General features: G+C 46.0%; 5 protein-coding genes and 1 pseudogene across 12 annotated transcripts; 3 read left to right on the forward strand and 3 right to left on the reverse strand.

Moving 5' to 3' along the window:
- Window positions 1–39,032: 39,032 nt before the first annotated feature.
- Window positions 39,033–46,290, forward strand: NRGN (neurogranin). Its single transcript, XM_079930248.1, has 4 exons — window positions 39,033–39,260; window positions 44,630–44,856; window positions 45,077–45,094; window positions 45,501–46,290. The coding sequence occupies exons 1-2, from the start codon at window positions 39,246–39,248 to the stop codon at window positions 44,849–44,851; spliced, it is 237 nt and encodes a 78-aa protein (XP_079786374.1). The 5' UTR covers window positions 39,033–39,245; the 3' UTR covers window positions 44,852–44,856; window positions 45,077–45,094; window positions 45,501–46,290.
- A 317-nt stretch (window positions 46,291–46,607) lies between these two features.
- On the reverse strand, window positions 46,608–51,459 carry VSIG2 (V-set and immunoglobulin domain containing 2; the record flags this gene model as incomplete). Of its 3 annotated transcripts, XM_079929318.1 has the most annotated exons (7): window positions 51,324–51,459; window positions 50,784–50,947; window positions 49,992–50,199; window positions 49,053–49,211; window positions 47,962–48,081; window positions 47,706–47,850; window positions 46,608–46,745 (listed from the first exon to the last, which is right to left on the reverse strand). In XM_079929318.1, exons 1-7 carry the CDS (start codon window positions 51,382–51,384, stop codon window positions 46,613–46,615), a joined length of 990 nt encoding a protein of 329 aa, XP_079785444.1. In that variant the 5' UTR covers window positions 51,385–51,459. The 3 variants fall into 3 exon arrangements, with proteins under 3 accessions (XP_079785444.1, XP_079785443.1, XP_079785445.1); XM_079929317.1 differs by lacking the exon at window positions 51,324–51,459 and having other exon boundaries at window positions 50,784–51,169; XM_079929319.1 differs by lacking the exon at window positions 46,608–46,745 and having other exon boundaries at window positions 47,702–47,850; window positions 51,327–51,459.
- A 1,044-nt stretch (window positions 51,460–52,503) lies between these two features.
- Window positions 52,504–60,779, reverse strand: LOC307190936 (endothelial cell-selective adhesion molecule-like). The gene is made up of 7 exons (XM_079930450.1): window positions 60,567–60,779; window positions 56,965–57,161; window positions 55,700–55,901; window positions 55,376–55,531; window positions 53,975–54,097; window positions 53,564–53,690; window positions 52,504–53,344 (listed from the first exon to the last, which is right to left on the reverse strand). The coding sequence occupies exons 1-7, from the start codon at window positions 60,634–60,636 to the stop codon at window positions 53,029–53,031; spliced, it is 1,191 nt and encodes a 396-aa protein (XP_079786576.1). The 5' UTR covers window positions 60,637–60,779; the 3' UTR covers window positions 52,504–53,028.
- A 3,850-nt stretch (window positions 60,780–64,629) lies between these two features.
- Window positions 64,630–93,630, reverse strand: MSANTD2 (Myb/SANT DNA binding domain containing 2). 5 transcript variants are annotated; one of them, XM_079929126.1, is made up of 4 exons: window positions 92,568–93,621; window positions 70,570–70,825; window positions 68,911–68,971; window positions 64,630–66,315 (listed from the first exon to the last, which is right to left on the reverse strand). In XM_079929126.1, the coding sequence occupies exons 1-4, from the start codon at window positions 93,327–93,329 to the stop codon at window positions 65,463–65,465; spliced, it is 1,932 nt and encodes a 643-aa protein (XP_079785252.1). In that variant the 5' UTR covers window positions 93,330–93,621; the 3' UTR covers window positions 64,630–65,462. The 5 variants fall into 5 exon arrangements, with proteins under 5 accessions (XP_079785252.1, XP_079785248.1, XP_079785249.1 ...); XM_079929122.1 differs by having other exon boundaries at window positions 70,570–70,669; window positions 92,568–93,619; XM_079929123.1 differs by lacking the exon at window positions 92,568–93,621 and adding an exon at window positions 78,563–81,544 and having other exon boundaries at window positions 70,570–74,659.
- On the forward strand, window positions 75,032–92,484 carry LOC307189826 (endothelial cell-selective adhesion molecule-like; annotated as a pseudogene). Its single transcript has 3 exons — window positions 75,032–75,041; window positions 84,912–85,133; window positions 85,302–92,484. The product of its transcript is annotated as an endothelial cell-selective adhesion molecule-like (transcript).
- A 6,242-nt stretch (window positions 93,631–99,872) lies between the features above and the next one.
- Window positions 99,873–100,656, forward strand: LOC307190054 (small ribosomal subunit protein eS6-like; the record flags this gene model as incomplete). Its single annotated transcript, XM_079928819.1, has 1 exon — window positions 99,873–100,656. The coding sequence occupies one exon, from the start codon at window positions 99,873–99,875 to the stop codon at window positions 100,515–100,517; it is 645 nt and encodes a 214-aa protein (XP_079784945.1). The 3' UTR covers window positions 100,518–100,656.
- Between the last annotated feature and the right edge of the window lie 2,160 nt (window positions 100,657–102,816).

Consider the following 102,816-nt stretch of genomic DNA (forward strand, 5'->3'; position numbering starts at 1 on the left):
TTCAGTTTTCCCTTTTTGAGGCTTCCCCACCCTAGAATATCCAAGAAACTGCAGGGTTCATGTCTTAGACCAAAAGATGCAGTTCCCTTCCCAAAACAAAATGGAGAGAAAGTGGAGTCTTAACATTTAATTAATGTTGTTGCCGTCTACGAGCAGCAGACTGAGGTAATGTCCTGGCTGGTTAATATTCCTGTCTGCACCACAATGGATGTCCCAGGCTTTGGTTCTAGGATGAGACCTCTCTTAGTTCATAGTCACACAGCCATTATTCCCCAAAGCTCAATAACATGCTTGGGCGGCTCAGACTTGAAGAGCTTCTAAAACCAGCCGTATGTTATGCACATCAACTGCATACACTGAGATCCTTGTCTTAAGCTCAGACATTATCTTTTTGCAAAGCAGAAAGGTACCCCATTTGAGTTACCCGATTGCCCTTTCCTATCAGAGCCTTTATTAGGCTCTACAACAGAAGTTCACCCAAGTGATCTTCTCCACCCAATTACAGACGACTTATGCCAATGATTTCCAGGTTGTGACATTCATCCTCTGATCTCCACTCACCTCCAGGCAGCCATCCCTCTTCCAAGGTCTTACTGCCAGTAGAGAGCTATGTGCTAGCTAAACACAAGTCTCTAATACCCAATGGACCCCTTCCACCCATCCTTAACCCCCTTCTCCCAGGCTTAGAGAGAAAAAAATTTAACTGTCTTCCAGGATTCCAGCTCTTCATTCCCTCATTCCATTCAAAGCACCTATTCCAATCCAACCACTTTCCACCCCAAACAAATTCATCCTGCTTGGGAGATTATCAAGGGGACTCCAAATTAGGCAAAGACTTGACTTCCCTGTCCTGGAGAGAAGACCAGAAGAGAAAAAGTTTTTTCCCAGTGAATATATAGCGGGGCAAAAAAAGGTACCAGTTAACTTTTTCAATAATTCTAATATACATGTGAAGTGATTAAAACTGTGCCTTCCATATAGTCAGTATACACACACACACACACACACACACACAAACACACACAAATCTAGGGATGGTGATATTTTTGGTGGAGGAGGAAAAGAAAGAGGAGAAGGAAGAGGAATGGGTGTGGTGTGTTAGGACCATACATATGAATTAATACTTTATTTGCATGTGTCTGATTTTCCTCTTATCTCTCTGGCTGCTTCTTCTCAATCTCCTTTGCTGCTAATCCTTCAACTCCTCAACCACCAAATACTAAAATGCCCCGAGGCTCAGTCCTTGGACCTCTTTTCAAGTGATCCTACATACCTGTGAATCTCATCCAGTCTCGGCTTTAAAAGCCACCTGCATACCGATCACTCCCAGATGTGCACCTGCATATATTGGACCTTTCTCCACGCCAGCTCCAAACTTGTATAATCAACTGCCTACCGCACATCCCTATTTGGATGTTTATATGCAACTCAAACAACATGTCCAGTAGCATGTTTGTGCTCCTGATAATACCCCTCAAATCTTCAGTTCTCTCAGTTTTTCCCATCTCTGAAAAATGGCCATTCCAGTCTTCTGCTTGCTCAAGCCAAAAACCTAGAATTCATCCCCAACTCATCTCCTTCTCTCACACCCCGTTTACAATCTATCAGCAAAACCTGTGGACTCAGTCGCTAAAATATACCCAGAATCTGACCACTTCTGTTGTTACCACCCTGGTCCTTGTTCCCATCAGCTCTCTCATGAATTACTGCAGTTACCTCTATATTGGTCATTGCCACACTAATGCTGCACAACCCATTCCAAATTCAGTGATCTAAAACAATTATTTTTTCTCATGGACCTGTAGATCCATGTAGACTTTAGCTGAGCTGCGCTGGACTTCAAGCTTGAGAGTAGATTCAGGTCTGCTCTAAGCTAAGGGTTTGTGGGTTCGCTGGGGAAGGTCTGCTTCAAGCTGTGAGCCCAAGAGTCAATTGCAGTCCCTTTGCTTCATGTGTCCTATTCAGAGCCCACGCTGAAAATGCTACCCGGGGCATGCTCTTTTCATGGTGGTCACAGAAGCACGAGCGGGAAAAGCCAACATAGGAGAATATTTCAAGCTTTTGCTCCTAACACTTCCACTAACATCCCATTGACCAAACAAAGTCATGTGACCGAGCCCAAAGTCAAGAGGTGAGGAAATACACTGCTTACCATGCAACTGTGGCAAAGGCCTCGTGTATGCATAGTACTACTATGAAGAGGTAGTGAAGAGTTGTGAGGAACCAATAACTCAATCTACCACAGTCTGCACTCTTGGTTATAAATATTCACGTCCTTTTGACATGCACAATACATTCATTCCTATCCCACGGCCCCTAAAAGACCCATCAAATCCTTGAAGTCCAGGATCCACATCAGGTCCTGATATGGCTCTTCTTGATGTAGAGACCTATGAATTAAAAGAGCAAGTGTGTTGGGAATTCTCTGGCAGTCCAGTGGTTTCACTGCCGAGGGTGTGGGTTCGATCCCTGGTCAGGAAACGAAGATCCTACAAGCTGTGTGGCGTGGCCAGAAAAAGAAAAAAAAGCAAGTGTCTTCTCGTACGCCCAACATACCACAACTAATGGACAGGGATAACATAACCACTAAAAAGTACTCTCATTTATAAAGGAGAATAATGGAAGCAAATAGCAGTCACTGGTCCAAACCAATTATAAAATCCCACTGAGCAAAGGTCCTCAGGTTCCTCTATTTGGGGAGGGGAGATAATGTTTCATGATTAAGCGCTGGTTCTGCTCCCTAAGAATGACTGTCCAGTCTAGTCTCCATAGCTCTTATTTCTACAATCTAGGCAATCATTCTTTTCCTGTCATCTTCCATACATCTTTCCTTGGAAAGGGCATTGGAAAATTACCCTTTTGGGTGGATGTGTCTCAACCTGATTCCTGTCTGTAGAAAACCGAGAGTACAAAGATGTTTACTTCTTGCACACCCTCAGCCTCTTTTAGTTGTTGGCAATGCTTTGCCAATAAACTTTTCCAAGAAACTTCGTGGGTTTTCTGTGTGTTTGACTCTAGTCAGCTCCATGTGTCAAAAGCTGCACTCACAATTTCTTTATAGATATGCTTCCCTCTCTCTCTAGATTTAATTCTATTGAGGAGTGAAGAATTGGAACCAATATTTCAATAAACTACAGCCTCGTAACTGTCATAACTGATCTCCCCGCCTCCATTCTTTTCCCCTTTCAACACAGAGGCCAGAATGTCCTGTTATAATTTATGTCATATCATGTGACTGCTCTTCCTAAAACCCCCAGTGGTTTCTCATCTCACTCCGAGTCAAAGCTAAAGTCTTGATAACGGTCTACAGAGTTCTATGCAGATCTTGCCTCCCATTACCTCTCTAACCACTTTTCCTTACCTTTTTAATCTTTCTCCTTGTTTCTGAACACCATTCCATCCAACCTGTTTACTGCCTGTTTCCTGCTGCTGGAACGTATACTCTTGGAGGATAGGGATTTGCTACTTTGTTCACAGCCTTTTTAACATGCAGCCAGAAAGGGTGAGTTATTTCTGGTGGCTTAAACAGAAGTGGGAGAAGTCCTAACAAATATCCCTTCTGTCAAACTATCTCTGATTGGGTTATACATCCATCCCTGAATGGATCATTGAGGTCTGGGGAAAAGAATATGCTAATTGGAGTACACCGATCACCGTCAGATCCCGCCCCTGGGGTAAGGGGTCACCTGGGTGAAAGTCAAGGCAATTTGAAGTTCCTTGAGGGAAACAGAGTAATGTCAGGAGGAAGGGGTAATGGATGCCAGGCAGCAAACAACAAATACCCATCACAGTACTTTAATCCACATGGCTTCTCACTACACTGCGCCATTTATTAAATTTTTTGTCAAAACCAAAGGCTAGGGAAGCACCGAGAAAAAAGGAAATAGTTAAAGCAGTGAAGGAGGGGTTAACAAACACAGGCATGTGGAGATTTAAGTCACCTGCCATAGAAATTGCAATGTGAACGGTGTTCCTTGGAGCTGTGCAATGCAAACAGGGGAATCTCCCAAAAGAAAGAGCTTTGGAGTCTAGGAGAATCTGAAAATCGTGTGAGAGAGAAAACACGGAAACCGTTTTCAAAATACATGCAAAATGTTGCTCTGTGAGCAGCCACGTGTGAGAGTTCGTGAACGTGAATTTTTCATAAAACGTTCGTATGAACACTGTACCTAGAGGATAGCAACCTTCTATCAAGATCATCAATCAGTCCTCTTTAATAAGTATAAGTCCAGTATAATCTGGAGGGACGTGCTCTCTGTTGCACTGTGTACGGAGCTCGATCCGTGTCTCTGTGAGTGAGAGATGAGGCCCAGGTAAGAATCTGATTGTTGCTGTCATTCCGCCTCTAAACATATATCATTCACTTCTTTTTTAAATCAGAGTAGATTTACTTTAACAAAATATGTTTACCTTTTCATACATTTATTCTAGTCCAGAACACTTTATTTTAATTTAAAAAAAAAATTATTATTATTATTTTTTTGGCCCTGCCATGCGGCAGGTCGGATCTTAGTTCCCTGACCAGGGATCGAACCCATGACCCCTGCGGTAGAAGCACGGAATCTTAACCACTGGACCATCAAGGAAGTCCCCATAACACTTTATTTTAAAATAATCTTCATCTTAAAGTACTGCATTTAAAAAAATATTTTAGAACATGGGTCAATGTCAAAATTTTCTAATTAAGCAAACATTTATTTCAATGTTTAATAATTTTCCATACTTAATAATATCATTCACTTTTGTTGTTGTTCTAAAGCAAACGAAACACTGACTTCCCTAATTTCTCAATAAAATTAACCCAGTAGTTCCTCTCTGTACCTCAAAACAACTTGAGTTTGAGTTTCCTAACATTTGAAAACATTTCAGCAGGTACCATATTTTCTTCAACTGCGGGTTTTCTCCTATGAAATTCTTCCCATGATCTTATTTCATGGGAAGGAGGGGAGATTATACAGGAGCCAGGTACTAATTTCCCACATGCAGCTCTCTCGGCCTGAGGATATTTCTAAAGTGCAGGTTGCAAACATAGGACTAGCACTTCGGCTCTTCATTTTTAGTCCTCTTTTCCCTCTCCCATCTATCTCTAAGGAGCGTATAATGACGACCCATTTTGTATCAATTTATGATGTTAATAAACCCATTTCCAATCTGAAGTGCTTTAGACACATAGAGCTACTGGGATCGACAGTTATTTATGCCTGCGAGGCTCTCAGAAGAGACTGAACATGCAAGATACAATATTTCACAATGTGAAACTATTTTCGTGAATGGAATGTGCTTGGGAGTAACCAGTCTCTGTTGTGTAGAGCAAAAAAGCAAACCCCTGCCAGGTGATGATGTCACTGTGACTAAAATCTCAAGAGCCACCACACTCATTACCAAACACCGTGGCAGAGGATGGTCAACACTCCAAGACCAAGAAATCACCAGAGGAACTATATAAACACACTACCCCAAGGGGGTCAGATATAATGGAGAAGGTGTGAACATTGGCCATCATTCTCTCCCTGAAGACACCTGTCTCAGAGGCTTCTGACCAAGAACCAAGGCATTTTATTCCAGTGAAATTATATTACTACGAAGGAGGGCTCAGTTTGATAAACCAGGCATTAAACCGATGTTGGAAGCTATCAGAAAAACCTGTTTTTGAAACAGTAGAAAGCATGCTTGTCTGGAGACCTAACATGCGATTGGTAGAGAAACATGATCGCTACAGTGCAATCCTGACGATGAGTTTAGAGTCACTTGCTTTCAGATTGCTTGGCTAACGTGAGCCTATGGTGTGCTGGCCAGACCTGCCTCCACCCCACCCCACTTTTTCAGGACTGAAGACCACTTCCTTTCTAAGAATTGCCTTCAGCGTTGGGAGCCGCCTCAGCCTGGATTGCACCCTCACTGGAGACAGCTTGCATCTAATGACTAGCCACTGCAGTGGTACAAGGACTGGGCCCTTTGCCTCAAACTGAAGCAACCCTGAAGGGCCAGCCCAGCCCATAGGACTGGCTGAGGCTGTGTTGCAACTTTATCACATTTCAACTTGGTTCCCTATCCAGTCCTGCTTCCCTACCATCCCTACAGGCGTTGGTCCTGAATATACTCTCCTATCAATCACTTCTACTCAAACTCGCTAAACTGTTGGTCCAAAAAACCATTCCCAGGGGACCCAACCTATGAGAGGTAAGGTGAAAATCTCTGACATATCTGCACATTTAAAAAGTCTTTTTTTTTCTATTTAAAAAATATTTTTTAACACTAATTGTTTTTAAAGGTTTTTTTTCTTTTTGATGTGGACCATTTATAAAGTCTTTGCTGAATTTGCTACAATATTGCTTCTGTTTTATGTTTTGGTTTTTTGGCCGCGAGGCTTGTGGGATCTTAGGTCTCCCACCAGGGATCGAACCTGTGCCCCCTGCATTGGAAGGCAAAGTCTTAACCACTGGACTGCCAGGGAAGTCCCTAAAAAGTCTTTTCTTCATCTAATGTCATCTGCATAAAAATTCAATGATGGGCATACCTGCCGATCAGGGGCTAATCTATAACAGAAGAATATACATTTCTATTTATTCTCTAAATGAATTCTAATTACCAAAATGCCAAATAGTAATACTATGTACTGAATTGCATCCCCTCCAAAATTCATATGTTGAGGCCCTAACCCCCACTGTGATTTATTTGGGGCCTTTGGGAGATAATTATGTTTAGATGAGGTAATGGTGGGGGGTTCCTTATGATGAAATTAAGTACTCTTGTGGAAAAAAACACCAGATCTCTCTCTCTCTGTCTCTCTCTCTCTCTCTGTCTCTCTCCCTCCCTCCCTCCTTCCCTCTCTTTCTATAATAATGGAAGAGCTAATGGTGAGAGCTTAGCTTTGATTGACTATCGAATGTTAAAATGGGAAAGAGTAGCAAGGGTCACTTAGCTATCACTTTGGACTTCATATCAGATTTTTCTGGGGGTGGCCATTTCTTGACTATCCAGTATCACTTCCACCGTCCCCCTTTCTACTAGTACCTAGATTTTCCCTTTAATTTCTGCCCTTCATCAACACAGACCAAAAGTTGAGCCAGCTCTAGAAATAAATCCAGATCGGCTTAAGCCAATTAGCACCTTCATCCCTCAGCCGGCTCTCATTATTCCAAGACCAGACATGCGATTTAAGCTTATCTAATTAGGATAGAAGCTCTCAACCAGGGGTGATTTCACCCCCAGGAGACATCTGACAATGCCTGGAGCCATTTGCTTGTCACACTCAGGGTGGGGAGCAGGAATGCTATTCGTATCTAATGGGTAGAACCCAGGGATGCATCTTACCATCCTCAATGCTCAGGACAGACCCCACCTCCAAAATTAGGCATAAAAATGTCATGTGGCTGCAAGGGAGAACAAGCTTTAGAATAAAGCTGACCCGGTAGGAAGTGGGGCAAAAAGAAAGACATCGTACCTGTTCTTTTAGTGATCATGTCAAGGACCTGCTGAATCAAAGCTGAAGTCCGAGGACTTTCCACTTGTATGAGCCAATTAATCCCCTTTATTTTTAATAGTTTTCAGCTGCAACTGATATGCTTCTAAACTTGTGAGTCCTGTGTAAAAGAATGAGAAGGAGAAATGTAGATATGAAACAAAAAAGGAAAAGAAAGGAAAGGACCCAAGATAGTGACTAAAGAGGGCAGCAGCTACAGCCTGATCTGCAGAGAAAGACAACAAGCTACTGTCCACCAATCAGGTGTTTCTGACCTACCAGTTGGGAGTTACTGGAATTAACAACGTAGAGGATGAAAGAAGTACACAAATCATGAGTCTTTCTTTCCTCAAGGGACCATAGATATTCATCAAGGAGATAAAACATACATCCACAAAAAGAATACAGGAAAGATGGAGAACGAATTTTTAAAACATAACACAAAAAGCACAAACCATAAAGGAAACATCTGATAAACATGATCACATTAAAATTTAAAACTTTCAAATATCAAAAAACACATAAGCAAAGTGAAGAACACAGCACAGAACGAGAGGAGATATTTGTAGTTCAAAATGCATAAAATTAACAAAGATTAGTATCCTGAATATAACTCCTACTCGGTATAAAAACTATGCATGAGAATATGGTAAACACTGAATTCATGATAGTGATTACTGTGGGGGAAATGGAGGGGAGTAGGATTGGAGAAGGGAACCAAAAGGATCTCAGGTGTATACAGTTGTCCCTTGGGATCCTTGGGGCTTGGTTACAGGACTCCCCCATGGATACAGAATGCCCATTGTGGATGTTTCTCTGTTTTTTTTTTAATCTGAAGCAAATAAGGCAATGAATAAAAACAAATAAGACAATTTAATGAAGCTGGGTGATGGAAACATGAATTTTTTAATATTATCCTTTATTCTTATTTGTATGTTTCAAATACGTTTTACCAAAAAAGTTTTATGAATTCCTGCAAATCATTAAGAGGAAAAAATTAGACAAATAGACAAAAAATAAGAGCAGAAGAGGAAACCCAAGTCGAATAAGCAAACAGCAAAAACATGTTCAGCCTCCCCAGTAAGGAAAATGTAAATTAAACAATAATGAGATACAATTTCTCATTCATAAATTGGCAAAATTTAAGTCTGACAATACTAAGTGGATGATGTGGAACAGCCGGAACTCACTTATACTGCTCTTGGGAGTGAATGTAAATTGCCACAGTACCTGATAGACTTGTTGACAATAAGCATACCTGTCAGTGTTTAAGAAGGTCAGTATATAATACCTCTCTCTCCCCACCCCAAATTCTGAACCAACTGAGGGAAAGAAAGGAGGAAAACTGGGATCAAAAGATAGTGTTTATTATTTTTTTTGCGGTACACGGGCCTCTCACTGTTGTGCCCTCTCCCTTTGCGGAGCACAGATTCCGGACCGCAGGCTCAGCGGCCATAGCTCACTCGCTCCGCGGCATGTGGGATCTTCCCGGACAGGGGCACGAACCCGTGTCCCCTGCATCAGCAGGCGGACTCTCAACCACTGCGCCACCAGGGAAGCCCAGATAGTGTTTATTTTTTGATGATGGTTATTCTGACTGGTGTGAGGTGATACCTCATTGTAGTTTTGATTTGCATTTCTCTAATAATTAGTGATGTTGAGCATCTTTTCATGTGTTTGTTGGCCATCTGTATGTCTTCTTTGGAGAAATGTCTATTTAGATCTTCCGCCCAGTTTTTGATTGGGTTGTTTGTTTTTTTGGTGTTGAGTTGCGTGAGCTGTTTGTATATTTTGGAGATTAATCCTTTTTCCGTTGCTTCATCTGCAAATATATTTTCCTGTTCTGTGGGTTGTCTTTTCGTCTTGTTTATACAGAGTGAGGTAAGTCAGAAAGAGAAAAACAAATATCGTACATTAATGCACATATGTGGAATCTCAAAAAAAATGGTATAGACGATCTTATTTACAAAGCAGAAATAGAGACACAGACATAGAGAACAAATGTATGGATATCAAGGGGGAAAGAGGTGGTGGTGGGTTGTATTGGGAGATTGGGATTGACATACATACACTATTGATACTATGTATAAAATAGATAACTAATGAGAACCTACTGTATAGCACAGGGAACTCTACTCAATGCTCTGTGGTGACCTAACTGGGAAGGCAATCCGAAAGAAGAGGGGATATATGTATACATATAGCTGATTCACTTTGCAGTACAGTTGAAACTAACACAACATTATAAAGCAATTATATGCCAATAAAAATTAAAAAAAAAGATAGTGTTTAGAAACAGAATATTTGGATGGGACTATGACTGAATTTGATCAGTAATTAATTCAGCTCAGGAATAGATAGACCATCTCCCACATATGGATACAGTTGCTATTTGGACTTCGTGTCTCCTCATTTAGTGAGAGAGTGAGAATGCTTTTGTGAGAAGGTGGAAGCACAGAGTGGATTTCGTTGTTTTAGGCACGCTCAGGTAGGCTTAGTGGGATGCATACATACCCAAGTACCTGAAAGAATAGATCATACTCGTTACCAAGCTAAGATCCCTCAGCTTCAAGCCAGCCTTCCGGTTGGCTTCGTGATGCTGGGATTGGGCGCCGCACACCACACCTCTCCTTTGCGAGCTGGACCTCCGTTAGGCATTGACAATAGGCCATTAGGGAGACACTCCCAGGCTGGAGGAGGAGGATGGCACGTGCGCATTTCTCTCCACTTCCTGTTGGCTTCCTCTGCCTGTCGGTGTCACATTGCGTCTTCCTCACCCCAGAGCAGTGTCCAGTCCAGAAGCAGCTGAGTCCAGCTTTCCAGCAGCCACACCCGGCCTCAGCCACCGTTGGAGACCCCAGCCCCAGCCAAGCGATGCTGCTCCTCTGAGGTCTGAGTTACAGCTGTGTGAGGCCCTTTCACTATGTTTCCAAGTTCTAATAACTCCAATTTCTTCTCTTTGTTCCTCCAGGCCTAGGGGGGGTAGCTGCTTCCTGCAATTTCTATCTCCATAACAGCTGAGATTCCCCTGTTAGCTTTTTCAGTCACTGTGTTAACAATTTTTACACCTGATTAACAATTCTTTATGTTATACTCTATCTATTAAGATAACTATAGAGGGTTTTGTTGTCTGATTACATGGTGTCTAATTCAGATGGGAATCAAAATATCAGATTTTTTTTTTCACTTAGAAGGGTGGAGTGCAGACTGCTGGATGAAGAGGGAAGACTGAACACATGCATCTAATTCTGTATCCTCCAGAAACCCCATGAAAACAACAGCAAATGGATTTTTTTTAACATGCAAACATGAAATGAGGCAAAATCAACAAGTTTTGGAAGCTGGAAACTAGATTCAGCTGAACCGAGAAAGCCAAATCCCAAGCCCATGCGAGGAAGGCTGAGAATCAACAGAATTTGCACCGCAGCATTGGCAGGAATAGGCAGTACCAGTTAGTGAAAAGGGGGAGGCGACATAAAAGAAAATGGGGTAAAAGCTGCTTGAACAGCAGTTAGATCCTTAGATTCCTTTTCCCAGTCCATGCCACTGGGAACCTGTGCCCCACACCCTAGCAGAAATCTGGAGGTTTACATTCCGGAGAGAATAGAATAGCCCCTAGACTGAGAGATACAGGCCCACTTGAGGACAGAACCACCATGCCCAAAGAAGAATGTGGCGTGACCATGTGCCACGGAATCGTGAGTCCAGAGACATCCAGCCCTCTTTCCCATTCATCCCCCAGGGCACAGGTAGAAGGATCCTAACCTTCCAGATGACAGACTGGAAGGCCCTTCTCTGAAGAATCTGACCTAAATAACTGACATTAGGGGTGCTCAACAAACAGCCCATCAACTCACTTTGAAACTCAAAGTCAACAAGACTACCCGCATGAGAGTGAGCATGATCCAATCAGTTCTCTGGTTCTTTACTCGTGAATGAGATCGCTCTTGATAGGCCAAGGATTTTGAGACATGAACATTTGGGCAAAGCCTCTAACATAGAAAACAGAGATTTTTTTTTTTTTTTTTTAGTTTAAAACAACAGAAATTTCTTCTCTCACAGCTCTGGAGGCTAGAAGTCCAAAATCAAGGTGTTGGCAGGGTTGGTTCCTTCTGGAGGCTCTGAGGGAGAATCTGTTCCATACGGCTCTCCTTCTGGTGGTTGCTGGCAATCCCTGGCATCCTTTGGCTTGTAGACACATTACTCCATCATCACATGGCCTTTTCCCTGTGTCTGTGTCCAAACCTCCCTCTTCTTATAAGGACACCAGTCATTAGATAAGGGTCCACCCTCATCCAGTATGACCTCATCTTTACTTGATTACATCTGCTAAGACCCTATTTCCAAATAAGGTCACATTCACAGAGAGGTTGCTGGGAGAATAAACACCCAGACTTTGTTCTATCTCTCATCTCTAGCCAAATGGTAGAACCCAAGTGGAAAGCAGAAGGCAAGGAAGCCTATGATGGAGACCATACCCATCATCCTCTGGGAGCACTGAGCCAGGTGAGGAATGAAGTTGTAAGGGCAAAAGGAAACTATCTAAAACACTGGATATTTATTTAGTGTCATGAATGTTTGCATGAAAATGAGATTTTTATCAGCTTTTTAAAAAAATAAATTTATTTATTTTATTTATTTACTTTTGGCTGCTTTGTTTCTTTGTTGCTGTGCGCGGCTTTCTCTAGTTGCGGTGATCGGGGGCCACTCTTCGTTGTGGTGCGCGGGCTTCTCATTGCAGTGGCTTCTCTTGTTGCAGAGCAGGGACTCTAAGCACACGGGCTTCAGTAGTTGTGGCATGCAGGCTCAGTAGCTGTGGCTCGCGGGCTCTAGAGCGCAGGTTCAGCAGCTGTGGCTCACGAGCTTAGTTGCTCGAAGCATGAGGGATCTTCCTGGACCAGAGCTCAAACCCATGTCCCCTGCATTAGCAGGTGGATTCTTAACCACTGCGCCACCAGGGAAGCCCAACAGAGATTTTTAAAGAGTGAATTAAATTAGCTTCATGAGACAGACTATACAGAGAGAAGAAATCTTTTTTAAAAATTTCATTGATATCCTCAGAGAGGAGAGATATTACATTCAATTTTTTAAAAGGATAAACACTCAGGAAATGAAAAGAAGAGCTCTGAGAAATGTCAAAATTGGTAACAGAATTTTAAAACTCAATGGAGTTTGGCAGTTCCTCAAAAAGTTAAACATAGAATTGCCATATGACCCAGCGATTCCACTTCTAGGTGTACACCCAAGAGAATCGAAAACATATGTTCATACAAAATTGGTACATGAATGTTCATAGCAGCATTTTTCATAATAGCCAAAATGTGGAAATAACCCAAATGTTCATCAACTGATGAATGGGTAAAAAAGATGTGGTATATCTATACAGTTGACCTTTGAACAACAGAGGACTGAATTGCAGGGGTTCACTTACACCTGGATTCTTTTTCAATAAATACACAGTCAGCCCTTCGTATTTGTGGGGTTTGCATCTTCAGATATAGAGGGTCGACTGTATTCGACACCATTTTATATAAGGGACTTGAACATTTGTGGATTTTGGTATGCACGGGGACTTCTGGAACCAATCCCCCACAGATGGCGAGGGACAAGTGTACAACAGAATATTATTCTGCCATAAAAAGGAATGACATATTGTTAAATGCTAGAACATGGTGAACCTTTAAAACACTATGCCAGGGCTTCCCTGGTGGCGCAGTGGTTGAGAGTCCGCCTGCCGATGCAGGGGACACGGGTTCGATCCCTGGTCCGGGAAGATCCCACATGCCGCGGAGCAACTAAGCCTGTGAGCCACAACTGCTGAGCCCGCGTGCCACAACTACTGAAGCCCGTGCTCCTAGAGCCCGTGCTCCGCAACAAGAGAAGCCACGGCAATGAGAAGCCCGCACACCGCAACAAAGAGTAGCCCCCGCTCGCCACAACTAGAGAAAGCCCACATGCAACAACGAAGACCCAATGCCAAAAATAAATTAATTAATTAATTAAAAAAACACAACACTATGCCAAGTGAAAGAAGCCAGACACAAAAGTCCACATATTGTATGATTCCATTTTTATGAAATGTCCAGAATATGTGAATCCATAGAGACAGAAAATAGATTAGTGTTTTCTAGGGATGGGAGTGGAGGGAATTGGGATTAAATGCTAATAGGTACAGAGCTTCTTATGGGGATGTTAGAAATGTTTTGGAATTTAATAGTGATGATGGTTGCCCAACATAGTGAATAGACAAAACCACTGAAGTGTACACTGTAAAGTTGTATGTTATATGAGGCATATCTCAATTTTAAAATGTTATTAAAATAAACCTCAATAGAATTGAAGCGAAAAGTTGAGGATATCTCCCAGAAAGGAGAGTAAAAAGAAAAAGATGGAAAATAGGAGAGAGAAAATTAGAAATGTAGAGAGAGCAAGAAAACAGAATAGGGCAAATTATCAATGAAATAATTCTAGAAACACTTCCAGAACTGACGGACATAGGTTTCCAGATTGGAAGGACCCTATGGGTGTCTAGAACAATGACTGAAGGTAACTCCACTGCATGGCACATGGAGACAATTTGCAAATATTTGGGACAACAAGAAGATTCTGCTCATTTCGAGAGAGAGAGAAGCAACAGGTCACATTTATAGGATAAGAGATCAGAAGAATTTCAAACCTCTCAATAGCTACACTACATTGGAAATTTCTTCAAACTTCTAGAGGAAATCATTTCAAACCTAGAATCCTATACTCCACCCACCAAACTATCATACGAGTATGAGGGTAAACAAAGACATTTTCAGGCATACAAAGTATGTTGGATATTTTCCATTGTCCCTTCCAGGCCTTCATCCTGCTTTATGCACTAAGAAAAAATTTTTAATGGCCTGCACCAGTGGGCTCCCTTACCTTCTAGTTTTGGTAATAAGAGATACCAGCAGGAGGTCAGAAGACAGGAGGAAAGTGAAGGGATAAAATTTACTCCCCTTGCTTGGCTTCTATGGGTTGTCTACATCCCTCTATCAAGGGCCACAGCTCTCGTCAAACATTTTCTCCTTCAGCTACTCTCGTTAGGTTCTAGTAACTTCTTCCTCCCCTTGATCCTTTAAGCCTACCATCAGCACCTCTGGGCTTCTGCCCCATCTCTTACTGTTTTTATTTATTCTCATGTATCCGCTAGCGATTGCTACACCAGTGCTGCATTTCCACCACTCCAAAGTCCAATGTCTGAAAGCAACCATTTGTTCTGATAGATCTGCAGGTCAGCTAGAACTTGGGTGACGTAGGCTGGGCTCAGTTGGGCATCTTTACTTCATGCTTTGGTAACTAGAGCAGCTATGCTTCTCACTGGAGGTCTATGGGGTAGAAGGAGAAACTCTGTTCCACATGCCTCTCACCCTCTTTGGACAAGTAGGTATGTTTCTCTCATGGTCGTGGCAGAGCCTCAAAAGAGCAAACAGACACATGTGATTACTCTTAAGGCCTAAGCTTGGAACTGGTGTGGTCTCACTTCTACCCACATGCCATTGGCCAAAAAGTCATATGACTAAGCCCAAAGAAGTGAGACAAGGAAGTTCACTCCACCCATAACAAGAACATGTAAGGATATGGATAAAGGCAGGGTTGAAGAACTGAAGTCAGTTATTCAATCTACCAGCACTATCTTCAGTTTTATAAATAGCCCTTTTATTAAATCCACCTCAATTGCATTATTTGAGTGTGCTATGTGTTGGCTTCCAGGCTCTAGACTAAAGTAAGAATAGCTATCAGAAAGGTCCCAAGAAAACAGTCCCCTAAAATGGGATTCTAATATTCTATTGCTTTCATATTTAAGAAGCACACAGCTAACCTCCTGCCCAAGAGAAAATGGGATATTAGTAATGCATGGCATTCAGTGGCACCGCAGTGACAATTTATCATTAGTGGTTGCAAGGAATGAAGTGCAGGTGGTGGGCAATAGAAACAAAGTGACTGTGGTACTTAGTCACCATGGTGACAATAGTTATTATAAAGACCGTAGAGTCAGCTGGCTGCTTCTGATGGCTCCAAAGAGAGTTAACAGGGAAAAGGACCTATTGAGAGCCTTGAATATCCAACTCAGAGCCAGGTGGAAAATTGGGAATTGTCCTAAAGACTCCTCCTCCTGTAGTCTCTGGACCATATGGATGAGGATATAAGCCTAGAAAATGATTTTAATGTTGCAGAGTTGCAAACCCAATTAAATATTCAAACCCTTCCGTTTAAGTCTCTTACAGTAAGCTGAGGGTACTGATGGGAAAGAAGTGAGACCCTAAGATATGGGATGGAGACATTTGTGCAGACACAGATGAGACTGAGACCTTGAATGCCCAAATCCTCCTCAACCTCTGGGAGCATCCTGCTACCCCATTTCCCAAAGGTTGAATTAAAACATTTCAAGGACCACGCCAAGAAAATTTGATTTTCTCCAGTATCCACATCCATTATGCTCACTGCTTCCAGCTCCTCAAGGAGGGTTAAACGGCAGCATAGTTCTGATTGTAAAGTACAAGACCTGGGCCTGGAGGAAATAGACTGTTTGCCAAAACAATTGCAGGACTTCATTAACTCACACCAACAGGAGTCTGGGGAACATGTATTTAACTAGATTCTAAGGTTGTTCGATAAAGGAGAACATAACCCAAGGCTTGATTAGCTAAAATCTTCTGAAATGGGTGCGCAGCTGGGAACTGGGATTTCATGTCATGGTTTGAGCACTTGGGAAGAGGCATTAAGGGTCAACTAGGCTGGCCAATCTCGACAGTAGGCTATAGCCAGTAAGACTGAAATGTCAGGACTTCCCTGGCATTCTATAGATATAGAGGAATCTGTCTAAATGCTAAAGAACATGAAGATGCTAAAAAGGATCTATCATATGCAGCCTGCTCAACCTCCCAGCAGCCATATTCCCTCAAGAGTTCCCAGAGGATATGCTCCATTCTTCAGGGCATTAAGAAATGAATTGAACTGACCCTAATCCTAAAACCTGAAATCCCACCTTGGTTCACTAGTCAGAGTGTGCTTATGAAAGTCAGGTAACAGATGAAGCTTCCATCCAAACTCAGTGGGACCATGGATCTATTTCATGGTTCCCAGTCTCAGAAAAATATATTTGGAACAGATACAGTTAGTAACAGGAAAAATCTTTGTATTGATTCCCTGACCCACAGAGTGAGGTCTATTATGGACAGAAAGGAGGGCCAAGTAGAAGGCCCTAGAACTGCCCTACCCCAGCCCAGTTCCCCCTGCTGAGCTAGTAACCCAAAAGCAAGCTAGAAACCATCCCAGAAGAATCACAGTTAGTGTCACCATTAAAGACTTGAAAGAGGCAGAGGTGTGATTCCAAACACATCCCCATTTAACTTCCTTTTCTGGCTCTTTCAAAAAACAGATGGTCTTGGAGAATGGCTGTAGATTGTCACACACTTAATCAGTGATGCCATTTGCAGCTGATTCTGGATGTGATAACTTTGCTGGAGCAAAACAACAGAGCCCTTGGAAGCTGGTATGTGGATATTAGCCTAACAAATTCTCCCCCCACTCCCCATTCCTATCACCAAAGATAATCAGAAGCAATTTGACTTCAGGTGGCAGGGACAACAGTATCCTTCACTGTTAAGTCTCCTGCTCTTTGTCATAACATGGTCTGGAGAGACCTTGATTGTCTTGATACCCTAAGAACATCATACTAGTCCATTACATTGGTATCATGATAGAAAGCTCAAGGACTTGCCACATCAGTGACATTCCTAAGGATCTAGTGGTCTAGTTCAGGTGAGGATATACTCTCTAAAGTAAAAGACTGTTGGTTCCATCTATCAACAAAAAAGAGGCACAAGGCTTGGCAAGACTTTTTGGATTTTAGAGGCAACATATACCACGTATGGGTGTGTTGCTCCTACCCGTGCATCAGGAAGCTCATAATAAGGCTGTCAGATCAACGGTGAGTGGGTCAGGTAGTGCATTCTCCATAAGAATTATTTCACACAGGACAATAACAGGGCAAGGAAAGCTTCTTGGAAGAAGAGGTATGGGATCATATGTTGGAAAGGAAAGACGAGTCCCTTCCAGTCAGGGAAAGCCACTAAAAGACTCAAGCGTTTCCATTCAGCTTTGTTTCAAAAACCCCAGGCTTAGGAAGAAGTATCAGTCTTATTAGAGAGATCACATGAAGCTCAGAGCTTCAGGTCCTATGGTGACACAACCGGGATTAGGGACCATGGGCTTGCTTCTACCCAGGTCCTTCAACTCCAAACCCCAATGGAATAGTCTTTGCCACCGATGCCATAGCTGGCTAAAATGATATTGGGAGGTGATCCAAGATGGGGTAAAAGAATGTGGTACCCCTGGGCAAATCTGCACGGTGTCGTGCTATGGCCACTCTTATCTGCTATATCCAAGGATGATTTTTTTTTTAAATTGTTTTCATTCTATAACAAACACAGTCCCTTGAAGGACAGGCTCCTTCTTAGGAGCATGGCTGTCCTTGACGTGGTGTCCCTCTGGGACTCTTGCCTAAGGGTCCCCAAATCCACACTCAGAGGCCAGAGGGAGGGGGAGAGTGGGAAAGGGTACCCTGCCTAGTTGTGCCTTCCCTTTGACTTAGGCGAGGTTGGAAATTAGTGGCACCCTGCACCCATCTCCCCGACAGCTGGGCAAAGGCAGGAGCCAGAGGAGACCAGCGAACGGTCAGTGTGTCATGGGTCTCATTTGTGAGACCAGCAGAAAGGAATCCTGAGCTACAGGCTGGAGTACCTCCCACGCCACCGCGTCTGCCCTGGCCCCCATCTCTCCAGGAGAGAAATTGTATCAGAAGCCAACGTCTGCCAGTCAGGGTCCAGCGGGGACTGAGGAGGCGGGGCCGAGAGCGTAGTGAGGATTTGGCAAAGTTAGCAACCTTGGGAAGGGGGGATGGAGGGAGTGTCATGAAGGCCCAGGCGAGCTGAGCACGATTCTTGCTCTTCCTCCCGAGGAAAAGAAACAGGCTTTCAGCTACCTGCCTGCAGAGAGTCATCTCTCCCCGTTCCCTGACGGCGCTCCCAGCATCTCGCAGTGGGGCCGCCGCCCTGCAGGAGCAAAAGAGCCGGGCGTGGGGACGACCGGGGCGCAAGTGGCTGCAGCGTGTCAGCAGTCGGGCCGCGGGGGGCGGGTAGCGGCGCCCTCGGTGCGGGGAGCTGTTCTGGGGCTGAGAGGCTGCAGGGGGAATTTCAGGCGGCAAAATGATTTGTCTCTCCTCCACCACACTGTTTTAGCGGCGGTGTTTTTATTGTCGTGGTTTAGCCCTCGGCAGCGCCTCGCCTCCCTCCACCGTGCCCAGGGCTCTCCCGCCATCCCCTTCCACAGCCCACCCAGGACCCGGGCCTGCTGCTCGGTCTCCCCTCCGCATCCCCAGCCCGGGAAGTGTGCGGCTAGGGAGGGGACAGGAGCGATGCTAAGGTACTAGCTGTATAAATGAGAATGGCAAACACACGTCCTTTCCATCTGGCAGCACAAAAGAAGAGACTGTTGGGATGCAATTACCCACTAAGGAGAGAGTAAAATATTTGTCAGGTTTAGCAATGAAATTAATATCCCCAGTTACCAGAACCTCGCTAATGAGATGAATGCAGATTGCCTTTCCTGGTTGCAAGAGGAAGAACCGGTCGCATAAAATCCAAAAGGTCCTTTTATCTCAGGAATCTCTGCCACCGACACAGGCATTTTCCTTGTTTGAGGATTCAGGGTAGCAGAGCTGATGTTCCGATCTTTGGTGACGCACACCCTGACATTACAAACTGAGGTTGTGTGTGTAGGACTGTCCATCTGGAGCTGGGCTCCCGGGACTCCAGGGGGCTCTGGACAATCCCCAACCCGCATGACAAGATGGCCAAGGACCCCACGAACCCCCAGCTGCCCAGTCACTCTTCCCAGGTCACCTCTGCAGCCTTCCAGGTCTCCTGCAGCAAGTGGTTGTAGCCCACTCTGGGCCAGACATTTCTGCAATTTCCAACTTTTTTTTTTTTCCTCCATGAAATTTGTATATAGCAGAAGCTGGGTTTGCTTTCGGCACAGCATATGCTTCGTATTTATTGGAATAAGTTTTCTAGTTCCTTAGCGTTCTGTTCACTGATATTCCGTATGTTAAAAATATCTCTGCTTTTTCCCCTGATACTCAGTAGTAGGCAGCCACAGTTTTCGTCTATAGCTTTTCTGGGTAGAAACCAGAACCTGCTCTTAACAGCCTGGGGGAGTATTCTGTACCTTTGGAGAGGATGACCTGATTTCCTACTCATGAAGAGAAAGACGATTTTCTTACTTTCTACCAGTTTCATGGATAATGATATCAGGCGGCCTGGTTCTAGGGAGCAAAGACCCTTACTTTAGAAAGAAAAAAGCTGAGGCTAAAGACTTGTCTCTCACTTAGGGATTCTGTCCTCTTGCAGGTCTATAATGTGTTCAGTAGAAGAAGCAAAAAAAGAAGAGAATCTGAACACTCCTATGAGTCTGCGATTCAAGGCGATTGCAGATAAGCTCAGCGGGTGCACACTTCCCAGGAGGAGTGGGTGATAATCCCCTCAGGACCTCACATGCTGAGCCCACAGCTATAACAGCCTCTGTGATTTCCCAGAGGTCCAATGGGAGGGTCTTTGTTCCTGCTGATCCTCTAAGAGACACAGGGAGCTACTATCTCAGCAATGGGAAATTGATTTTTATGACAACTCCAGCAACAAGAGAATAATGAATAAGTTGGCACTATCCACATTTGAAAAACAGAAGTTGGAGTTAAAATGGTAGAATCAATATCCAAACTTTGTGTGTGTGTGTGAGGGAGAGAGAGAGAGAGAGAAAGAGAGAGAGAGAGAGAGAGAGAGAGAGAGAGAGACAGTCAGAGAGAGAAAAGAGAGAGGAAAAAAACAAAGAGAGAGAGACACAGAGGGACTGAGACAGTGGTGTGGGGTGTGAGAGATGTTTACAACTAAGAGGGAAGAGCAAACCCCTCCTTGGAGGAGACCTCAGCTGCATATGCCCCTCATGTGCTGGAAGAGTAGGATGGAGGATGGAGTTGCCAAGGCCAAGGCTGACGATCCACTTTACTGAGCCCAACTGCCCATCAGAGATCTCCTGGGAAGACCCGCCCCCTCATAAACCATTTCTATGAATCACTGCAGTTTGCTGTCTTGTCTGAGCCAGGAAACTGTCCGGAGCTGGGCTACAGGTCATGGCTTGGTAAACCCACTAGCAGATCAGGTCCCCCCGCCTGGACCCCGACCTGTCTTCTCTGGGCCTGGCCTCAAAGAGATTCTGTAAGCAGACCAAATCTATGAACTCCTTATGCTTCAAATATTCTTTTGTAAGCTGTCTATCTTGAATTTAAAATGCCTTTTCTCACATAAACAACACATTGGTTCATTCAGTCAACAATTGTTTATTGAGTACCAGGTGCCGGGGAAATAGTGGTGAAAAACCGACATAGATGTTATGTTCCCAGATCTATCGGTAAAAACCCATTTCATCAATAATAAAGGCAAGTTAATTTGTGTGTGTGGGAGAATTCCGTTCTGAGCTCCATCTCGGGCCACCTGGAAAATAACATTCCCTGCGTTGGCAATAGCAGTCGAAACTCCCACCTGGTCCCTGAGCAACTGCAACCACAAGTAAGAGGTGCAGAAACCGATATCTGTTGAGTGCCTACTGTTACGTCTGGCTGTGTTAGTGCTTCACATACCTCTATGAGATATGACCCTATGAGACAGACACAGTTGCTCTCATTTGACAGATAAAGAATCCAATTCTCAGAAGCTAAGTAAGTTGCTTAAGGTCATACGGTTAGTGACTAAGCTAGAATTTGAGCTCAGGATGCGGACACCAAAGCCCATATTCTTTCTTCTGTTCATCAACTGACTGCCTCAGTTTGGGCTTTGGCCCAGAAGAGTGGGGCAGCTTGGAAAGGTGAGGACTGAGCTTTTGAAAGGGGTGCCCCAGGGTCATGGAGAAGTGAAGTATGCAGATGCATAGGTCATTCCTAGATGATGGTTCTGAATCCAAGTTCTGAGTACACCAGCCATTTCCCCCACATGGCTTGTTGCTCTTGTCCACCCTGTTACCTATCCTGGAACCCTCATGAGTGACCATGTACTCAAGTAGCCAAGACTCGGCTAGAACAAAGAACACTTTTCTTGCACTGCGTTTTCTGGGGGAGAGGCTACAGGAGACTTGCAGGAGGAAGCCAGGGCGTGAGTAATAAAGGAGTTGCTATGTAAAAGGAAGCTACACTGTCTAGGACACATGGGCCTCTCCAGGAGCCCGGGAGCCAGGAGTCCAGCATTCTGTTCCAAGTTCTACCACTCTTGGATCTGACCCCTTGAGCAAGTCACCCCCAACTTCTCCAGTTTCCTCCCATGTCACCTTGAGGCGGTGCTCTTCCTCCCCTTTCCCATTGTGAGACCCCCACGGAATGCCTGTGCATGGTGGCCACCAGGCGCTGGGTGGCACCCAGCCGATGCCTCCCTCATCTTCAGGGGCTCACTTTTCCGTGGCACTCCATGGAGGTTGTGGTGCTCATTTGTCTCTCAAATATCTCTAGAGTTATTTGATGTGCCTAAGAGGACTGGATTTCTTATCCAAGGGCCCAGCAAGGTTATCATGCCTTCTAATTGTCTAGCTGTGTGCAGAGGAGGACCAACAGCAGCTTCAACTTAAAGTAGAATGAGTCTTGGCCTGGTTACCTGTTTTCTAGTTCTACCTCTGCCACTAATTAGATCCATGTCCCAGGAAAGTCATTTACCTCTCTGGACCTCAGTCTCTGCATTTGTAACAGGAGGGGATTAAACCAGGTATCTCTAAGAGTCTTTGCAGTTTCCTGATTTTGGTCCCCTTACCTACACATCTGAGGCATCTTCTACTTCCTTTTATTTCATAACCTTAGGAATGGCAAGGCTTGTGGGTTGATTCAAATGGACTCATGGAAACATGCCCACAGATCAAGACCTTTCCCAATCACGCACCTAGTTAGACCCCCTAAAGCCAGGTTCTGAGATGCCATTTCAGCCACTGCCGTCAGGCAATATCTTAAATAAACCACGGCTCCTGCTGTCTCCCTACCCTCGCACCATCTCCCCAGTACACGATCCTTTACCTCAGTCCAGTTCATGGAGGGTTTCTTTGCACAGCAGGTGGCTGCCCACCAGACAGCCCCTCTCTGCAGTTAGAGGGGCGAGGCTCTAAGAGGAGATTTGTTCCTCACCCCAGCCACACGCCTCTCAGCCTCGGGACAGTTTTCTCTGCTCCACACGCCCTGCGTGGGCTGGCTCCTGTTGCTAGGAGAACCTGACCATTTGCATTTCCTGCTGTTTTTATTTTAGATTAGCAGCCGCACTGCTGCAGAAACACAAGGTATTTTAAGAAAGACAGAAAAAGGAAGGGCGAGGGAAGGACCTAGCATGGGATCTCCTTCCCAAAGGCCTGCAAAACACTCAGACCAAGGTGACACCCATCCCAGCCCCCAGCCCCACCCTGGCCCCTCGCCTCCTCTCCCTGAACAGCACCATCTCCCAGTCCCAACACCTTCACAAGCACTTTCAAGCTATACAAGAACAAAACACAGTTTCCTTCCAGAAAAAAATTCGAGCCTTGTACTCAACCTAACATACAGAGAGCATAGTTTCCCCATGTTAGAACAAACAAACAAATAGAAACACTTCTAGATTCTCAAAGGAATTCTCCAACCCTGCCAAGACACCCGATCTCCAAAGATTATGTTTTCTCCTCTTTCTTGCCCCTTCTCTCCCAGCCACTGCCCTAAAGATGGGGGCTTGATTTTTCCTTAAGGCTTCACACAAATCAGTGTTACTTTCCCAGATCCCTCTCCCTTCTACTAATCTCTCCCTCCCTGTTCTAAAAATACCTGCATAGTATCACCATTACCTTTGCTTTTGATCGGTAATCTGTTCTTCCGTCTCCCCCACTAGACTATGGACTCCTAGAAGCCAGTGTCCATGCAATTTTTATTTTTTAATCCCCTTATTACCTCTGGAATATTTTGCTCACCACAGAGGCCCATTAACACCTTTTAAAACTGGTTCATCCCCATCAAACATACATTGAGCCCGACCAAGAGTTGTCTACCTTAGCTGATCATGAAACGGGTTCGTGCCCCGGTCCGGGAAGATCCCACATGCCGCGGAGCGGCTGGGCCCGTGAGTCATGGCCGCTGGGCCTGCGCGTCCGGAGCCTGTGCTCCGCAACGGGAGAGGCCACAACAGTGAGAGGCCCGCGTACAGCAAAAAAAAAAAAGATCGCTCAAAATTGCAACCAGTTTCCTGAGGCAGCTGTGGTGGTGAAGTAGAGCCAGAGACACCAGGAACGGTGTCATGGAGCTGACTTTTGAAGAGGGATTGAAAGTCCACCATGGGATGACCACACTGATCAGATGGAAGAGCCCGTGCAAAGGCACAAAGACCTGAGAGAAATGGAATCGAATCTACCACCCAGGTCCTTCACAAGTGGAATCTTACTCTGGTCCAGTTCACCTCTCTGACACCCACACCCCAAACCTGCCCCCATTTGTGTCTTTCTTAAGAAGTAAAAATGTCTTCTCTCTCCTTGGTCACCTATTCCAGGCTGTGCTGCCAGGAAGAAGATGACGAAGACAGGCCAAACAAAGCCGCTCCTCGACACACATCACAAAGTCCCCTCATTCCTCAATGGAACAAGCACCCATTTATTTAGCCTCCTTTCAAATAACGACCCTTGTCAGAGGCTAAACCTGCCAACCTCACTTGGGAGGACCAGCCTCTGAAGACCTAGTGTGAACTCAGGAGTGGCTGATGGGTTCCCAAGACGAAGTAGGCACTTTGATGCTCGGCCTTTGCCTTCAGTCAGCTTTGCCTGGGCAGTGGGCATGGAAATCGCAGAGAGGTGTAACGTGTCCTCCCTCGAATCTGAGATTCTTGGCCTTCGGGTGAGACAGAGACTACAGCAGAAATTCTTGATTATCTGTCATTCTCTCTTTTTTCTTATTAATAGAAACGCATTTTATATGGAGTTGCAACACGCTCATCCGAGAGACCGTATTTCCCTCAAGCCTGTCTTGAGGGTGCGTGTGGACAGGAAGATGGAAGTGGATTTCTGGGGACATTAATAGGGGGACAGAAAACTGGAGTGGAGCTTTTTTTGCCCTCCCCTCCCCATCGCACTGTTCTGCTTCCTTCCTAGAAGACAGATGTTCAGCTAAGGCTCTAGCAGCCATCTTGAACCATGAGGTGGGTACCACAAGCTGAGGATGACCCTGTGGTACACCACACCAGCTCTGAGGGAAATTCATGACTCTCCCCCAAAAGCTGTCTATGTGCACATACATTGTTTTGCAAACAACTTCCAGTTTCCTGAGCCCTGAAATCAATGCATGGACCCCAGGTTAAGAACCCTGCCTTAGAGATGTGGGGAGAGCCAGCTCTACCCCAGCTTCTTAAATCACCATGTTAAAGTGGGGAGAGTCTAGGATTGTCTTGTGACCACATCCTCTGTAACCTGACGGCCCTCTTCTCCCCCCTCCCTCGCCTCATTCCTCTTAAAAGTTCTGAAGCTGGGCTGCCCATCTCTCCTCTCCTCACCTCCTCTCCTTCCCTCTCCCCAGCTATTCTCCCTGGGCTGCCAATCCCACTCCAAAGTCACTTTATACCAGGAAGGAAATTAGCATTTGTGTTGGGACGGAAAGTGACACTGCTCAGCTCTCACTGTCATTCTGCTCTTAATTAATATTTAACCTCAGAGAGATTGTGCAGCAGACGGAAGTGGTTGATGGGAGAACAAAGTTGGAGCTGGCTCTCCTTTTCAGCACTGCCTCTCCCACTTCCAGCTTCTCTCCCTGTACCTTCAGGCCCTGAAGGACGCAGAGGGCCCAACGGGAAGTGAGGAGGGGTGGCAGAGGAAGCCCCTGAGGGCCCTCGGTTGTACTTTTTGGTTTTGCTCGCTCAACTCTCTTGTCTAGAGAACACTTTTGCAACGAGATGAGAGCAGCTAGAGCTCAGAACCCAATCCCCAGGGTCCAGAGCTAGACCTAGGCCTGGCCTGCCCAGAAGGATAAAGAGACCGGAGGGGGAAAGAAAAGCAATGCAAATGTGCCCCTCCACAGATTATATTTAATGCACTATTTTTAGTTGCCTTCAATCCCTCGGGGCTGTCAGGGCGCATGCAGCCCCACTCCCCCGGGAGAGGAAATGACAGGCATTATTACCCAGCCCAGAACACTGGTGCAGTGCGTGATGGGTGGGGGAGGTGCTGCCTTGCCGGCTCCAAAACTGGGGAACTTACTTTCCAACGGGAAATTGAGGACACCGAGAAAGATCAGGCCACGGACAGAAGGTCCGCAGGACCCCCTCCTCCGTTCCCCGCCAGCCTGCCAGACCGTCCCCAAATCCAGTCCACTGGGCGGGGACCAGGAGTGTGGGAGTCTCCTCCGTCCCCCAAGTGTCTGTAAAGTAGGTTATACAACATCGCTCCTGCCAAATTCTTCCCTCTCTCTAATCTTAGCCCTGCCTTCGGTCTAAGCCCATTTCCCCTTGCTCCGCATGCAGAGGCAAAGGAGGACAGCTGGTCACCACCCCCCAGCAAGAGAGCCCTTCTTTGTCTTGAAGAAGATGATTCAGTTTCCTCTCGGCCTTCTCTTCTCCAACCTGAGTCATTCTGGTTCTTTTAACCTTTCCACACATGTCATGTTTTTTAGCTCATCTCCTTGTCACTCTTCTAACTCTGCTCTGAATATATCCCCAAGTTCCTCCTTGGAACCTCAGCAGATGCTGGGCCTTCGCCAGGGAGCACCTGAGCACCCATCTGAATGGTGGAACTTATCCTGCACCGCCTTGGAGAGGTTTTCTAATTGTCTTAGTTGTCCTGCTTCTGCAGGACCAAACTCTCCTTACAGATCACATCCTCTCCCTGTGCATCCTCCCTCACCCTCCTCTACACAAGCTAAGTGCAAGGCTTCTAAGTAGTGGTACACGCATTTTCATTGTGTTTAGGTTTAAATGAGATGCAGATATAAAATTTTTCAGCAAAGTAGTTATCATTTACTTTGTAAATTATACAATGGCATCTAAGTGGTAGCTTTTATTATTGTGGTGCCCGCCAGACCTCTGGAGAATGTTTGTTTTCTTAACCATAGCATTGCAAACCATAGCATTATCCTGTATTATATTCATTCATTTGATAAATATTTATTGAGTTCCTATATGTCAGGCACTATGCTAGATGCCGAGATGTCACAATGAGAGACCAGATCCTGGCTCCACAGGCATACACAGCCTAGTGAGGAAGATAAGATGTAAACAATTACTAGGCAGGGTTGTAACTGCTAATAAAGTGCTAGCAGAATATTGAGAAGGAGGAGGCTGACCACAGCTCTTCACTCTGTGATTCTGCCTTGGTAGGGGTTGGTTGGATGCGTTTATGGCTGCCAGCATCCCGTCCTAGGCTTGGACCGGTCTGTGTCGTCCTGGAGTGTTTGTCAGTAATGTGGACAAATACCCATGAAGGGCTGAGCAGAACACTTTCCAAAATGTGGTATATGGGGCTTCCCTGGTGGCGCAGTGGTTGAGAGTCCGCCTGCCGATGCAGGGGACATGGGTTCGTGCCCCGGTCCGGGAAGATCCCACATGCCGCGGAGCGGCTAGGCCCGTGAGCCATGGCCACTGAGCCTGCGCGTCCGGAGCCTGTGCTCCGCAACGGGAGAGACCACAACAGTGAGAGGCCCGCATAACGCAAAAAAAAAAAAAAAAAAATGTGGTATATGGGTACATACAGAGAGATGGTCTCTCTCTCTTTTTTTTTTTTTTCAGTTTGGGCCTAGCTGCAGCCTTCTCACCAACGCGAGGGTAAATCTAATACAGAGAGACTCTGAGGGAAGCACTGCTGAAAATAGCAAGGGAGACAGAGACCTGGCAACACGATTCTAAGCCCCTGGGTCCAGCCATGCCAACCCAGTTAAGTGGCCCAAGAAATTCTTGGTTTTGTTTCAACTAGGAATTCCAGAAGGAAGCAGAAGCCTGACAAGAGCCCTCAACACCAAGACCCTTTTCCTAGAGTGGAGCAGAAGGTGGCTACCTAACGTGCACACTTAGTGTAATTTATCTCTACTAAGATACATGGATTGAGGAGAAATTCGTCTAGGCAGCAGAAGTGGCAAGGTAACGGAGGAGCTTTGGGGTTAAACAGACTTGAGTGGAATCCCAACTCTGCTGCCTACCAGCTGTGTGACTTTGTTCAAGTTACCTAACCTCTCTTTTTCCCCACATGTCCCTTGCTGGTAAAACATGGATAATAGTATTTGCGTCATTGGAGTACTGTGAGCATTATAGGACATGGTGTACTGAGAACGCACATGCATCACTCAGTCAGCCCGGTCCGGAACAGCCCCCTTTCTTTCGGGGAACTGCTCTTCCCACACTCTAACCAAATGGTTCTGGAGGGCACTGCCAATCATACAATCCAGCTGGCGACACGGTTGTGCCACAGGCTGGGTTACTTATAATACTTTAATCTTTCTAGCCACAGGGATTGGTGCAGGGATGGGCAGGCGACCCAAGTCAGGTTTATCAGAGACCACTCCTGGGAATTTAAAAAATATTATTAATGAAGCTGCTATTGAAGAAAGACGTTTCCTCTTTGTTCCCAAGGCTATAATGGTTTAAGTTCAGTGATACCTGCAGCCACAATTCTAGTATTATGGGGATGGCAGCATTAAGCAGAAGGAAGCAGAAGCGAGAGATTAAAAAGGCAAGAAGAGAGTTTTGGTTAAGATTTTGTATTCCTGGGGCTTCCCTGGTGGGGCAGTGGTTGAGAGTCCGCCTGCCGATGCAGGGGACGCAGGTTCATGCCCCGGTCCGGGAAGATCCCACATGCCGCGGAGCGGCTGGGCCCGTGAGCCATGGCCGCTGGGCCTGCGCGTCCGGAGCCTGTGCTCCGCAACGGGAGAGGCCACAACAGTGAGAGGCCCGTGTACCGCAAAAAAAAAAGATTTTGTATTCCTGGATCTGGTTGTGAAGCTCCTCCTCTGCCCCTGCAGTGCATTGATGCTTATGTTGATGTAAGTCAGGTTTCTATCCCTTACAACCAAGAGACTCTTGATCAATACAATGTGTGATGCCCCTAATGTAAGGCAGATGGCACATAATAAATGCTCACAGTAAACATTTGGCATATTTGAAAGTGCTCCCAGGAAAACGGTTTGAGATCTTTCAGACTTATGAAATTTTTACTTTAGTTTAAGGTAAATTCAGAAGTCCTTGTATATACACATGTGTTTACAACAATAATAATGTCTACTAACAAGTGCCGTCCCAGTGTCCCAGAGATTTCTGCTTATAGGTACAAGCCATTCCCATGTAGTGCTTAAAAGTAATGCCTATTTTAAAGGAGACGAGTGTACTTTACCCAAAGAACTGGTAAGGAATACTTGTCCTAAGGACATCTGATTAACCCTTCAGAATATCAGCACAGATCGACATAGATACACTAATATGTATAAAATAGATAACTAGTAAGAACCTGCTGTATAAAAAAATAAATTAAATTAAATACAATTCAAAACAAAAAAATATCAGCCCAACTAGACTGACAACTGCATGTGGACGTACTGTCCTCAGGAGTGGTGGGGGAGAGGAGACGTGCCCTGAAGGAGCTCTTAAAGGCTCTACAAACAAGAGATTCGGGATGAATATCTGCTCTGCTTGAATCTGTCTCCTTCCAGTGTTAACCTTGCAGGGTTTTATTTTTAGTAAAAGAGGTGGGAAGTTTCTTCACTGGGTAGTCTGATATGGTTGATCCCAATTTGAAAAAGTTTGTATGTTAATGACTTCTCTCTACCAGGTCTGTCGGGGGGATAAAGACCAGCCTGTCACTGCCAGTTATAAGGAAGTACGGGTCTCCCACCTGTCACTTTTTTAAAAACAATAAGGATCAGCCATCTGACTAGAGAAAAAAATGCCCAGATCCACCCAGTCCTCATCTATCTCTGGGCTCTCTTCTCTGTCTTAAAGGAATTTTCCTTCCTCGCCAGTAAGTCTAAGTATAGCAAGCCCACACACCAGACATGGGACAAGGGTGAGGGGTTGATGTGATAGAAATGCTGAGAGAGGGACTTCCCTGGTGGCGCAGTGGTTAATCTGCCTGGCAATGCAGGGGACACGTGTTCGATCCCTGGTCCGGGAAGATCCCACATGCTGTGGAGCAACTAAGCCCGTGCACCACAACTACTGAGCCTGTGCTCTAGAGCCCGCAAGCCACAACTACTGAGCCTGTGTGCCACAACTACTGAAGCCCACACACCTAGAGTCCACGCTCCACAACAAGAGAAGCCACCGCAATGAGAAGCCTGTGCACCGCAACGAAGAGTAGGCCCCGCTCGCCGCGACTAGAGAAAACCCCCACGCAGCAACAAAGACCCAATGCAGCCCAAAATAAAAAAAAAAATAAATAAATATATTTTTAAAAAAATAGAGGAAAGAAAGAAATGCTGAGAGAGACCAGGGGACCAAGGCTCTGAGTGTGACTACAGGAACTATAAATGGTCACCCAGAATCCTACAATGGTTCCTCAACTAAGCAGAGCCAATCTAGGACAACCAATTATGAGGCCAAGCTGCACGAGATCGCATAAACTCATGTCAGAAATGCTAGCTGTTCAAACTTAGAATTTTCAGGGTCTGTCATCAAAGAATCCCTGGAAATAACTTGCACATGCTGCCCCCGTCCTGTCACAATGCTGGGTACATTGATCTGAGGCACTCCAACATCTCTTGTATTATTATGGCATATGAGGGATTCCTTCGTGTAAATCTTACAGAAAGCCTGAATGATACTGGCTTAAATATATAGGAGGTTGTTTCTTCATGATTTTAGCATTTGAGTTGTTGCCTCTGGTCAAAAGACAGCTGATGCAGCTCTAAACTTCAGGTTTGTATTCAAGGCAGAGAGAAGAGGGACTGGTGGCGCCAGCTGCCTTTGCCTCCTCCTATCTGGAGAGCAAGAGCTTCCCAGAAGATTTCTCAGCAGAAATCTGCTTCTGTCTTATTGGTCATATCTGGGCCGTGTGATCAGCCCTAGCTGCCATAAAAGCTGAGAAAGTGGAAACACGCTTAGACTGATGATGACACATTCTCAGGCCCGGACCCATGACAGGCTCCAACAAAACTGCAGTTCTGTTAGGAAGCAAGTGGGGGGAATGCATGGATGTTGGCTAGGTAACCAACAGTGTCTGCCATGATGGTTTTATTAAGATCTACACATCCTCACACGGTATCCCAAACACGGAACTTTCCCGTTGTTATGATCTGACATATGTTTAGCAAATTATAACATAGCTCAGCTCCACCATCCTGTTCCCAGTAGAACAGAAAGTGCTCTCTCTTCTTTAAGAGCCAAGCTTTAAATTATTAGAGGAATGCAAATCAAAACTGCAGTGAGGTATCACCTCACACCAGTCAGAATGGCCATCATTAAAATGTCCACAAACAATAAATGCTGGAGAGGGTGTGGAGAAAACGGAATCTTTGTACACTGTTGGTGAGAATGTAAATTGGTGCAGCCACGATGGAAAACAGTATGGAGTTTCCTCAAAAAACTGAAAATAGAGCTACTATATGATCTAGCAATCCAACTCCTGGGAATATATCTGGACAAAACTATAATTCAAAAAAATACATGCACCCCTATGTTCATAGCAGCACTATTCACAATAGCCAAGACATGGAAACAACCTAAATGTCCATCGACAGATGACTGGATAAAGAAGATGTGGTACATATATACAATGGAATACTACTCAGCCATAAAAAGAATGAAATAATGCCATTTGCAGTGACATGGATGGACCTAGAGATTATCATACTAAGTGAAGTAAGTCAGAAAGAGAAAGACAAATACCATATGATATCACTTATATGTGGAATTTAAAATTGACACAAATGGACTTATCTATAAAACAGAAGCAGACTCACAAACGTAGAGAACAGACTTGTGGTTGCCAAGGGGGAGGGCGGGGTGGGGAGGGATGGGCTGGGAGTTTGGGATTAGCAGATGCCAACTAGTATATAGAGGATGGATAAACAACAAGGTCCTACTGTATAGCACAGGGAACTATATTCAATATCCTGTAATAAATCATAATGGAAAAGAATATGAAAAAGAATGTGTGTATACATATATATGTGTGTGTGTGTGTATATATGTGTGTATATATATATCTGAATCACTTTACTGTACACCAGAAACTAACAACATTGTAAATCAACTGTACTTCAATAAAATAAATTAAAAAAAAAAGAACCAAGCTTTATACTCTTTCACTTCTGAGGAACATTTGCTATAGGACTGTGCCTACTATACAGAGACTCGGTCTCCCAGGTACGTGTGAACACTGAACACCCGTGGAAAGATTAAATACCTTAAGGCTTCAGGGTCAAAGGGACAGAGTGGCTTTACCTAACATACTTTCTGTCTAAGCAGCAGGAACGTTTCCACTAACAACACAATCCAAAAACAGCTCATGTTCCAGCACTCCCCACCCTCACCCCACTCCAACACACGATCCCACGGCAGGCAAAGCAAAAATAACAAAAGTATATCAACCCAAATAACTATCAGTTCTTACCTCGTTAAATGCAAACACTCCACCCAAGCTGCAGAATAACAAAAGCTTATAGATAATAATCCTTTACTTTCCAGTGCTTCAGTATGAACAAAAAGGAAAAAAAAAAAGTCAAACCGAACAAACATCACTTCCCAAGGTTAGAGCCAGGGTTAATCTGAGTAGAACTTCTCTCATTTTTACACTTTACATAGGACTGAATGACCAAATTCCTGTGTCATGATCCAATCCGAGGGGTGTGTGACATGACTTTCATGGTGGGTGGTGCCCTTGAGGAAGCTTTCTCTTGCAGAAGGCCTGCCACCCAGGCTCTACAACGGCTGAGTTTTAACATCTGTTCACCTGTGTCTTGGCCATATTGGATGACAGTCTGCGAGGACAATTCTGTCAATGTCTCCTTCCTTTTGAAGTCTAGGTAAGAGACCTTTCCATACCAATGGAAATCAAATACTTGAATATTTATGAATAAAATGATAATGGGGGAATCATAAGGAATATAGATTAAATAAGTTTGGTGATGAGCTGAGAATTATCGTACAGCTGGATACAGTGGAGTTCCTTATATACTACTCTATTTGCTTTTGCATGTGTTTAAATTTTTCTACAGTAAAAAATTTTTTTAAAAGTATAAATACAAGGCAATAGTCGCTAGACGCCAAATGAATGACCGCCATGGCGCATGGACCAAGATCAAAACCACCACTCCATCCAAGCTCTCAGAATAGAGTGTCAGCGTGGAGAAGCATGAACCTGGGTTCCTGGCCATATACACACACTCCAAGAGGTGCTCAGCCTGGATGATTCTGAGTCTCTATCTCCTATATAAGAGTTTCTCCCTTCTTCCCTAAGGTAGACAATGGCAGGGGAGAATGGCCTGCCCCTCACATGACACACATTACTGGAAGAATCACGAATTTCTTTTATTTGACTGTCCAGCTGAACCACAAAAGGAGAAAAGGTCTTTAAACAGACTAAGGGATAAGGAAAAATCATACCTCATGTAAGCCTTTTTTATAAAAAAAAAAAAAACAATTAAAATAGGCATTTTTCTGGACCAAAATTGAAGTGGTTCTCAGGTTTGTGTGAGAGTTTGAAATATTAGCAAAATGGTTGTATCCTTGTTATAAAAATGATTGTGGGACCTCCCTGGTGGCGCAGTGGTTAATAATCTGCCTGACAGTGCAATGGACGTGGGTTCGAGCCCTGGTCCAGGAAGATCTCACGTGCCGCGGAGCAATGAAGCCCGAGTACCACAACTACTGAACCTGCGCTCTAGAGCCTGTGAGCCACAACTACTGAAGCCTGTGCGCCTGGAGCCGCAAAAGAAAAGCAAGAAAAGCCACCGCAGTAAGACCACACACCACAGGGAAGAGTAGCCCCCGCTCGCCACAACTAGAGAAGAGAGAGCCTGCGTGCAGCAATGAAGACCCAATGCAGCCAAAAATAAATGAATAAATTTATATTAAAAAAAGATTGTGTTGGTCCAATGTCTGCAGGTGGGATGTGAGGCCCAGCAGGTACACACGTTGCCTGACCATCACTACCTTTTTTAACATTTATTTATTTTATTTTGGCTGCACTGGGTCTTCGTTGCTGCACACGGGCTATCTCTAATTGCGGCTACTCTCCGTTGCAGTGTGTGCGCTTCTCATAGCAGTGACTTCTCTTGTGGAGCACAAGCTCTAGGTGCGCGGGCTTCAGTAGTTGTGGCATGTGGGCTCAGCAGTTGTGGCTCGCAGGCTCTACAGCGCAGCCTCAGTAGTTGTGGTGCACGGGCTTCATTGCTCTGCAGAATGTGGGATCTTCACGGATCAGGGCTTGAACCCATGTGCCCTGCATTGGCAGGCGGATTCTTAACCACTGCACCACCAGGGAAGTCCCCACCACTAGCTTTTATTCGTAAGGAAGCGTGGGGAAGCAAACTGAGGAAAGGGAAGTGGAGGGGTAGAGAACAGGTAAATGTTTGGAGTGATATGGGAACAAAGAGCAAACCACATCCAGGACTTTGAACTACACTGAGACCCAGAGGAGACGGCGCGGAGGTGGAGGAAGCAGGCACCTGGCACATGGGCAGGAGCAAGAGGCATGTGTGTGTTAGAGTTCCGAGGAGCAGTGGGGCTGCCGAGCAGGCATGAGCGCACAGCTGGTGTGACTTAGAGGGCCGGAACTGCTCTGGTATATCTAGTCAGGGCACTGAGCTTTAGACAAAAATCCCTGCGTGAGAGGCAGGAGACGGGGTTTGCTGTTCTCAGGGCCTTTCCGGACTGGAACAGTGTAAGCTAACAGTGACACTAAATGCAGTGCATGGCTCACCACTTTTGCCCCTGCCTGAAATGTCCCCCTGCCTGTTCCCAGGCCCCTTTACTTCTTTGAGTCCTATTCTTCCTCCAAACCATCCTCATCCAGGAAGCTTTCCTGGATCGTCCAAATTCTCAATTATTTCTCCCCCATCTCAATTCTCATAATACTTACCGTCCACATCATTCATTTGGCATCTATCATGTATTACTTTAGGAAATATAAATATATCCCATACATGTACACGTAGATATGTATATATTTATATACATCCATATCTATGTATACATAAGATACATGTGCACATAGATATATACACACATACATACATATATACTTTTTTTTGTGTGTGTGTGTGGTACTCAGGCCTCTCACTGTTGTGGCCTCTCCCGTTGCGGAGCACAGGCTCCGGACGCGCAGGCTCAGCGGCCATGGCTCACGGGCCCAGCCGCTCCGTGGCACGTGGGATCTTCCCGGACTGGGGCACGAACCCGTGTCCCCTGCATCGGCAGGCGGACTCTCAACCACTGCGCCACCAGGGAAGCCCCATACATATATACTTTTATCTGCAAGAGACAAGAGACTGTGAGTGATTTGCTAACCACTGTAACCCATTCCTTCGAGCCCAATGCACGTGCTGGGAGCCAAACAGGTGAACACACACAGAATTCAAAGCTAGAACTCCTGCGTTTTAGCCCTCGTACCGCAGTTCACTAGAGGTCTAATTCCAACAAGGCACAAGTCACTTAATTAACCTCTCTAGGCCTCACTTCCTCCTCAGAAAATGCGGCTAAAAATACTAACACCTCCTCACACAGTTCTCAAAAGCAACAAATTAAATCATGGAGGTGGAAGCACCTTGTAAATCACTCTTCGGATTTAGGATAACATTATTATGCTGTTCTGAGTTTTAATCCGGACTCTTCCATTTCATGACGGTGTAACCTTGGGTAAATTCTTCAGCCCCTAAAATCCTTCACTTCCTCACCTGTAAAACAGGAAAGATAATGCCCAACTTGCAGAGTTGTTGTAAGAATTAAATGAAATCACATATATAACGTGGCTAGTACGACACACAACACCCAGCACTCACTCAGAAGCCTTGGTTCCTTCCCTCGTCTCACCAAGTGTGTCCTGTTAAGCCTTCTGTATCGTGTCCCTGACAGTACCTTGCACACAGCAGAAGTCCGAGGAATATTTACTCTTCTCGATAAAGCTGCTAGTGAGAACGATGTCGATGATAACAGATAACGACTATCGACTATTGGTGAAGATGACTTAAGGGTCGTCCAGCGCCCAGCAAGCCTGACTTTTAAATTGGAACGCACCCCTAGAGCCGCGTGCTTTCTCCCCCTCTCCTTTATGACCTGTGGGGTGAGGGTGGGAGGAGGCCTCCCGTCAAGCAGAGGCCCCTTTAAAGCTGTACCCGGGCTCCCCCTCTGCCAGCCAAGTTGCTAAAAATACTACTACAGCAAAAGCTGGAATATTTGCCGAGAAAACTGAATTTCCTGCCACCCTCACCCCCTCCGCTCAAATGAGTAAAATCCTGACCTAAGAAGCCCCCAAATCAGCTCCACCAAAGGCACAGCCTCCTACTTCCCACCCTCGTCTTATCATGGAGTCCCTCTGTGGGCTTGAGCCAGGATGTTATGTTCAGAAAGTGCCCACTCCCGGGAGGGGAAGCCGCAAGAATTGGCAAATAGCTTGCCATGTGGTTTGGCTTTTCTCTCTGCTCACAAGGACCAACTCTCTCCAAATCCCCCTCCATCTGTCCCAAGAAGGATCTGTATCGGACCCCAGAAGCTTCCCACTAATCCATCTTTTATCCTCTCTTTTTTTGAACCATCTCCTCCTCTGCCAGCCTTGCCTTCTATTCTGTGCCCTCCTCCTCCACGCTCCATGCTGGGTCCAGACCCTGCACCCACACGTCCCAGCTCCCTCTCTAACCGGGCCCTTCCGGAGTTCTTCTCCTATCCAGGCCTGCAGTCCTTCTCCTTCAATATCTGGGGGGGGGGGGGGGGGGGAAGGGGGGGCAAAGATAGGGGAGAGTTTTTGAAATCTCGAGATTTCAAGAGTCAAGGAGGATAACTGTAGGGCCCAAGCCCAGCAGATTACTAGGTAACACTCCAAAGGCTGACCTTGGCCCCAGGTGAGACGCAGGGTGAGGCAGCCTGCTCCTTAAACCAGCCAGACCCGGCATTCCACACTGCTCCTGTCCCCTTTCCTTCTCATTGGTTCGAGAATCAGAGGCTCAGAGTTCCACCCAGCCGGACTTGCTGACAAACTCTGGCCACTTAGTCCAGATGAGGAACCCCTTACCAGGGGAAGTGCATGCCCTTGATGTGTGCTGGTGAAGGGGTCCACTTCCGTGCGTGTCTTTGGATGTGAGTGTGTGGCAAGGTGCCCACAGTATGTGTCTCTGTGGATGTGTGGACCTTGTGTGTGTCTGCGTGTAGGTGTCATTAAATGGGGCCATCCTCTGGAGATTTGAGTCTGTGGGTGTCTGTCTTCCTATCCCAGTCTCTGCCTTCCTGTCTGTCTCCCTTTTCCTCACCTCGGGGCCTGCCCATCCCCCAGGACAAGCACTGCGGCCAGTTCTGCGTAGGCGCCTCAAGTGGGCTGTCGCTGAGATGGTTGTTTTGCCCATGGAACTGATAAGCGCGTGTACCTGTTCTCCCTTGGGCTCACTGGTGTTCAGAGACACCCTCACCCCACACAAAGGTGTCTTTTAGGAAGACGAAAGGGCTGTGCTGCCTGTGAGGGTGTTTGTTGGGGGGGGGGGCACATTTTAAAGATAGCCCCTCTTCAGCTCTGACCAGCAGGAAGAAGGGCCTAGAGGCAGCGCAGTCTGCAGAGGGATGTTGCCTAGCAACTTGGGAGACTTTACTGCAAACTCACTAAATCCTGAATTCCTCAGCTCTAATTTGGGAAGAGAGAAGCACGGAGTCCAAGCCTGATATCCAGTCTGCCCCCAGTGTCCTCCTTCCCTCTCTCCTCTGGAATCTGGAGTTGAAATCCAACGGGAGCTGGCACAAACCAATGCCCTAGATGTGCGCATCATTTAGGCAAGGGCTCGAGTTCCCAGGACATCCTGTCATTTGGTGGAGGGGGGGGGATGGAGGATGTGCCAGAGACAGATTGGGGAACAGATTTTCAGTTACAAGGGTGGGTGGGTCCCAAACATGCTGGGAGAGACACCCCTACACCCCAAGCTCTGGAATCCCAGCCAGCATCCAGCTCAGCTTGGGGCCCCAAGCTGGCTAACCCTGTCCCCAGCCAGAGTGGCCACTGGAATTTCCCTTCCGCTCGTCTTCCCTTTGGCAAGCAAAGCCCGTGGCCCAAATATTCAGGTAAGAAGGAAGCGTGTGACAGCCATGCTAGGACTGGCCAGGGGCTGTTGGTTCACAGCGGGGCTGTTGCAGGATCCCCTATCCCGACCAGAGCCACAGGGCGTTTTCCGCCTCCTCCCTCTGCTTCAGTCAACAGGCCCGAAGGGCAGCCTTCCTTTCTTCCTTCCCTCCTCTGCGACCTCAGCTGAGAAAGACTTTCTAGTTTTCTCAGAGGTGGCCCACTCTCTTCACTAACATGCCACACTGTCAGCTCTCGTACCCTGACTGGTCTGGGGAGGCTGGCGACCACGAAAGTGGCAGGCTGCTCCTCCACGAGCCTCCTCCCCTATCTCCCCTTCCCAGGCCTCTGACAAAGCCCACATCCTTCCTCCATCGTGGACCTAAAGAACTGATGACTTCTGATATTTCCCTACACTGGGTTGAGAGTATTGTTTTCCTCCCAGGAGCAAGGGTGAGAGTGGTCAGCTTTTGTCGTATTCAGAAACAGTAGATTAAGAGGTGAGGGAGAGTGTGGTTCAGTGAGTGGGAAGGAAGAGTGCCCACATCCATATATAAATACGTACAAGGGGTGTTGTGCATGTATGATTTTGTCTGTTTAGTGCAGGGCATTTAGATGGATGGATGGATAGATACGTAATGCAGACAGTTCAGGTAGTGTGATTGCCTGTGGATATGTGTGCGTGTGTGTGCACATAACGGGGAATCTGCATGTATCTGCTCAGTGTGTGTACCAGGTCTGTGTAGTTATTCCTGCAGGCTGTGTCTGTAGTGTCTGAATGTTGAAGAAATGCACGTTTTAGTGAGCCTGGGGAGTATCATATATGGGCATGTGGGGCACAGGCGTGAGCTTTTGTGTTTATGTGTGCCCACCTTCTCCATTCCACAGCAGAGTGATGACGATACCTTTAAACCGCACGTCTTAGGGGGCATTTCTTTGAGGACTGAGGGGGAGGGAAGGTGGAGGGAGCCATATTTGGGACTCTAGCTAGGTTGTGGAAGTGTGGGGAGGTGGGTGAGGGGTGCATGCTTTTCTCTATGTGGGTGGGAGGGATGCTGTGCACAGATGCGAGCGTATTCGTGCCCGGGATGTCGGGGTCCTCCTTCTGCCTGCGCCAGCATACATCTGCCTGGCAGTCTGCCGCCTCGGCAGCAGGGGCGGTGAGTTTGGGAGGATGGGGTGTGTAGGAGGAATGGATGGAAGTGTGTAGGCAGAGGGGTTGGGGCAGGAGAGGGAGCGAGCCGGAGGGAGCCGGGAGGGGGCGTGGTCCCCCTCCAATCTCCCCGCCCACCCTGCCGAAGGCTTCTCCTGATTGGCTTCTCGACCGCAGGGCTCAGGTTACTTTCTCCCGCAGGGCCGAGCGCGGGAGAGAGGACCCGAGAGCTGAGCGGCTGGTTTGGCCCCGGTCGGCTGCCTCCCCACTGCCCGAGTCCCCACCCGGCACCGCACCGACACCCTGCGCCAGCCTCCGTCCCAGACAAGGGCCCCCAACACCAGCATGGACTGCTGCACCGTAAGTTAGAGGGTCTGGGGGACGGGCACTCAGCTTGGCCTGGGGGAAGGGGCACCCGAGAAGCCCCTGGAGGGCGAGTGAGGGATGGAAGTGGGTGCAGAAGACCTAGCAGCAGTAAGGGTGCCTACTGAGACGTGGGTGGTGGGTGGTGGAAGGCGCCCGCCTGACTTGAAAGCCCTAGGAAGAATGTCCCCCAACTCGTGGGGGCGTCTGGGCGCGCATCCGCCAGGCAGTCTAGGTTGGTCTGGGAGCTCGGCAAGGCTCTGCAACAGGGAAGCTGCAGGTTAGACGAGAAGAGGAACTTCCCCCAGAGTGACGCTGGAAACCGTCTCCTAGCGAAGCGACCGCGACTCCTTTCCCCTGGCTTTCGTCCCCCACCCCATTCCCCATCCCACTGCCACCGCCGTCGGTGGGCTGACAGGTTGACTCTCGTGACCCTCGCGCCCTGTGCAGCGCCGGTGAGATAGTCAATTATTATTGGTTAGCTTAGTAGCGATGATGGGTTGCAAAGAGCCTAGTCCGTGTGGTTCTGGGGAGGGACTGGCCAGACCTCCAATGCCTTCTAGCCCTGGAGGGGGCTGGGTGAAGTGACCGCGAGAGAGCCCTGCTGGCGAGGGAAGGAAGTGTCTGCAATTTGTCAGCGCCCACACGGAGACCTAATGCCAGAGCGGGTTGCTGTTAAAGTACTCTGGTATGAAAGCGCCTGGTACAGGACCAGGCTGCTGGCACAGTCGAGGAGTGCAGTGATCATGCATGTATACAATTTATTTGTTCACTTATTTGATATTTTATTTTTTTTTAGCCCCTACATATGGAGAAAGTCCTACTCCAAAGTCTTGTATTCTCAGCCGTTTGGTCAACCCAGCTAATGATACAAGAGGTTATCACTTTGCCTGCTTAGAAAAGGGAAAAAAGTGAGGTTTGGAAGGAAAGAATAGACCAGTTTAGAAGAGGTGAGACTTCCCTATGTCTGGGTGCCAAGAGGCAGAAAGAACTTAGGGACAAGTGGTTGTGGTTGTTGTTATGATGTTTAACTCTTATTAATACAAATAATAGTTGTCAATTTGTGAATGCTTACCATGTACCTAACATTTTATGTTTAATCATCACAACAACCCTGTGAAGTAGATATTTTCCCCATATTACAGATGTGCAAACTGATGTTTAGAAAGATTAAATGATTTGCCCAAGGAGGCACTGCTTCTAAGTGTGGAGGTGGGACACTAGCCTTGTCTGATTCCAATAGCTGTAATTTAACCTCTCCTATAAACATTTACTATATTTCCTCATTATAAAGGTAATATGGTCATAACAAAAAAATTTAAAAACTAAAGAAAAGTATAAAAAAGAAACACATCAATCATCTACAATCCCACCCCCTGGAGAAAGCTCTAATAACATATTTTCTTCCAGGCTTTCTCCTCTGTTTGTTATTCCCCAGGAAGCAGTTTTTGGTTGTGAAAGGAGGAATGGGCTCTTAATGGAGGTTCCTGGGCTCCTCACCCCCAGCAGTATTTTACAAAACAGAGAAAATAAATGGATGGTGGGATCTGGATACACATGTAAGGGAGAGGAAATACTGCCAAGATGGTAAGAATGATGGGGAAGGGAAGGTAGGAAGAATGGTCAGTGGAAGGAGGTGAGAGAGCAAAGACTCCAAGAAGCCAGGGAAGGAATGTAAATTGTCTCCCCTGGTACCTGCAGGACTAATTAGAGTAGGATGTCGTGTCCCTGCCTGTAGGCTCTGGTCTGCCCTGGACCATGCTCCTGGGTGCCCACAAGGCCATACTGAGGGATTGGTAGACGTGGTTGGAATAAGTGTCCCCTAAAAAAAGGAGAAGCTGCCCACCCAAACAGCACAGAAGAGGCAAATGCACAATTATCCCAGTGGCCCAGCACCCTGGGTCACCTCCTCCAGCACATTCTCTACACAGGAGGCTTCCCCTTTCAGGCCCTGTCCTGGGTCTGCAGGGCTAAAGAACTGAGCAAGAGACAACACCATTGTCAGGCTGTGGCGGGGGCGGGGAGGGGTGGCGTGGTGGCCAAGAAGAGGTAACGGGGCAGAGCATAGGGGCAGGGCTGGCACTGAGCATCTTCCTACCCAACCCCATTCTGTGGAGGGCTGGGCTCAGCGCTGGGAAGCAGCTGGGACATGCATAGAGAGCAGAGCACATCTGGGGGGTGGGGACCGGTCCCTCTTCACCTTCCATTCTGGGGCTGTCCTTGCTGACCATCCAGCCTGGTGTCCTGCTTTATTTTCTTCTTTCTCCTTTGTAAGGAGGCGCAAACAGAAATGAGAAGAAGAAAACAGATCCGCTTTTTTTTTATAAGAGCAAGAGCTGTTGATTCAGATGTATCAGTTGCCATTTACATAGTCTGACTTTATATCTGACTTTCCTGAAGTCACTTAATATAAAAAGGCAAAGAAACATTTTTTTGGACCCATTTTTTGCTTGGTCTAGTTGACTTGGTCCAGCTGAACTCATAGAAATAATTACCTGCCCTGAGGTAGTGGTTAACAGCACAGGTTTCTGAATCCCATCACTATTTGTCAGCTCTGTGACCTTGGGTAAGTTACAAAATGTCTCTGAGGATGTGTCTTTACCTGTAAAATGGGAATTAAATGAGGTAATGTGTGCAAAGCGCTTAACACAGGGCCCAGCATAACAAGCAGTAGGCAGGGATCGTTCTTAAAGCTTTTAGGATTTGGGAGCTGAAGGAGACTCTATTCATCTAGGCCAAGTTCTAGTTGTGGCTGAAGATATTGAGACCCTCAGAGGTGAAGTGATGGGACCATTTGGGACCAGAAACCATGGCTCGTGTTTTGCCCACCTTTGTCCCCCTCCCCCTCCCCCTCCTACAAACCCCCCAGTTCATGCAGAGCTCTCAGGCATACACCATCAGATCTTGGCTTTGGAAGGCACCAACCCAGGCACCATGACCCTTCCCGGATTCCTTTTACTGTCCCTCTATTTCTGTCCCTCCAGCTCTGCCCTGAGAATTCAGCTGGAGGGAGAGGGGGCTGATTCCGGGGAGGAGCAGCGTGCTGAGGGTGGCTCTGTCTGTTGCTCTGGATCCAGCTGGGGTGGGTGGTGACCGCAGGTGGGCCTTAGCATGTTTGGGGGAAGGCACCCCTTCCTCCGCTCAACCTCTACAGCTGCTGGCCCAGGAGAGGGGCTCAGGAATGTTTTCTTGATCATCGTCCTCTTTTGAGAAGAAGCCTCCCTATTCCCTGAGACATCCCAAGAAAGGCTTGAGCTCTGAGAATCAAGGATCCAAAAAGGGTTGTTTCTGTTTCTAAGTGGGGGATAAGATGTTGAGGGGCGAGCACTAGACCCAGAAAAGACAAAAAGAGTGTGTCAGACCCCGCCACAACCACACCGGCCCTTGATAACTCCTCTTAACCGAAGCTGAATCAATTGTGGACATCTTGAGCACAAACGGAGGAACTCTGAAGCCCAGGAAATGAAGACAGCCTTGGGAACCATATGAGAGGAAGCCATTTGTAAACCTGGGCTTAGGGCATCTGGGATGTAAATCTGTGCCTCCTAGGACAGGACCGGGCTGGGGCAGTGATCACTGAGGCCCCACGCACACCCATCCCAATTCTGTGAACCGGATGGGCGATAGAGCGAGGGGAAAGGAATAGAACTGAATTACTACTACTGCGTGAGACCTCTGCGGAGAAGCAAAGTACAGGGAAAGCAGTGGAAGTCCCCAGGCGAAAAAAAAAAAAGCAAATTCCTAGAAGCCAGAGGGTCAGTTCAAAGAAGAAATGCCCTTCTAACTCCACAGTACCCTTCTGCTTCCTACCCCACGTCATCACTGTGAGTAACGCTAAGCGAGAGGCAGGCTGGGGGCGGGGGCGCTGAGGCCCTCTCCGTTCCAGAGCCTCGACTCTGAAATCAGTCCCATCAATTCCCTAACCCTTTCTATTCTCAGCTAGGGCAGGCTGCTGGGGAAACGGAAACCTGGAGCCTGTGGGTGGGTCTCATTATTTTTAGGTTGATCCCTATGAAATTGTTTTTATATGACCACTTTAGCCTACAAAAACAGCTCTTTCACATCAACTCACTATCATTTAAAGGAATCATAATAGCTACCATTAATCGACCAACTAGATCATGCCAGAAGCTTTCTGCATATCACATTGTTTATTCTTCCCCACAGCCCAGAGGTAGATATTATTATCTGATTGCAGATGAAGGAAATGAGTTAGGAAAAGCTTAGAAAAATTGCCCAAGACCACTCAGTTAGCAAGTGGTGGAGCTTGGTTCCTTTTCTTGAATGCCTTTGCTTACCTGCAGCGTAGGGGTTAAAAATATACTCTGGACTCTGACATACAAAGGATTGACTCTTTGGTCCACTGATAAATACCTGTATGACCTCAGGTATGGTTTCCACACTCTAATCAGTTTTATCAGGGGTAAACTGGGATAACAATAAAAGGTACGTCATAGAGTTGTTGCCAAGACTAAATAAAATAACATCTGTAAAACTCCGTGATGCTGTGCCGGGAACCAGGGCAGGGCTTAAATGGTAGCTATTGTCATAATTCTTTTCTTTCTCTTGAGCACATCATGGAAAGGGCTTCTTGCTCCTGCTCTTTTCCTTTTGTCCTTTTTTGGAGTGAAGCCTTTTCTCTGTAGCTTCTTCCAGACCATCTCCTCTCTTCTGTTTGAGTACATCCTGAGGAGCAGTGCAAAATGGAGAGGCAATGGGAAAACAGTCTCTGGCCTCTAGCCCTGGGTGGAGGGAGGCTGCGTCGCTGAGGGGTAAGCCCCATCCTCACCCTAACTCCAGCTTTGAGCTCTGGTGTGATTCTACTTAGGGAAGGGACTGGCCTGCTGATTCTTCTGAACCCTCTCCCAGGGAATCCTGGACTCAGAAGGGACCCTTCTGAGCTGGAGGCACCCTGTGAGGACGGGGGAAAGGCAGCCACATCCAGGAGTCCCTGCTGTGGTTTACTGTGCTCCTCCAAACCCACCCTCCGGTCAGCTGGGCAGCTCCCCTAACTCGGCTGCTGGCAAGGGGCCTTCGCTCACTCAGGGCTACCCGGCTGTCTTGTACCCCATCTACCGTGCACTTCTCTTTCCTGAGTTGGGAACACAACTGTGTCCACCTGACCCTGAACCTTCCTTTTTGCCTGCCACTGCCCAGAAGACACACACACACACACACACACACACACACACACACACGCACACACGCACACACGCACACACACACACACGCCCTGCCTTAGCCCTTCTCTGCACTTTCCACTCCCGCGTCGCCCTCGTCTCAATCCCCCAACACTCTCCTCCTACCCCACCCTCGGGGGGCCTCGGCCCGGTCACCCCACAAGGACGCCCCCCCCCACCCCCCAGGAGAGCGCCTGCTCCAAGCCGGACGACGACATTCTAGACATCCCGCTGGACGATCCCGGTGCCAACGCGGCCGCTGCCAAAATCCAGGCGAGTTTCCGGGGCCACATGGCGCGGAAGAAGATAAAGAGCGGAGAGCGCGGCCGGAAGGGCCCGGGCCCCGGGGGTCCTGGCGGAGCTGGGGGCGCCCGGGGAGGCGCGGGCGGCGGCCCCAGCGGAGACTAGGCCAGGTGAGGCGGGCCACAGGCTCTCCTTCCCGACCCCGGACCCCCTCCTCCGAAGGAGCAAGGAAGACTAAGGGCGGCTGGGGGGTGGAGAGGGGTGTGGAAGGATGGGGACCTAGAAATCTGAGACGTGCGGGGGGTGGGAGGAGGCTGAGGACGCCGCGGGTTGGAGCGCTCACCTGTTTCTCTCTCTCCACCCGGCCTGCTGCCCCGCCCCGGACCAAAGAACTGAGCATTTTCGAAGGTAATGAATACGACTCCGAAGCAGCGGGGTGGGACCCCTGAGTGGGAGGAAAGGACCAAATCCCCAGCCCTTCCCTCCGCCCGCCCTCACCTCCTCCCAGCCAGGGAAAATGCACCTGCGCCTGCAGGCTTTCTGACACTTGGAGACGCCTGAGACTGCGACGGGGACGCACCTGGACCGACACAGATACCCAGTCACCCGCGTTTGACCAGCCCGGCCGGGGGCCATAAACACCCAGCGTCTCACACGTACCGGCCGCGGGCTCATTTCAGCTCAGTGACTCCGGGTGGGCAGTTCCGGGTGACCGGGGCACCCTGGTGCTCCCCGCCCTGGTTCCTGGTTCAGGAAGGAGAGGGGAGAGGAAGTACTGGGAGAGGGCAGGTGCTCAGACCTTCTCTCTCCTCAGTTCCCGAAGAGAGATGGATGCCACGTCCCCTTCGCAGTGACGAGACTTCCCTGCCGTGTTTGTGATCCTCTCCTTCCCACCAACCTGCCAGCTTCAGGAGCCCTCTCTGCGTCCTCAGAGACTCCCTCACCGAGGCAGACTCCGTCGAGGACTCACCAAGGCCGTGCCCTTTTAGTTAGTTCTCCAGTCTAGTATGGTCCCCATTTGCCCTCCCTTCGACCCTAACCCCAATCTCCGCGCTCCCAAATCTTCCTTCTTTAGCTTCTCGCCCACCTCTCCCCGCACCCAGCATGCTGCTCTGCCTCCGCAGCCTCGGTGCGCTTCCCTTCGCGCTCTGCGGAGGGCGCCCTAACCGTTGCCCAAAAACACTCCAAAAAAAAGTCCTTTCGATCTCTGCGCAGCTAAAGGGGGCGCCGTGCCTCTCTGCGCTGTTCACGTCCCAGCTTAGTCCCAGAACTTTGGATAGGGGAGGAGGGTTTTTATGGTGTCGGATACCCCTTGCTGTGATCGGAAGTCCCCATTTCACACCCCAACCCCACACCTGCCTGTAATCTGCCCTCCCCTCTCCCCAGCGCACCCCGAGAGCCGCCTCTCCAGCTCTCTGCTTGTTTCTGCAAAGGCCGAGTGTGGGGGAGGCTCGGTAGGAGGAGTCTTCCGCGGCCCCGCCCCTGCTCCTGCTGGCCCCGCCCCCACGGGCTCCTGGGGCTGTGGCCGGGAGGGTTTTTATCTCCGTGTGTGCATGTGACCGTGCTGGGTTGGAATGTGAACAATAAAGAGGAATGTCCAAGTGTTCAGAGGGTGCCGGGGGGGAGGGAGTTTGGGTGCACAAGGCCACCGTTCGAAATTTTGAACAATCTCCTTTGACCGAACCAAAAAGTGGAGGTGGAGAGGGGGAAGGGAGGAGAGGAACCTAGGTTAGAACGTACCTTCGGAACCAACCAGACTTCCCGCCTACAGCATCCCTTCTGGGACTTCAAGCCCGCTCCTTCCCTTACCGGTAACACCCTCTGGGCCGCCTAGAGGAATTTGCTATACCGGCAGAAAGAAGGAGACAATATGGTACCCAAAGGCTTTACTTCTTGATATTCCCCCCTCAGGGATCGGGAGAGAAATCAGACAAGCATAGGGAGCTTAGACTTGGTGGTCGTCACAGTGCTGGCAGACGAGGGCCTCTCCAGGAGCCCACTATTAGAATCGGCCCTCACAGAAGTTTGCTCAGAAATCCCAGGTGCAGTGGCATCCTCCCTGATAAACATAGGCAATTCTTAGTGAAGGCTGGAAGCCTCCCTCAGAGCACCATCATCCTCTAACCCAGGGACTTCTAATTTTCACTCTGCATAGGAATCATGGTGGAACTTTGGTGAAATGAAGATTTCAGGCCCCATCACCCCAACACACACACACACACACACACACACACACACACACACACACACACACACACAGATTCTGCTTCAGGAGGAATAGGAAGTGGCTTGAATCTGCATGTTTAACAAGCTCCTGGTGACTTCTGTTCGAGTAATCTGAGGACCACACTTGGAGAAATATTGCTCTGATCCCTATTCTGGACCCCATGACTGACAGCTGAAGTTGATGACAGGCGGCTTTTGCCCCTCCTTTCCTTACTAACCCCCACACAAGGACTAAACTCAGCTGAGTGCTCAGGACAGACAACTGGCCTCCACATCCTGTCGATGTGTATAAAAGGCCTTAAATAGTGAAAAGTAAAAATTCTTCTAAGTGTGAGGAGGTGAGGGCAGCTCATGAACCAAGCCCTCCACCCCGCACACTTCGCTCACGCGCTCAACTACACGGGCTGTACTGCCACTCCTACCACAGCAGCCCAGGGCTGAGCAGCACCCCGTGCCCTGACCGCCCCCCCACAAAGGTGTCAGAGTTTGAGGGCTGAAATCACCAACTCTTTTTTGTTTTGTTTTGTTTTTTGCGATACGCGGGCCTCTCACTGCTGTGGCCTCTCCCGTTGCGGAGCACAGGCTCCGGACACGCAGGCTCAGCGGCCATGGCTCACGGGCCCAGCCGCTCCGCGACATGTGGGATCTTCCCGGACTGGGGCACGAACCCGCGTCCCCTGCATCGGCGGGTGGACTCTCAACCACTGCGCCACCAGGGAAGCCCTGAAGTCACCAACTCTTAACCCAAGCCCTTTCTTCCCACTCGGCACCGGCCCTCAGCCCTCCTGCTCACCGTAGGTCACTACCCCCGTATGTCTCCTTGGGCTTCTTCCTCCTGTCTTTCTGGAACCGTATCAGGCAGAACACAGCAACTGACAGGAAGAGCACGCCCAGCAGCACCCCGATCACAGCCCCGGCCACTCGGCCTTTGGAAGGCTCTAGGAGACACAGGATCCTCAGAGCTGCAGACCTTCCTTGGTGCCTCAGATAGCTTCATGCAGACCCCCAACCCAGGCCTGCCAGCCCAGCCTTTGCCCAGCATCCCCTACCAGTCACAGAGAGGGTCAGCTCACAGGATGCGCTGCCCATCTGGTTGGTGGCCACACAGCGGTAGGTGCCCGAGGAAGCCAGGGAGAGATTGGTGAGAATGAGCCGGCCGGACACCTCATCTAGAGGGTAAAGAGGAAGTGTTCCATCATTCATTCAACTCACAGTGAGCTATACTATGACAAAAGCATATTTCATTTCATCTTACAATAATCCTGTCAGGAAGGGACTAACCTCATTCTATTAGTGGGGAAACTGGCTCAGAGAAGGAAAGTAATTGTCCAAGGCGACCCAGAGAGGAAGTGTCAAAACCACTGCAACTTCTGTGCTCTTCCCACACTACACAGCTGCCTTTTCAGGGAAGGGGGAGACAGCACACACATGAAGGGTTCAGAAACCACAGTGGAATCGGGGTGGGGTGTCTACTGGCTGATGTCAGGTTCTTGGTTGGGGGAAAAGGGCTTGATTGCTGGAAACTGTGCCCTCTGGGTGGCTCTCAGCTGACCCAAATGCTCTTCTAAGCTGCTTCTTACCTTCCCTTTAGAAGGAAGAGCACACATTGGGAGGTGATCTGGGGGGCTCTCTGGATTGATAAAGGGACTTGCTGGGGCTGGGAGGAGAACCAGGGCACTGGAGCCAGCATGAGGAGGCTGGGAAGCCAAGGCTCTTAGACAGTCACATGGTTCCTTGAAGAAACTGACTAAATGATTCAAGCCAGTCCATGCTACTCTTCCTCGGCTTCCTCTCTAGGAAGTTTGGAAATGATTCATGACCCTCAAGAAATCTAAAAGGAATCCCGACCCCCAAAATAGGCAAGTGGGAATCATAGAATGCCCCTGCCTTCCACTCTCTTCCAGGATATCAGAAGTACATTTAGCTTGAGTAATGCTCCGGGGACCACGCAGCCACCGACTGTACAGGAAGACAGGAGGGAACAATAACAGAAGCCAGGGAAGAAGCAGGGGAAAGGTATAGCAGCGTGTCTCATACCTGCAAGCTTGGAACTCGTACTGTGGGCGTGTGGAGTTTAGAGGTCAGATTTGCCCAGGTTCTGAGTCCCTTCTTCCTTGAAGAAGGTGGTGTGGGCCCTTACCTTGTACCATGCTGCCGGGAGGTGGTGTAGGAGAAGATCCAAGGCGGATCCAGTTGTACACTGGCCTGGGGGCTCCCTCGGAAGAGCTGCATCTCAATGCAGTAGAGCCCCCCACGGAGGTTTGACCACTCTGACTGCACGAGGGGCTATTGGGAGGCACTGCAAAAATCACAGGAAGTACCTTAGCCATCTTCTAAGCCCACCCCCATGAAGTGCTAGGTTTCCTGCTTCAATACCTCCTACCACGTAGCGGTCCACCTCTATTCACGTACCACTGCATCCCAGGGAAATGATTTCCACTATTGGAAATTCTGATTGTTAAGAAAATTCTTCTTCATGTTGAACCAAAATCTGTGTTAGTAATATCCCAGTTGGTCTCAATACCTGCCCTCTGGGCCCACAAAGAGAAATGAAAAAAACTCTCCTCCCCAGGACAGCCCTTCAGATATTTGAATGCTGCTGTCATACACCACCTCCTAAGTCTTCTCTCTTCCATCTAAACATCTCCAGCCCCTTTAATAGTTTCTTCTGTTTGCTCATCTCCAAGCAGGCTCTAGTTTGGGGTGAGATGGGTGATCTGAACACAAAGTTAGTGCTTAGTGACAGGGGCCCTTTTTCCTTTGATGGGCACTCCCCCTCTCTGCTACTGACCTAGAGAGGGACAGAAACCTAGCTACAAATGGGAGATTCCCCCAAAGATGGAGCTGTTGGGGGCATGACTCAGATCCCTATCTGTGGGAGCGACTGAGGGAGGAGGCGTTCTTTGTGGAGGGTGGAGCAGGGGTAGGATTGGAGGACTTTGGGAAGGAGGCATTTTCCTCCGGGGTCCCCAGTGCAGTTGTGCCCTTGGGCTGGAAATCAGGATAGGGGAGGATTGAGCAGGGCCAGTGCAATCTTTCGGGTTATGTGGGTGGCTGGTGGGTCCCCAGCCTGCCTCACCCAGCACAGTGAGGTTGATTAACCCCAACCCATTGCTGTAGAAATCGGGCGGGTTGTTAACGTGACAGAGGTAGGTTCCAGTGTCCGAGGGGTGGACATCAGTCAGTTTCAGGGTGGCCACTCCTCCTGTGGGGGGGTTCTGAAGCAGGCTGGCCCTCTCTGCCTTAGAACCAGTTGGATACAGCTGGCCGTTGGTGAAGTACAGGATCTGGGGAGAAGCAGAAGACACATATGTGCTTTTTGCCACCTGGCGTCAACTCTGTAGTCTTTCTTCAACGCGGGTATTAGAAGCCCCTCCCTATGGCCGCCAGGGAAGCTGATACTCTGCAGCCAGAACCAGGCAGGTCTATCTGTCGCCAAATACCATCCCTTCCCAGGTGCTGAATGAACTAGAGTCATTGCTTTCCGCTAAGCATGCTCTCAATCTGGGGGGAGGGGAAGCAAATATTCCCGGAGGGGGCAGCATTTTTATCCTGCTTTTAATCACAACCGCTTAGCCTTGGTGGGTTTATGAACTGACACTGGAGCGGCACTAACGTACAGGGGTTGCATGGAGGAACTCGGGGAGGCGGCTGGATACACAGGGCTGTATGTGTGATATAGCCTCACGGAGACTGCGTTCCTAAGAAGATCTAGAAAGATCTTTTTCATCCAAGCATACTGATCCACAAATGCGCCCTCTCCGACCCCCTCGCCCTCATCGCTGGGTGGGTCCCCTGTTCCTGCCTCTCTTGGCCAAGCCCGCCAAAGGCGGGAGGGCCCCCCCATTCCGCGCGGGTGCCCTCAGCTCACGGGTTGGGACGAGGACACGGGCCTCCCAGGCTGCACGAAGCTCCACTCCAGGGCGAAGTTGTCTCCCACCGACGTGCTGTAGCTGCACGTCAGCTCGGCGGTCTTGCCCACCGGCGCGCTCAGGGGCTCGGTGGGCACCTTCACCTCCACGGCCAGCCCGGGGGCTGCAGTGGCCGAAAGGCCGGCGGGAGAAGCGCTCAGGTGACGCGGCCGGGGTGCCCTTCTTCCCCTGGGGCTCAACTCCCTCCGCTCCATCCCTCCCTTCCTGAAGCCTGAGGTTTCCAGGAGGGAGGAACCCACACACCACCGGCTCTTCGGGTGGAAGGACCTGAAAGGGCCAAGACTGGGCCCGGTCTGAGGGTGTGCTTGTCGGGGAAAGGAAAACAAAAGTCGGGTGGTGGTTACACCCTCCCGAGAGGCCCAACTTGTCTGCTGGCCCAGTGGCCTCCTCTGTCCTCCCCCCTCCCAGCGGCCTTCGACGTCTTCTCCCGGGCTCTGGCCCCGCCCCCTCCCACCGCCGTTCGCTGGCCCCCTCCTTACCACTCAAGCAGACCCAGCCCAGCAGGGCTCCGCAGAGGAAGGGCCCCTGGAGCCAGGCCATGGCCGCGTCCTGCCGGCTCTTGGTCCGTCTGGGTGTCTGGCTCTGGGAGAAGGTAGCGAGTGCCCACACGGCAGCCTCCTGGTGCCGGGCCCCAGCGAGACTGGCTATCTCAGAGCAAACAAGGGGAGAGGCCTGGCCCTCAGGTAAGGAAGTGCTCCTCCCTCCTCCAGGCCCCAGTACGGGAATCATTCTAGCCCTACTTCCTTCTTTTGTCCCCCTCCCCCCAATTTCTGAAGCAGTCAGGCTCTGGGGAAAGGGCTGGGCCTGGGGTGGGTACTTCAGGACAGGAGAGAGATCAGAACTGGTGCTCTGTAGGGAAAGAGTGACGCAGGAGGAAGAGGGAGGCATTCTGATAACCTGGGAGCTGGCAAATGACGTCACCACTTTGGGGTCTCACACTGTGAGCTCGAGCCCCAGGCCAGGGCCCTACCACCCTCTTCAGAGTCTTGCTCCTTCTGAGCCCCTCAGCCCCTCTTCCAGTTACTCCTCTGAGATCCCTTCTTTGGCACCTTTATCACCACTTGCTGAGGCAGGAGTCTCTGTGGAAACTACAAGCCCTCCCCCCTCCCAGAGCCGCCCCATTTCACGGGCAGAGAAACTGAGGTCTGGAGGAGCCCCTACCCTTGGTAGGAAAAGGTGTGGCAGGACTGGGGTGGACACACCGCCACCACATCCTGTGCCTGGCTCCCCCCCAGTATGAGGGGGGTCACTGCTGGACGGGCAAAAAGACAGGTAAGGATTCAGTGGTCTGGGAGAGGAGCAGAAGCCAGGTTCTTCTCCTCTGCTCTTGAGGAGGAAACAGGAGATAAGCGCACGCACACCTGAGCTGTGAGCGCTCAAGCTCCCGCAGAGAGTCACCAATTTTATCCCCTTGCTGCTCAGAGTGAGTGAGGGTCTCCCAGCCCCAAGCTCTTTGTGCCTCTGCACCACTGCCTGACAGCAAACGACCCTTTTAAAGACTCTAGAAGAGCTATCCCGAGCCAGCAAGCCAAGCTGGAGGCTGTGCGGAGAAGCCCTTCTGGGTCCACCGCCTGGGCAGGGTCCTTTTTGCATCATCCTGAGACTCAGCTTCTCCTGGGAATTCCAAGCTTGAAAAGGTGATTTGACTCTCACTTTCCACACAAACACAATGTATCTTTATTGAAGTTTGCAAAATCAAAACAAAACCATGCATTTCAAGTTAGTATAAAAAATATCTTCCTTATCCCCTGCCCCAACAAAACCCAACCAAACCAGCAGGACAGGTTATATTAACGCTGGGAGCTGGAGGGGGAGTGAAGGATGAGGTTAGGTGGGACGGGGTACAGACCAAGGGGGCCTGGAGGACTGGTTGACTGGCAGTCCCTACCAGGCCCTGGGGGATGAGGGTGAGAGGCAGAGGTAGCAATCTCAGCAGCATCCCACTGCAGTCTTACAGAGAGCCCAGGGCGGAGGCCTTCCTAATCCTAGGTCCACGTCCTCTTCTTCTACCTCCTCGAAGTTTGGGTCTTAACTGAGACTCAGTTTGCCCATAGTAAAGAAAGGTGGGGGCAGAGGACCAGAGGTCTGGAAGGCGGCCACCCTCCCAAGGCTCAGGCCTCTGTGCTAGGGGTGACCCCTGTAGGAAGGAGAAGCCGGACGCCCAGCCAGCGAGTGGCTGGGCCATCACACCAGAGACCCAGCCTGACTCCGGGCGGGAACCATCACAGGGACAGCACCCATGCGGCTCAGAGCAGAGGAAGAGACCCCCCCAGCGCTGGGGGATATTGGCTGAGGGCGGGCCCCATCTGTTCTGGGAAGCCTTGGTGAGGGCAGGACCTGACTGGAGAGGCTGGGTGTGGGGCTCAATGCACCAGGCCTGGGAGGGCCTTGGGGTGGCCGAAGGGCTCGTGCCGAGGTAACAGAGGAGAGGGTCCCATTCTTGGAGATTGTGTCTGAGCCCTTGGGCCAGGGCAGGGTCCTGGGAGCGATGGCGTCCTCCCTAGTCATCAAAGAAGGATAAGAGGTCAGAAGCCGGAAGGGGGAAGGGGGAGAGTTCCCACGTGCTTTGTCTTACTCTCGCCTCCCCTCTTCTTCAACTCTCCTTAAAATCTGCCCACAGGAAGGATGGTTCAGCCACCGCCCAACCTCATCCGTTAGATGAGAGCTGCCTGAATTCCCAAGGAGAGCCCTCATCTTGGCACAGACCGGGGACACTTACTTGATATCGTTGGCCGGCTCCTCTAGGGCCTTGCCCCGGCGTTGGTACAACAAGACCAGCCCAACCAGGAGCCCCAATCCAACCACGGTGCCCACGACAGCTCCAGCAACCACCGTAGCCTCAGGCCCTGGAAAAACCTTGCCGTCAGAGGGGGACTCTCAGCTTATTCCCTGGCCCTTTCCAACCCCACTGCCCCACTGCCCTACCACCACCATACACATTTTCTCTCTTTGTTAAGAAGAAGGTGACTGTCAAGAAGAAAGTGGTCACTGACCAAGCACCTGCATGAACATTTGACCAAGACAAGCTCCTTGTCCTGTTATAATGAAAGGCCTCCTCCCCTCTCTTGCAAACCCACCCCACCCCCCCATTGACCAATCTTCTCCTTAACCACACTTACCCCTCACTGACCTGTGCTCACTTTCAGGGTCACATTGCACTGGGCACTGCCCACCTCATTGTGGGCCTTGCAGATATACACTCCAGACATGGAAGTAGAAAGGTTTTTGAGGTTTAAAGACCCATGGATGGCATCTGTGGACACAATTTAGCCGTCAGTCCAGGGATCCTCTTTCCCATAAAAAACATCCTGCGCCTCCTCTGGAATGTCCTCTTTGACTCCCTGGGACAGACTCCCTGGCTATCCGTTCCCTGAGGGAAGGGAGAGGTGTGACAGCCAGTGTGCTGGGTTCTGCTCCCAGTTGCCTAACTGCTGGCTCAATACCCCTCTCCATTTCCACCACTCAGTGTCCCCAAGTGATATCTGAAAGGAGGCTAAAGAGGAAGTGATGCCCAGAAAAACCAAAATCCAATTTTTACTTTTATTTCTGAATGGCGGAGAGTGAGAGAGAAAGGACATTGAGTGAGGAATTAGAAAACCTAGGATCCAGAATTGACCAGTCTTCTCCTTGGGAAGACTGGTCAATTGACTTTAAGAAAGTGACCTGCTATCTCTGGGTCCCAATTTCTTCATCTGTAAAATGGGGGTAATACGACCTACTTGATTGTGTTGAAAGGAATATATGAAGTAATCTAATGATTTTAACAGTTAAAGTTTATTGGCTGCTTACTCTGCACCAGAGACTAAGCTCTTTACATGTACTAACTTAGAAAAGTTTCACAACAAACCTATGAGATAAGCTCTATGTAAAAATAATTTTAAAACTTTTATTATAAAAATGGTCAAATGAAAAGTAGAAAGAGGGACGAAATAAAAATCCATATACCCACAACCTAGATTCAACAGTTGCTAACATTTTGCTATATTTCTTTCATTTCTCTTTCTTCTGAGACATTTTAAAGTAAATACTTCAGCATGAAACTCCAAAAATAAGGAAGGACAGTATCCTACATAACCACAAGACCATTACCACACCTGATAAATTAAGACTAATTCTCCAAAAAAAAAAAAAAGACTAATTCTCCAAGAGCATCTAGTACTCCATTTTAAAATTGTTCCATCGATTATCTCAGTCAAATTGAAAAAAAAAGTTCCAATTGCCCCCAAATGTTTTTTATAGCTGGTGTGTTCAAATCAGGGCTATTGATATCCCCATTTTACAGATGAGGAAACAGAGTCACAAAGTCACACACCTAGTGAATGCAGATCTTCTAGCCCCAGCGCCTCTTGAGTAACCTAAGTCTGCAGCACGTGCCGACACCTGGCAGGGCCTCTTTCTCCAGCCTCTCCCCCGCCCCCCCCACCCCCGCCAGTGCTTTTCAGCATTGACTCCCCTGGCACCCCGGCCCCTCTGGTACGTCATCTTTCCTCTACCCCAGCCGCACCCTCAGTGTCTCCGGAAGTTCCCTCACCTAAAACAGGTGCAAAGAAGACCTGGGAGGATGGGGGCGACCGCACCCACTGGTATTGGGCAGCGGGCTTACTCCTTGGGGACTGGCAGCTCAAGGTCACGTTGGTCCCCACGTGGGGCACGCCCCGGAGGCGGCAGGATGGAGGAGCTGGAGGAACTGGGGGAGGGGAGACAGGTTAAAAACTCACATCTGGGGGCCAGCGGCTCCCCTCCCCCGCTCCCACACACGGACCCCCCGTCACTCTGTTTGCCCCTCCCCCAACCTTCACACTCAGTCGCTTGGGGGAGAGACCTGCCCGACCTCCCACGGGTGCCTCTCACTTACCCAGCACAGTGAGTTCTAAAGTCTTGCTGCTGTGACCTCGAACAGTGCCTTGACTGTCTTGCAAGTTCACAGAACAGAGGTAGGGTCCGGAGTCTTTCTCCTGGAGGTCCTGCAGCCGCAGTGACACATTCCGGGAGGGCATGGGGTAGACCAGGGATGCTCCAGGTTTGCTTGATGTGACCCCACTGATGTGCGCCAACACCTGGTGGGCGGGCGTCACACCTCCCCATTATTACTTGTCTGCTCTGTGCCCAGGGCTCAGCTAGTCCCCCTCCCCCAAACTGGGGGTCTTCAAATGCCCCTCACCTGCACCACCCCCTCTAACCTCTACTAGTTCTCCATTCACCCCTGTCTCTCTAGCTACCGTCTCACCAACCCGGGTGCTCTGCACCAGAACAGGTCCTGTTCCCCTGGGTGCTGTCTCTTCATCTCCCACTTGGGGTGTTTAGAAAGTGGTAAAATGGTTGAGGGATAATGTAAATAGGGGGTAATGTATGAAAGAAACTTAGACTGCAGGGGTAGAGCCAAGAGAAAAAATATCCTTTTAATTTTTCTTGAAGATCCCCACCCCCCCCCCCCAGTGTATAAGCCCATGCCCTACCCCTGCAATCTAAGTTTCTTTCATACATACCCCCTACTTATCAAATGACCTCCTGAACACACTTTCTAGGACCTTGCAAGGAGTCCGGCAAATAAGCAGCTCTGAAAATGACGTTTCCTTGGCTTCTGGGTAAATTTGCCTCTGAGTCGTCGTCTGATGTCAGGAAGGAAGATAGGTGAGAGATTGTAGGAGGACATGTACCCTTGCCTCTCAAGGAGGTTATATGGGAGCCGCGGGACAGATAATCATTTGGAAAGAGAAGCGGCCTGTGACAATGTCCAAAGCACAGATAATGTGAAAGCAGGAAGATGCTCAACTTTTAAAAGTTGTGTGATACATGCTCTAACCCTTCCTGTTTCCTATACCCTCAATCCTCACTTTCCCCCTTGCCCGGCAAAGTAAATTGCTTCTCCACTTGTCAGTGTTTGGTGTGCTCGAGTTCTAGGGAAACCTGGGAAAAGGAGAATTCTTTGGGGAAGCCTCCAATATCAAAACAAAAATTGAACCGGTGAGGTGGACCTTGCTTTTCCCTGACACTCCTTCGAGTCAGCCATCCCCTGGCCACCCCTCCCACCGTTGCCCGCTCTTCCCTGCTCCCCACCCCGCCCCCGGCCCCGCCCCACCTCCGGCGTAGCGAGCCTCCGGCCGAGACGATTTCCCTCACCTGGCTCATATTCATATTCTTCCCTTCCAGTAAGAACCATATCACGGTGGGCACCTCCCAAGGCTTGGGCTTGGTCGAAGCTTGGTCCCCTTGCAGGGTGTACCACGCCGGGAGCACCACTTCCTCTCCCTCTACCGCCCGCAACTTGGTGAGGCCGGCGGGCACGTGCAGCTCCACTTGGGCCCGCGAGGAGGGCGCTGGGGATGAGAGCGAGGAGGGTGAGCGCGGAGCCCAAGGACCCAGCTCAGCGCGGCGGCAGGAGAGGACGAACCTCGCGGGGTCCCGCCACCGTAGACCTCGAAGACTGCCCAGGGCCCGCTGGCCTGGGATCCCATTGTCAATTTCATCAGCGCTTCTTCTCCCCAACCTCAGCCCGCTGGCTTGCAGCAGGGATAGGGACCTGTGTCTACGCATTTATTTGTACCCAGAGGCACAGATTTCCGCGCACCAAGAGGAGGAGGGGAGATTTCCAGCGAGAAGGGAAAGACATCCAAGAGGAAGGGAAGAGTTAATACTTTTTATCTACACTCTACGTAGGCCACTTGCTCCCCCAATTTTCCTGGGCGGAAAGGCGCCGGTCGGGATCAAGAGCGTTCCCATCTCCTGCGTTCTCAAACAGATGTGCGGGGGGTGGGGGGTGGGACGGTTAATCGGTTACCGATTAACTCCGCGGCTCCTTCTGAACTACTCCGAGCCAGGGAATCTGGAGTGGCCCAGCGCCTAACCCGGCCCAGTGACTGCCCGTGCTCCTCGGCCTCCCGCTAGGTTCCCACACGTGGGCTTCCCCAGGAAAGTTCCCAAGGGCCCTTTTGGGGCCCAGGGGATCTGGGCGGGTCGCAGGGAATCCTGGCAGAGCTAGAGGAGAATGAAGGTCCCCTGACAATCAAGTACAAAGCAATCAAGTACAGAGCTTGCCTCTGCCTGTGACTGACCTTCAGGAGGTGGCCTGGGGTGTTGGTTTCAAGGAGGGGGCTGTCGAATCAAAGCTTGCATCATGGCGCCCAGGAACACTCACTTATTGCCCTCTGGAGAGGCAACGGAGCAGCCAGTCAAAAGCCCTTTGGGGGAATAAGCTTGGGCTTGTCCGTGGCCAGGCCTGAGGATGTTGGCCGCCCTAGTTCCTAAGCCCTGCTCTCACTGAGGCCCTGAGTCCTCGGCCTCAACACTCTGCCCTGGAGTCTGAGATGCCACCTCCACGTGGTGATCAGGGGGCCACCGCTCGGACAGCGGCCGCGCCCGGGTCCGGCTCTCCACCCTGCTAGAGGCCGGCTGAAGGCCTCTAAGGGCCCAGGAGTGGATCCGGCCAGGATGCACACCGCCCCCATGGCTTCCTGGCTGCGTGTCTTTACAGAACCCCCAGCCCGATTCCTTGGCCTTCTTAGCCCCCCCCCTCCCCATTTCCTGGCAGGTCCCTGTGGGCCAAGCAGGAAACTTGTGCCCGGTGATAAGCCAGAAGACAATGAGAAGGGCGCCGCTGGACCGGAGGCTCTCAGGCAAAAACAACCTCTGCCTCAAGGAGCCTGACACCCGCTCAGGACCAGCCCGCCGGCTGGGACGCGGAGAGGCCTACGGGTGGTGCAGGCTCTGGCCCAGCCTTTCTGCCGCTCACCCCCAGCGGCCAGACACAGTTCCCGCCAGAAAGCAGCCAGGGTCCCGGGAGAGGGATGAGCCGCCTCCTCCCTGGGCCCCCCGCGACCTCCCTCAGGTCCTGCATTTACGAGGTCACTTTGCCAAAGGTAGAGGGGTGGTAAATCAATAGTAATGCGGACACATTGGGGTCTGGGCAAAGGCCAGCTAGGAGCTGGAGAGGGCCCCAGGCTTCGCTGCCCTGGTCCGGGGCGTCCGCTGGAGCAGAAGCCCCTCAACTCTTCGGCCCTTTCTGCTCCCAGGAGCCACAGGGAGAGGCAAAGGGGGTGGTTGGGTCTGAGTGAAGGAGACGGGAGCCGCCCAGGAAAGGGACCCTTCTGGCCCACGCCAGACCAGAGCGTGGGGCAGGCTAGAGCGCAGGAGAAGGAAAATGGGCCTGCTCCCCAGGGCTACTATTTTTAGTCTCCCTCTTTCTCTGAGAAACTCCCCCCGCGGGCTTCTCACGCCCCAGGGGCAGCATCGCTGAGCCACCGAGGAGCAAGGGAGCAGAAGGGCCTCGGCGGAGAACCCTGTCGGGCAGAGCCCAATAGAGCCTGTGCCACCCAAAGTGCTGACCATCCCGAGGGCCATTTAACCCTCAGTGGCCCCCCGGGGTGGCCAGGTAGGGATGCTGAAGCCTGGGTCTTCAGTATGAAATCTGAGGCTCAGAGTTAGGATAGAAAGAGGACGGGTTGCCGGAGAGCTGCCTGAGACACCCTAGCTGCTAACTTGAATTTTTCTCCCTTTCTTCAGAGATCCCCAGCAGGAAGGGGGATGGGGAAGTTGGGGGTAGAATACAGAAGGGAAAGAAGTGTTGATGTTGAAGCTGGGACAGAGGGCCTGAGAAGTCAAGGGATCCTGGAGCAGCCTCACCAAGGGGCTGGTGGTCTGGTCTTGAACCCCACTTTGTCTGGGGACCCTAATACTTCATGCCCCAACACCCTTGCAGCACAGACCGGGCTAAAGGAGACACGGGTAAAAGTTAGGTGGGCCCCGTCACTGTGGTTGAATTTCACTCTACATCTTTCCAAGTCTTACTTGCCCTGGCGACTTCCAACCTGAGAGAAATGAGGAGTTAAAGCTGACCTGGACAAACCCACCCTTCACCCTCATTCGGGATCCTTGAAGAAAGATGGCAAGAAAGCCTGGGAGGCAGCATGTGAAACAGCTTATAATGAGCTTAGTTCCTGTGGGTCCTTTGCTCCCAGATATTGCACTGGGCCACCCCAGCTCCTGGGCGCTCCTGGAGCCCTTCAAACACTCCTCAAGCACTTGCTCCAAGGAGGGGCCCTTCCTCTCTGACTCAAAGGCCCTCTTCTCTATTTCCTTTGTCCTTTTGGCTCTAGGAGCCAATGGGGGTGGTGGACCTCTTGGGGGGGGTCACAATTCTGCTCCTCTAGGCATTCAAAGCCCTCCTCCATTTCCTGTGTCCCAAATGACCTCACGGTCGTGCTTTGGGGGCACCTCCCTTGATTCCCAGGCCAGGAAGCAGGAGGAGGGGGCAAGTGGGAGGATCTGGGCTGGGGAATTGAGGTGAAGTGCGTGTGTCAAGCCCGGGAACCAGGGAATTCCCCAGGGGCTCTTGCACATCAGTTTGTGGTGGGGTGGGGGTCGGGAGGGGGGCTGGAGTTAAGTCCTTAAGCTCTTTAGCCAGTGTCTCATCCAGCAGCTCAGCTCATCCGGCTCTGCTGGGTGGAGGTGGGGAGTGGGGGTGAGGAATGGTTCCAACAACTCACCCCAGGCAGTGCCCTAACCCTCTCGCCGACCACAAACACACCGCACCCGAAGTGGGAGCTGTTCCCCAACGCAGCAGGGACACAAGTGGGGGGAAGTATAAGGGCGGGGAGGGAAAGAGTCAGAGACGGGAGTCCTGTCCCACCCAGTTCCTCATCAGTGCCCAAAAGCACCTCCCTCAGGGTCGGATTCACCCCATCTCTCCCATCTCATGTCCCCTCCAGGTCCAGGGTTTCACTCACCGAGAGCAGTCAGCCCCAGGAACAAAACCCGCAGCAAGCTGGTCGCAGGGGACCCGGGCAGGGAAACCATGGCCTTCCCTGGCCCCGACGGAGTCAGGGTCGCCGGCTCCGGGACACACCAAGCGACAGGTGCTGGGGCCGCACGACAGCCGGAGCGGAGGCGGGAGCCGGGCCACTGACACCAAGGGCGGCTCTGGCCAGAGTCTGCGTGCGTGTGCCGATGGTGGGGTGGGGACCGACGGGGACTGGGGGCGGGGCATTCGAGGGGGCGGAGAGGTCGCCGTCCTCGCGGGCGGGGCTCGAGGGTGACCCGCCGCAGGGGGACGCTCCTCGCGCTCCGACGGCCGGCTCCCGCGGCCTCCACCGAGTCAGGACGCAGGGTGGGGTCGGGTGAGTCGTGGCGCCCTCACAGCCGGCCGGGGGCAAGGGCAGAAGACAAGAGCGCTAACTCTCAGACTACGCCATAGCCTTCCCCCTCCGCTAAGTGGGGTAGGAAGGAGGGCCAGGAAGGAAGGGAGGTTTGGGGATTATCCGACGTCTAGGGGCCACCCGTACCCGACACCCTAAGCGGCCGGGGCTCCCGCCCGACCAACCGGCTCCGAGCTTGGGGGTAACGCGTTCTCAGCCTAAGCGGGGAGGAGGGGAGCCGCGTTTTCCCGGGGCCACTGGGGCTCCGCAGTGTGGGGCTTGAGGCGGCAGGAAAGGTCCAGAGTGCCGGCCGCGCGGGCCCGGTTCTGCTGCCCGAAACTACCAATTTCCCAGGGCCAGGGGCGGGTTGGGCCGCGGGAGCGGGCAGGGAGAGAGGCTCAGGAAGGGAGGCGGCCACGCCCACCCCTGCACGTGCCGCGTGGCCCCGAGGCTGCGGTGGAGGATGCGCAGGCGGCGGACCCGAGGACCGTGTTCACCTGTGACCGGAGAAGACGGGGCCTCTCAGCAGGTTCTCGGAGACTCCCTAAAACCAAGGCCCGAGGGTCACCCGGAGCTTGCGCCGCAAACCCGAGCAGGGAGGTGACTGGCGCAAGGAAACCCCAGGAGCTGAGCAGGAAACTGAGGAAACAAGATCCCGGTTCCCCGCTTAACTCATAAAGGCTTTTTGCCTTATGCAAACTGGGGAGGAGGGGGCAGCTGCGGGAAGGTAGACTGGACCAAGTCCCTCCATTTATTTATCCCCATGTCTTCGCTGCCTCCCATCCCTCCTCAGGCCCGCTCTGATCCTTTAATTCCCGGGACTAGATCATGTTCGGGGTGAAATTTAATTTAACCGTCCCTCCCCGCGCCAGCCGGTCACAGGCACCTCTGCGCCCTCTGGCGGCCGCAGCTCTCTTACAGAAGGGCACGCACCCGTTCTGGCTTCTCGGTCGGACAGCCAAAATAAAGATGCTTCAAACATCCCGGCACGGCTCAACCACAGAGCAAAGGTCACCGAGGACAGAAAGCATAACAACGAATCCCTGGCGCTGCCTGCTCTAGGTGACAGTTGACTGGATAGAAAAGCAGCCAGGCCTCCTGGATTCCATTTACTCCACACGGCCCTGCTCTGTTTTAACACTGAATGTGGTCTTTGAGCCTGCGCTGCCCAAGGTCTTTTTCTACACAGCGCCCCGTAGACCCTCTCAGCTGCTTCTTCCTAGTGTGACCTGCCTGGCTGCTCTTTAAATACCTGCCATGCAGTGGCTTTGAGAAATGGCTATGCAAACACTAGACCGCTCATGCAATCCCTGGAATCTAGTATTTGGCGGCTCAGTGACAGCAAAGGCAACAGGAATAGGTAACTGCTAGTCTCATATCCTTACACAGGGACCTACAAACTTGGAATTGTCAAGTAGATTGTGTGTGTGTGTGTGTGTGTGTGTGTGTGTGTGTGTGTGTGTGTATATATATATGGGGGGAGGGTGCTGTTGGTTTGGTTTGTCTAGTCTATCACACACTTTTTTCTTTTTTTTTTTTACTTTGGTCTTCACTGCAAAGCACCTCTTGTAAACATCCCTCCTTTATTTCCAGGTCAGGCCTAGGTTACCCCAAATAAGTAATTCCTTCCAAAAACAGCAGTACAGTGCTCTTGGTTGTATCCCAGGAGCACCAAAGCATCTGATTACAGAGGCTGTGCTCATCCCTATCAAGTGCTACGTAAGGCAGGGAGGGGGCCTCAACATTCACTCTCAGTAGCTAACATTCCAGAATTTGCGCCCCAGATAATTTACAACATCAGAAGTAAAGATACAAATAAAGATTTGTAGGCAGTGCCAGTCCCTTCAGGACTCTTCCACTGCTCTCACCCAATCAAAGAATTTTCTATACTATCTCCTACTCCAGCCACTTCTTTTCTGCTGACCCTGAGGCAGTCAAGTGGTAGAAGTTAGCAGAGCAGTTCTATTACTTTCTGGAAGTTTTTACTGAGAAGTTGTTTAGGGTGAACATTGCTCTCTACCCTTGTGTAAAATGGGAAGGTTAGTGCGGAAGATCTGTGAGTGACCTGAATAAACAGGTTGTGTGCAAGAGCTAAGTTCATAGTTTCATATGTTAAGAGACTTGCAGCTCACTAGTGTTTCTCCCAGTCATACCTCATCTTTTATCTCTACAGTATTTTTTAATGCTGATTCTTACATTTGAATGTAGTGTCTCCATCCTCCTGGAATCAGTTATAAGGCTTCATTAAGGTCTAAATAGTCTTTTTGTTTTTAGAAATGCTCATATAGTTATCTGACACCCTGCTGTCCTCTTTTCTAGATTGTCCTGGCCAAAGAGAATGGATATTCAGTATCAGGAAGGTACTTTCTTTCCAAGTCGCCATTTTCCAGTGCCCAGCTTTGTCCTCTTGCCCCTACCCCCCACCCATCCCAAGCCACATGGTGAAAACACATATTGGATCAGGCTTTGCCATACACTCTGTGCTGCTCACAGTGGTCCAGCAACGCCCTATTCTCAGTAACGTTAGGTAGATCTCAGACATCCTCACTAAATGTTCCCAAATGTTCTGCCCCTGCTAAGTAACTAACAGCAGTGAAAAGCGGGATAGGGGGAAGAAATGAATGAAGCATAATGTTAGTTTTAGGGCTGATCAGTGGCAAAGTTTGGGGGATGCCATGTACTACTCCTGGTGATAATGCTTTTTCCTGCAGCACTTGGCACTAATATTATGAGATTATTGCTACAAAATGGTCAATGAAGCCTTGGCCTTTAGGACTATAATTCCAAGTTCCAAAGAAGAGCAAACTCATGAGAATTTCCTAAAGCCCATACCTACAGCCTGTGCCCAGGCAGAAGAGGTGCTGCACTCAAATATTCCAGGATATTTATTTATACTCTCCATGAACTAGCACCCACTTTTAGCAGCTCACATCAGGAAACAGCCAACTCCATAAACCTAGACTCAAATGACATTAATGAAAGTCATCCCATTGGTTATAAGCTCTCTAGTCACTAGAAAAATAAATAAGCATCAACCAACCAAGAGGTGTCAGAATGAGAAAAACCACTGATTTAAGACAACTCAGGTTGCAGGAAAGAACATTTTTTAAATCAATATGCAATTTTATCTTCAATAGTACAGAAAAACGGGGAGAATTATAGCTCTTACCTGGATTTGCAGTCCATTTAAAGTAGAGTACCCGAGAGATGCTGGGGGAATCATTAAAGATAAATAACCAATCTAACAAGTCCCTGTCATGAGACCAAAGTGACCCTTGACTACTCCACTAGTAAGGTAGTTCTTAGCCAAGAGTACTAACCTCCAACTGGAGTGCTAGTTGACCCACAGAAATCACTGAAAGATCTAAATGTGATAGTTACCCTCCTAATGGACTGATACCTTACAGTTTCCTATCCTATGGATCACCTAAAATTTTTGTTTGGATGTTTCTATTAGATCTTCCCTCCTTTTTTACAGGAAGCATGATGACATCAATTCTCCACCTGTGTTCCTGAGTGAGCTGCCCCTGATTACTGAGTGTAAAGATGAGGAATGAGAGTCTCTTACAAATTCATGTACGTAGGGCCGAAAGGAATATCCTTTTGTAGCTTTTTAAAAAGTAGCACAAAATGAAATGTCCAATGACCTTTGTTACTCTGACAAGAGATAATGACATTGGTCAGTGGGGTACAGAGAGTGAAAGGAAGTGAAGCTGCCCTACTCTGTTGTGTTCATCCCTAGCAGTAAAGTCAGAGCACAGTCCCACTGCCAGTGCGACCACACTCTGCTACAAAAAGCTCCACTAGTACGCCAAGAGGCCAGGAATTACTTTAATGATTTTTTTAAAAAAAGTTTAAATGGCAGCACAACCATAAAGTTGGTACATCACAGAAACAAAGGTCTTTGCAGGCAACACTGATTGGGAATAGCAAAACACTTGACTGGTGAAAAAAATGAAACTCTAAATTATATACAATAGTAGCTAAGGGTAATATTGAAAAACAGTCTTATTTACTGTGACTCAAGATTTAACTTGCCATTATCTATTGCTTATTTATTCAAGGTTGTAAATAATACTTATATAGAGACATAGAGATGTGTAAAAATGAAACATCGTGAAAAAAATACAATTTTTCAATTTCATATGAAACTCAAAGTATAAGTTTTGTCCAATATGGAATGTACCTACATTTGTTTACATCAGGGCTCTAAAATCCATTTAAAAATTGATTTTTGTTTTTAAAAAAGAAACAACTGACCCACCATGCAAGTCCGCTGTATAGCTTGCTGGCTCAAAATGAGCATTTTCAGGTGAGGTCTGTTTTTTCTGCCCAAAGTCTACTATGATTTCTTAGTTGTACTGGCCCGATCGTGGAAAGAGTTTCCATGAAGTCTGATGGCAGCATCCGGATGAGGGACAGTCTGGGTAACAGGATGTGAGTAGAGAAGAGAGAGGTAAGAGCCCAAATCCTTATGAAGGATGACATTCAGTTGTTAAATTTTAAGGGGTAGCCAATGGCTTTTTCCAGGCACTCAACTAAAGAGCCAGCGGAAAGAAAATCCCTCTCTACTTCTACAAATTTGATATAGATGGATTTGGGGGAAACGCCAGGATCCACAATACAGTTCTGAGACAAGAACCCATTAATACCGACCCAATCTTTGCTGAAGGTTTTGGTATTTGCTTGGAAATGTAAAAATAAGCATTGCTGCAGAGTCCTGACCTCAGCGATCCCGAGGTAGCAATAGATAATTCGGGTAGGTTCTATTTCCACCTGTAGTGAGGCTTGTGCTGAAAGGGTTTCCAAGTCAACCCGGCCCTCCTTTCCTGGGTCCACGGAATGTCGCTCCACATGGGGCGAGGGGGGCCTCTCAATACACTCTTCGTAGCCAATGGCATAAAGGCCTGGGCTTTTGGGAATGCCTCCCGGCAATAAATACTGAACAACGTTCCCACCGGTTGGTTTGGAGTGGGCAATGGGTATCCAGTCAACTTCCATGTGCAGCTCCAGGCACCGCGCTTCACTAATAGTGATCTCCAAAAACTTGTAGTAAACGTTTTTCCAGTTCATTTTCTGCACTCGGGTCATGATGATCCGTCCCTCAGGCTTCTCAGAATTGAAGTACTCCCGGAGTCGCTTGCCAAGGGGCACCTGGGAGCTGATCTCAGCATAATGGTAACGGATATCCTCTTTCCAACGGGTGTTATAACCAATTCCAAAAATGGCCAGTTTATTAGAGAGATGAAGCCTTGAAAAGTCTGTCCAGCTCTGAAACAGTTCCCATTTCAACTGTACTGATTCCAAAATCTGTATGATATTCTGCATGATGTCTCTTTTCCTGGAAAGAGAAATGAAAGTCAGATTCTTCAGGTGTCTAGATGAGCACTGTCCAGTAGAAGTTTCTGCAATGGTGGAAATGTCCTGTGTCTGTGCTGTCCAATATGTTAGCCATTGCACTTAAGATGTGGCTAGTGTGAGTGAGGTATTAAGTTTTTAATTAATTTTAAATTACATTTAAATAGCCATAGGTGACTAGTGGCTACCATATTGGACTGTGCAAGTCTAGATAATCATAGTATTAAAATCTGAGACATGCTCACCCTTAGGAAGTTCCTAGGAACTAGTGAAAAACTGCTTTCCATTACTTCTAAAGTCTGGCTGTATTCCACTTAGTAACTATTGATACATAAGACCCTAGGATTTCAGAAACCAAGGATCATGTACTTTTTAAAGTGGCTAGTATAGTGCATATGATGACCTTCAGACCTAACTACCAAAAGCAGGTGAAGGATGCTGTATTCAGAAAAGTAACCAGTAGGTATCACTTAAAAGAATGAACACATTAATTTCTAACTTGGAAATTCTGAAAGTTCAATAAGTTTGGCCCATACATGCTGGCCATAGGAAAAGATACAACTGATTATGACTATTGATCTGATACAAAAACATGAAAAAAGGACATTTTCTTCTATTTGTCTGAAATACATTACTATTCTCAAATTTAAAACAACTGTCAGTTTAGCACAGAATTAAGATCTGAGAATTCAGATGAAAAAGTTCCATTATTAAGCTTCAGTTTTAAGAGAAAAAAAATTCCAGATAATGAATTGAGATTTTTCTAAAATATATTTTATAAAGGGAAGCAAAAGTATAGAAATTATTTCAATTTTGATTTGGACAGTTAACAGAAGACAAAGTACAGGGAAATTCTTGTTTCACGTGCTGCTTAATTCATGTAATTCCAACGGATACTTCATGATGATTTGTACATTTATATGAGGATATTTCTCAGGTAGGGTACAACTTTGATGTTGGAAGACTGAGGTTTGTTAAGTATCAACTTAGCAACAAACAATTACACTCGACATCAATCACAGGTTTAAGCTACAAAAATACTCAACTACCACACTCACATACAATCAAACACAGGCAAGAAAAGAGGGTGTAATGGTGGTTTGCTAACAGCTTCTTGGAAGGCGACAGATCCTGGAAACTTTATTCTTAAATGCTCATACCTTCTGGAAGAGCTTTTGGAACAAACTGGGGAACCTTCCACATAGTCATTCTCTCTTACTTTCCTTGATTTTCTTTTCAAGATGGCAAAGAGCTAATGTTTTGTTATCAGTTGCTTCTTGAACCAAAGACCGCCCTGGACTTATCCTCCACACTTTAGTTTGTCTTGAAAGCTACTCAAGTATCTAAGTGGCCATCAGGATGAAATCACTGCATTTCTGGAGATTGCTTCTCTTCTCAGAGTACACAAAGGCACTCGATCACTTTTCTAATATTTAGATTGTGGTGCTTGTGAGGCTAAGACATAGGACCATGTTTCTGCATGGGTCAATGCTTTAAAGAAAAATTATCTTTCATAGCTACCATTCTTCCTGTCCTCTTTTAAAATATTTCACTGATCTCAAGGAGGACTCGGCTCAGGAGGTGGGATGGACAGCAGAGCTTTTTGTCTGTTTTGCTCACTGCTGTACTCCTATGCCTGACATACAGTAGGTGTTTGATAAATAAGTGGTGACTCTTCTTCGTGGGTGAAGGATGGTGTATCTGACTACAGGCTATATCAGCTAGTTCAGGCTAATCCCACCTAAACCCAGAGTGAAAAGATCCCGTGCCCAAATGAAGTTATTTTATTCAGCACTGTCATAGCCCTAAATCATCAATAAGGAACAGTTCTGAGGAACCTGTTGCATTGGGAAATGAATTGCCTCTTAGAACCCTCTCACCCTGTGAGCTGAAACCTGGAGTAGAGGAGCCACACAGGACATTTCTGCAGAGCCTGTCAGTTTCCTGCCCCACTGATCTGATCTCAGCCTGAAGCTCCCTGGGCTCAAGCCTCAGATGAGCTATTCACAGCTATGGAGCACAATGAGAACTACATCCAGTTATTGAAACAGTTCCTGAGAACTGTCTGTTGTATTTCTGAAGTTCCAACCGTGGGAAAAGTTCAGGGGGTCTGAGACTGGTGACACCAATTCTGTGAAGCTTGAGTTCATCCCTAGTTACGTCAATTGGGCCTCCCCTGTAGTTCCTAAGCACTTGCTTTTTGAGTCCCAAAATGGAATATTATAAGGAGTTTAAGTGTCCCTCTGGCCCTCCTATCACTTCACTTAACCCCAGACAAACTCTGGGCCCTGTGACTTATCTCTGTATCACATTTAAACATCCAAATACCACATGCACACACAGGAAAATACCATAAACACGCTTATTTTCATATATTTATTTCTTCTTGTTGTATACAACATTCTCAACATTTTGGATTAACCACTGGAAAACTTAGGCTAAAAAGATGAGGAAGAACAACTAGACATGCTCTCTCAGTGGCATGGCTGTAACTCTCATAGCATGCTTCATTACAGCAAGACTTTTGTCATTAAACTTAGGTAAATACACTTTGTAGAAAGGTGGAACATCTACTTACTGTGCTTCTTCAGAAGACTCTTGTTTTATTTTTAATGTTCTCTTTGTGACAGGTATTTCATCTGAAAAACAGAGGTTTTGAAAAAAGTTATATTTTCCTAAGTGGTGGCATACATTTATGTAGCTGAGCAGCTATATGTCTACTGTTTGTTCCATGCTTTCCAATGCGAGAACTTAATTCTAGTGTCAAACACTGTCCAATGCCAGATTTATAAATATAACTCTTACATAATGAGATGCATACATTTATATGCAAGATCAGAAACCAGCTCTACAAGTATAAAATTCTTCAAGGTCACCCGTGGATTTCTAGCTAGGAGCTTAAAGCTTAATTTCATGGCAAACATGATTTTTAAAGGAACGAGAATGAAAATAATTCTGTTCTATTTAGACTTTCTATGTAGGTTTTAGAGAGCAATTATTCCCCTAATATCAGGATCAATATATACTATGCATGTCATTTTTTTCCCCAAAGGTTTAGGTGACTTAACTCTCTCCAGCAAAACCAGAGTTAGAGGATGCCAAAGTAATTTAGATCTTAGTACCGTTTTGAAATTAAGAGGTAGTGATCACTTAGCATCTGCCCTTCTTATTCTTCTAGTCATCAATTCTCTCTCTTACATTGTGTTAGTCTTACAGTTTTATAACCTCTTCGCTCCCTCTCTCTTCTGATATTTGAGAGATTCCTTTAGATACAGCATTCACAAGAAATATTAACATTTAATCCTTTTTCTTTCGAATTAGGCATTTCTCTGTCATCAGGAGTTCTGTAACATAGTGCCCATTGGCTTTTGTCTTAAGCTAGGGAGGCACATTTATAGTACCAACTCTACTTATCCTTCCTTGGGGGCTACCTGAGTTTCACTGGAGAGCGAGAACATTTACTTATAAGTAAGCACTCATTACACAACTTGCTATGAATGTACAAAGGTTGCAGCAGAAACTTGATTAGTACTTGCAAATTATGAAAACTAAAATTGGAGCATTTACGGAAAGGAAAAAAGAAAAACAACTACATATACCCTCTTAATTAGTCCACACAAGTTTAGATTTGATGGCCAGGAGTTTTGTTTTCCATTTTTAATGTGAAGACTGGGAATAAATCATTCCAGCTACTGTTGGGATGGGATCCTTTACAGAGTTTGAAGGAGTATGATCCCTGATAATGTTCAAATATCAGCTCCTTTCAAACCAAGGCTTCCCTTCATTGATTGTTCAGACTGAAGCCTGGAAAGGGACCTTTTGCAAATCACAGTCAGGAAAAATAAAAGTATTGGGGATAAAGGAAGGAAAAGACAGTTATATCTATACCAGTCGAGCCAAGAGTCAACACTCTTAGCAGTCATCTTAGAACTAAGAGGTGCAGGATATTTTTAATTGCATAGCCTGTCACTGAGCTTCCTTGTGCAGCTCAGAATTAGGAATTCTTCTGTCTTTAGGAATTTTGTGGAACCCAAGTCACTAAACTCTAGGCTGGTAGTTTAAGGATGCCCAAATTGCCCCAAATAGACTGGCTATATGCGTTGTGCTGTCAGTGGGAATGGTATAAGAAGATATTACAGATATGAAGTACCTGTGCACATATAAAGATATGCATATGCACGTGCACGCGCGTGCGCGTGCACACACACAGAAGTAACATAGATACTGGCTCTCTTACCCAATTCCTGATCTGTTGGATAGCCGTGGAGATCCTGACTGTGGTTTCCCCAGTCCTCCTGTGAATACTCCTCCATAGTGCTGCCATCTGACTCCAGCTCCTGGTACAAGCCACTACTGTTAATAAGTACAGGCTGGCAGGGCTGAGCATCCCATCCTCCCTGACCAAACACCTGTTCCAACTGTTCAAATGTGTAACTGCTCTTTCTTTTCCCAACACCATGTTCTTTCACCCGACTGTAACACCTGCGAAGGGTCTAAGACACAAAGTCTTTTGTTATTCCTTTAAAGCTGTACTTCCTCTTCCAGGTACGGACCACAGATATTAATTACTATTAGACAGACACAGACAGACAAACACAGACACATTGTTACAGGAATGCTAGATTTTAAATTCATGATTATATTAGAAAAAAATACTAATTTAGCATTTACTCAAACATGTTATAATTCAAACAATTACTTTGCAATTAATTATCCATTAAACAACAAGAAACATTACAACATTATTGCATGTGTCCCATACACGTATTTGTACACCCCCACCCCCATTTTAAAAGAGTAAGAAAAAAAAAAAAGGAAAACAAGAAATACCAGCCAGCCAATAGGATGCACACCTGCCACAGAAAAGAAAGAGCTGCTATTTGTGCCCAGAATTTGGAAAAAGTGAGGGGAGGGAGGACAGAAAGAAGAATTTCCCAAAGCAAAGAATATAACCTTCCTTACCCTTGATAAGAAGGAACACAGGGCAAAAACAATTGCCTAAACAAATCAGCTGGTAAAACTTGTTACTTACATAGTCCATAATCTTTACTAACTCACTCTGTCTTTGGGGAAGTTGCTAAAATTTAAAAGAGATCAAATCAATAATGCTACAGATTCCCAGTCTCAGACATCAATTATCAAGATACACTAATACCTACATCTAGAAATTAGCCAGTGACAACACTAGTCTATTCTACCAACTCAAGCCGCCAGCCAAACACACCAACAAACGAAGCCCATGATTTCCTTTTGCGGGGGAAGTGAGGTGGAAGGGTGTGATTTCACTTCTTTTTTGTGGCACACAGCAAATATCATTATGCAAATCCGCAGATGAAACCTGGATAGATTTATTATCTTGCACAACGCTTCAACTTGCTTCGTGGTCTTCTAACGCATATTTCTGAGGATTTCCTTCGTTTCATGGTACATCTTATGCTATCTTACACGACATTTCAAAAGATAAATCAAGGACTTAGTCCCAGTCCTTGTGCCTTAGTTCCAAATTTAGTTTAGTTACATTCGTCCTCTGTCCCATCGCTGTCTCCTTTTGTTCCTTCTACTCTCCTCTCCACTCTACTAGGTTTTACTCTGAGGATTTTCGTGACAGACAAGACCCTTTTTCTCTGGTGGCTCCAAATACTTTCTAACTCAGCTGTGCCAAACAAGTTCACCTCAGGCTTACTTTACACACATGAGCCGGACCATAAACTTCTCCTGAATGTGAGATGACTCTCCATAAGCCAATACGTCCTCTATTCTCGCCAAACAAAAACAACTCTGAATAATCTGTATCGGGCCTCCTCGGAAGTTCAGTACCTTTAAATCGCAGTTGATAAGCTACAGGAAGACACTCTGTCAAATACTTTGCAGATCTGTCCCTCGAGGCCAGAAATCCAGACAGGCAAAAGGAATAATAAACCTAAGACACGGATGATGATCTCCCTCTGACAAAAGCAGAGGAGTGACTAGAGTCACCCCCTCCTAAAACCAGCCAGCCTATCCCCTGCCTCATTCTCCCTTTCTGGAGATTTCTTCTGGTGCCTCAAATGATGCCTTAAAGAAGTTAGGTTTCTGCCACACTTTAATTAGTGTTCCTCCTCTCTCTTTGTAAAGGAGAGTCACAAGTACGTAACACACAACTTTCTGGAACAAATCAGAAATGAACCTGGGAAACGTGTGATGAGCAACCCTTCCAATGGAAGGAGACAAATGCCTGCAGCAGATCTCATCTGACTTCCTACACACTCCCCTTCCCGGTGCCCTCTGCCCTCCCCCCAGGGACTGGAATTTGAATTGCAAACATCTCCTATTTATTTTTATCTCACAATGTCTACTTTCTGCCCTCCAAGAACACCCCAGCCACTCTTCTCAGCTCCTGCAAGGACCGTAAATGGAGAGTCCCAGCCATGTCCCTGTCACCCTTCCAAGGCCATAAATGGAGATGGAAACCATGCCACTGCTCACTACTTACTGGCCGCCTAGAGAAAGGCATTCAGCACACAAAAGAGCCCAGCTGGATCTGTCATGGAGGGTTATTTCAGAAGTCAGGGAATAAAACTAACATTCCTTTGAAGGAAGGGGCCACACTTAGGACGTGACCTAGGCGTAAGCAAAGCCACCAATCTTTGACACTACATATGGTGGGAAACCACAGAAAAGATTTACTTTCTCTGAAACCACCGAATCGAGCTTAAAATTTCACTTGGCTTGTGTAATTATGAATAAGGAAACTAGAAATATCTAAGCATTCTAGATATGGAAGAATAGTCAGATGATATATTTTATATTTCATCAAAAAAGCCTAACAGATCTTGCCCCCTCTTACTTTGTAGTGTACTTTTGAAATACACTTTAATAGTGCAATATGCTGATATGTAAAATATCTATTAGGGGTCTGAATGCAAAATGTTTGGTAACTCCTAAATCCATATGATAGGCATCTGATGTGTTGAAAGATTTCCAAATTGACTTTAACTCTCTCAAGACGTAAACATGCAAAAGACGTATCTTCTGGATTCAGTAAAGACCACAGATCCAAGGAGAGGCTGTTTAAATAGCACATATCAACTAAGAAAAAAAAGCAGGAACTTAAACATCAGCTTGACTGCTACTATAAGAAACACTGGTATTTAGATAAACGAGAGGGACTTTGGAAATGGATAAAAAGGACATATGGAGACCTTCCAATCCTTATCATCCATAATAAATCAGAAAAGGTTACACTTTCCACACTCTACATGATTAACCAAAGCATATAACTAAGTGATTGTGTGTCTCTGTCAACAGTCCTAAATAAACCAACTTAACACCTACTGTAAATCTTAGATTAAGATAATGCTCTGGAATCTAGGAAAAACGGAGTCTTGCCTCCCATTTTGGACAGCTGTACCAAACCCAACAAGAACCTCAATTCAGCTTCCTTGGAGAACCATTTCCTGTTCAACACAAAAACCTTGTTTCTCTTCCTTCTTCCTTTACCTCACTCATCTTAGAAATTTATAGTCACTTAGCTCTAGCATTTTTTTAAAAATTAAGATCTCAGAAGGGAAAGAATTTGCTTGAAATTATTAAAGACTATTCTAGTCACAGTGAAGAAGAACACTTTCCTTATTGTTAGGAATGTCCATGGTAAATCAGTGTTACTGTCTCCTCCCTGGGACAAGAGCTATGAGATAATACTATATCCTAAGTGAAGTTATAAGGATAGAGGGCAGGAGAAGTCAAAAAAATCTGAACAGAAGAACTGAAGTATAGGAAACAACCTGACCACGTGGTCAGATCAGAGAAGTCCAAAGGTATTTGATGTAGAAGAAATGCCAAGTGAATGCCTGGTAAATCCACCGTGCCAAGTGTTCAATGACTAGGAAAGGAAAAGTACCACAGGAAAGACGTGAAGGACGTCCCATTACCAAAGCAGGGAGAAAAATCAGATGGCTGACAACTGACAATTTATAGACAGAGGGAAAGTTTTGCCAAAGTTTAAGATTACAGTGAAAGAAAATGAGAGAATAAAGATGACATTCATTGTGGATGAACGTAAGGGGAGTCTGGAGGTAGGGGATGGGGCAGGGAAACAAAGGCAGGAGTTTTAGATTGGCAGGATTGGGGGTTTAACGGCAGCAATGCAGAGAAAGACCCAGGGTTACAGTACACGTAACATTAAATACAGTGCACAATGCAACTATCTTGCCAAAGTAAGTAAATCCAGTATTGGGTTGTATAAGCAGAGGAATCACATGTAAGCTATGAAGGTGGCTCTTCCTCTCTATTCAGCACCGGTGAGGCCACAGCTGGAGCACAGCATTCAGTTCTGGGCATCGAACCAGCTACAAGAGAGGGAAATTGTAGAGTTCAGAAAAGGGCAAATAAAATAATGAAAGGCTTGGAAAATAAGATCTTTAAGTAGGGCCAGTGGTTTCATCAAAGCCCTTCCTGATATTATATAAGCTACTTTGGGGATACAAATAAGGTTTCTTTTGTTTCAGTGTCCTCCAATCCCTCCTTTGACTTTCAAGAAGTGGGGAGAATAGAATTCCTCCCTGGTATGGCAAAGAAGGAAGCAAGCTAAATAAATCATATGAGCACAGGCCAACCAATTCTGCTACTGGCTCAATCATTTTCTCAAAATGTGCCCCATTTCATACAATCATAAAATCATCACCATGACAAAACCACTGTTCTAACAGACCTGTCTATCGATGGAACAGGGTATGTAACAGGGAGGAACAGAAATAAGGCATAACTGCCATATAAACGTGTTGTTTAGAAAACACCGGCATGATCAGTCTAAGATGTCAGATGAAAACAGTCATACTGCAGGGAGGACAGCTTAGTTATAACAGCAGGAAACAGTGTTATAAGAAAAAACAAGCAGTGAAACAGATTTTCAAATGTCGTTGTCAAACTGGCCATACGAGAAATGACTTACATATTATAGTTTATCTTAACCCTCTGCCGACTAAATGTGATTAAATTTAAAATTCTTTAACCCAAATGATTAAATAAAGAATATACTTATTTGCAAACAAAATCTTAAAAATCACATACTATATTCCACAAGAGATAGGGGAAATTACACTGGGAGCAAATCTCCAGTGACTGTTTCTAAGTGTTAAGAACAGTACCTCAGCCTAAGCAGATGTGTACTGCAAAGCAAAAGAAGCCTTTGTGAAATAGATCTATCCTCTTCCTTTAAACTAAAGCTACTGCTTTACTGTGTTGCAATTAGTTGCTCTTAGTTAACTGAGGCAACAGAACAATACTGAGTTTATTTCAATATCTGTAAGAAAGACTCAAGATTTCTTAAGTTTTATTTTCTGTGAGCACAAATGCAGGGGGGAAAAAACCCCTGAAATGGCAGACAACTGTAAAAACATTTCTGCACAGTAAGAGGGATATTAAGGACATAGTATAAATTGCTATATATATTTTTGACACAGAGCTGTAACTAATGATGAGGAAGTCACTTAAGGTAAAATCCATCTGGGGCCAGTAGTAGCTTTACTACCTGCTTTCTTAGGTTTTCTGTACATTAAAATTTGGCAAACTGACTTGCCAATCACCTAATTCTTTAAAACCAACCAACCAAAAACCCCAAGAGGAAAACCAAAACCAAAAACACAGCACTTGTTTCACACTCCCCGGTTCTTAGTGCTACAGAAGTTTTGGCAAGTGAGAAACCTTTTTATTCTTAAGATTTCCTTTTCCTTTTCCACTCCAGAGCAGAGGTTCTTAACTTTTTTGAGTCCTGGATTCCCTCCCCAGAAGAACACACATACAAAACTGTTCCACACAATGTCATGGGGAACATGGACTCTCTGAAGAGCTCATACAAGAACCTTCGGTTAAGAAACTCAGCTCTACGCCATGTGGTTGTTTCTTCCGTAAAAAAATATAATAGGTATTAGTCAGAAACCCTAAAATGAGTTAGACTTAGTGTGTGTCATAGGTTTTACAAGAGAGTCTGGAGACTGGGGCCAGTTCAAGAATAACTTCTCCAGTTTCCTCAGTATCCTGCTCATTTAGATAAAGCAGCATTAATATTTCCTTTAAGAGGTAAATTAGCAAAATTGCCATTTCTTGAAAGAAACAATTTCTATCAGTAAAAGCATACAAGGATATCAACTTACTCTTCACAAAAATATAGCGCTTTTTTTCTACCTGCTGGGGAAGAAATGTTTTTTCTGAAGTGGCAATTAAACAATAATAAATGATTCATAACATGCTGATCATCTGTTCCAGTTGTAGCACATAGTACTTGATCATTCACTATCTGATTAACTTATCAATAGAGATGCTAGATAAATTACCTAAGGTAACAACTTAGGGAAATGCACACAACTAGAAACAAGTATAGGAAAGTAAGTCTTGACTACCTTCCTTAGTGGATAATGGCTAAGCCTTAACATTTCCCCATTTTAACACTGCCTGAAGACTAAAGGGACTCAAAGGAATAGGCAATGTCTACACTAATTCAATCCTTAACTCAATGGGATCAAAATCTGATCCATTATTCCACTGAAACTGTCATGGTCAGCAATGCCTTCTTAATTACTAAGAACAACGGTCCTCAAACTTTGTCCTTAACTCATCTGACTTTCCTGCAGCACTTAATACTATTAATTACCTATCTGTGTCACCATCCTTGCCAAGTGCCTCTTTTCTAAAACTTTCTGTAATACACTGATTGACAGAGAGCGGGTGGAGCTGCCCAACGCTCTGATAGCAAACCAGGTTCCAACCTCCAAAACATTAGAGAAGTTTTGAATGGAAAAGAACTTTAGAGATCATCTAGGTCTAATTAACAAATGCGGAGTGGAGGCCCCAAGACAAGTGAGTATTCCTTCAAAAGGGATTTGCATAGAAAAATTACCAAATGCCACTCACAAAATGTTACTGTATCCTAAGAAAGCTATTCCACTAGATTGTAAATTCCATGAGGTAGGGGTTATGTCTACCTAGTTCGCTGTTTCCCGGAGCCCAGAATAGTGCCTATCACATAAGGATTGTTCAATATATATTTATTAAATGAATTGAGGTAATTTTAAAGTAGTAAATCACTACCAAGAAGATCAAACATTTCTTAGCAAAGAAAATCAGGAAACTCATTGGTTAACCACAACGATGGATTATATTTATAAAAATCAATAAACCCACGGTAGGTAGGACTCCTAAAACCTTTTGAAAAAAGTAGGAGCCCTAAAGGGTATAAAACAGTTACAGTTATAATTAGCAAAGCAAATTAATTTCTTTGTAACAAAGGAGGACTAACAACAGAGGGCAAGGCTATTTTTAAATATCTACCATGTTACACTTTCTTTGGGGGGGCGGGCGGGATTACCTGCCAAATGGAGCTCTGTAACCCTGTCCAAATTTTATTATTTCTTATGCCTTACAAATTAAATAAAATATTCAAGAATATAATATTCTTTGACAGTAGTTCTGTCAAAGACAGAAAAGGAAAAAGGATTCAATTGCTTCCTGGATTTTAACAGGGTCAGACAGAAGAATGACCACCAGAAACCAAGAGCTCCTGCCTCTCTGGAGCCTTAGTCTTTGTGGGGAACTGTCCAGGATTGAATTCTATCAGCTGCATTTCATCCCGAATCTGCCTATCAACGACTCACTTTTGTGTCTATAACTGGTCAGTATGTCTTCATGAGGAAGAAATACTTGCATAGAACAAATCATTCAGGAAGTTTTGTTCTCACTGAGTATCAACTCCTAAGCTTTCTAGCTTCCTCCATGCTAGGAGCTGAGGGTCGTAATCCATTCAGATTATGAAGAAAAAAGCCCTCAAGGAGGACAATACTAATTGTCAGAACCAAATACCTTTCGTTGCTCAAGGAACTATACTCATATGGCCATAGAGCTTTTAACTCTACTCTGTATGTAAATCATACAGATACTCATACAAAATCTCATATTGGCAGCAATACTAGATAATCTATACCTAGTATGTATGGTCATGTTTAAGGGCTTCTTTGGGATACAAGAACCCTTCTAGACATCTTCAAGGGCTTCTCCATTTAGAACAAGACAGGTAAAAATATTACGGTTTACTGAACTACTTAACTATTTCAGACAAAAGCAGCAGGTAGTTAGTCATCAAACATAGTCAGATAACACTATGTATCTAGAACTTCCCACCTAAAAGGGAAAAGAAATCAGTTGTTTGGTAAAGCACTGACTTGAATTAGAGGTTATTTTCATCTGACCTCCTATATTACCTCTGACGTTGCTACATTAGCATCTCTGTTGAATCTTTTCTCAGTACTTCCCATCCCACGGCACCACCTAGAAGTAGTATTTGGATGATATTAAAATGGTAACTTTTATTAGTATGTGAGAACTAGAAAACACACTCAAGAGAATTACCTAAAATATATCTAGGATAGCAGTGACAGCCATTCATCTTTAAAGTCCTGCCATACAAACGCCGTGCATCACGCAATGACTGTTCTGTAATCAGCCGTGTCTAAAGGTTAGGCATTACACGTGCACACATACACACACATTCCAAAAATCCTCACGGACCTTTATCATTACAATATTGTATGGCTTCCCAAACACAAAGGTACTTTCTTATACTCATGAGACCAATGTTTATGCAGAGCAGGCTCACCCCTGAAACAGGTCACTTGATTCCTTTCGTATGGTGACCATGTGATTCTCTGTTTTGTAGTTATTTTGTTACTAAAAACTACCATCTATGATGCAAAGATAACTTACAATACAGATTTTTTCCCATTAGTAAGTTTTATGTATTTGGTTGTAAAAAAAAGTTAATTTGGACATCTAAGATAAAATCATCTAAAAAGTAAGGTTATTAGAAATCCTCCATCAAGATATCTGGGTACAAGCATTAAGTCAAGATTCAGTCGACTGTTAAAACCTGGTAAATATTAACTTACTTTAAAAGGGTTTAAAAAAATTTTTTTTTGCATTTACATGGTATAAACTATAGGTCATAAATGCATGAAAAGAATACATCTTCACATCCTGACATATAAACTTTCTATGAAAAATCTGAAAATAAGCCTGTTTTAAGTTTAGGCGCCTGTCCTTGGGCAACCTGAACTTATTTAGGAAGTTGTCAGAAAGAAATTCAGGTAATCATAACACTTTTTATAGCTCATTTGGTAGCATTTTTATATTTTACTCTTACCTTTATGAGGACTGCTAAAAGCAATCACCGTATGAAAAAATGTCTGTACCTTCTACAAAAATCAAAACATTTCCACAGGTGGCTCAATGTCCCATGCAATGAAAGTAAACCATAACCACCATTTTCTCAGTGCCTACCATGTGCTGAGATTTGGGGTAAGCAGTTTACACTTATTATTTCTAATTTTTACAATAAGGCTAAAAGAGAGGGTCCCAGGAAACAGACACTGAGGAGACCGTGCAGGAGGCTTAGAGCGGAGGGCTCTTCAGAACAGCACTTGTGAGCAAACGAGGAGCAGGATGGGGTAGAGAGACGAGTTGAAGTAACTCACGGTTGCAGCAGAGGCCTCGGTTAATCCTAAAGTGAAGTATGGAACCTGGATGACCCTTCAGAGTTGCCCTGGATTGAGGCAAGGAGGCTGTACCTTTGTATTTCAGCACTGACCAATCACTGGGTCCTGGATGCCACTGGAGAGGGAGCCTAACCTTGGGCAACGGGAAAGTCCTGGGAGAAATCCAACCAGAAGCCATCACCAATCAGTGCTCCAGGCAGCTGGTGGAGATGCACCAGTGTCTCATTCCTGGAGGAGGGGTCCGGGCAGTATATTACATATCACAGAAGATATGTGATGCATCGCTATGTAAAAGAAAAGAGAACTAAGAGAAAGGTAAGAGCTTATCCAAGGTCACTATCACAGTGTCCTTAATGCAAATTCATCTTAGCTTTCAAAACTAGGACCTGGTATGCTTCTCTCCTGCAGACATTGAAAAGTACAGAAAGTCACTGTATTTACCTTTTTGCCATGGTTGCCGGGAAGTTCATAGCTCGTTTTACTATTTAGCTGAAGTAACCATATTTACCTGCTATACTCCCTGTACTCTGATTTCTCATTTTCTGATTCTGTTTTTAGCTTTCTTCATATGCATATTCCCTTCTTTGTATATCTATATTATACAAGACAGTGTCTCATCCTCATCATCTCTAAGAAGAGTATCCAAATCATTTACACATCAGGTGAACAATGGCAGGCATAAAATAATGGACACTCCGTGGCCTCCTTTGGTAAGCCACATCCTTACCCACTTTTACTGTCAAAAAGTAATTCTACTTTGTAAATGTTTCTCCTTCTATAATGTCAAACTTCCTTCCTTTAAGAGCAGTTGGTAGTCCAATAAATACCATCCCGTACATAAAGGCTTGAATGCATGACTGAATGAGCCTTCTACAATAAAAGTCTTATGTTTCAACATTTGTTTTAAATTCTTCCTTGGGACTTCCAAATCAATGTTTCTCACTGTGTTTACAAACTTAGGACACCATGAATTATCTGCAAGAATTTTTTAAATCTGTGTTTTCATTTCTATGACAAGAAGCATGTATGAGCACAATGATGTCCATCTGGGTGTTGCTATGTGATTTTGGTATTTTTGGCATTTATGACTTTATGATTTCATTGTTGCCAAAATATTAGTTCAACTGTCAAATTTTAATAAAGGTGGGCTGATAATTCACAAGGTGACAGTAAAATCAAGTGGTTAAGAGCATGGAGTCACACTCCTTAGTCTGGCTTCACCACCTGCTAGCTTTGTGACATGAGACAAATTAATCTCTCTCTGCCTCAATTTCTCCATCTGTAAAGTGGAGCTAAAAACAGTACCTCCGTCATAGATTTGTTGTGTTAAATGAAAAAATTCAAGCAGAGCATTTAAAACAGTGTTTGCTTAATAGCCTGTACTCAGTAAATGTTAACTATTTGTTATTATTACAAAAATGATAGTCCGACCATTTGGAGACCAAGGTGCCTTATGTAAAGGTCAGTTCAAGTAGAGAAAAAGTAGCAGCAAAGTTTTATCACTAAGCATATGGTAAGAATAACAAACTCAAAAGAACCTTACTGTAGCAGTCAGTATCAGAACCTTGTTTGGAAAAGCAAGTAAGTTTCAGCTGAACTACACCATCCAATATTAAAAGAATGCTCACTTGATTTTTCTGTTTTTTAGTTTTATTAGTACTTAAAAAATATTGTATAAAGTTGGTTTTGTTTAATAACGTGAAATCTATAAGTAAAAGTTTAGATTTAGGTTTGTTACATGTTAAGTAACATTGTTATACAAACATGTTTTTGCCACACATTAGTCAAGTTTCATAAACACCTGGCTTTGTCATCACAGCTTCAACTTCATATTTATTCATTTATAGTTAAAAGCCAATCATTTAACCATTTTCAAAGGTTTATAGTCTTAGCAAGAATATGGTGACTAACACACTGATACATAAACAAGGGAGAAAAAAGGAATCCTAACTACCCATCCAGAGTGAGGATTTGGTCTCACTCACTGGGCAACCTGTTTGCAAGAAGCAGGTGGCAGGCATGAATCAAATAAGAAGTATGAATGACCTTTATATTTTCTTGGAGTTCAATAAAACAAAAAGCATGGAGACCTCTCATTTTTGGTGCATGGAAATTTTACTGGAATTAAAATCAGATTCACCGCTTCTTAAAAAATAACACTTCACAGATACGTAGTTATGCTACAGTGGAGAGGGTAAAATTCTTCCCTTGCTTTTTTCTCTTAATTTTGTAATGTGGTTTACGTAATTTATATTAAAAATATTTTATATTGTTCTAAAATTGGCACAACTCTAATTTCTCAAGTCCAACTATTAACCATGTTTGCTAGTTTGCACAAAAGAGAAGGAACGTTACCTATTTCTGCTGAAAACTGCACCTTCAGGACCAGCACAGACGTGCTTATTATCCAATGACTGCATGAATACCAACAATATGGCACTTTGCTGCTTGGAGGGGTAAAAGTGACAACTGAACGTATCACAATAAGAAGGTGTAATATGAAATCATGTAAATCATTCTGAATAAAGCCAAGGCAAATGAATTTCTATTTCTTATGCATAATGAAAGGTAGAGAGCTCAAACTTTCTAAGGTCAATGAGGCTGATATAAAGGAGTATCATATTTGAGCGGTTTTCTAATTGTGTTGTTTTGAATTAGCATATTTAAAATATACTGTTTTCTACCAGAATATAAGCTCTTTGAAGACAGGTGGGGTTTTTTTTCAGTTTTATTCATTGAAGTATTCCCAGTACCTGGCACCCAGAAGTGGCTCAATAGATTTTCGCTAAATGAATGAATAAATGAAAACTCCTTAAGACTGTATGTGGCAGTTGAGAGGTCAAATATAAGGTCAAGGTACTTTTTGACCTATCACACTCTTCTTTCTAAATCATAAACCAGCTCTATCCATTCAGAGAAAAGTATTTGTAAATTTTAAATAATAATGATAAAAGCAGGTTTTGGTAGGTATGAACTTTATTCTGGTTTTATTAATATCAAGTACAAACATAATTGACTTTTTGGATAAATGAAGTAATCTGAAGGTAGATAGTAGAGAAACAACATTGTGAGTTTCAAAAATTCAGGCTATTACAACAAAGTCATCTTACACAGGCTGAGAAAATGCAACTAGAAAACATATCTAGGTAAATAACTTCCATTCTACTGTATCACTTTATATTGAATGAAGTATTATTTGGTAGCTCAAAAAATGTAATTTATGAATACAGCCAAGAACACATATATAAAAATAAGATGATGGCTGTTATTCCTAAGATGTCTGAGAATAAACACAGGTCTGTATTTTACTAAGAAATAACACCACATCCCACCCACTAAGTGACAAGGTAACACTCACTTGATTGGTGCCAAGAAAAAAAAGTATTTCCATTGGCTCTCAAGGACTCTCTCAACTACGAATAGGTAAGAATTATACATATTTAAATACATGCCTTATTCCAATATGAAGACATTTTTCAATTATTCAGAACAATAGGGGGGAGACGCCACTTAGATTACAAACCCCAGATAATTTGTAACATATGCAGCACACGAGGTACAGAGTCATTAAGCATTCATTTTGAACACTGAAGGGAGTTTTTGCAATGGTAAACAGCAGGCAGAAGAACACATTGCATAATTCCCACAACAGAAATAAGATTAAAGACTACCTAATAATCAATGGGCAATCCTAACAACTGTCTAAAATCTAGAGCTTTTTATGGTACTGGTCTTTGTTTTTGAAACTCAAGAAGTTTTTTCTCCCATTTTTTTTTAACATTTTGTAAACATTACACAGATACAACCATCCAAAGGGCAGGGGACAGGAGACTGCTATTCCACCTCATCCTAGTGATATGAGCAGACTTCAGAGTGCCTGCATGACAATTAACATTTGAAATTTTAGATCTGAATCAAAAGAGTCTGTACGTAGCCTGGATGTAACACAGACAGGACTGCCCTAAAACAGTGCTTTAGTTGGATCTCATTGGGTTCTAGAACCAACTCTAGGGAATTCCCTTGAGGTCCAGTGGTTAGGACTCTGCGCTTCCACTGCAGGGGGCACAGGTTTGATCCCTGGTCGGGGAACTAAGATCCCACGTGCCATGTGGCAAGGCTAAAAAAAAAAAGAACCAATTCTTAAAACTTCGGCTATGAGGTACTGTGATGGTCTCTGAGGACTACAACTAAGAATCCTCTGGGTGAGCTGGTAGAGAAGTACATAGTGAGTTGTATGCCAGGTTAAGATCTAATAAATCCAATAAATTAGGATTTTCAGATTCTCCGAAACAGCTCCACTAGTTTTGGTATATCCGAAATCTGTTCTCTTCTCTTCATTTTCACTGCCACTGCTTTATTTCACCTCCTGTCTAGCTCACTGCAAGGAGCCTCTAAATGGTCTCTGTGCTTCCAGTCTCACCCTTTCCAATTCATTTTCCGCCTTACAGCCAGTTCTGGAACCTAAGATGAACCATGCCACTCCCCAGCTGAAAATTCTTTGATAATTTAGGATAAAGTCCAAACTCCTTAGCCCATCATCTGACCTCGTGTTTATGTCTCCTGTCTCATTTCTTACTGCTTCCCACCTCCTTTCACCCTTTCCCTCAAACCCTAGGCTCCAGCTGTCTAGAACTACACAGTAGAAAATATTTCACCAGAATATCTGGGACATGACCTTAATGATGTTTCTGGAGTTTTGATACCTTAAGTCTACAGTAGCACAATGATCTCTCAACTTGATCTCACCTCATTCTCTTCCATTCCTCTCTTATCTAACTGCAGGTTCTGGCCCATCAGTACGTTGGGCAATTTTAATGAGTTGTGGGCACCTTTCTAAACACCCCAAGTGGGAGATGAAGAGACAGCGCCCAGGGGAACAGGACCTGTTCTGGTGCAGAGCACCCAGGGCAGTGAGATGGTAGCTAGAGAGACAGGGGTGAATGGAGAACCGGTAGAGGTTAGAGCGGTGGTGCAGCTGAGGGGCATTTGAAGACCCCCAGTTTGGGGGAGGGGGACTAGCTGAGCCCTGGGCACAGAGCAGACAAGTAATAATGGGGAGGTGTGACACCCGCCCACCAGGTGTTGGCGCACATCAGTGGGGTCACATCAAGCAAACCTGGAGCATCCCTGGTCTACCCCATGCCCTCCCGGAATGTGTCACTGCAGCTGCAGGGCCTCCAGGAGAAAGACTCCGGACCCTACCTCTGTTCTGTGAACTTGCAAGATAGTCAAGGCACTGTTTGAGGTCACAGCAGCAAGACTTTAGAACTCACTGTGCTGGGTAAGTGAGGGGCACCCATGGGAGGTCGGGCAGGTCTCTCCCCCAAGCGACTGAGTGTGAAGGTTGGGGGAGGGGCAAACAGAGTGACGGGGGGTCCGTGTGTGGGAGCGGGGGAGGGGAGCCGCTGGCCCCCGGATGTGAGTTTTTAACCTGTCTCCCCTCCCCCAGTTCCTCCAGCTCCTCCATCCTGCCGCCTCCGGGGCATGCCCCACGTGGGGACCAACGTGACCCTGAGCTGCCAGTCCCCAAGGAGTAAGCCCGCTGCCCAATACCAGTGGGTGCGGTCGCCCCCATCCTCCCAGGTCTTCTTTGCACCTGTTTTAGGTGAGGGAACTTCCGGAGACACTGAGAGTGCGGCTGGGGTAGAGGAAAGATGACGTACCAGAGGGGCCGGGGTGCCAGGGGAGGCAATGCTGAAAAGCACTGCCGGGGGTGGTGGTGGGGAGCTGGAGAAAGAGGCCCTGCCAGGTGCCGGCACATGCTGCACTGCAGACTTAGGTTACTCAAGAGGCGCTGGGGCTAGAAGATCTGCATTCAAATAGGGTGGAACATACCAGAGAGCACTGCACAGTTAAGTATAGTGTCATTATGTGGGTTAAATAAGTTAATATTTGTAAAGCACTAAGAACAGTGGATGACACATAGTAAATGCTATATAAGCATTATTTTGTGAAATTTGTTTCAGTTATACATATACATGTATATATTTATGCACATATATGTATGTTACGTGAGTACTAGGCCACAGGGTAAAATATATTTCTTCTTGTTGTATGTTCAAAATGATGCATTGCTTTGTTTTTTCTTTCTAGTATATAAATTAAGGAATGAGCTAGATAATGGGTATTTGCATAACTGCAATTCAAACTATAAAAGTTATTTATCAAAACATATAAATTTCTAGAATTGGTATGTCTGCGGTTATCCCAAAACTATCGGCTCCACCCTTTGACAAGGTCCTTGATGACACCACCAAACAGTCACTCATGGTGTCTACAGCATACCTTCATGCGCTACGGCAAACTGCTCTTCAACGGAAAGGCATGACTTTTTAAATAGCTGATCACTTAAAATGTTTGGAACTGCATTATTTGGATGCTTCCAACTTTGGATTCTTGGACAAAATAGATTTCACTGTATCTGCAGTTTGCACCACTCTAGGCCATGCTGCCTCTGGGCTTTTACCCCAACTAGTGATCCATCTCTATTCTCTTCTGCCCAGTGTAGTCCCCCCTCACCCTCGCGATCCACTTCCTGAAAGCCTAAATTGACATGCCCTCCCTGTGTGTGCCTGCAGCACCATGAGCCTAATGTCCACACAACACCCGGGCCGTGGTCACAGTACTGGCGCTTTAGCAGCCTGACTCCTGCCCTGGAAGGCGGACGCCTTGGCAGTAAATGGTACACTGCTGTATTTCCAGGGCCTCCCACAGGAGGCACTCGAGTATCTGCTGGTGAATAATAAAAAGAAATGAAGTCCTTATTTCAGACCTTAGTATTTAAAGAAACCCTGTGATGAATCTGTCAGATGAGTCTGATGACAGGGAATGGGTAAGATTTCCAAATCCTCCCCCAGGTGCTTGGACTTCAGCCAACCGTTAAGCTCCACACCTCTCTCCTGTTTCCTATGGACAGTGGAATTCAAGGGCCCAGGCCCTCTACGTCTACCAAGAAGGATATCAAAAAGACGCTCAAAGTTCTAAAGCAGTGGTCTTTAATTGTGGTACCTATATGCCTTTTTTAATGACTGATCAAGGCACCTTAAACCTTAGGGATTCCTGTCATTCTCAGTCTTGCATGTATTTTTTAGGCATGAAGCTTGGCTGCTGAATTTAGAATAGCCAAAGGAATATAGGCTAGTGATACTGTTTATTTTTAAATGTAAGTGGAATACTGTCTGATCATCAACATTTTCAAGGTATATTTGATAAAACCTATAGATAAGAATTGGAGTGAATCTTTCAGATTCAGGGTACATTATTCAATAAATTTTACAGCCAATTCTCATCTTACTCATACTAGATTTAATATGTCCTATATCCTGTTAATTTCCCATAAACTTTCAAACATATGATGAAAAAATTTTAATGTCAGCTTTAAAATGTTCAAGAGTGCACGGATTTCAAAACTCTTTGGGGAGTACATAAGCAAAAAAGTTTGATCACCATTATTCCAAAGCTGTTCTGGCCAATGTAATTGCCACTAGCTAGCCACATATGGCTATTTAAATTTAAATTAATTGAGATTAAAAATTTGGTCTCACAGTCACATTTCAAGTGTTCAATCACCACCTGTGGCCAGTGGCTACTGCACAGTGGCTGCTGGAGAGTGTAGATACGGAACACTCAAATCACCACAGAAGGTTCTATTGGACAGCACTGTCCTAGAGAACCAAGAATATGACATGGTTTGCTCCAGCCAACTCAGGTTATACTACTTTATTCCTTACAGGAAAAGTTCCTCTTCCTGTGATGGTGGACCATATCTCTTGAATTCTACGAGGTTCCTCCTCCTCAGGGGTAAAGAGACAGGGAGGGCAAGAAGAAGAAACTTTGAGCTCCTTTTGGAGGTTTGAGTGTATAGCCAAGAGAATCCTTTCATAAAATAAAGACTTCTTTAATATTCTGAATAATAACTTTTTACCTACATTGTTCAATATGGTAGCCACTAGCAGCCACATGTAGTTATTTATAATTTAAAAATTAATTAATTAAAATGAAATATAATTAAAAATTCAGTTCCTCAAGCACACTAGCCACATTCCAAAAGCTCAACAGCCACATGTGGCTGGTGACTATCACACCGAACTGCAGCAAATACAGAACATTTCCACCATTACAGAAAGTTTTATTGAACTACACTGTTTTGTACTATGGATTTTCTAATTTTTTTCCTTTTATATATCCTCTTAATGAAGGATCCAGAATATTTCACTCCACTCTTCAGTAGACTTCCCAAAACTCCAGGAAATAAACTCAGATGCCTGCCTGTTCATGCACAGTTTTAACATGTGCTTACTAGATCCCTTACCTCCAAAACTGAAAGCCTAAATATAAATGTATGGCTAGGAGTCTAGGACGGTCTATTCTTTTAGGATACATATCAAGCCTTTGTCAGATTCACAAGCAGACAAAAACACTGGAACGCACAAGCTTTCGGGTGGCAATGACTTTAGAACAACAGAAATGGAAGGAGACAAATCTCACTAAATCTTACCAACTCTCTGAGTGGTATACCGTATTTCTGGAAAATCTTTCAACGATAATGCAGAAGGAAAGTCTTGTCTGCAAACACCAGAGAAGAGTCCTCAGAGATACACAGTCTTAAAATGCTTAAACAGGGACAATGGTATCTTTGGGCTCCAAGTTATCTTTGCCCTATTGGTTCTCACAGACAAATAACGACAAGTCTTGACAGCTAAAATGAAGACCACATATACTATACTGTGATTTGTCTGCTAAAGTACAATATTTGTTCCAAAGATTATGATGAATTATGATGAACAGATCTAAGCAAAGTCCCTAAAAGATTAATCATCTTGTTTGCTAGGCAGAAGACTCCCTACCACTTTTAAATTTACCTGATGGGCAACCAGCATCGATCCAGCAAAAACAAGTTTTTCAGGTCATACAATCACCTTGCATTTCAACTTGAGGGAGAGCTAAAAGTACACATCTGTTTCAAAGACATAAAGCCAAACCTCAAGAGGCAAATTTTTGGAGAACACCCAAAAATATGGGGCTTGAGAATGGGCTTTGCAGTGCATCAGATTAGCTGACTGAAGTGTGAATACAGCATCTGGCTCAGAAGTGAATGCTTCCATGAATTCCAAGTCTAGATAGGTCTTTCAACTACTACAGTATGGACTGTGCTGAGATCTCTCCCTCCCTTGCAGTTATCACACTTATTGTCTGCTTCTGTCACTCGACACTCAATCAAGTACTGCACTGCATACTATCCCCTGTGTTGTCTTGTACAGCTTTTTAACTTTGGTTGTGTGTTTACAGACTTCAACTGCACTGTAAGCTCTCGGACTGTATATTACAGTTCTTCGTCCTAACATCTAGCAGACAGTAAACACTCAAGTATTTGGCGAATGGAGATATGAAGACAAGGTCTACAGAAAAGAACAGAAAACCACCTATTTGTTAATCTGACTCCAAAATTAGGCTGAAATTGCTAGCAGACTAAATTTCTTCTGGCAAACGAACAAAAGGCAACAAAACTTTAGAACCAAACAATAACATGTGTAGCAAGGCAGTCTCAAACACATCCATTTTATCCAAATGGCCGAACAAATACCAATAACAGGACATGTCAGACTTCAAAATGAAAGTCTTTGCAGCAATAAAAAAAAGTTTATATCTGACTTTAAGTTAAAATTCTGTGTGCTTAGAAATATACATATTCGCTTGGAGAGTATTTAAAAACAGTACTTTGGTAGCAAAATCCAAGAGTCATTAATTCAATTTCAATATTTAAAACTTTAATACTTTCTCTGTATAGATAAGAGGACTGAGGCACAGTCCAGAGAATGGAAGTGACGTGCTTTAAGGTTACTCAGGAAGGTGGTCCGCGAAGAGGCTGCGACAGGACTCAGCTTGCTGTTGCCTTCACATGATGAGGTGAAGGCTGCTACATCAATATATTGAAACTATGATTAAGGGAAAGTTTCAGGGAAAAACTGAAGTTACTATGTATCATGCTTCCTTTCAAATTTAGAAGAAATTATTTACTGGGTCTTCATAATTGAATTTTGATAGATATTTAAATACATTTGACCAGAAATGTAATTGACGCACATCGTGTTCCTTCCCTGGGAGCCTCTGACATGAGTTCACACTTAAGTGAGCTACATTAGCCTAAACAAGATGTGTTTCCAGGTCCATATCTTACTGCACTACTTTGTTTCTATTTTTCAAATTCTAAAGCAAAAAGGATTACTTAATTTCTTTTTGCAGTTCTCATTAACACGATAAAGTGAAGGAGATTTCTGAATTACTTGTTCTAAATTGGCATTTCTGAAACTAGGATCGAAAGATTTGTTTCAGGGGTTTGGGATTCTCTGAGAATTTTCTAAGGTTGTGTTTTTATTTTCATAAATGTAATCTGGAGTACTTGGACATCCACCTCATAATTGTGTAAGGCTATGATTTCAGTGACTACGTGTCCCTCTATGCTTAAGATTACATTCATATTAAGCCTCCTAGAGGGACAGAGCTTAGTTTTTAATGCAGTTTTTTCAAATTGGGTTTCAAAGTCTATGTTTTGGGGTTAAAGTTTGAGTAACACTGCTCTAGATTTCTATACTTTCCAAAATTCTCCTTCTAGACTTAGTTTATTTGGTGAACTTAACAAATATGTATCCAGTGCCTACTATGTGCTAGGCACTGGAAATACTGTTGTGAATAAGAGAGACCAGAACTTGTCCTTACGGAGCTTATAATTCCGGCAGGAAAGACCTACATTGTTAATGAAGAAGTCTGGTTCCTTGGCTGAAATCAGACTTAAGGAGTAGAGCACTTAAAAAAGAAAACAAAAAACAGTTATCTACCCTCCTTGCCAACTGCTGCTGTGGATCAGAGAACCCATCACCATCATCTACATAGTCTCAAAATAGTCTAAGAGCTTGAGGTCAATTTGATCTTATCTGTTTGGAGACAGATAAGACAATCCTCTTTTAAAAATTCTTCAGAGACACTTTATCTCCTTTCCTTGCTTTAGGTTATGTTTCTCATAACCGGACAAAGATGCAACCCAACTAAAGATCTCCTCGTTATTTGAGAAACAATTTTATAATCAGTGACATTTATAAGTAGTGAGTTTTGGATAAGACACTGTTTCCTTTTGATTGGGAAATTTCTATGGACAAAAATCAATAAAGCTAGAAAAATTACAAATACCTAAAGTGCACTTCTAAACTCAAGAAAAGTTCATGGATAGATGCTAAACAGTACAATGCAAAAACTCTCCCCCAAATTTAACCCTGAACAGAACAACAAGTGAGATTCAGAGAACAGTGGCTACTATTAGCTACTACTTTAATCCTACCTATTAATCACTTTAATAACATCCTTGTTCAAAAAAGGCGGGGAGGGGGGGACGGAACCCAGAGGTACATGTTATCAGGTAAACCAATTTAATTTTGTAATTGAGAAATGGGTGTCAAATTCCCTGAACAACAGTTAATAGGTTTGAAATATCTTGGTCTCTGGACCAAATTTTCTAAGCAACAATGTCCTCAGATGAACACTACTTGAGCCAAGATCTCTGGAACTTTGGAGCAATGTCCTTCTCTAGTGTGAGTATGATAGTTCTTACTGGGTTTCTACCCCCCAAGGAGTTCCCCAAAAAGTGTCATCCCTGCCAGAAGCACACAGATACTATAACTCTGAACAAGAAGGAGTTCCGTGAAAACTGGGAGCAAGAATCCTACCAGAATCTTTTAGCAGACACTGTGAAAAGGGAACCAGCTTACCTAAAAAACAACTCCGTATCTGCCAAGACTACAAATCTGAACTCCTAGATTAAAAGTCAGTAGCAAGAGCAAAACGATAACCCGGCTGGAGGTGAAATTTCTAGCCTAAGTTAAGCCTCTGTATTTAAACATTCAGGTACACAAGGATGGCCAGATGCACAGTGAGAACTTTACTTGTCACCGCAGCCGGCACAACAGCTAAAGCAGGGGAAAACGGGCTTTCAAGGAGTTTAGTCAGAAACATAGCAGGGCCTCAAACCAACCTAACTCTGCAGGCATCACACTCCAAATTCCAGACCAACTACCAGCCAGGCTAACTGTCTGCTCCTAACTCCACGAAAGCAATACACTATCTGGCTACAACCGAGCCTTTTCAATTCTCCAAAGCATCTCAAGACTTGGTCGCCCTTCGAGTTAGAAGCAAGCTGAAGTCGGAAACAAGACGACTGACACAAAGGCCATCGTCCGAAGGCGCCTTTCGTACGGCTCTGCCCCTGCCACTCACTTGAAAATTCCTAAACTGGGGGCTCAGCGGCCCCGCTCTTCTACCCTTGCTCCATCCCGCCCCGGCCGGTAAGCCTCTGCCTAGGAGCCCCCGGCCTAGAACAAAGCGAGGGGCCCCGGCGGTGGGGGCGAGAGGCGCGGGCAGCACGGGGACCGCCGCCCGCCGCACAATGAGAAACTACCAACTTCAGAGCGCAAGAACATCCTCAATTGGCAAGAAAGAGGGGCGGCGGCAGGCACGCCCAACTTCAAACTCAGGAAACCTACGGGCTGGCGGCCATCTGGAAAAAAGCCCCCTTCCCAGGGAGAGAAGAAAAAGGCGGAGGAGATGCGAATCGCCCACCGGGCCCCGGAGGGGAGCCCTGCGCTCAGACCGGCCCCCGCCCCCGAGGCCCGCTTCCCCGCCTTCTCTCTGCCTCTGGTTCGCTGCCCCAGGCCGGGCGGCCGGTTACCTTGATGCGCTCCCGGCACTGGGACGGGGTCCGCTCGTAGCCCAGCTCGGCCAGGGCCCGGGACACGCGCTCGTACATGGCTGGCCCGGGGGCCTTGCTGCCGAACACCGTGCCGGCTCCCTCCAGCTGCTGGTACCGCGCCTCCACCAGCCGCTCGTTGCCCCACACTGCGATGAGCGCGTTCGTCTCGGCCGGCGTCCACGACATGCCCCGGCAGGCGGCGGCGGCGGCTGCCGCAGCCCCGCCACCGCCGCCACCAGGGGAGAAGGAGACCGAGGACGAGGCGGCGCTGCGGCCCCCCAGCCCCAGCCCGAGACCCCCGGACGCCGCTGCCCCCGAGCCCGCCGCACTGCCCGGCCCGAGCGGGGAGGCACCCCGAGGCGTGGAAGGGTCGGAGAGCGATGGATTTCCGTCGCTTAGGCCACCAGGAGAAGCCGGGGAGAGCACCTCCATCTTCGGGATTTTTAGCGGCGAGTTGGCGGGCAGCTCCGAGCCACAGGGCGCAGCCATCTTCCAAGCGGCCGCCGCTGCACCGCCCGGAAGTGACGCGCCCGCGCATCCGGCCTCCGCGGACTCCGGGGCTGCCCTCGGGCCTGGCTCTCCAGCGGGCGGACGGCTGCGGGCCCTGGCGGCCCCGCGGAGGCCGCTTGCCGCCCCAGTCCTCTCACCACGAGCCCGGCCGCGCCGCCCGCTCCTCTCCCGGGGCGAGGGGCGGCGGTGAGGCGCGCCGAAGCCCCGAGCCGAAGAGTAGGGTGGGGGCATGAGGGCGCTGGTGTGAGGAACCGATTGAAGCCTTCCCACTTCCTCTCCAATCTCAGCCCCTGGGAGGAGGGGTGAGGCCCGCGAGGGGGCCCAGAGTTAAGGAGGACTTGACCATTTCGCTCGCTCGCTCGCCTCTCTCCCTCCGCTCTGCCGCTCCCCACTCGGAACTGGCCTCGGGGTGCAGAGGCTGACGTCCAGGGCGGAGGCTGGGGAGCCCTGCGCAGGGCACAGCTAGCAAGGCGCCGAGGCTGCAGGGGGAGGGTTTCTGGGGAAGACTTTAAAAAGCATTTGGGGACCAGGGTTAGAGTTCCTGCGGCGTAGCTTTTCAAGAAATCCAAGCGCATTATTTGAAGAGCAACTCTGATTCCAGTTCTGATCTATTTTCTAGTTAATCTGGGTGGGTGTGACGATTTGTAGAATAGTTAGATGTCTTTATTGCGCTTGCACGGTTTGTCTATAACTTAAATAGGTAGGAACTCCCGAGCTCAGCAGAAAAGTTACTTTACAATACCATTATCCATCCGCCCTAATTTGGAAGTTGCATGTTTTTACCACAGTGTTTCATGCTCTCAAGTGTAAGGAGGCTAAAAAGAAAACTGTCAATTATGACAGCTATTGTGACCTCCGGTAATTAGTGGTAAGCGTGCCTGGACCCTCCATAACATGCTGCAGTTTAATGAACATTAACACCCCAAGTCCAATACATCACTGTAAGGTATTTCAATATTCTTCAAAGCCAAAAATCTAATTGTTTATCTTGGAGCTTTAACTTGAAGGCCCCAGCTGATTTTTTTGTTCAAATATGAATAAGCTATGCAATTTTTTTTAAATAGCAAATATATTTTAGGTTTTTTTTTTTTTAAATAGAGCTAAGGTCAGCTACATTTTAAACTCAGAATCACTCCAGAGAATGACATGGTTGTCATTGGAAAGCCAAAGGAATAAGCAATAGGGTTGAAGTAGAGGAGATAATTGTCTCCGTATGTCATATTAAAATGTCACTGTAGTTTATGTTAGCAATATGAAGAAACAAAGAAATTCCAACATTTATGCTATCTCTTCCTTTTTCTAAGAAAAATATATAGTATATGTATAACTGACTCACTTTGCTGTACACCTAAAACTAACACAACAGTGTAAAGCAACTATACTCCAATAAAAATTTAAAAAAATAAATATTTCACATCCTTCCAAAACTAAATAGCTAAATAAAAGATATAGTCTTGCACCTCAGTTAAGTGTATGAATTCTAGAGTCAGAATACCTGGCTTCAAATTCCAATTCTGCAACCTCAGCCAACTTATGTGCCTAACCTCTCAGGGCCTTGGTTTCTTCATCTGTAAAATGAGGATAACCTCACAGTATTGTCATGAGAATAAATGTGTTAATACAGATAAAACCCTTAGAATGGTGCCTGGTTCACATAAACATGTATGAGCATTAGCTCATCTCACTTTGTGAGTGTCACACACTCACAAAGTGAGTGTCATCTCACTTTGCCTGTACTCTCATTAATAGAATCTTCCCTTTGTCGCTCTCTCTCCACTTCTGGTTGAGTGTTCTCATTTCCAATTCTCTTAAGGGCTCTAGTGGAAGCTCAAACACCTATCAAAGCAAAATTCACTATCATTCAGCCCAACAGTAAGTTTTTTAATGTCATAAGGTGTATGAACGGGAGTGACATGCCTAGAATCATAATGAAATCAGAAACTGCAAGGAGTTTTAAAATCATTGCTTCTCCCGCTCTCATTTTACCACAAGCCTGAAAAAAAAATCCTCCCTCCTTCTACTGTTAATTCTGGATGATTCTCAAATCAACTCTGACTCATTCAGGAAGCCTTCCTAGATGAAGTGGGTTGACTGAGAAGTCTCCCTTCCCACAAACTTCTGTTTCTAGACATTATTTCTATATACCCCCCCTTTATTCCCACACCCATCAGTCTATCCAATGAGAAAATCTTGTATCAAAAATAAAATTTCTGGGCTTCCCTGGTGGCGCACTGGTTGAGAATCCGCCTGCCAGTGCAGGGGACAAGGGTTCGAACCCTGGTCCGGGAAGATCCCACATGCCGCCGAGCAACTAAGCCCGCGAGCCACAACTACTGAGCCTGCGTGCCACAACTACTGAAGCCCACACGCCTAGAGCCTGTGCTCCGCGACAAGAGAAGCCACTGCAATGAGAAGCCCGCGCACCACAACGAAGAGTAGCCCCCGCTCGCCGCAACTAGAGAAAGCCCGTGCGCAGCAACGAAAACCCAATGCAGCCAAAAATAAATCTATTAAAAAATATTTAAAAAATAAAATAATAAAATTTCCGTTAACATCCTGAAGTTCAAACGAAGCCAATAATGTAAAAGCTATTAATATGTGTTCCATAGTACAGAGGCACTGCTATATAGTCCACCAGGACCATGTGATCATCGTGTTGGCTTCCTGTGGCCGCTTCTGGGTTCCAGAAGTTGTGCGATATAGTTGTTCAAGACTTCATGGTTTAATCAGGACTTATGGAATGAGTCCTGATTGAAGTAATATGCTACACCTTTTATTGTGGATCTAAATGGTAGTCATAAGTAGATAAAATCTTATTTGAGAGATAATATATGAAACGTCTCAAAAATATAATAATGGGCCAAAGAGTGCACAACAATACAAATCTTCCACCTGTAAATATACGCTACTCCCTTTAACCGTATCACCCCTTATCTGTTTCCTCCACAATCTGAGTCAAGTGTTTGTTTTCCCAGCTTTTCTATGAAGCCTTCCCTAATCTGTTGGACAGAAGTCCTCCATCTAATACCCATTCACACGACTTAGCACTTCACATTAATGTTCTCTGTTTCAGAAGCTTAGTTAATTCTGTTGCATACTCTCTTGCTGTGTTTTATGACTGTCAGTGCGTTTGTTGCTTTATCTTTTTGCCCTTCAAATTCCATATCAAGTCCCGTTACCTGTACCTCTAAACTATTTCCTAAATCTGACTACTTCTCAACCCTGGTCCAAGCCTCCATCATGTCTTTACTGGACAACTGGACTTCCCACTTGCATACTTGCCTGCTTACACAGTAGCCAGAGTGAACTTGGTATTTTAAAACTTTTTTCTTGTGCAATATAACGTGCATATAGGGGAGTACATAAAACGTACGTGTACAACTACTATATGAATTATGAAACAAATACTATATAACCACCACCCAAGACAGGAAATAGAATATAGCCAGCACGTTAGAAGACCTACCTTACAATCCCTTCCCAATGTTAACCCCTATCTCCCTCGTAAAGTCACTATCCTGACTTGCCTTTCTTTATAGTTTTATCACTTGATTATACATCGCTAAAAGTTTTCCCTGGTTTTGAATTTTTTGGAAATGAAATCACATGTATTCTGTGTCTGGCTTCTTTCATTCAATATTATGTTTTTAACTAAGATTCATCTATTCTCTATGAGGCTGCAGTTTATTCATTTTTGTTGCTGTAAAATAATCTGTTTTATGAACATATCATATTTTATTTATCCATCCTACTGTTGAATCTTTGGGTTGTCTCTAAATTAGGATGTTATGAATAACGCTGCTACAAACATTCTTGTACATGTCTCCCAGTGCATATGTGCAAGTACTTCTGTGGAGTATATGCCTCCCCCTCCCTTCTTTCCTTCCTCCTTTCCATGTGGATACACAATTACTCCAACTCCATTTACTGAAAAGACCATCCTTTCCTTCCTTTTTTTGCAATGCCAAAAAAAGGCATTTATGTCTCTTTGACATAAATCAAGTGTCCATATGTGCATGGGTCTATTTCTGGGCTCTTCTGTTACATTGGTCCATGTATCCATTTTTCTATTTGTGTTCCTTGTGGCAATATCACACTGCCTTAATAGTGGGTCACACTGGCTTTATGATAAGTCTATATCAAGTACAGAAAGTCCCTCCTCCTCTTTCTTTCTTCCTCCTCCTTCTTCAAGAGTGGCTTGCTATTCTTAATCCTTCACATTTCCATATACATTTTAGAATTAGCTTGTCAAATTCTACAGAAAAAGCTGTGGGTATTTTGATTGCTATTGCATTGAAACTATGGACCAATTTGAGAAAAACTGACATTTTTATAGTAATTGGTCTTACAATCCTGGAAAATAGTATATCCATTTATTTAGTCTTTAGTTTCTCTCAAAAAATGTTTGTAGTTTTCTGCATAAAGGTCTTACACATTTTTTTGTTGGACTTATTCCTAGGTAGTTGGTATTTTTAAAACACTCTTGTAAATGGTATTATGTTTTCATATTTTATTTTCTAATTGTTTTTGCTGGTATATAATAATGCAATCGATGCTTGAATGCTGATTTTGCATCTAAATAATCCTGACAGATTGGTCTTTTAAAATTGTAAATCATTGCGTATCATTCCCTCGTTAAAAACCCACCAATGGCTTCCCACTGTAAAAATATAATCCAAACTCTTTGTCATGAGTGTGGTGATTTAAGAACATATCCACACATTATGTGATGCTCTTCCAATAAGAAGAATTTATGTTCCTTCCCCTTGGACCTGGGTGAATCTTTGTGACTACCTCGATGAACCAAATGTGGTGGGAGTGACATTGTGTGACTTCAAAGCTAGGTTTGGAAATACCCTGAAGCTTCTTCCAGTTTCTGTTGATATACTTGCTCTCAAAACCTTTAGCCACCATGTACAAAATTGGGCTACCCTAAGTCCACGTAGAGATACCAGAGAGAGAGAGAGAGAGAGAGAGAGAGAGAGAGAGAGCGGGTGCCCAGGAGCCAGGAATGTTCCATCCTCCAGTTATTTGTCTAAACAGCCCAGGCTCTCGACAGGGGGATGAAGAAGCTTTGAGATGACCCCAGCCCGAGCCACCACCTGACTGCAACCACACAAGACCCTTAGCAAGGGCCGCCTAGCTCACCCCAGGCACCCCCAGCTTCATGAGCATGGTTCACGATTGTTGTTCTGTGCTATGCCGCAGTTGGTAACTGGAGCACTGACCTACAAGACGCGTTTACTCTAAGCTCAGCCTACCTACCACACCAACTTCATCTCCCATCTCAGATACATTCCAACTGCACTGGCCTTGTATCTGTCCTATCAAGTAAGTCAAACTTATTTCTGTTTGGGGGCCCTTGGACTTGTCATATATCCTTATCCTGGAGCACTCTTATGTTAGCTCTTCAAGTGACAGCCTCTTTCTCATAAGTCATCTCCTCAAATGTCACCTCCCCAGAGACGCCTTTACTGCATCTCTATCACATTACCATCTTATTTTATTGACACACATTTTCTGAAATCATTTATTTATGCAAATTAAGTTTTTTCATATGTTTATTGTCTGCCACCCCCCTCTAGAATGTAGGCTGTTTGAAGCCAAGGATTTTGTCCATTTTGTTCCCTCTACTAGATCCAGCACTTAGAATAGTCCAGGCATGCTTTCATCATCAACCAAGATGCAGCAGTAGGGACTAGATATACCCTCCTCCCTTGAATAACTAGAAAACCAGACAAAATATATGAAACAGTGGTATTCAAGACAAAAGACATCAGAAAACAAAGAAGAATGAACCTAAGAGATAGGAAACAAGGTGATTGTGGTGATGGTTTCACAGGTACATGCATACGTTAGAGATTATCAAATTGTACACTTAACTATGTACAGTTCATTGTATGTTAATTATATCTCAGTAAAGTTGTTATAAAAGAACATAGTTCCAGGCAAATAGTAGACACTCAATAAACATTTGTTGACTGTTGATTTTCTTGGACTGTGATTTCTTAGTGGTTAGCGATTGACTCTTCTATACATATTTAGGTAATACCCAGCAAAGTACTATGTGAATACCAAATATTCAAATGATGTTTTATGAATACTATCATGGCACATTTATTACATAGCCATTATATTAATGTTATTTAAACGGGACTAAAGTTATTTTTCTTGACAAAGTGTTTAACTTCATTAACAATCGAAGAAATACAAATTAAAAGAACGAAATATTGTTTTTAACCTTTCAATTTGCAAAGAGCTTTAAATGATAGCATAAGCATGAGTTATTTTTGTATTCAGAAGAAAAAAGAAAGCTATTTCCATTTCTAAAGCATTTTATAATACCTACTTAAGAGATAGGGGAAATAGATGCTTTCTCTGTACTGCTAATCAGAATGTAAACTGGGAGAAATTTTCTGTAGAACAATTTTAATAAATAACAAAATCTTCAAAAAACATAAGAACGCCTTGATCTAGCTATTCCACTTCTAGAAATGTATACTGAGAAAATAAGATTGCACACAAAGATTCAGTTACAAGATGGTTCACCTCTACACCGTGTGCAATACCAACGATTAGAATGGATCTATAAACCCAGCAGTAAGATACCGGTTAAATGAACACTGCTATATTCATTTCATGAAATATTATTCTGACAAGAAAAATGATGTAGTAAATGAATTAACTTCGAGAGATGTTTACACTATTTTTTGTTAATCAAGAATAATAGACTGCTCTTTTTGTGGCACCTTGGAGGCAGTCGGCTGCTTCAGGATGAAGCTGAACATCTCTTTCCCGGCCACTGACTGCCGGAAGCTCATTGAAGTGGATGATGAACGAAAACTTCATACCTTTTATGAGAAACATATGGCCACGGAAGTTGCTGCTGACGCTCTGGGTGAAGAATGGAAGGGTTATGTGGTCCGAATCAGTGGGGGGAACGACAAACAAGCTTCCCCCATGAAGCAGTGTGTCTTGACCAATGGCCGAGTCTGCCTGCCACTGAATAAGGGGCATTCCTGTTACAGACCGAGGAGGACTGGAGAAAGAAAGCACAAATCTGTACGGGGTTGCATTGTGGATGCCAATCTGAGTGTTCTCAATTTGGTCAGCGTAAAAAAAGGGGAGAAGGATATTCTTGGACTCACTGATACTACTGTGCCTCGTCGCCTGGGGCCCAAAAGAACTTGGAGAATCTGCAAACTTTTCAATCTCTCTAAAGAGCATGATGTCCATCCGTACGTTTTGAGAAAGCCCCTAAACAAAGAAGGTAAGAAACCTAGGACCAAAGCACCTAAAATTCAGCGTCTTGTTACTCCACGTGTTCTGCAACATAAACACAGGTGTATTGCTCTGAAGAAACAGCATACTAAGAAGAATAAGGAAGAGGCTACAGAATATGCTAAACTTTTGGCCTAAAGAATGAAGGAGCCCAAAGAAAAACGCCAGGAACAGATTGTCGTGAGACAGAGGCTGTCCGCCCTGAGAGCTTCTACTTCTAAGTCTGAGTCCAGTCAAAAACGAGATGCTCTGGGCTTCCCTGGTGGCGCAGTGGTTGAGAGTCCGCCTGCCGATGCAGGGGACACGGGTTCATGCCCCGGTCCGAGAAGATCCCACATGCCGCGGAGCGGCTGGGCCCGTGAGCCATGGCCGCTGAGCCTGCGCGTCCGGAGCCTGTGCTCCGCAACGGGAGAGGCCACAACAGTGAGAGGCCCGCGTACCGAAAAAACAAACAAACAAAAAAAGACAAATGATCTGAATGGACACTTCACTACAGAAGATATATGGATGGAAATACGTATATTAAAATATGCTTAATGTCATATGTTATTGAGGAATTGCAAATTGAAACAACAATGACATACCACCACACAACTATTAAAATGGCTAAAATCTAAAACACTGACAAGGTCAAATGCTGACAAGGCTGTGGGGCAACAGGAACTCTGACTCATTGCTGGTGGGAATGCAAAATGGTTCAACCACTTACAAAGCTAAACATAGTCTTACCACACAATCCAGCAATAGTGCTTATGTCCACACAAAAACCTGCAAATGAATATTTATAATAGCTTTATTCATAATTGTCAAAAACAGGAAGCACCCAGAAAGTCCTTCGACAGGTTAATGGAAAAACAAACTGTGGTACATCCATGCAATGGAATACTATTCAACGAATAAAGGCCATGAAAAGGCATGGAGGAATGCATATTGCTAAGTGAGAGAAGCCAATCAGAAAGGCTACATACTGTGTGATTCCAACTATATGATATTTTGGAAAAGGAAAAACTATGGAAGCAGTAAAAAAAAAAAAAATCAGTGGCAGCCAGAGGTTGGGCGGGAAGGGAAGGAGGAAGAATACATAGAGCAGGGGGGATTTTTAGGGCAGTGAAACGATTCTGTATGATACTGACATACACACATGCATACGTGACATTATACATTTGTCAATACCCATACAACTCTACAGCACAAAGAACCAATTCTAATGTAAACTACGGAGTTTAGTGAAATAATATATCAGTAGTATTAGTTCCAAGTCATCATTATCTCTTGCCTAGATTATTTAGAGAACTGCTTAAGTGGTCTTCCTGCTTCCATCCAGTTACCTCTCTGACCTCATCTCCTATTGCTGCTCCCAGCTCCGGTCACACCAGCCTTATTCCTGTTTCTTGAATATACAAAGCATGTGGATGAACTTCTATTTTTGTTTGAATGTTTTTTTGAATTTTATTTTATTCATTTTTTTATACAGCAGGTTCTTATTAGTTATCTATTTTATACATATTAGTGTGTATATGTCAATCCCAATCTCCCAGTTCATCCCCCCGCCTTTCCCCCCTTGGTGTCCATATGTTTGTTCTCTACATCTATGTCACTGTTTCTGCCTTGAAAACCAGTTCATCTGTACCATTTTTCTAGATTCCACATATATGCATTAATATACGATATTTGTTTTTCTCTTTCTGACTTACTTCACTCTGTATGACAGTCTCTAGATCCATCCATATCTCTAAAAATTACCCAATTTTGTTCCTCTTTATGGCTGAGTAATAGTCCATTGTATATATGTACCACATCTTCTTTATCCATTTGTCTGTCGATGGGCATTTAGGTTGCTTCCATGACCTGGCTATTTTAAACAGTGCTGCAATGAACATTGGGGTGCATGTGTCTTTTTGAATTATGGTTTTCTCTGGGTATAAGCCTAGTAGTGGGATTGCTGGGTCATATGGTAATTCTATTTTTAGTTATTTAAGGAACCTCCATACTGTTCTCCATAGTGGCTGTATCAATTTACATTATCACCAACAGTGCAGGAGAGTTCCCTTTTCTCCACACCCTCTCCAGCATTTGCTGTTTGTAGATTTTCTGATGATGCCCATTCTAACTGGTGTGAGGTGATACCTCATTGTAGTTTTGATTTGCATTTCTCTAATAATTAGTGATGTTGAGCATCTTTTCATGTGCTTCTTAGCCATCTGTATGTCTTCTTTGGAGAAATGTCTATTTAGGTCTTCTGCCCATTTTTGGATTGGGTTGTTTGTTTTTTTAATATTGAGCTGCATGAGCTGTTTATATATTTTGGAGATCAATCCTTTGTCCATTGATTCATTTGCAAATATTTTTTCCCATTCTGAGGGTTGTCTTTTCATCTTGTTTCTAGTTTCCTTTGCTTTGCAAAAGGTTTTAAGTTTCATTAGGTCCCATTTGTTTA

This window comes from Stenella coeruleoalba (genome assembly GCF_951394435.1).
Source record: "Stenella coeruleoalba genome assembly, chromosome: 8".
Lineage (NCBI taxonomy): Eukaryota > Metazoa > Chordata > Mammalia > Artiodactyla > Delphinidae > Stenella > Stenella coeruleoalba.

Excerpts from the sequence above, each read along its gene's own strand:
- LOC307190936 (XM_079930450.1), bottom strand. The coding sequence starts at position 60,636 with ATGGTTTCCCTGCCCGGGTCCCCTGCGACCAGCTTGCTGCGGGTTTTG. Across the intron at positions 53,691-53,974 it reads GACCCTGAAAGTGAGCACAG|GGCCTGAGGCTACGGTGGTT; the intron begins GTCAGTGAGGGG and ends AGGTTTTTCCAG. Across the intron at positions 53,345-53,563 it reads GAGCCGGCCAACGATATCAA|GGAGGACGCCATCGCTCCCA; the intron begins GTAAGTGTCCCC and ends TTTGATGACTAG.
- MSANTD2 (XM_079929126.1), bottom strand. The coding sequence starts at position 93,329 with ATGCCCCCACCCTACTCTTCGGCTCGGGGCTTCGGCGCGCCTCACCGC. Across the intron at positions 70,826-92,567 it reads AGTGCCGGGAGCGCATCAAG|ACCCTTCGCAGGTGTTACAG; the intron begins GTAACCGGCCGC and ends TTTGTGTCTTAG. Across the intron at positions 68,972-70,569 it reads TCCAACAGATCAGGAATTGG|ATGAAATACCTGTCACAAAG; the intron begins GTAAGAGAGCCA and ends TCTGTTTTTCAG.